At 46.0% G+C, this 144,179-nt stretch overlaps 2 protein-coding genes and 3 long non-coding RNA genes across 12 annotated transcripts in view; 2 read left to right on the top strand and 3 right to left on the bottom strand.

Annotated features, from left to right (window-relative positions):
* Window positions 1–58,325, bottom strand: part of PRICKLE2 (prickle planar cell polarity protein 2) — an 88,730-nt gene extending 30,405 nt beyond the window's left edge. Inside the window, exons 1-2 of one of the 3 annotated variants that reach the window (XM_015875404.3) lie at window positions 58,198–58,325; window positions 57,920–58,005 (exon numbers count right to left, since the gene is read on the bottom strand). In XM_015875404.3, the coding sequence (XP_015730890.2) occupies window positions 57,920–58,005; window positions 58,198–58,239 (128 nt within the window). In that variant the 5' untranslated portion in view covers window positions 58,240–58,325. Of the gene's footprint in view, window positions 1–4,725; window positions 5,201–17,206; window positions 17,405–57,919; window positions 58,006–58,197 lie in introns of those variants that run through there. The other 2 variants (XM_015875406.3, XM_015875405.3) reach the window with 2 other exon arrangements.
* Window positions 58,326–66,013: 7,688 nt separating this feature from the next.
* Window positions 66,014–132,563, bottom strand: ADAMTS9 (ADAM metallopeptidase with thrombospondin type 1 motif 9). Of its 6 annotated transcripts, none has more exons than XR_014934590.1 (40): window positions 132,121–132,529; window positions 131,610–132,007; window positions 130,117–130,276; window positions 119,080–119,366; window positions 118,107–118,190; window positions 117,887–118,008; window positions 117,454–117,494; window positions 117,243–117,348; window positions 115,460–115,606; window positions 114,470–114,611; window positions 114,080–114,187; window positions 109,651–109,796; window positions 106,359–106,540; window positions 106,122–106,258; window positions 105,564–105,681; window positions 105,193–105,288; window positions 103,024–103,190; window positions 102,786–102,915; window positions 102,360–102,486; window positions 100,974–101,184; window positions 100,101–100,265; window positions 98,982–99,146; window positions 98,075–98,194; window positions 97,345–97,449; window positions 97,042–97,209; window positions 96,583–96,867; window positions 95,741–95,902; window positions 94,977–95,153; window positions 84,681–84,848; window positions 81,776–81,937; window positions 76,971–77,141; window positions 75,729–75,923; window positions 73,939–74,071; window positions 73,608–73,702; window positions 73,364–73,458; window positions 73,169–73,268; window positions 71,961–72,052; window positions 70,921–71,025; window positions 68,954–69,048; window positions 66,014–68,810 (listed from the first exon to the last, which is right to left on the bottom strand). XR_014934590.1 is itself a non-coding variant. In XM_015875257.3 (40 exons), the coding sequence occupies exons 1-39, from the start codon at window positions 132,212–132,214 to the stop codon at window positions 68,959–68,961; spliced, it is 5,790 nt and encodes a 1,929-aa protein (XP_015730743.2). In that variant the 5' UTR covers window positions 132,215–132,563; the 3' UTR covers window positions 66,014–68,810; window positions 68,954–68,958. The 6 variants fall into 6 exon arrangements, 3 of the variants coding, with proteins under 3 accessions (XP_015730743.2, XP_015730744.2, XP_015730746.2); XM_015875257.3 differs by having other exon boundaries at window positions 73,135–73,268; window positions 132,121–132,563; XM_015875258.3 differs by having other exon boundaries at window positions 73,135–73,268; window positions 114,080–114,184.
* Window positions 81,816–88,147, top strand: LOC107319906 (uncharacterized). The gene is made up of 3 exons (XR_001557999.3): window positions 81,816–81,955; window positions 85,194–85,296; window positions 86,560–88,147. It is a non-coding gene; the product is annotated as an uncharacterized LOC107319906 (long non-coding RNA).
* LOC107319905 (uncharacterized) lies at window positions 132,003–134,115 on the top strand. The gene is made up of 2 exons (XR_001557998.3): window positions 132,003–132,182; window positions 132,696–134,115. It is a non-coding gene; the product is annotated as an uncharacterized LOC107319905 (long non-coding RNA).
* An 8,761-nt stretch (window positions 134,116–142,876) lies between these two features.
* On the bottom strand, window positions 142,877–143,906 carry LOC107319766 (uncharacterized). The gene is made up of 3 exons (XR_001557936.3): window positions 143,839–143,906; window positions 143,225–143,291; window positions 142,877–142,988 (listed from the first exon to the last, which is right to left on the bottom strand). It is a non-coding gene; the product is annotated as an uncharacterized LOC107319766 (long non-coding RNA).
* Between the last annotated feature and the right edge of the window lie 273 nt (window positions 143,907–144,179).

The following is a 144,179-nucleotide window of genomic DNA, read 5'->3' as shown; positions in this document are numbered from 1 at the left end:
ATCTTTCTACTTCTATGATATGGTTTCCATGACTTCTTCACATAGGTCTCACTTACTCAACTTTATCATCTTTCAGCTCTCTATAATTAAAAATAATTCCCGGTAGTAAAAGCTTAATATAAAATTGTACATTTCAAAACGTGAGATGAAATTGGAAAAGCAATATCCCCAACCACACTCAGAGTGGCGTTAAGCAGGATAACAACACTGCAACAAAGTGCTGATGCTGGATCGCATGGATGGTGGCATAAATGACAAGATCCTGGTGGTGTTGATACTTTGGTGCAGAGCCAAAGGCTTTGGGAGATATTTGAGGCTGCCAGCACGCCTCACAGCTCCCTCCAGCTCATTAGGCATTACCGAGGTTGAGGGATGAGCACACTGGGGTGTCCCAGAGAAAGCAAAAGAGATCTGCAAGCTTATCATGTAACAGTGCTGCCCTGGTGAGTATCACTGATGCCCAACAACAGAGAAGCCACTGATGCTGTTCATGAAATGTCTCAGAAACTAGCTTGACTCAGAGCTGAGTGCGGACTGCTGAACAGAAGCCTAGTGACGCTATGCTTGTTAATAAAGCACAGAAAGTTGATGGCATCCTCAGTCTTGGGCCCAGAGAGCAAACAGAAGAGCTGCCAAGCAGCAGGAGCCTGTGGGCAAAGAACAAAGGAGAGAGGGAATGTGCTGCTGTGGGAAGCATGGCTACAGAGCATCCCCAGGAGCTGTGCATGGGGCAGCCCCACAGCCAGACTGAGAGGGAGGGAAGAACACTGGGAGAAAATAACATTTCCTGGTTTCAGATTTAGCTGGAAAGAAGCCCGCCTTGAATTGACTGCACATGGTACAAAGCAGCAGCGGCTCAAAAACAGATTGAAAAATTTGTTCGACTTAAGGTCAGTAATTCGTCTGATGAAGTTACAAGATGGAGGGATGTGATTTTGCAAAGGCTGCTTGACATGGTGCTGCTGGCATACACGGGACCCACCGTCCCAAGCAGCCCTCAGCTGAGCACTCCTCCTTCTACAGCATAAAAACGAGACAAAACAAAACCCAACAAGGGAATGTGAAGGAAGCAGGGCCAAACAGATCAGAGGAAAATCCGGCTCCCAAGCCCCTCTTGCTTAGGATGCAGAAGCATGTTTCCAGGCAAGGTCCATCTCTATCAGGTTCAACAGGAGCCCAGTTGCAGGGTCTGTAGGACTAGGATGTCTCTTGTTACATACAGCAGCTAACAGGGCACAACCTCTGCCATTGCCAGAGCCCATAACCTCAACAGCACCAACAGTAAGTCAAACTGCTGAAAAAACCCTGGGAAAGGCAGGACTAAGTGCAGAGAGAGCCTGAAGCCAAGGCAGCGGGAGGAAGAAAACAGCTCTTTGCAAATGGTTTGGGACAGCAGGAGTGGTGCCTGCCAAGCTGGCCTCATGCTGCGTCCCTCCAGCCAACAGCTCTCAGGCTACACGAGCAGGGATTTGCTCTCCTGGGCTTGTTAATGCAACGCTCCTGCCCACATAAACCCTGTCTGCCTTGCTGAGGATCTTATTTCCAGCTCAACTGGATGGGTATATGGGCATCACGCAGCAAACGCCACCATGTTAAAATCCTCTTGCATATAGAAGTAACTGGGCAAATAGCGATTATCACAGGCACTGCTTATTTCTGCTCGCTTTTTTTTCCAGGATGAAAATAAATGGGTTGCACGAGGGAGCAACCCTGACACTGACACAGTGTGTGAATAGAGCCTCATCTGCAGCACAGGGCTACCAGACGACTGTGTTACGCTCTATTATAAAGGATTTGCATGCATTTGTGCTCACATTAGCATGCAAGATTGGGAATCCCTCAAAAAAAAAAGAACAATTCTCTACTCAGCTTGGATGCTATGCGTAAAATACAATGGGTAATTCCCTTGCATTGAGGTGTAAGAGGTATATGGTGGTCCGATTTCTTCCTAGGATTGAGCCATCATTCTGATTGCAATCAGACTTTTCAGTCACCGAACTACAAGACTTCATGGGAAAAGGGAGAGGCTGAGGATTTGGAGTGGTTCATGTGACCCCTGAGCCTCTTAACAAGGGCTTCTCAATGACCCTGCCTGTTATCTCCTCCCTTCATTTGGGAGCTAATCAGGCATCCTGCCACCCTGAGCTCCAGCTACACGGTTCCATTTCCCCAGATCCCATAGGCAAGGCAGAAATCTGCCCCAACTGGAAAACAAACACAACCCTACATTTCCACACAGTGCCCTGCAAATCTCATCCAGAACAGGCATTGCTCTGCCATTTTACAGATGGGAAAGCTGAGACATGGCAGCAGGAGGTGTTGTGGGGCTCATAGGGTACACACAGCCCGGGTTTCCCTACTGACACCTGCAAAGTCAGCTTCTTCACAGGAACCACAGCTACCTCCAGTAGCAGCAGTCCAAAGGACAAGGTGCTCTTGGTGTCCTCCTAGGAAAGCTCACTCAACCCAAGGTGCTGTAAGAACAGTTGGCTTAAAAGATCAATATAAGGCAGCACAACAGAGTACAGCAATGCCGTGAAATGAAGGAAGGAATAATCCAGCAACCAAACTGTTCCCATAGATGCAGCTCCGGTGCTGACAGTGGAGAGGGCATAGCTGCACATCTCCTGAAAGGTTTGCAATAAGACTATTATAATTCCTCCTGATCACTCTGGTGCCAACAGCAGCAATTGCTAATGAAGACAAAAAAAATAATAATCAAGAGCTACCCCTAGCACTGCAGAAACAGTCTCAGAGGATTTCTTGAGCTGCCTTCTTGGTGAGTCAGACCATCCGTTTGAGGATGGGTCCATACCACGTTTTCCCCGGTCCCTGCTTCCCTGGGGCACAGCCCAGAGGAGCCCCCAGGCTGCCTCTGGTTCTGCTGGCTGTGGGTTTGGCATCATATGGCAGACAGGAACCAGCAGCACAGAGCTGTCCCCATGGATTCCAGACACAGGGCTCAGCTGTGGCTGCTGGGGACTGAGCCCTGGCTTTGGGCTCAGCATCACTCCCATGTGTGTGCTGCATGGTGCTGCCCTACGCCACGGCTGATCTTGTCAGATTTTTAATTAGACCATTCAGCAGCTTTCCAGACCAACAAGATACAGAGCTGTATTTCAATGGGTTTCTTCCTACTGCTTAACCGAAGGAAGAAAACTGCCTCCAAGCCACAGGTTCAACACAATGTCCTCAGCCTTCCAAGCCTGTGTGACTCAGGTCCCTCTGTGAGCAGCATCCATCCCCCTGCCCCTCTCTCTTCATCCACCACTGCAGCTCCAGCAGTTTCTCCCTTTTGCAACGGCCCTGCCAGAGCAGGAGCTGGGCTTTGCCCTGGGGCTGGATGTACTATTTAAAGGGACAGCACCGGCTTACATTTGTGGCATGACAAACAGAAACCCTGAGAAGCAGTAAACACATTTCTATCTGAGCACATCCTAGGCCGTATGCCCAAAAGGGAAAAAACAAACAAACAGCTGATAGGCCAAATACTCAGACACAGGATGAGCTGCTCTGGAAATGGTCATGATTTCAAAAGTTGAGGCTTATGCAGCATCCCCTGAGACATCATAGTGGCCCATTTGTGCAAGCAATCACTGCCAGACCGCTTGGTGTGCAGCTAACCCCGGCCAGCAGTGAGGGCACGGCACTGGGTGCTCGCTTCGGCTGAAGCCGGCTGGTCTGAAACAAGCAGCAGGAGGAGATTAACATGCAAAGTAAAACATAATCTGGTTAGCTGCAGATCGTTTTACTTTACAAATCTGTAACCCAGGCTTCGCACCAGTACCCTGATAAATACAAAGCGTTGATGCCAGACATGAGAGTGCTCCCGCAGCAGGTGAAATAATAGCGGAATAAAAATAAGTCAGATGGGTTACATGATAACAGAGCTAAAACTAAAAGGACGACACTGCATCTGGTGCCAATAATTATTTTGGCATTATTCTGCCCAGTGCTAATCCTCAACAGCTCAAAAAGATTCAATCACTGTTTAACCAAGGCATCCCGACTGCAAAACTGGATTAAAATCTTTCCGTGGTCACAGGTCACGTCCGTGTCACATCTGCTTAAAATGTTCCTCCAAGGAACAGAAAAAATAGAGGAAATTTGACTTTACAAGACTGCGCTGCAAAACACAGCCTCCAGGTTTCAGTTCTAGGTTGGTTTATACTTAGGCATTGTGGCATTAAAAAGAAGGATGTAGAAAGATTATTACTCTAAAACTCCCTATCCTCGGGAATCCAAAAGCAGCACAATAAACATCTGAGCTGTAATGTCATCATCCAAGTACAGCCTGCACAGTCTGCTCAGCAATGCCCAGAGAAGCCAGGCTTCCTAGTGATGCACTGACCAAAGCAATGAAATCGGCATTGAGAAAGGAGGCTTTTGTAATACTGATTCTCGTTTAAAGCCAGCTGAGCCTCTCTGATCATTTTTAAAATGAAAAAATCTGTTCAAGTGGCATCCCCACGTCCGCCTTCCTGCAGCTGCAGAGCTGCAATTTAACCATTAACCTTTTCCAACCATAAACAACAAGAACAGCGAAGGTTGGGAAGAAACCCACAACCCCTCCAAAGGTCACAGCTTACAGAGCGTGGAGCAAAGTTAGCGCGCAGTGATGCGCACGCATGGAACGCTCCTCATCCCTCCACTCCTCCTCCCTTCTCCTATTCCCCCCTAAAGATGCATGACAGCTCCGAAGTTGTTCCAAAGGTGGCCTCTTACCTGCCCGTGTAGATGACACTGCTGCTACTCGTGCCAGCTCACTCGGGGCTGCCCAGCTGCTCGCAGCACCGCAGCACAGTGAAGCATCCTGGATGCGGGCAGAACGGCACGACAGCCCGCGTGCACCCGCTGCAGGGCGGTGGGGCGAGACGCAGGGCTGCGGCTGGAGCTGCTCAGAGCGGACTCCTGTAGGATGTTACGTGGCAGCAGCGGAGAAAAATCACCCCTGGAGAAACAGCCTGCTCTTCCCCCACACGCTAAGCTTTCGCTTCAGTTGCTTTGCTTGAATTCCAGCTCCCAGTCTGGACGGATCCCGCCTTCCACTAAAACCTTCAGTGGCTGCAATAGGACGTCCGATTTGCTCTCCAAGCACTAACAAGCAGAGATGCAGCCCGCAGAGAATAACTGCGGGTGCGGGAGCGGCGCGGGGCTCTGCTGTTGCATTGCTCTCCTCTCCTGCATGCTAATGAGCAATGATGTCAGCAAGCCAAAGTCACCGCATCCGGACCGCGCGCCGCTGCCCGGCCACCCTCGCATTTATTTACATGGAAATCAGCCTGCTCTTATAAATCAATAAGCCCCGCAGGCTGCTTCGGGGAAGGGAGAGCAAATCCTTCCCTCTGGCTCGCATGTGCGCCTGGCAAACTGTTGGCTCCTCACCAGCTGCCCCAATTGAATGGTGTGAAGCCGCTAATTATCCTTCTCCGACTATCAGCTCATTTGACACTGACCGAATCGCAACTCGCTGTCAAACTTAAAGTACTGCTTCGTAGGTAAGCGGGCTATTAAAGCAGCGATCTGCTGGCTCCGAGCAGTGGATCGTTTTTCTCCTGGCTTTTAATGCCCTCTTAATTATTTTCTGCAGTCATTTGCTACGATTCCCCACTGTTTTTTCGACACAGCCTGTTTGCGCACCAGCAGGGCTAAATATTCTGGGAAATGCAAGTTATTAGCGCAGCCTTATGGGCACCGCATATTTTAATACATTTTCTTTCACATAGTCCTGAAAGATGCCCCATTCGCACCTTCTGTGTCTCCCAGGAGCAGCTGCCCCAGCAGGGAGGCTGAATCTCCCCTCCTTTAATTCCCAGTATTCACAGCCATTACTGGAATAGTTGAACACTTGCAAGTCTTTTAATTTATTTATAAGCACAGCTGCAAGTGCAGGAGTTGAGCCCTCAGCCTGTTGCTGTGCCCAACTGGGTCCCTGGTGCCAACAGCATCACCTCTGCCTCTACTGCATGGTGATGGAGAGGATGCTCTGGAGCAATGCTCATAGGAAATAAGCTCCTGCAGCCCCTCAGCCTCCTGCACTTGCACATCCTGTCCCTCCCAGCTTGTGCTGGCATTGTAGGCAGGCTGTCAGCTCGCCTCTGTCTGCTTCATGTGCCAAGGCCCCACGATAATGTATTTTCCTCTTAGCTTCAGAACATGTTAATTAAAATACAAAGGAAGTGAGACAAAACTAAGCAGGGTAAAAAGCAAATAAAGAAGCCTGCTTGTAAAATGATAGTGTAGAACAGAAAGCCTGTATGCAGAGCAGAAATTACCCATGTGTACTGTAATGATCTTCCTGGAAATATGTTGTTAAAAGCAGAGTAACGAGGGGCTGCAGCTGGCACAAGAACATGTACCATGCCATGTGACGGGTCCTGTAGGTGCTCCTTTTCGCTGAGCATCAGTAAAATGCCTGACTTTATCTGCATTCACTCCCAAGGAGCAAAGGCCCTTGGCTATAAAGCCTTGGGAACAGAGCATCTATCAGTGCTCTGACTGCCTCTCAAGCAGCAGAACCAACCCCACCCCCATCCCCATGATGCAGTCAGCAGCAGATATGACCTCCCGAGATTCACCCCAATGTGGGACAGATGGAGGTGTGAACCTCATGTCCCCAGCTCGGCGTCCTACAGCAAAATTGCATTCTGTTGTATGTTCTGCTTGGCTGTCCTGGCCAACAGGATCATCCCAAAGAAAGGAATCACACCAGAAACTGCAAATATACTCCAAGGCTGATGCATGTAAAATGTGGGTGACAATCATGAGCTGATGTAAAGGATCAGCAAAACCACAGCTTATAGTCTCTCAGCTTCATGGCTAACTATAAGTAAGAGAGCTTTGCATCTCCAAACAGCAAGTATTATCATTGTTCCTGGCATTCTTCCTACTCCAACACTCACAGGCCTGAACATCCACAAAATCCAATGAGTGGGCTATTCTGAGACTAGAAATCAGATTAGGAGATGCCACTTTTGGACATGTAACTGTCTTAGGCAAGTGGAAATGAGCCTTTCTGCTCTGAGCACTAACAGACTGCCGGCAATCTCTATGTATTACTGTTCCCTAATGCAACACTTGAGAAAAGGCCACGTGTTGGGATAACTCCAGAAGGCACACAGCATTCCTTGCTGGATGCGGGTGAAATGGGTGTTTTGTTAAGCAGCACTGTGAGGACTGAGCAACTGGAGCACAGTTCTGAAGGTCACAAGGAGGACTTGTACCTCTACAAGGAGGGATGCTAACAGCTGTCTGCAGGGAAGCCAACAACCCGAGATAAAACCTTAGCTGCTGAAATACAGAATGAAAAGCAGCTTCACCAAGAGCAGGGAGCCCATGCTCAGATTCAGAAGCACGTGATGGATAACTTGTGATTTTAGCCATATCTTTTTGTCCTTTGCTGCTAATTGTAAAAGCAAAGACCTGAACGTCACACTTCCTTCATTTGCACAAGCTCATCCCTGCAGCTAATCGAACAAATCGCTCCACGAGCCCCCTAAAGTGCTGTGTTCTCCCTTCACTTGGCATACTGCTCAGCCAACAACCCACTGCGCTCCACATGACATTATGGTCACAGCAGGAGACAGGGCACGGCCACCTGCAGCCACACAGATACTGTTGAACCTGATGGGTGTCAGGTCAAGTTGCCTTTCTGAATTATTTATTGAACATCCTCTGCTGCAGCTTGACAGGGATGTGCTGCCTCAGGATATCTGCTGTCCCAAAAAGCTGCCCATGGGGTGTAATTTAGCTTTTAAAACACCATCAAGCCCAACAGCAGACACACAGTCCATCAGAACAGCCTTCTGTAGTCCTTAACAGCAAACAGAACTGCTCCACACAGCATCATTCAGAGCAAGGCACACTGCTCAGGACACACGGTGCTGGCAGACTGTCCCTATGCTGGAGCTGCAGACTGGATTTCAATCCATCACTGTATCACTCCCCCCCAACCCCCCCCTTTTTTTTAAATCACCTTAATGCAAGAAGCTTTGCAGAGCTTAACAACAATACGGCTTTTCATAACCTCCGGCTTTAACTCTGCGCTGCAATGCTTTTTATTTTAGTATGTTACAATCAAATTTGTAACAGAATGTGAACAACAATCTGCATGCTTATGCTTTATTTTTTCCCCCCTTTGCTAGCCTGGCAGTATCCTTATCTAAAGGCTTTTTAGCAGTGTCCTTTAATAATGTCTACCAAAGCCTTATTAGAGCTCTGTATCAAAACTTAAGCTAAACAAACTCAAAGCACTATTTTTTTAATTAAATATTTTTCTTGGGGCCTTTCCACAAACAATAAAGTGCTCCATGAAAACAGGCTACAAAGGAAATCCATAAATCTTCAGCTTATCTCATGGTAAATTTTCCAAAGATCTAAATCTTAGATCGGCAACGCAAATTAATTGTCCATTTACACCAAGCTGAAGATGCACTTACAGGACAGCCCTGTTCCACCATGCACCTCACCACCTGATACAGCCAGGGTTGCTGTCATTTTACATGAATTTTGTTTCATTTTTTTGCTTCAAACCTGTCTGATCGGGTGTTTCGGGTCAGTAGTTACGCCCTGAGGGTTTCATGTGTCTGCTCACAGAGCTTCTCTCTGTGCCATGCACAGGAAGGCTCTGCCTCCACCTGCTGCCCCCAAAAGCTGTGCAAACCCCTGGTGTTTTGTTTCTCCCTTTTCAGCTGTCCCTGTGCTCAGCCGCCAGATGTGAGTTGTTCCAGGGTCCTGCAAAAGCAGCACATCACCAAATGCCATTCCAAAGGCAGGGAGATGAGTCACAGCCAATCACTCGGAAGGAAGAAAGGTAGCAAAACAGGTTTTTGCTTCCTACCCAAGAGTGTGAAGCAGACCTGGGTGAGACATCCTGGAAGAGCAGATGGGCTGTGGCGCATTGGTTTGGCCCACCCCAAACTCTCCTCATTACAAGGCTTCCACATTAACCTTGACATTGTGATAGGGGGACGGTTGGACTGGGTGATCTCAGAGGTCTTTTCCAACCTCTGTGATTCTATGATTAAATTTAAAATAATAATAATAAAATGATACAAAACGGGCAGTTCCATTTAATTTCACCAACCCAAACTCTCCAGGATCACAGACCTGAAGCACACATGTCAGATCAATGCATTTTAGGACACCAACAGATTTGCATCCTGACTGTCCTGGCATAAAGGTTTGATGGACACCACATGTCCCCGAGACCACTTGGCATCGGATACATATGACAGTAGTTGTTTGCTATTCGTCCTTTTAATTAGGACCAACAATTTGTTATCATAGCTTGACATTTGTTCATACTTAGAAATTGCTTCCTTGAATGATACGCTGAGATTACAGTGGGTTTTCTGTGTTTGTATTGGTTTTAGTAGCTCATAACAAACCATGAAATTCATTACTCTTGCCACAAGCACCCATGAGATATGCCAGCCAGGGTGTGATTTAAACAGAGCTCAGCTCATGGAAGTTAAAAGGTTTTTAATGCTGCCTGCAAGACCTCCAAGATTTGATATTTTATTCTGTTAATAAATAACGGGTGCAGACTATTCTGTTGTTTTATTCGCCTGAGGAGCCCAAGCGTTAAAATCAGGGTACAATCAATTCACTATATATTCATTAATTTAAGTATATAATTCGAACAGATTTTTTAATGATAAGCCTTTTGTCCTGCAAGTTACTACATCCTTATCATTTTTAATAGCACAGATGCTGTATACAGGCAGATACTTAACAGCAAAACTTCTCTGCTACAACATAATCCAGCAAAAACATTCTCATTGAAAGAAATCACAGGAAAGCAGCCTATGCCCTCAGCATCCTTAACAGAACAGGCCTGTCAGTCATCTCCCAGTCCCATTTCTCAACGCCACGTCAAGCCTTATACATCAAGTACAATATCCAAATCGCCAGCCCCATCAAGATCATTAGAGCTGCTCAGCCCATCATGAAAAGGTCAGCGCGGTGCGGAATCAATCACAGCCCCCATCAAAGGCAGCTGCGGTCAAGAAGCCCCAGTCCCTCCCTCGTATAACCTGTCATCTCCTAAACTGGTTTCCTTTATTGTAAGACATGGCCCAGCTTTTATCTTATCACAATCTACAGGGAAATGCAACTAAGCCAGCTGCAAGATGAGCAGGACTCCAAGGGAGGGATTAAGACCATATCAGGTCTGTGTTGACCACCTTGCAAGGAGGTGATGCTGTCACAGCAACAACAAGGCACAGCTTACGGCTGTCCCCAGCTGGGGAGTTGGATGGCTGCATCCCACCCATGGAGGAGCATGAGGATGACACTAGTGTCACCACGCCAGCATAACATCAACTGATAGTGCTTCCAGCAGGGCCACCTGCCCACAGCAGGCACCAGGAGGGCTGAAGGCACCCAGTCACTTTTTAGTGGTGGACAACAGCAATAGCAACTGCAGTTGCTCCTACCAGATGCTACTTGTTCAACAAGCTGAAAGCTACAGGCCATTTCTTCTTCCTTTTTCCCCCTACCAAACTGTGATGCATTAAGCATTATCTTCAAAGGGGCAAAACAAATTTGTTTGCTAAACATTAGCAGACTAAATACATTAGACTTTTAGAAGCAATTAATGCTGCTAGAGACTTAGCAAGCCTCATTGTTCCATGGTTCAGAATGGGCTGCTCTTCAAAGTGAGAGCTGTGTGACTGTGAATAACCCCCTACAAAATAAAAACCAGGTTGGGAGTCCAGAGGAGCTGGGATTACATTTTGTTGAGCACGTAACTTGCATTGTTTCCTTGCCACAAAAGAACAGCTGATATTTTGAAGCTAATTTTGAGTCCAAAAGTGGGGATCAAAATGCTTTGCTCCCCCAAGCTGTCATGGCACAGAAGAGATGGGGAGCACTATGGCCTGAACAACATCTTACCTGGCTCTGAAATAAGCCCACAGAAACCAGCTCAATGCCCCAAATTCCTTCTATGTGTAAACCATGATGACCCCCTACATCAGCACGGGGAAGGAGAGGGTGGGCAGCTGGGCTCCCTGCAGCACCGAGCACTCCAAACGCATCCTCCTAAAAGACTGTTCTTATCTCAAAGATGAGCAGCTATGGATGGCCAAACAGACAGATGGGGAAGGAGAAGGGGAGCTCACGATACTGGCGAGAATGTTGTAATTAGTGTAATAAGCAGCAATCACTGCTCAACAGCTGCCTTCCCCCAGCGAGCGTCTGCTCCATGTAGCACCAACCCGAGGACGAGGAGCATTCTGACACTTGCTGTGCTTTCAGCACCTCTGCTTTGAAGTTTTGACTTTGCTGAAATTTTCCTTCCAGTAAGACACGGGGAAAGCATCCATCCTGTTCTGCAGCCACTCCACATGAGCGAACAGAAGGATGGTCCTGAATATGGACTCCGCTTTGCTCCTGCCTGATTTCACACAAGGCTTAGACCAAAACCTCATCACCTCTCAGCTGAGACAAACCTAAAGCCCATGGAACCTCAGAGAGAAACCATTGCATAGAAAATAGTGAAGTATTTCTATCAGATTTTGCTATGGGCATTCGATGAGCTTTTTGCTTGGTGTCAGACTTATGCCACACACTATGCAGTTCAAGAGGCCCTTCCCCAAGTTTTGGAGAGCCAAGGACCGAGCTCTCCAGTGTACCCCTGCTATCCCAAATGACCACTTGCTGCTTCTCATCTCCTTTTGGGGACCGCATTGCGACAGAGGAAAATGACTCACTTTACTCATGCTGCTCCACCACCCAACCCCTTATCAGTTTGAGGGCATTACTGGATCACAAATGCAGCAAGCAGTGGGATGCCAAGGATGCTTAAGTGACAGCCATGTGTCCTAAAGAGGAAAGTACATTGTGGCTTAGACACAGGCAGCTTCCAAGACCCCGGGCACACTGTGAATGCAGTCTCAGGGAGGATTGCTCCATCTCTCTCCTTCCTTGCCAGGTCTTTGTCAACAGAGATGGCCAAGGGGAACAGTAGGCTGCATGGGCCCTAATGGATATTTGGGCAGGAGTTAAGCACTGAGCTCCTGCTGATTTTTAGTGGCTGTTAGTCACTGATAATGCGTCTGATGTGAAGATGTTTGGAAGTGTGAGCTCTACGCTTATTATGCAAGGGGCTGTTTCCCACAGTGTAGGTTCGACAGCGCTTCAGAAAATAAGAGCAGTGAGAAAACAAATAACGACAAGCTCCAAAAGCAGAAAATGTTTACCACAGAGGAAATTTAACCCCTCTGTGAAACAAGCTCTGGGTGAGGCCGGGCTGAAGGGCTCAACAGTAATTGCAAGCAGGTGGTGAACTGCTGGGACCAGGATGTCAACAAACACCATGCTGAAGGGTTAAAACCATGCCACAAGAAGCCAGAACAAGGCTTTCTTTAATTTCCCAGTGCAAAGAAACACATTTGTACTCCCCTGACAAGCATCACGTCAAGGTAACAAGAAGAGCAAAAGAGCCATTTGCTGTGACTTTGATCATCTCTCACTCCCGCAAGTGATGGGGTTCACCAAGAGCCTGAGCATCCCTGAGCTGCCACCTTCTCTGTTAACAAAGGTTAACAACCAGCTTACGTTAATCAAACCTATGCATGCAGTGATGCCTTGGTTCATGCAAAGTGACAACATGTGACACAACAGTGGTGTGCAGTGAGCAATGCTCAGCACCATGTGATGGAACAAGCCACACAGTTTGTGCTAGTGCTACTGTGACTGGGAGCAGAGAAGCTCATTTCTGGTAAAGCAAAGGGCCTGTGTACACTGAAGCCTGTGGAAATTAATGGACCTCTGAAGGATGTAAACGGACCCCAGAGACATCCACACTGAATCTATTAGCTCATTAGTTAAGATTAGCATTTATTTTATACAAAAAGCATCCAGGTAAAGCAAGTATTTTTCTTATATCTGCATATATCACTTTTACATTTGCAGATAGAATACCAAGTTTGTCTCATGATGCTCTGCAGAAAACCTGTGGCAGATGGCCAGCACAAAAGGGACATGGCCAGCATCATGCACACAAGGCTTCCACTCCAACCCCCAAATAAGACAGACATTGGCAAGTAGTACAGTCTAGAAACAGGTATCCTAGAACTTGACACAATACCCCACCTCATCTTAGCCTACCAAATAGCCATGGCTTCAGACTTTCTACATACTGCTCTGTTAGTCCAATGGCCTCTGCCATGATCCTTGTAGCCAAGGATGCAACAGCCAGCAAGCAAATGTATCTCAATCAATTAAGTAGCGTCACTTACAAAATACAGGAAATATTTTAGATTTATGACACCAGAATAATTTGATGCCTTCTACCCCATTAATGAAACAAGTGTTAATGTCATTTTATCATCAGTTCTAATCTTCCTGGCACAATTTCACATGACGAACAATGTACTCCCTGACTTGGTACCTACAGCCGATGTTGGATACAAGCCCCAGGCAGCAGCTGAGGGCTCAATCTCTGCTAATCCCATCCCTTTAAAGCAACTCCAAGTTGAGCAATCTAAAAAGGAGACACATGAAGTCACTTCGGCTTATCTCTCTAATTGCCTGCCTGTGAATCAGGGGACTGGTGTCAGCCACCCGCACTCACACAGGCGTGGAGATGAATTAATGCCAGGCAGAGAAATCAGGCCTGAAATATTTACTGTGAGCATTTTCAGGACTCTAAGTCCTGAAACTGTGGAAATACTGCTTGCTGCTGCAAGTCCAGATCCAGGAATGGAACCTGCAGTAAGGTGAGAGCCCTCACCTTCCCTCTGCTGCATAACACAGCAGTTCCACTTGACATCTTTCATGCCCTGCCCAGGGCCAGCACAGTTAAAATGTTAATAGATACAGCTCCATGAATATTCAGTGCACATTTTCTTGTGAGTCCTCCCCTGGTTAAATAGCCTCCTCATTACCAAGGCCCATCTTTCTTTTGTTTTTATCTTTGCATCAAGTTGGAAATGTCAGCACAGAAACCAACAGTAAAAGGACAGAAACCAAACACAAACCTCAGGGGAACATAAGGAGAAATCCTGCCCTTTTGGAGCAAGCATTCAATCTCTGCTGCCTTTCAAGACATGTAGATAAAGGCAGAGGGAACAAGCCAGCACCACAGTTTCTTTTTGACTGTACTTACTTGTCTGATATTGCCATCCCTTGGCTTTCTTAATTGCATGTGGAGGTTCCCAACCCCAATGAAGCACAACTGCCCATACTGCCTGGATACAGCCACACCTGGGAACCACTGCCACGGCCAGCTCTGCTCTGCCACCTACACGCAAAACAGGGGTTGGGCTGCTATTCCCACATCTGAAGCCTGAGAGCACATCCATTATTCAGCTGTGGCTAAGCAAGGATGGACACAGGGAGGGATAGGATTGCCCCATCCTCTCCCAGAAGCATCACCCTCTGGCATTGCAACACTTGGCCACACTCCAGCATCTTAGAATACAGCGGACTTTGAGAGCTCACCACCTCTAGAGTCAGAACAACCATTTAGGAATCAAGACATAAAACTAGTAGGGTATTTTCTGCCTTCCAAGCCATTACAATTGGTGCTTTGGAATACTTCCCACCAGCCATTCTGCACACTTTTGGATGGGGTTCTGCACACCCCATCCACACACAGAGAACTGTTCCAGCCGGATGCCAAGCTCAGGGTACCAGCAATCATACAGTCACAGGAAGGTTTGCTAGCAGAGGGGAATCATACAGCCCAAATTCATGCCACACTGCTAAAAATATAGAAGACTCCAAGGAATAATACTCGTGTATGTTTAAGCTCTCAGTAATTCATCCCAAATACATAGTTTCTTGGCATCAATAGTAAAATTTAACCAGAGGGCAAGCATTTAGTTCTGTTTTAGCTGGGAGAGTACCAACTTATTCTCTCCAATGTATACAGCCTCCTTACGCAATCCGTGTTTCATCAAGTTCTGCATCAGGGAGGTGTGAAGATAAGGCTAACAAGGGAAATGTCATTAAGAGTGATACACAGTACAAAAGCAAGAACAAATCGGCTGTCTGAAGCATGAGCCACTCTATGTGTATCACAAGGAGTCCCCAAAGTCTACACTGAGTCTTTCTAAGATATGGGGGTGAAGGCAACAAGTGGTGGTAGGAGGGCTCCCTAAGACACTCTCCCTTGTGCCTCCAATACATGAGCTTTCCCAAAGACGACTGCACATCCTGGCTGCACAGTGAGCACACCCAAAACCTCCTGTGCAGCGAGGAGGCTGTGCCAACACTGTTTCAAATAATTTTAATTGTTAATACACAAGAACAATGCATTTATACTGCTCTGTTCGCATGACACAGGAACAGTCACACACCTACACCATCACTTTTTAAATCCCCAGTTATCAGAGTAGCCCCTGGGGAGCATGGATGCCCATCTCTCAGTGTCACACCAGAGAAGATTGGCAGCATGTCCACCACTGGACTGAGATGGCTGGAGGGCTTCCAGGTCACCAGCCTCAGCTCTATTAGAAAGGCCACCAAAGTACACCAAAATAAGAAGCTTTTTGGGGAGTCCAGCCCTGATGCAGGAGCACATAAATGAGATAGCAGCCACGTTTTGACGAGGACAAGACTTAAAAAGTGAAAAAAAGGGAGATTTTTTTCTTTCTTTCTTTATGTGAACAGACTAATTTGAGGTGCAAGTAGATCAAGTGACTAATTAAGGAAATAACCGATAATTTAATCAAGATCATTAGAGGAATCAGCATGCTGCTGCCATTATTTAAATGGTACCAGAGCACAAACACAATTTCTCAACAGAGCTGTAAGGAACTCATTGGGTCCGGCCCTGCCAGCAGCTGAGCTCAGGGACTTCCACGTAACACTGCTCGTTTGTATGAACCAAAAGCTGCACACCATCTGAGGCTGATTCAGGAAAATACTGAAATCTCCTGGTAATTTCCTGCAGACAGAACATTTAATCATCTCCCAGCCTCCACCGCAAAAATCCCAACTCAATGATTCACACTTCCAAAGGAATTTGCCCCACGAACAAGCGCAGTCCTGCTGAGGGATGCAGCCCTGCATCTGCCCAGTGAAGGGGAAGCAGCTTCTAACAGGAATACAGCCCAACAGGTCGGGCCATGGGCATTTCTCTTTTGGCATCTTTACGGCTGCTTATGGGACGTGCTCTGCTCCTCCAGGGGATGCAGCAACACATCGGCTCCCTGCATCCATCCATTCCACATTTATTCCCATTGAGAGCTACTTTCTCCTACAACACACAGAACTAGAAATCTACATTTATCACCACCCAGGCACTCTCAGCACCTTTCCCCCAACAGCCACACACTCCCACGTTCTGCTACCCGAATATTTTAAGGCTCCCACCCAATGCAATGGGTGTTGGGTCTGTATGCATGCATACCAGCACCCTGCCTGTCTCTCCAATTGCCCCCACCAGATGCACGGATAGAAACATCTGCTTCCAGAGGGAGGCACGCAGCTCATTTGTGCTGCTTAAACAAACACAAACAGAGGTAAACAAGCAGCTCAGTGCAGATTCCTGCTCCTCCCATGTAGGAATCCTTTTTTCCAACCAAACACATAATTTGTCACCGAGCAGCCGAGTTGTAAAATGCAGCTTCCTCTCTGCTTAATTCAAAAAGCATTTGAAAGCAATTGAATCCAGAAAGCTTGATTAAGGACTTTGAAGCCTTTGTTTCACTTAAAAGAAACCTTTGTTTTGCCTCAAATAAATTGGACATTTTCCCCAGAATTTACAATAACTCAGGAGAAGAAAAAAAAAAAAAAAAGAAGAAAAAAAAGCAACATTAAAAGTTAAAAATAACCCTTTCCTCTCTATTAAACACAGCTGCCAAAGGTTCAGAATTCACATTTTGTCATGCCACGCAAATCCCTGCAGCAGCTGAGAAGACACACACCATGTCTGGAGAGTGAGCACTGAAGATAAGCTCCAGGCTCCCACAGGGTTCCTCACTTCAGATTTCTTAGGCAGAGTACGAAAGCAGCACAGGTTCAGAAGCTGGGACAGCAGAGCCCCTAAAGACTGAATGGTGCCCATAGGTCCAAATGCCAGCCCCACGCTGCCCCAACACCACAGGGGCACTGGGCACCAAACACAGCAGGAAACGCAGTGAGGGTGGAAACCCAAGCTGGAAAGAAAATCATTTCCCAATGCAAACATTTGTACAGTACTAAAAGAGCTTACACTTTCATATGCTGTAAATTGAGGGTGGTTACTTACTGGGCTAAACGGGCACGCAGGTCACATGCTGAAAACCCCCCAGGTATGGCACAGGGGTTGGCAAGAGGCTGGGGCTGAGCTCGGCGCTGAGGTTGGTGCCAGGGCCAGGCTGCATCCTGCTGCAGCCGCTGTGCCTTCAGCTGCCGGAGGTCATCTGGGGAGTTGGAGCTCAGGGCTGCTTCCCCAGCTCGCAGAGTGACGCCCACCGCCGTTTTTAGCTTATTGGTGAAAATCGTAAGCCTTAATCCAATCCTGTCCCTTTACCCAAATTTAGCTCTCGGTGGAGCCAGCATCCCTTTGACTAGCGGTCTGAGCACGCTTACCTTGCCTGTGTGCAAAGCACAGAAAGAGAAGCAATAAAAAACCCACACTCGGTTTGCTTTACCTCTTTCTCCCCTACCCACTTCTAAGGGACCCCTATCTTCCTGCAGAAAGCCAACCACCATCCTGTCTTTGCACATACCCCTCGATCACAACTTGCTAAGGCCAATAAAAACAGTACGTATCACAGGGTCCAACCATACACCGACACACTTAGGGCATGACCGTACCGTGTAAAGAGAGGGCTTATAGAAGCAGTGAGAGCACAGTTCCTGAAGTTGCACCAAATTTCACGAAGCTGACTGCTGAATCACTAAGTGCTCCTGGCAAAGAGCAGCCTGCCTAGCGCCCACATATGGTTCTCCTTTCCTGCAGACGTTAACTGTCGAGACGCAGCACACAGACCTGGCCATTCCTCACAGCAGCAGCTCCAGAGCTGCCCCATGTATGGTTGGCTCCTCCTGCACACAGCAACCTAGATCTGCAAACAATGGGTGGCCACAGGTAACAGCCCCTTGCGCAAATGCAGATTTCTGTGTTTCGTTACAGATATTCAGCTCTGGAGTGGCTCCAAGATGCAGACCAGCATCTGGGTGAGCTTTGCACGCGCGTGTGGTTGCATTCTAACAGAGGGGCCCAGAGTTGTGTGCTCCAGGTGCATAGCTGCAGGGCCAGGTGCAAGCAGCTCCATGGCCACGGCAGAGGTTAGGGCTGAATGGGCTCCATTCATAAGGAAGCAAACTGGGCTCCCCACCACTTGGAAGGAACATTTCTGAAGGATATTCCCATTGTATGTCTAATAAGTCCCTTTGCAAGTTTTAAAGTTAGAAATAAGCCAAACATGCATTAAACCAAAGTTATTATTTTGGACTGGGCAACATGGCGAGCCTCAAGCCATCTCTCCCAAGGGAGGGACCAAAAAGCCCCCTCAGTGGGGAGGGCTGGGCTGGATCTCCAAGAACAAAAGCAGCTACAAACCAGGTTCGCCACGTGAGAACCTCATTAGAGCCCAAAGCCCACACAGCAGACAGACTACAGAGGAAATTGGAGTCTAATTTACATGGAGAACGATTACTTACTGCAACCAATTAGTGTCAAGCTGACTGACAGCCGACCCAAAATAGGCTTTCCCCACCCTTGTACTGCAAGTCTGAGCTTTCCTTATTGCTTTGCTTCTGGCAGGTGAGCGGTAGCACCTTGCCATGAGAGACAGCAGGGAGCATCCCCATAACAAACCATGTTAGGGCTGCCCACAAGGCACAAGGCTCAGCCTAGTCAGAGACATGGGCAACAGTATCACAAATGTTCTCCCTACTGCTCTTAAATGCCATCCTAAAGGGCCCAACAAGACATACATGGTTTATGAAAGGTGTTTCCCTTTTCCTAAGCATATATCCTCCCTGCACCTGGGGCTTTCACTCCCTGCTTTGCAATTGCATCCGAGACTGAGGGGGGTACAGTTTGTATCCAGGCAGCAACAGAGCCTGCAAAGCACTCAGCAGCAGGACTTCATTGTGTTTACCAACGTGCAAACTGTTTGCTTGCAAACACTGCAGAGAAACTGCCCCTCCTCCACACCAGATGAGTCCAAAAACCAGCAAACAGACTTTAAAACACCCTGACGTACACACATGGAACTGATTAAGTGCTGTTCATCTTCCATTCATTGTTAGAAAAGAAGTGCCTCAATTTTGCCATTACCTTTCCCTCCCTCCCGGGAACGCATGCTCCTTATTAACAGCACTGTCTAATCACTGCCCTTTGCTCCAAACAACAGACTGGGTGTGCATTTTGAACACACAGATACGACAAGAGTATTTAAAAGCAATATGCTGTATTATCCTTAATGAACTTCTAAGGACGGTCTCTATGTGACTCCCATATTTAAAGACTTTATGGGTCTTCTGCACAGGTAAGACACATTAGTCTTTTCATCTCTGCAGGCTGCACGTCATCTTTAAGTAAACTTCTCTGCAAAGATTACTTGGAGGAAACGCTTTGTGAGGTGTCTATGACTGTTTGGGAATACCTGGAGACAGCCCGGACCTCAGGTGGTGTCAGGCAGCAGCAGGGATGCTTTGATTCCAACTCACTTCCCATCAACGGTGATAAATCAATTTACACCACAGGAGCACTATCAAGAGATGGCCTCAACTCAGCACATCTGATGACAGTCACCACAAAGACTGTGAGTGGTGGCCCTGTTCCCCCCTTGTTAATCTGAAAGTCTTTGCTAATTACACCATGAATGCAATGAAAATGCACGTGCTCTCACACTCCCTGCAATTAGGCTCTTAATCTTCTGCCTATGCTCAAACCTACCTCCTCCACACTCACTTTTACCCAGGAACTGCTTTACCAGCAGCTTGAAGGGCAGCACAGCACAGATCCAGTTCTGTGTTCCCCTCGGTGCTGTTCCCTTCGGAGCCAGGTCCACAGCGCCTGTAATTCCCATTAATTCCCACTACAATTAACAGGGCGACTCACTGAGCTTTGATGACAGCGGGGTCTGCAATAGCAACTCTATCAAAATTATCTGTGGATAAAAGAGAGTAATTATAGGAGCAAATTCCTCGCTGAGGCTTTATCAGCTGCGATGTCTAACAGTGTTAGGGAGCAGGGAAGGCTTCAGCTCCCTTGGTTCTGCAGACAGCTCTCCTGGGGCAGGTGGTGGTTATCCAAGACAGGAGATAATTGCTTCAGGAGGACAAAACTGGAGAAGCCTTCAGAGTGCATCCATACTGCTCCCAGGAAGGCTTGTGGAAATGATGCACATTGATTGAGGAGGCGGGGGGCTCCTGGGGCTGCACTGAAACTGCAGGGAGGGGAAGGGTAGTGAGAAAAGGGTGGAAAAGGGTGAAAAACAAATTAACCTCCAACAACAGCACAAAGGAGCGGCCTGCTCCCTGCAGGCATCCATGCCTGGTGGCCACTGGGAGATGAAAGGCAGCAAGAGCAGTGGCAAAATACTTGTAACAGTGCTTATGGGCTCAGGACCTTTGAAGCCATCCTTGAGTGCTGCTAAATCACTTGTTTTCTTCGCGTTCTGCCTGGGATTTTCTTGGCTTTGTTCTGATTATGCTGCGTGCATTCAGAGGCTCCAACCATCAGGTGCTGATCCAGTCTGGAGTGCCCCAGGTGTGGGCAGTGCTGGGGTCCCCCCAGTCCTAGAGAACCAGCATTCATCTTTTCAGAGCAGCCTTTCTCTACAGTCTGATCTGGTGCATCTTTCTGGCTCCCTCACTAGTTGCAAATGAAGAAAAGCAGAAACCAACACAACGCCATCTTCCTATGCCTCTGAATATGCAACAACAGGAGCTATTGTAATAATAAAAACCAGAAGGAAAGGCGAGAACTCCAGCTGCAAGCAGCCTTGCAATCCTGACCCTGACGCTCTTGACAAGGTGACAGGTTATTAAGAAATATCCATATTAATCCCAACCAAAAAGTGCTCTGTTCAGCCAATTAAAGTGCCTGAGCGCTCCCAGAGACCTCTGTACTCTTTTTATTTTTTCTCTAAATGCCCTCTTAGGGAAAGGAATGGCTTCTGCAGAGATGAACTGCCCAGCTCCTTCCCACCTCACCACGAGCGGATAAAATGTTCCTGGCTGCTTCCAAACACTGCACATTAATCTGCGCAACGGAGCCTGTCTCTTTCAGCATCCGAATGATTTCTCTCCGGGGTGGGTAAGACAGAGCTGTTCCACTTGGCATCACATCCCTCCCTGCCCCCTCCTCGCGTTCCTTTTTGTTTTTTTGGCTCGCAAGACATTGCTTCAGGCTCATACGAAGCTGGAGAACTCGCTGCTGCAGGACATGCAGATATATAAGGCAACGGCGGCACTCAGAACAGAATCAGGAGATTATGTTTTTTAATGCATCAAATTAAGAAGAATCCAACCACCCCTCCCCACAGCTCAGGGCGCGTCGCTTCTTTCTCCCTCAGCCATTTCTCTGCCTGTGGCAGAACCGAGAGTGACAGTAACTGTTTCTTGAATTAAGGGCTGTTGGAAATGAGATACAGGAGAGGTCCATTTGTGGCCATTATTGGAGTTCTTCCCCAGGCAACACAAGTCCTGTGTTGCTGAGCCTCATGCAGTGATAAATCCAAACAGCCCCACCACACAAAGGGCTCTAGGTACAAAGCTGGGTGTTTCATTAACACCACACACGAGGGTTGGATTTTCTACCTGCCAGCCCCACATTTCTGCCAGCAAGAATCCTGGCTGCTCCATCAGCTGCTGGAGGGGCTGGAGCTGCTCTGGGCTGGCGCTCTTCATACACATTGCTATGGGCCCTGTTACACACATGCACCGAGGCCCAGCTGGGTGAAATCATACTATTTTGTAAAAGTTTTCATTAAATCATAAAACGTTCTTTAGCTGCAGTCACTCTGCTACCCACAGCTTAGGCTTTGGCATGACCCATGCAGAGGAGATGCTCAAAGCTGGACAGCCTGGTCTATTACCACTATATAGGGTGGAAACTCCTCACCCCACTCCCATCACCTCTTATTGTCCTCCAGGAAAAGTATGCACCTGAAACCTTCTCACTCCTGGAAACATAATGGCTCGGGCTCTCAGGACATATCTCATCCCTTGGAAGCCAACATGAGAACAGCATGTACTTTCCCATATTTCCAAGCATCCCCAAACCCTGAGCCCTTGGCACTCTCACAGCAATTGAATACAGTTCTCAGTATTGCAACCCCATTAACGAAAAAAAGAGAAATAACACACAGAGGGACTGCCCTGCCCCATCAGCCAGCCAGCACCTGCCCAGAGCAATAATCCCAATGACACCAGATCTGCACAATGAAGAAGCCCATTGCGCTGGGGCAGGGTTTTTCTATAGCTAAAATGGAAACAAATATTGGCTCACAAAGATGAACGATGCCTGCGACAGATTTTTGCTGCACTTGATTAAATACAGCACACTGCAAACCCATTTCTCCTCCTTGAACGATAAACTCTATAGTCTAAAATTAAGCCCAGCAGGGTGAGATCTTGTATAGATTTCAAGATATTGCAGATTTTTTGGAAACCCTGACTGCACCGTATCCACGCTCTGCAAAATCACTTCAGAACCTCTGGCACCAAATAGAAACACAGCAATAGCTAAAAATCACGTCGTGTTTTTACCTCGACACAGCCCGCACCATGGCGTACAGCTGGGGTTTGCCTTTCCATGATAAACCACTCTTTGCTTTTGATCACGTTACTGTGTAACTGTGGATGTGAGTGTAAGATATTATCATAAAAAGAAAACGAGAAGAAAAAGACCAATCAAAGAAGTGTACCAACCTGGAACACGCTTTCCAAAGGGTATTTGTAGATACCAGAATTACCATTTCTCTTAAAGACAACTGATCCTTTTCATGAAAGTACAATAAGCCCTAGAGAAATTCTTGTTGATGGTTATTAAATGGGCAGGCCTCATGCATTTTTCCAGTAAAACGACTGAAGCTTGGCTTTAGCATAATCCTGAAGATTACTGACATCTTCTGCAGCTTTTTTCCCCACTCCTGCTGAATAATCAGAGTTCCCTAGAAAACCAGTCCCAGACAAACATCAATCCTTTTTCCCCTCCCTTCCTCTCTATTTTACCTGTTTTTATGCATTCTTTTTGGCACAGCAGCAATGAGGAGGTTAGACATCCTGATAGCTAAGGCGCAAACCCTCGGGTCAGTGATCCCCATGCCATAGCATTGTCTGTTTCTGGGGGGCAATACTCTTATTTCCCAACTTCCAGATCCACCTGCTTTAATGGGAGCTTGGGCTGCCTTTTAAATGCTTTTTACTTATTTTTTTTTTTTTTTTCCCAGAGAAAGTCTTAAAAATAGCAAAAAATTGCCACTTCTGAAGGCACTCAGAAGAGCTGGTTCTTCTCTTTGAAGGAAAGGCCTCCCTAATATTGGGAATTACTTGAATATTTGGATGCTTTGTGGGAGAATCTTGCAAGGATGCTTCAAAACAAGCACTTGGTTTTCTACTTCAAGGTCCACATGGTTTCCAGTCACACAAACACTTTCTTCCTTGCATTTCCCAGTTTAAACCCCCCACTACAAGTGGCTCTGCACAGAGAATGGAGACAATTAAAGACTCTCCAACAGTAAGGGTTGCAATTGTCATGTTAATGAGGCCGTTAAGCTCCCTGGTGTGCTTTCTAAAAATAAAATTCCATTCAGGTATACAGCTCTCAAGGCCGCAGAGTGCCCAGGGAAGTATCTGAATGCAGATTCCCAAATAGCTGGTTGGTTGTGCTGTCTCAAAGCCATCCTGGCCCCACCAGTGTCCTACAGATGTAGAGCTTGGCTGCTGGACTGGGCAGGGTCCCAAATTTCAGCTCTTCTCATGTCAATGGGAAGCCCAGAGAGATGGTGTGTGACATAGTTGGAACTGATGCTGGAGCCAAGGTCATGTCCCAGCAGCTGGGCACTACTAAAGGTCAAGACCTAAGATTGATCCACATGCATGACATGGTGGACACGGCCATAGCTGGGAGGGTCCCATCTGGATAGCAGCAATGACATGGCAAGCTGTGCTGTAGAAGGCTTGCTTGCAGTAATTAGAAGCATCACGGGAGGACTTCAAAGCACACTGCGAACCTCAACGGCAGAAGCCTCTTTTTAGTGGTCAACAAGCAAAAATTCACAAGAGCCCTCGAGCATCTCTTAATAAACCTGAATTACACAGAATTCTGTTTTGGGAAGAGGTACCTGACAGGTCACTGCAGAGCCTGCTAAAAGGAAAGCTAGTGGTTTCTTTTTTTGCTCTTGTATCTTTTAACTCATGCAGCTCACACATAGGCAGACACACACTCTGCTTTTCCTCTGCCTGTCTCTAAAACTGAATACAAACTAGAGTTCGTGTATATTGAAGTCTGTAGGAAGCTTAACATTTACTTGGCTTTTGTGTAAACACTTACGTGAATTACACAAGTTTCAGCCAAGATGCTTGGCACCCCGTCGTGCAGAGCCATATAACTCATTACAATTAAAACCAGAGTGCGAGGCAATCAGGCTCGCCCGACAGCGTGCTGTTATGGATTTGCACTTCCAAATAGCTTCCAATTTGTCTTCACAGCAGCTCAGCCTCTCGGGGAGAAACCCCACCAGCTTGATCCTGCAACCCAGGGCAGTAAGTGGCTGCAGAGCCACTGTCCTCCATGGACTGCAAAAGGTGTGGTGGTGGCACCCATTCAGACGGGTGGATATGGAATAGGGACGCGTACCTACTGCCACCAGGCTACAGCGTACAGGCTGTGTGTTTACTCACCCTGATGGTGTAAAGATGGTCTGCATCCTGCCCCTATGAAGGTGTCCCAGTAAATGCATTTGAATAATAAGAACCTACCAAAAAGCCCAGTGAAACGTGCATCACCCCCAACTGCAAAGCAGTGTCTATTCCCCAAGCCTTTCTTATTCATATTATTCATAATATGCTAAGCTATTAAACCATCCTATGGAAAGTGCTGTGGCTTACAGTGCTGCAGACAAGTGGTGTTATCACTTGGTATTTCTTCTTTGTTATTACAGTGAATCTTCCTACATCTCTGAAAATAATCCAATTATTGCTCACCACTGGTAAGGTCACTGCTGCTTTGAACAGAGATTTGGGTAATACCTGATTACTTTTAAGCAAATATCGCTAGGACTTCAGCAGAAATTTCAGAGAGATGGAAAATCCATTTTACTGGAAACCACAGATGGAAAAATATTCCCACTCTAGACGACACAAGCGGACAAAAATAAAGGTATTATTTCTCAGCCTTATTAGAAAAATATTGTTTTATCTGAAATTGAGAGCATAGATATATTCTGTTATTAAAACAATATGTAATTTTTCATATCACATAACCTTCGGAATAAGGCAATCATCAAGTCTCTATTAAATGTCCCCATACAGGCTCCAAAATGTATTGAGCTACTTGAACACAATATATGGAAAATGGCAGAGGGTTTGTATCACTTGTGGGAATAAAACAGCTCAAAGAAAAGCAGATATCAAAGATCAATCTATAATAAGGAATATGCAGTTAACATCCCTTACAGCAGTCTCGGAGATTATTTTTCTGCATTGAGCCAACTAGATAACAGCAAATTCAGACAAAACGCTTATCGTGCCAAGAAAAGGTGTCTATTATATGTCTTTTGGTGCAATTAATCACGGGGTTCTTTACTGTCAGTCCATCTTTAGGCAACGCCGGGAAAGAAAAAAATACCCAACTCTTTCTTTCCCTTAAGAAGAAATTAATCACACTGTCACTGAGAAATGGTTTTTCTAACATCACTTTCCCTGTGCTGGCCAACTGACATTAGAAACGAAACCCTGTTAGTGCTCATTCTGCTAAAGGAGGAAGGATGCTCAGAATTAACCCAAGGGTGCCCTCCCAGGTGGGCACGGGCACGTTCCAAAGACTCCAGCAGAAGACTCAGATCTAAGGGTGCTGGGGAAGGACGGTGGCTGCCAGCAGCTCCCATACACTTCAGTTGTTTTCTGTTTTGAACAAATAGCACAAAGAGAACGAATGCTGCACACTAGGGGTAAAGACTCATGTCCTCCGTGATTCTTCCTACAAGAACACAAGGAAGTTGCCAACTAATCTTCTCTTTTCTGAGTAATACATACGTCTGCATTTCTTTATGGTTCTGCTTTTTTGAAGAAAAAGCGGCAGCCTAAAACACTGAGAACTGAATATTTAACAAGTGAACTCTGTTTACTCCTTACAAAGAGCACCGACTAGAATGTTAGCCAGGAAACACAGGAAGAAAAACACACAGTTTTGTGCTCTGTTATCAAAGTAAGACCCAACACAAAGGGGATGAATTTTTAAAACCTCCCAGCGAGCTGCAGAATGAACTCCTGGTTAGAAGGGCACTCTATTCAAAATGTCCCTGTCATCTCATGTCACCCTGTCCTGAAAAGGAGCCTGGGTGAAAGAGAGAAAGCAGCCTGGGTGCAATAGGCTGAAGTAAAGCAGGGACCCAAGGGAAGGAAAAGGCATGGTGGCTTTGGAGGACCCAGCAAAACACCAAGGCACAGAGCAGCCTTGATGCCAGTGGAAAAAAAAATGATACAAATCAACTGGCAGATGCTTTTCTAAGGGTGTTTTCACCAGATTCCAAATGAAGATCTAAAGGGAAGTTGTTTTTGGTATTGTTGGTTTACAAAGAGCATCAGTAGAGCGGGCTGGGTGCAAGGACTCGCACCTGGAACAGGACTAAAGGAGGATCATTGCACTCACATTTCAGCTGTTACTTTTAAACAGGGCTGCTTAAATGAGAGGCGCCTGGGGAGGCCGGTGTGAGAAGAGAAAGCAGGACAGATGGAATTAATGCAGAAACCCAAGACGGCTCATTAGTGTGGAAGCGAGCATTGTCAAAGAGCTCACGTCTGCACCAAGCATGAACCTGGCGTAATTGAGCCCAGCTATTTAACAGATTGAATTAGACATCAGTGCACGGAGGTGAGACGGGGAGCATAGCACCGACCTGGTTCTGCAGGAACCGTGGTGGCCTGGAGACCTTCCACAGCCTGACAACCCCAACAAACACCACACATGCAGAATAACCAACTGGTTACACTTCTTATTAACGCACTATCATAGCGCTGCTAACTGCTCCCACAGTCTCCTGCTGCAAGAACTCTGAGCCTCCCTGACATTTCACTTTCTTCTGTTTCCGCTCGATTCAGTCACGACTGTAGGTCCCTGTAGAGTTACAGAGGTAAAGCAGCAGCATCTACATCCTATTAAACACTCAGGAGCCAGGTTTTGGGGGATTTTTCAAGTCAGGTAGGACTAATTGCCATGGGTGACTGAGCTCCACTGTAGCCAGAAGGACTGTGCTGCACAGAACAGCCTTTCCAAGGCACAGGTGTTTTCTCTCCCTGTCCTTCATATATCTAGCCAAATAATCAGTTTATTAGCATGAAGCAAATGCACAGTGAAGTAACAACACTCGCGTTATCGAGGTTCTAACTAGGGAGGAGCACATCATTAATCACTGTTAATGCCAACATTAAAATGGTATTGACGCTAAGAATCCCAGGCATCCCATTTGGTGCTCATCTAACATATGGCACATGTGCATTTTATAGCTTTTGTATTAATCTACCCGCAATGCCATCACTTTGCAAGATTTCATGAAATATTAAAATTACGGAGGATAATTTATTTTAGAGCTCCAGGCAAAGGCCCTGGGAATCACGAGAACCTGCCCATTAAATTCACACAGGTCTGCGACTCACAGTCCTAATATCCCGTGTCTGTTTGCTGAGCGAGAGAACGACACGACGTCTTTCAGCCCCGTTATTTGATGGATCAGTCTGAATTTGCTTATTAAGGTTTCTACAATCCATTACCACTCCAGGAAACAGAGAGAGAGAGAGACTGAGAAAGACATGATAGACTAAGGATGTTTATCAAAACACGCAAAGTGAGATTGACATTCAAAACAAATCACTGCAGCCTCCTGCAAGAAGTGCTGGGCATCTTTATCAACAGCTGAACCATAAGTCACACCGTTGACTTTCAATACTCAACAAAAGGCTGTGGTGCATAAGGTCAGTGTAGAAAAACATTGGGTTTTCACGGCTTATGATTAATGTATCACAGCTCCGCACATTTCAAAAGGATTGCACGCGCCTGGGCTCAAAATGGCTCACAGGACCCTGGTATGGGCATGAAAGCAGAGTGATGCCATGCAAGATTAACTTCACGCCACCCACTGGTGATCCCACCAATCACACAATAGGGTATCTGATCTATGCCTTTCAGAACCAGGCAGGATAGATCTGGTCACTGTTGAGATATTCCCTGCTATAATGGTTGCTGTGGAGAAAGGTTTCTGCAATAGCTATCAGGGAGATTCAACATCAGCAGCTGCTGTCAAGTTTGAACAACCACAAAATTGAATAGTAATTCTCTGATGAATGCTTACCACCTTGCAAAACTCTTTTCAAGATCAGGAATTGGTATAAAACTAGTAGACTGTTGCAGAACTATGTGTACACAAGATATAAAGTCACTATTTCAAACAACTAACCATAAAAAAAAGATCATGCAAAGTCCTTTGGCCCAGCCTCATGCCCTGAGGGTTTGATGCACTGACTGCAGAGGCAATTGTGCACACTGCAGGAGGAGGTGGAAGAACTCTACTGCAAGACCACCTTGTCATGAACAAGTGTGTAATAACCCAGGTTACACCTGAAAAAACAGTACTTCCTGCACCTTAACAGCAGCACACACAAACCTCTGCAAAACTTACAATTCCCTTGTTTGTCATTGCAAACTTGGCTTATTGAAATCCTACAGGTCTCACAAGCAAATCATCCTATTGAACTCCAACTGGAGGAAATGGGTGTGGATGCATCTGCTTAATTGAGCACACAACTGGTAGTAACTAAGCATGCATTGAAAATTTGAGTCTGTATCTGCAGAGATGTTTCCCATTAAAAAACAACTTGGAAATAGCAAATATTCTTGGACCGCTTCTCCGCAATGTAAAATATAACGTGCAAAAGTACACTTTACTTCCAAGATACCATAAACATACACAGCAGAAAACCAATATTATAAAAAATGAAGCTCAATGTTTTCGTTCTTGCCCAAAACGGCAGTGCCACAAACCAATGTGCAAACAGCAACCTCAACAAAACAGCCATCGTGTGTCCAACAGCAAGATTGGTGCCCCAAGTCAAGATCACAGATGATAAGGACAACGATGAGGATAAAGCTGAACCAACAGCAGTTGTGCTGCTCTGAACTACACTATGATTCAACTACTCCCGTGGCACACATGCTAAATACATTGAGAATGCAGCATGGTGACATGTGGATTTGTGCATCAGTTTCAAAGAGAGGGATGTGAGCTTGCACAGAGTGAGAACGCGTGCTTGTCCCAGCCAAGGCACTCATTTATCCCCATATGCTTTCATGGGTGGGGACAATGGGCTCCTCAGCAGAGCTGCTTGGTTCAGACCTAATTAACATCTAGGTGCCAAAAGAGAATGAAAGCTGCCACGAGACGTGTCTTCCAAAGGCTCTCTCAACTCTTCAATACTAAATACTGAATTAAGACCCAAAAAGGAGAATTTTTCATTTCCAATTTAAACACATACTAAATCTTACAGATGTGTTATCCCAGGGTGTCGACTGAACTGATAAAAGATGACCCAGCGGACTGAGCAATCACACAGCACAGTGTCGGAGCAGAAATGGGGAGATTCTGCCTTAATGGTTATTTTCTGGAGAGCAATCAAGTGGAATAATTTCTGTTGAGTTGGGGGGGGGGGGGGGTGGGAAACAGCAAAAAGCAAAAAAAAGCCCAAAAACATTGGATGCACCAACAAAACATTATGAAGACGCAGATAGCCACTGCAGCTCTGCCTCCTCTTGTCTCATGTGGGATGCTTATCAGAGAAACAGACCCTGAGGTTTATACATTAAGTCCCTGTGCTCAATAACCCAACCCGGGACCCTGCTCGGGGTGATCATAGCATTTAACTGGCTGGGATGCAAAATTGTAACTGGAACCAGAGAATCACGAATTGGCATCACCATTTCATTTCTGGAAACTTCCCTGTTAGACAGCCCCACACTGCTCATGTATAGCTTCATTCATTCCCTGTGCTTTTACAGGCCCATCAGACACAACTAAAGGAGGAAATGGACAAAAACACCTGGAGAAAATGTCATTAAAATACTTGTAATGCTCCCTTAAACACTCATGGCTGTGCTTTATCGGAGGACACCACATGCACTCTGCATGCTAAGCACTTCGGTAAAGGAACTAATCCTGGTGCTTTAACCCACAGCAAATCAATCTGGATTATCCCATTATACCTGTCCTGAGAAACAAGGAAGCATTTCTCCAGGGCACTACCTCCTCCCCAGCCCAATTCCTTGCTGTGTTCAGAAGAGCTGGATGTCCCCAGGCACAACCAAAACCTCACTGCCTGTCCTTCGCGAAGGCTTCCTCCAAGCCCTCAGCACCAAAGGTCCAGCTGCTGTGATACCCTCCAAACAGGGCTCTCTTTTCTCAACATTGCTTGTTCACTGCAACATATCACACTATCATAACTAATTTTATTAAAAATATATATGAAGAAAAAAAAATATTTTTCCAGAGTTGCTAGCTATTGACTTCATGCTTTGAGCATCATCTCTCCAACACACGTACCACACCAGGTAGGTGGGACTATCTATTGGAATAACCTCATGCAAGCATATAATCCCTGCTAACACTCTAGGAGATGCAAGGTTGAGGCTGGCAGACATTTTGCTTCTGAGTGGCAGCTGGAAATGGAAGCAAAAACTCAGTGAACTGATGGCAGCCCCACTGTAATGGCAGGAATGTGCGTAACTCTCCTGTAAGTTCACAGCCACGCTTTCTTGTCAAGCAATTAAGGATAGACTCTATCCGCTATAAACGCGCCTTTTGTTTGCAAAGTAAATGAATGCCACAGCAGTAATTAGCAGAATGTTTCCACCAGTACTTCTTAAAAATGAGGCTGAAAAAGCATTTCAGCTTATCCCAAAGCAGATTTGCCTATTCTGTGCTAGACAGAACATCAACACTGGCCTCTTTGACATACAATTTCTCCAAAGAGAAAGAAAATAAGATTAACTACTGTACTTCTGGCAACTTGCATCTCCACTAGGAAGAGCCCCACTCTCTGCATAAACCCAATTATCACATATCAAAATCCAGAGTTGCTTACAATAAGGCCTTGAGGGTTTCATCAAATGAGGGAAACTCAGCTTCAGTTCCCACTTGCAGAAGGATGCTCTATCTTTATCTTTTCAGATGCTCCAAACATTCAACATTAGAAATGCAGCTCAGTAAGTCAAAACTGAACACAGGGCAATGCTCTGGGTCTCTTCAGAACTACAAATATTCATCGACAGCAAAGCTCATGCACATTATTTTCCATGTAGCTCATGTTTTCAATCTGCCTAGCACAATTGCCTTGGGTGATTTAAATAGGAACTGAAAATCTTCCTGAAAGATGGAAGCAGCACCGTCCAATTTGTAAATACCTTGGGCTCCATGGAAGGTTGTTAATGTTAATACAGGGAATCTGTTTGATGCATGTGAAAAGAAAAATAATTCTCATTACAGAGTTTCTTGTAATGACAGTGCTCAAATATAAACCACAACAGTCTGCTTTTGATTAGAGCAAGCCATTTAGTGCCGCTGTTATTACTTGTTGTTTCTACGGTTCCTTGGGTGTGCATAACTCTTCCCAGACAGACGCAAGGAAAGGCTTGCATGCTTCTTCACTGAAGTAACAAATCCTGCTGGGTTTCAGCAAGGTCGAGCTTCCTTGCTATCCTCCTCACTTGTACATGGCCCAGGGCAGGGCTTGATGGGTCCAGATCAGACTGGGCAATTCTTGATCCTGGGTCTTTCTGCATTGTTTTTTTTTCCTTCTTTTTTTTTTTTTTACTCATTTTTTCTTCTCCTTTTAGGAGAAGGGAGAGAGTTCCCTCATGCATTCATCCATATTGGAAGTGTCCCATGTTCTCCTATCCACTTGCAGAGGACAACGTTACCATTTATATTATGGCATTCCCACCTTCAGGAGACTTGTTTGAGGGTCATTTAAATCAGCTCAGCATCATGGATGCAGAAAAGCTACTGGCTGAGACAAGAGTATTCAGATTAAGCACACAGTCCCCATTCAGATGCCTCCAAAGTGTAACATTGGCACAGGTGGCCCAACGCAATCCTTCAGCCTGGCAAAGCTAATTCCAGCCATTGAGAGATGGTCTGATGTTTTTCCTCACTCTAACACGAGTCTTACATAGATTTAAAAAAAAAAACAACATTAAAAATAAACAAGTAAATAAATCCTCCAGCAATCTGTCAGGTCAAAAGCTTAGAGAACAGAGGCCACGTTTAATTGGCCGATGGTGGTTAACAGCCCCATAAGCATCTGTGTGCCCAGATTTGTGACCTCAGTTACTTGGCACACACTTTTGTTTGGCTACAAGAGACGACAGCAACCACACAAAAGCGACTGCACGGATACAAGGTCACTATGTGCAGTATTAATGAAGCAATATAGATGATAAGAAATACATCCAGTGCCTGGATATACTGTATGCTCAGGGGAGCCAGACTGATATTAAACAGCAAAATACTGATCTATTGTGTAGGATGCACGTCTGAAGGAATGGTTTCCAGATGGGACCACTCATAAACAGAGATTGCAAACAGCTCTCTTTTTTAAATAAAATAAAAAGAATATATACCACACAAAGTGGTCATATTTTTCCAAGACGACTCTATAATAGCTCTGCTTTAATTTGTGTGTCTCATGCACATACCTTGAGTTTAGGGTATTTTATTGGTGAAGAATAGGCCTTTTTAACTGAGAAGAGGCTACTTTCAGTGAGAATTGCCATGTCTTGCTTCTGCCCTGTTAAATTCTTCTCCCAGCCTGCTGGGCGGCTGGGATGGATTGCAAGGCTGGAGCTCAGACAGCAAGGAAAACAAATGTAAGTTGTTTTAAATTTTATAATACTTCCATGTGCAGTGCATAAACCCCTATTCAGAGTAAACAAAACCATTGAGGAGCTGGAGGGGGTGATAATCAGTGTACACAGATCTCAATAAATACGTCAAACTATCAATTTTCCAAGCTTGGCTCTTTCCTTTGCCATTCGAAAGCCACCAAACAAACTCTTGGAATTAATCAAAAATCATTTACAAAGGCCATAAAACGATGAAGCTGGTAATAAATCACGTTAGCAGAGTATCACAGAACAAACCGGCACTTGTGTTTTGGAGAAGCTGATACTGGGAGAAAAATGCTGTTCTCCACCCGTCTGTAAACGTTATTTAAAAGTTGTTTAGTTGCCATTGACATATTGTTCACAAAGCTGTTGAAAAACGTCCTGCTTGCCAGCAATGTAAGGAAATGTTCCGCACGGGGTGAACGTTAGCGCACGTCCCACCGGGTGCTGCACTGGGGAAGGAACAGGGACAGAAAATGATTTTACTCCTTGCAGATCGAATATTTGACTTCTGCTCTGCTGCTTGCCTCTGCTCAGCAACCTCAGCTATGCGCTCATCCCTTTCATTTAAACATCATTTACCTCTTAGACATAAACAGTTTATCGCTCGAGAGCTACTCTACACCAAACAAGGGCTTCGAGCAATATTCCACCCTCTTACTTATGTAAATACCATTTATTAACAGGAGGCACAAAGTGCAATGCCTGCGCTGAGGCCCTGGAAGCCAGAAAATCTGAGAGATGTGGGAAAGCTCAACGCAAGGCCATCAAGGGGGATAAGCCAGGGGGATATCCCTGAGCACCATATGCCATAACACGCCACGGCACATCGCAATCTAATGATCACAAGTCATCTAAAGGTGCAAAGCAATTTTCTGCAAGTCCCAACCGGTTCAAAAGAGGCACATATTTCTGGAGAGAAATGACAGATGATGGCAAAGCTGGGGTGGCTTTTTGCTTTGCGGCGCTGTTTTGTCACAGAGTCAGGAGGGTATTGGGATGCACCATTGGGAAGTGTTGGTTTGTATGGCCAATCACTGCTTCAGTGATGGAAATAAGCACTCCTAAGTTAACTGGCACTCCCAAATGGCTGAGCAAGCAGCTGATACAAGTTTGGTGCCAGCGACAAAATCCATAGGACAAACTAATTCAAATCCTGGCTCATCCTTGCTTATATCACTAATGACTCCCAACCTTCCTATTACTATTACTATTACTTCCCCCATTCACCTGTGTTACTACTACTTGCTTCATAAACATTGCAATGGTTGTTCTTTTCCCTATGTTTATTTATACTTCCCATTAAGAGGAAGAAAATGCCTTTTGAAAGAGCAATGTACCTGGTGGCTGCTGCTAGCACAACGAAATCACTGCAGCTGTCTGCAACCGGAGCAAGCTCTCATACAGACAGGACACCAAGCAAAGGGGGAGCAGCACAGGGTGGTGTGAGGAAGCAGCACCACATGTCAGGGTGTATTAAAACAACATCACACCTGCTTCCCACATTCAGAGAACATCCCCTGCGCAATAAGACTTGCTGTTGATGGAAATAAAGGAAGAAGCTGCCTGTGGCAAAGCCCCGAGTGGGGTGCAGCCCAGTGGAAACACCCTCTGACTCACTTTGTTACTGAGGCTAAGTGCAAGCTAATTAATTGACTGTATCTGTTTCTCTGCTCTGTATTTATGAAATGCAATCTCCACAGAAGGGCTGGCTGCCTTGCAGTTACAACATTCAGATGTTAGAAATTCATGAGCCAGAATCAGTAAACATGATGCAATTATAAAAATAAATTGATGTGGAAAATCAACTTAAAGAGTCCTCGAGAGAAAAAGCACTTCTAGATAAAATGCCTCATAAAAATGCACGTAGCAGCATCCTGGCTGCAGCACAGCAAACAACCAGGGAGTACATTTCAGTTCGTCCTGGGCAAATCATAACCCAAAACTGTGCTCTCTGCCTTTCTCATCACCACACGTATCAGAGATATGAAGCCCCAGACCCAGTCCCACTTCTGGAGCTATCTGCCAAGCCCAGACCAAACATTTGGGAGCATATAGTCAGTAGGAAGACAGACAGAATGGGGCTTCTCCAGTTGTACATCTTAGCATGTCCCAGCATTTCTGTCTGATTTTACTGCCATGTTAGTTCTCTACTATAATCACTCTTAATCCAGCTGCCAGGCTCTGGGCAGTTGTTATTTTGCCATTTACTTTGAGTAAGGTGGGAAGCTGCCTTATCCCACCAGAGTCAAGTCAGACATGAGTTTCTCATCTCAGCACCATTTACAGGTTCTTTGTTCCTAGTTGCAACACAGTTCCTGTTTGGGAGGCAAGTACATCCTTGCACCAAACCTGCCCTTTCACTCGGTCAGCACATTTTCTCCACTGGCTCCCCAAACCACTGACCAGCGCACTGCCCACTTGCAGGACCCAACACAGGAGGACAGGTTTATTCCTTTTTCCTTCCTCAGAGAGTTTCAAGATGGCCGAGGTGGGCAAATCTAATCTCAGAGGGCGCCTTTGAATCACAGCTTCCCAGGCAAAGCCTGAGACCAATAAACAACTCTGGTTACATGATCACCACTCTGGGGCACTGCCCTACATCTCCAGCTGTGGGTGTACAGGCTGAAGGGAGGGCATCTCTGCACTGGGAGGGAGCTCAGAGACAAGCCAGGCACCAAACCAACACATTACCCACACAGGGATAACTACACCAAGACTTTGAAATCCCCTCAACGAGAGAACTGGTTTATCCTACTTGGTTGTACAACATAACCCCCTAAAAAGCAGAAGGAGACAAGAGTGCTCCCCACTCACTCGGAGCAGCATCTTCTAACAGACCCATGAGGAACACAATAAGCCCCGCTGGTCTGGGGCCACAGTGACAGCCCGTGCCCACCCAGCCCCAGCTCCCTGCCCACCCAGCACCTCCCTTCTGCACATCAGGATTGGGGATATTTCCTTTCTTCCGGCTCCAGGCGATGAAAGGAACTGGCTGAGCATCTGGACAAACTGTTAACCCAGCACTCACACCAACCTGTGTCAGACACCATGGCAACTGGTGTGCTAAGCTAATTATGTCTGTACACAACGCTTCATAATGAAGCATTATATTGCCTCATTAGAGAGCCTTTGCCTGGCTTCATCCCTACACCCTGTGCTGGATGCAAGGTGTGGCAGTGTCCGCCAAAGCTCTGCGATGCTGCTGGGACCAGGGACTAACCCATCCATCTGCCCCCAGCAAAAAGAGCTCTTTGGGTGTCCTGACAAAGTGACAGAGCCAACAAACTGCTGCTTTTCCAGGATACACTTGTGCAAGAAGGAAAACAGCAGAGGTGAGCTTCCAGCGCCAGTCCTCCTGCCGCCCCCCCAGCACCTCCATGTGTGGTCTGTGTGTAAGCACCATCTGTCTCCAGTTTAGCACAACACTGCCACAGTCCCACCAATTAAAACAGCCTGCTGGAGTTCAGTTCTAAATAAATGCAAAGTTAAGTAAATGATCAGCAGCGAAGATAGATAGGAGGGGGAAACCCAAGTGCCGGCATGCATCCGACGAGGGTGGGAGAGGGACACTGTGCCACTGCAGGGGAATGGGACCCATTCCCAAACACCACACCTGCCATCCCTGCAAAGCCTGGGTCCTGAAACCTAAAGCCATCCTGAGCCCCAGAATGCAGGAGGGCAATGGATATCCAGAGACAGCTCCCTGATCTATCCACATGCTGCAGCTTATTTGCCTCCACGGCACTTTGCTGCCTTTATCACCTGGAGAGAAAATCAGGTGCTATGAAAAGGGAATGAGGAGTAATGGTCTGGCTGTGCCACTGAAATCCAGGTCACAGCCCTGTGAGTCTGAGCCATTCCCTGTCCTGGCCATTACAGCAGTGTCAGCCACACAAGGAAATTGCTGGCCCTTAATGCAGATGTAGTCGTTCATTGCTGCTACTGTAGCAAGTTCCAGAGCATTGGCCAAGGATGAAAGCTGCACACGAAAAAGCAATTTTCTGTGAACTAGGGGAAAAGCAGTATCAAAATACAAATCTTGTTTGTTCAAGGGCAGAAGGAGTTGAAAGGCTTATGCTCTGGGCAGGAGCATCACCTGGACATTGTTCTCCATTCAACCTCTCTGAGAAGAGAGCATGGCCACTTAAAATCAGGGCAACTGCATGTAGGCAATGCATGGAAACACTGCTTGGCCTTCACTGGGTGAGCAGAAATGACCAGAGCAATACAACACAAAACAATGCCCTCAAAACCTAAACAGGGAGTGACCATCTGCATGGGGCGGGGAGATGACTCCTCAGAGCACAGCACCACACTCACATTTCCAACTGATGAGCTTTCCAGAAACCCTCACTAACACACAACCTGCAGCTGACCCCGGCTACTTTTTCCTGCTTAAAAAGAAATGAAATACAGACAGAATCGTTTCCTCTTCGGTTCCGTGAAGAGTTGGAAAGTAAAAAAGACAATTAAAATGAGCAGAAATGGATCGGCAGCACTGCCCCATGGGGATGTACCACCAACTCCAAAGGGAAGGGGACCAAACCCTTAGCACAGGGGATGCAAGGTGGAAGCTGCTCAGCAGGGATGGTTTAGATAAATATCATATAAAACAGCTCAGCCCCCATTCCAGCGCAGCAATGTATTTGCTTGTATTTACCACCCACATACTATTTTATTAAGGCATAATCTCGAATGAGAATTGTTGCCATTGCTGAAGTTTATTTTAACATATGGTTAACTGGAGCTAAGAAAAACATGTAAAATACATTTTAACGTGCTATTCCTGCCTAATGGTTTTTGTAATTCTTTTTAATACCTTATATATATTTCTACATTCCAAACACTGGGAGGGCAGGTACGTTAAAAAATTATATCAGTCACATGGTGATTGCTGAATGAAAAAAGTACTGTGGTTCCTTTGTATTAACCCCAAACCACGAGCACTGTTCTAGTTTTCTGTGGGCAAAAGGTAATTTGTAGTTTCATAAATTCTGTTCAAGACATCATAATTCTTACCTGGTCACAGCTGTCAGGTGCTGATACACCACGGTGGCGGGGTTTTAAAAGCAGAGATGGATGTCTTGTAAAAAGCCCCAGGCATTTAAAAGCCAGAAAAATTCTTTCAGTCCTGAAAAAGCCCAGTTCAAGTCTTGCTTGGGGTGAGGAGCTTTTGCTAGGGTTCAGCACGGCACTTAAACCACATGCCTACTGCTAAGCACAGGAGGAGGCTCAGCTGCCTGTGATAAACCACCCATGTGTGCAACTTTAACCATGCCACTTAATCAAGGTATCAGCACACCGTTAATGGGAAGCCATTAGCAGAACCAGCCTCACATAAAACCAGCAGAGAGCCCAAAGGAGGGCTACAAATATGGGGAAGGGTCTGGAAGGAAACAGGAGATGCTGAGGTCCCTTGAGAGCAGACAGAGGGGAGGCCTCATGGCACATCACAGCACCCACTGAACAGTCCCTGCTTTTCAGCCTCAGTCCTTTATCCCCTTATGAAAGCCCGCTCTGCAGAATTTAATTGGGTATATTCTAAAATATCAGCTTTGTTTCTTCACCAATAAAACAGAAAGCCACTCTCTCACATGTTTATTTGAAATAGGGATTTAGCGAGTATTAAACGCTCCCCTCTCAGCTAAGGTTCCAGGCCAGGATTTAAGTATCTGTGTTACAAGACGAATTTGAGTTTTAACTCGCAGTAAGCACATTCTAAAAATGGAATAAAATAATGAAATCCATGTGCAAATCTCAGCCCTCCCCCCCCAGTAACCCTCCTGACCCAAATACAACCCACACTCCGACCCATGCGGGACATTCACCTCTGCTCATTGCTTGCTGGAAAGAAAACAAACCAGAAAGCCAAAAGAGAAAACACTCCCTAATTTTGTAGTTTTCTGCTGATTTCCCTCAGAAGAACAGAAGGGCAGAGCAACGGGGGGGATGAACTCAGAGGCCACTTGAAAAGGCCACTTTACACACATACACACACTGCATTCTTTACGCATTGTTTACATCTCCACTCGCATCCTGTTTTGATGTAAATCCTACTTCATTGCTGTCTGCAAAACTAGCAGATTCCTGCAGATCTGGCAAAGCACTTAACACACTGCTTAGCTCCAAGCCCAGCAGCTGCTCAATGGGGCAATTCATGGACAGCCCTTCTTGCACCCAGAGGTGCTGAGCTGCCTTCCCAGATCCCTGAGCAGTACCTAATATCAGGCAGATTACTTCCACCTATGCCCTTTGACTGCAAGTGACAATGGCAAAACCAAGCAAATCAAACAGAATCTGATGACTGTGATTTGTTTTGAGCCGGTTGCCTGAAGGCAGCTGTGACTGAGCACAAGTAATGGGCAGCCAAGGATGGGATTGCTGATCCCAGCCCAGCTCGCTGCCAGTGAGGTCAAGTGGTATTATTCTGTGTATTCCTGGAAAACTCTTGAGATGGGCCTCACACCAGTCATTGGGTTATCATCTCATGGCTGGTTTCTTTTCTTCTTCTTCTTCTTCTTCTTCTTTTTTTTTTTTAATAAGAAAAAAAGGAAGAACTGTAGCTTTTTATATCCACTGAATCAAACTCCTTATAATTAGGGCTGCTGGTTTCCATGGCAACAAGGATCTAACTCCTTTTTATGTGAAATAAAGAAAGAATAGCTACAATCCAGCTGTCTGCGTGGCCTGGGCAGTGCAGCCAGCAGAGGGACAGCACTGCAGGGTGGATCCGCTCTGCTCCCGGCAGCCCTGTGCTGGAGGGGGACGCACACTGAAATACCCAATCTTTGGCCAAAATCACAGTGAGAAATCGACAGTGATTTCTCCATCCTTCATCCCCTTGCCCAAGGACATCACCAGTGCTGCTCTTTCTGGAAGAACAGCATTGCTCCCACCCTTCCCCAAGGGCTCCACAAGCTCCTCTGCGATGACTTCACCTATAATAACAACTTCCAGAGCCCAGTGTGCTCCAGAGAAAAATAAACTCCGGTTATTTTTTTTTTCCTTTTATAGCACTCTTATTTTAAGAATTTGATGTGGGTGGAAAAGAAAAAGACACACCTATCGCGGCTGGAATAAAGCGCTGGGCACGATGTAGCTCTGGCAAGAAGGGAAGTGAATCACATGAGATCCGTGCTGACTTTCTGAAGTAGTAATTTGCCTGGGCCAGGCTGCTGTCACAGATGCTGTCGTTTATATGTGTAATTTTTGTGCTGCTTTTTCAAGTGTGCGAGGAAAAAACAGCAATGTAATAATTCTCAGCAGCACGCCTGCATCGCTCTGCACATTGCTGACGACAAACACATGCAAAAAAATAGAAGTAAAACCCACATTAAATGCTGAGAAGCACCGCTGCAGAGCTCAGTTAGGGGAAAAAGAGTGTTTGAGCAAAACTGGGTGATCATGGACACAGCCTGCCTCGGCATCCTCATGTGCAAAGGGGAATCAATGCCAGCATCATTTTCTGCATCAGCATGTGGCAGATAACACTGCCGCCAACTGAGCCTGATTTTATTTCACAAATCAATACTGAATGCTTAAGAACAGAGCTGGCTGGAAAAGGCCATGTTTGGGGATTTCCATGAGGAGAAAGCAAATTTTCTGTTATAAAGTTCAATGCTGACATTTCAAACAAGGAAGCTGACTTTCAACCAAAAACTGGGCACCTGAATGGCTGAGATGGCCAAAAGCCCACAGACCTCCTCTGAAAAGGTGGACCTGGTAATGTTCCAGGTGGTTCCTCCCCTTCTCCCTACTTCTGGCTACACCACACTGAAGCTTGTACATAAAGCAGCTTAGAGGGTCATGCACTTGGATGTTACCTCTAGACATCACACACCCCATGCACATCAGTTGCTCCAAAAGTAATACAAAGAATACAATAACACTATTTGACAGAGCAAATTCTCAGCTATAATACATTGCTTTTCAACACAGCCACCACCATTATCCGTGCATTTTCACCAGTGATGAACAAGAGACTGCATGGCATGCTCATAAAAATCTGCACCAGCTGAGGTGGATCCACTGCTTCATAGCTGCTATGATGGTGTTGTTGCCAGGAAAATACTGCCCTTGCACTCCAGCTTTTACTGTGCTACCATCCACTGTCGTAACATCCACTTCATAACATTTAGTACATGTTGATGAATGCCAATGGGTGCTATTTTTGCCCATGTGGAGAAATTCAGTTCCACACCTTTGCTTCTTCAAGTGCACTTCCATGTCAGACACCATTCAGTCAGACTGCCCCTCTGCAGCCATCTGTTGTGTGGCAACAGAGTGTAATGGGATACTGGCAGGAAGGTTCAACTTCTACTGTCATACCACTAACATCCACCTCTGATAGTGCGGCCAATGTAATAAAAATAGGAGGCATTACTTTTGGAGCAGCACTTGTATGTGAAAACCCACTTGGATAGGTCTTTTCCCTTGCTCCACTGTTCCTCCTTTTCCCCCACCTCCACCCTCACCCCATAGAGCTCCAAGACTTGCTGCAGGAAGCCATTCAGCTTTGAAAAACAACAGAATGAGGAGGTGCCATCCCAGCAACACCAGAAGGAACTCTGAGTGCCAACAGCAAGCGTGGATTCTCAGGGAGAATGGGCAGCTCAATGGACAGAAAAACACCTGGGGTTAAGAACTGCTGTGAGTCGTACCTGGCTCAAAAAGTCCCTGCCTGAGCAGTCCACGTTCTGGGTGGGGAAGAGCAACCCAAAGCCATCAGCACTGCTCCCCGCGCCCCGCCAGCCGCACCACTCCCTGACTCACCGCCTCTCCTTGCTCCCAGCTCACAGACAGCATCGTGCTCCAAGAACCACAGCCATGGGATTGCTGTTTGTCTGGGCTTTGACACCAGAGCTTCAGTAGAAAGAACAGAAATGCTACATTGGAAGAGTCATTCCCTTCGCTCCCAGGAACTTGATAGACCTGTTTCTTCCCCCGAAGCTCTAGCAGGTTGCAAACACCAGGAAAGTTTTGCCAAGGAAGCTTTTTCAGCCCAAGCCTGACATTAAATAAAGCTCAGATTCACGGGATGCTCTAAACGAACTCAGCAGGGACGGAATGTGGCATGAGGCATTTGCAAAGCTCACTCTGGAAGCACGCAGAGGTACTTAGAACGATATCCATCCCGATCAAAGTGATTTATATTTTTCACAAGTGAGCAATTCGCTTACTAGGAAAGAGACAAATTTAATTTTTAATTCGATTTCTGTCAAAACAATATTTTCTTGTTGCTATGACAGCTAAAAGGAAAACCTCTTAACTGCAACAAGCAGCTAATGGTACTGCTGCACGTCCCCAGAAGCAGGAGCTCAGGGAAGGAACATGGCCACGTGCTTCATGTTTGGCTCTTTGGTTTGATGGGGAGTTCTGAAAAGGATAGGCTGAAGCTAAGGAGAAGGGAGTCTCTGTGGAGCTGCAGACCATTGGAGCCTCATATGCTTGGGACCCAGCAGTGCCCAAGGATGCTCAGTGGATTTTCACATCAGGCACCCATAACTCTCATCACACTGAGATGTATGATCCTGGAGGGGAATGACATCTGCTGCCCATCAGTAGATATGGCTGCAGTCCAACAGCAATAATGGAAAGGCTGAAATATATAACCGTGTCTTTTCCTTATGTTCCTCCTCCATAGCTACCAGCTTCACAATGTGAAAGAAGTGCCCCGATGAATAAATATCTTCTTTTCCTTAGCAACAGTTAGCAACAGTCAAGTCTTTTTACTTGCTCAAAAGAAACACATCTCGAGCTAACACAGACGATTTAAACAGCAATAAATATAGTATGTGGGTGTAATCAAAATCGCTGAAACACAAATCACACTTTTTAGCCTGGGTTATTTTAAAGCACGAGTAGAGCTGCCAGTGATCTGCAGGAACAGAGTGGAAAGGGCTGGAGGGGGGTAAGGAAAAATACCCCAAGATGTTTTGGAAGGACAGAATGGTACCGTCCAAGTGAGCTTTGCAACAGTGATGAGATCCCAGTGTTTGTCTTCAGTTTTTGCTACACCGTGAGCTGCTGCAAGAGATTTATCTGTCTACAAACTGCAGAGGTCTCCAATAGTCCAAAATCTGCTAAATGCATAACCCCGGCACACAGAAAACATACTCTTTTCACAGCTCTATTCCTTTAACAGTTCATTTAAGACGTCTGCCTTGCATTTTTCCATTTGGTGTTGGGAAAATGTTTTCTTTCACCTGGCTTAGAGCCCGATTCAACAGAAAAAGAAAGCCCTTCCCGTTTCCATGGGGCCCCGCACCACAAGGCATGGGACTAATGTTACCCTGTGCCGGGCACCTCTCATCTTGGCCACCAGGTACACAGGGCCCTGCCTTCTGCCCCTTGTCATTTATGGGATTACTTCATCCTCTGTTGGGTCACATCTCCCATTGCTAATGCTCTCAGCTGGGCAATCCCAGGTTGCCAGTCTGCTCCCTGCAGCCCTATGGGATAGGAAATACTTCCCGCAGACACGGATGGCTTGGGGTGTAAATGAAACCTCACTGCTCCTTCTCAACCAAGTGAAATACTCCTGATTTTCACACCTTAAAACCAGCAACAGAAATCACAGCCAGACCACAGAACAAAGCCTGGTTCCTACCCAAAGCTAAACAAAGCCGAATACCACTTAATTGCAAAGCAAAACCATGGAGTTCTCGATCACAACACAAATCCTGGCCTTAACCATGGTTCTTTCCACCCCCCAGCCTCACTCCCAACAGTCCTGTCTCCAAAAATACCACTGAGGTCCTTTTGATTCAAGCCAATGTATAGATGATCCTTTTCACTAAATCTCCCATAGCTACAAACACCACTTCACTGCCATCCCACCTGAACAGAGCAACAGCAGCCTGCTGTCAGCCACTTTAGTATGCACTCCTGAACCACATCACAGATCTGGGTGGTGGCCACAGTCACCATCTCACACTGTAGGGCAGAAACCTTTGCATGTAGGATTCCTCATTTCTCTTGTCTCGCTTGGCTTGCAATATACCATGTGCCATCACATCCCCCACCAGAGCACTGATAACACAGAGCTTGAAGAAAAAATTGTTCTAGAGAAACGAGGAAATAATGCTCTGCAGGACATCTGGCTTCAGGGGACACGTGGGCAGGTAAGGGAGATGGTAATAGAGCTGGGCAGCTCCGACGCACTGAGCTTTTATTTCTCTGGAGACCCAGGGAGATAACAGCATTTGGTTCCTTCTCTCTGACTGTTTCAGGATAAAAGATTGTTTCAATTTTATTTATTTATTTTAAACTGGAGCTTAAGATTGCAGAAGGCAGCTGCAGAAGCCCAGCTCCTCCGGCTGAAACTGCATTAACAACATAATCCCTTTCCAATCCTGCTTTAGGACAATAAGGGAAATACTTCAGGTGCTTTTGTCTGAAGAGCTTCAGAGAAGGAGAAGCCCATGACAGAGGCTGGGATCCACTGGGGGCCAGTTCTCATCACACCCATGTTTGGGACACTACGCTATACTACCCACTGTGAGGCCTATATAGGTGCACAGCCACAATGATCGATGGGATGGTGTCAGACTGCACCAACCAAGCTTTATGCTTTCCTATAACACGTAGATATTTAAATCCTTAAGCCTGGAGTGAAAGAATTGAGAAGCTCCAGCTATAAAAGATCTGCTCCCAAATCCTCATCGCTTTTCAATCCAAGTCTCACACACATTATGCTCTTTCTGCATTGAATGTGCCCTAAAGGTGGGGATTAGGCAGGCATTTGATTATGCCTTTTATGTTTATAGCAATTCACTTCCAAACCTTTACTAACTTTAATTAAATGCTACATTTTCACTGCCTTGTCCTGAATTGAGAGAGAGCAGGAGAGGAAAATCTGTCCTCAAACAGAATTTATATTTCCAAAGCACCTTTTTCTGTACAAGCACCTTGGGACTACTGCATAAAATTGTTCTGAGCTGCCTTAAGAAGTATCGATGCAGACATCAAAGCAGCTCTAATACCAGGACTCACACAGACTTGGAGACATCTAAGATCACATTCGCAAGCAAGAAAAATCCTAGGACAGTTCCTAATAAAGCCAACAGTGGATCCCTTCAAAAGGTTGACATTGGGAGAGCAAGAGCAGCCAAGCCCCAGGGGTAAGGGTCCCTTCCAATGTGAACAGTTCTATGATTCCATGATCATCACGACCCTGTGAAAACAGGCAGGAGCCGAGGGGCCACAGCAAGGAGAGGGGAGATGGTTGATTTAGGCTACATTGTAACTGCAGCTTAGAAATTAGGATTTTACCTTATTTTAAAATCTGGGTAGAGAAGAAAGCACTCTCAGGGTCAGATCAGATCAGAGCCCCATGGGTCTCGTATGATCAACTGAGCTCAGCAACCCTGACCTTTGGGGCCAAGACAGAAGAACGACATCAAATTTTTATCAGTGAAGAAATTCAAGCTTAGCTGGAGCAGCAGCACATCTCTGCAGCCCATCGGAACAAATCCACGCTGCACAAGGAGAATACTAAACAGCCTCAGTTAAAATCTCACCGGTCAGCCAGCACCAAGGCTGAAGCTGCAGACAACTGCAGAAAAGCAAAAGAATGCTGAATCTGGAACAAGATCCCCATTTGTTCTGCTATTCTCCAAACCTGTGTGTCTCTTAAATGACAGGCAGGGACTCAGCCTCCAGTGATGCTGCACTTAGGTCACCATTTCCCTACCCTGTGTGCTTGAGGGCAGCAAAAAGAGAAAGATCTCTGCAACTGTGGATGGTGCATGAAATCCACCCAAGCAGAAAGCTCACCCCGAGCGATCACAGCCTGCTTGAAGACCCCAAACAGCTTTAGGGGGGATTTTAATCATTGATAAGCCTTGTGCTCACCCTCAGGGCCGGTCTGAAATTTCAGTTGTTGGGTTGCCATGGTTAGAAACGCAGTGAGGGCGTGCACCGTCACCATGCTGCAAACCCATCCATTGCTTAAATCAAAACAGCTTAACTTTTCCTGGCTTGCACAAAGGCATTTCCCAGGGAGAACCACCATCGAGACAGATTTTGGCCTTTTAGCTGCAGTTCTTGCCATCAAAAAGCATTAAGAAGATGTAAAGCTGTATTTTACCTAGCCTAAAATGCCTATAAAAGGCCGAATACTTTTCATTCAAAGCCTGTCATCACCTGCCTAAGGCTGAAGACCACATGTCAGGTCCCTGAGAAACTCAGGGCACGTCTCCCACCAACTTCCCCAGGGCCAGGATCCCACCCAGACCTGGAGGGGTTCAGGCCAAGAAGAAAGCTTACACAGTTCCTGCGTGCACTCAGAGAGCGGTTGGAGGAAAAGCCAGCGTTTAACAGCACTAGCAGCCCTGCAAAATTTTACAATACACAACTCTCACGTTAGAGGATACATTTCTTTCTTCATAAAATATATTGGGCTTTTCCACCAACTCCTTTTATTGGTCCATTTGGCTACTTGCTCCTTTTATGAACTACTCAAATTCCAGCATCATCTGGAAAAGTCCAGAAGGCAAAATGACGTCCAGGAACCCCCTTAAACACATCTCTGCCACCAGGATTTGGGCACCACGTGTAAAGGCAGAGAGGACAAGAGCCAACAGACAGGGCAGCTGGGCTTTGAAACCTGAAAGCAACACAGCACCTTTTAAAATCATTTCTTCTTAACATCTACAAGGTCCTTAATCTGCAAAGTTGATGCAAATGCTCCAAACCACCGTGCTTTCACCTCTGTGCACAATCTGCTCAGTAGCCAACAAGTGGTTAAGGCCAGGTATGGCTTTAAGCAACCTCCTATAGCTCTTCCATGGGGGTCCCTTTAATGGCTACAGTTAAAGAGCAATCTTGCACGAAGGTCCACACGCTAACATAACAACATATTTTAATGGTGTATTTAAGTAGTTTCATTTCATTTCATTCATAGCTTATTGACATTGGCTAAGGTGAGCCCTGAGGCTCGAAGGTCGCTCCTACAACGCTGGCTGCCCACAAGCGCACTCTGTCCAACTGCATGCTGCCAAATCTGTGTTAATGATGCAAAGCTCCTGCAAAACATGTTGTAACCCTCATTTCCCAGTGAGCTGCCTGTCCAAAGCAGGATAATGACCAGCAAAGCCTATAGGATAGGCAAAGCCAAGAAGCATGGGTACATGTTGGGGTCCTGGCTGCGCTGTGATACTGTTGTTGTGCTCTCTGTTCCTGTCCTGAAGCTGCAGGGGGTTAAATCCCAGTGTCTTCCAGTTAGCTTAGGAACATCTATCTGGTGAGATGGTGCCTGGCTGATCACCTAGTTCCAAAATGTGTAAAACAGGAATCGGTCTAACAAGTCTGATCCCATCCCATAGCCCAGCAAGGTCTCCAGGAATGCTGCCCGTAGATAATTATCGGTATCCATCAATGTAACTGCACTTTTACCCAAGTGGGAAGGGTCTCTGCAGTATGCCAGCAGCTGCACCCTCACGTGTGTCGTGCCTGAGCTGCACCAAGGTCTTACAAAACACTCAGACAAGGATGAATACTGCTTGTGACAACCCCATACAGACTGTTTGCAGCCTTGCAGCACAGCCTGCTGCCCTCCCATCGTCTGCTTACAAAACCCCTATATCTAATCTTGGGTTACTCCCATAGATCCAAACCTTAATTAGTGCCTGTTACAATAAGGCCCCTCCAACATTTCCCACATTTCTCTGATCTTCACACTCCACAACACCCAATGGCAAAATCCACCTAGATGTGTGCTTGGCTTCTGTTGGTTATCTCCAACCTCATGCCCTCACACACTGCTTGCTGACCTGTATTTCATGCAGAGGTGTCCACATGTCCACCTCTTGCAGTACCGCTGTCAGGGATTCAGATTAACCCAACCCAAATACGGGGCTCTGAGCACCTGATTGAGCTGTAGGCATCCTTGCACCCTGCAGGGGAGTTGGAACAGATGACCTTTAAGGGTCCCTTCCAAATCAAACGACTCTATGTTAAGCAGCTTCCTGGGGATGACAGAGGACATCTGAATTCCTCAAGAATTAACAACTAAAAAATTCATCTCTAGTCTGTGATAGCAATGAAGACCAAGCTTGTTATCCTTTGCTACCCAGTGCCTCTTCTATTTGCCTTCCCACACTGAGCATGGAACATCACAGCACGCACCCCATCCAGCTCCAGCAAAACTGCAAGCATTTCAGTTGTATATGACAGGCTAGGATTATTTTTATACATATGCCACCCTACATCTTTTTATATGCACACACACATATACAAGCAAACACACACAGGATTTTGTTTCAGCAAAACAGAACGCGAGCCCCATGGTTTTCTCCACGAGCCTCCCAGCTCAGCAGCACCGAGTGCCCTCTGCTGTACACAAAGACAAATGCTTCTTGATTTAAAGAGGAGACTGATATCATTTTAAATACGTGTAACTTCACTTAAGATAAAACATTAGTTAAAATGATGTGCCACCACCTCGAATGCAACGTGCAGAACTAATGCCATGAGGTCGCTGCTCTCGGGCACCAAAGGGCTCACGATGTCCCCTGTAGGGTACATCAGCACAAAGTAAATAATCTGCGCTTAACTGTGTGGTGTACACTTCAGAAATGTTTTATTTATATGTTTGAAAATAGCTGAAGGAAATCAGAGCAAACAATATAGCTTTATCATCCAGGCATTTATCAGATAGCCTTCATGCTTCGGTGCATCCCACACCTATTAGAGGTACACGCTGGAACCAACGAATGGAAACATGAAATCATTTTTCTTTTGTTAAACACCATTGTTCCTGCTACTGGAAGGAAAGATAATATTAAAACATATTCAAATGTATGTATTGGAAACCTCTACATACTGTAATAAATTATGCACTTGATATTAAAAATCTGAGCTACACTGCACATACTTGACTTCAGAATATTAACTTTTATTGTCTTCTCGCTTCCCAGCTCCTCTCCAACCTGACATTTAAAGGGGCCGCACTACCAGCACATGGCCTTATTAAATCCAAAAACAGGTTTAATAAGGCACAGACAGGGCTCGGTGATGAATGTTACCATTTGTTTGGCACGTGAACAGGGAAAGCTGATCAGCCCCGTCCTTCTCTGCCTGCAGCTTCCTTATACATTGGGCAGCCTTGAGCAACAACCTGCTTCCCACAGGGCTGTGGCCTTTGCAAGAATTGTGCTTAAAGCTGCACAGCACCCATAAATCCCAGCTGCCTGCCTCTGCTCCTGCTGGGAGGACTCAGAGATATGATTGCTCAGAGATATGATTTAGCAGAGGGTCATTAGAGTACTACGGTTACACTGCGGTTGGACTTGATGATCTTTGAGGTCTTTTCCAACCTGAGTGATTCTATGATTCTATGACTCCACTCCCAACACAGGCGGTCGCTTTCCAGCCAGCATTTCCTAGAGGTGGCAGCACCCCAAAAACTCTCCTTCCCTTTCACCTTCTTGTAAGTGTGTTCAGATTAAGCTAATCAAAAAGGGCAACCTGATCGAGCCCTACATGTCCCTGTTCATTGACCAGATGGCCATAAGAGGTCTCTTGCAACTCAAGCAATTTTGATTCCATGAGAAATACTCTTTTTTTTTTCTTTTAAATTAAACCATCCATCAGTATTTTCCCCCTACAAAAAAGTTTTGTATCCTTAACAACTTTTCAGCTTGCTTGTCTGAGTGATTCTTGTCCTAGTTTCTCCATCTTGGTTGTAGGCCAAGCATCACTGGCTGAGCCAGAGGGAACATAAAAGCATCTTTCTAAGACGCTATAAAAAGGAAGAATTGGATCCTGGAAAGCCTATTCACTGTCATTCCGTGGGTATTTAAGGATCAAACATGCATTTGTGAGATGACAGAAGGTAAAAGGTGGCTTTGAGACTTCTTGGCATCTAAGGAACCCTCTGAAAACATCTTTTTAGCAGCCAGACAGAGCCTAGAACACAGGCACAGCAATGCATCCCTATGGCAATAGCAGGGGACAGTAATGTGGCCAGTCACTGCTGGTGCCACACCGGGCACACTGCAAAGCAAACAACTGAAGGCAGGGAAACAGGACGCACCCTGCACACATTGGGGAGGTCTCCTGTAGTTACTGCTGCCATGGAAATATTTTTTTGTTGGCCTACTTTATATAATACCTTTCTCTTTGGCTATAGTGCGCTCCTCGTGAGGGCCAGACTGAAGAGACCCACGCACTATCAGCTGTGGGGCTTTCCTTCCTGGTTCCCCAGGGCCAATGGGTTGGTTTCAAGAAGAGGAGGAGGAAAAAAAGTGGGGAGGGACGGAGGGAGAGGAGAAAGACAGTGCTTCCTAATTGCTCCCAGCTGCGGCCAAGCAGCTCCAACCCGGCTGCCAGGAGCTGCAGGCAGCTTCCCCAGAACAGCCAAGGGCTCATGAGCACGAGAACCCCTCACAGGGACTCCTCCACCCACGTAAGGATTTCAGTAATTACATTTCTATACTCTCCTTATCAGTGAAAGCAGCCATTATGTCTTTTATCGCCGCAGCGGCAGCATCTGTACAAGGGCAATGGATAGGGGATGAAATATTTGCTGCAACGGCAGAGCACAAAGTGCCTCCATAGGAGGTGAGAATAGTAATTGTGATCCTTAGCACTCCGAGTGCTAAGCTCCAGCATCAGGGTCCTGGAGAGAGCCACACAAGGGGAAAGGAATGGCCTCTCCAATGGCAGAATGTACCCTGAATTTCTTATGGATCTATTTTGTCAAATTGGAGGACAGCTCCAGCTATTGGGGTTTCCCTAAGATAAAGGCTCATGCCAACATCGGCCATGCTCACCCCATAATCAGCTTCCTTCATATTGGACAATTCTGCTAACATTACAAATTCCTCCAACATTAGATAGCAACCACAGAGCAGAAGGATGGGGAAGAGTCCCCAGCCCAGCTTTCCTGGGAGTTTATTCATCAGAGAAAAAGTAAACATCCAAACGAGCATCATCATGAACTACAAAACCATCTGCCAAAGAGCCAGGCTGATGCTATCTGCAGTCCTTAAGCTGGGTGATATACTTACAAGGCAGACAATGAAAACGCAATTGATTATTTGAAGACTGACTCAGTGGTATAATAAGGATGGATTACCGGGGCTGGAGGGCGGGGAGCCTGAACAGAATAAAGGGCTGCCGATTGACTTTTTAACAGCAAGCAGGGAACAAAACCCAAGTGAAACTCTCCAAAGGGCTGAGCAGCTCAGGGCAGCAGAGGAGGGCATTCATCCCTCTGCTCCTCCCAAGTTTTTGATATGCCCCATTGCTCAGGCTGGGGGCTGCAGGGGGCACAGCACCTTGCCCACCCAGCCACGGCGAGCTGTTAAATCACTGCATCACCTACTAAATCATATGCAATGTGGCACCTGAATTTGTAGCTGTAGCCTTCAGCACTGACAGCTTTCTGCTTGAAGGAAACCCCTCATGCAAGCCCATCTATCCTGGCCATGCACTTTGTGAGCTCTGTGTCTTGGGTGATTTCATCTGGGATGGAGATGTGTTTGGTGATGACAATCAGCTCAGTGATGTGGCTGAGGGTTGGACCCATGCACTGAGAAAGGGTGGCTGCTGCCCTGCTGCCATTGGGAGGTTAGGACACACACATTCATGCTCACACTAGGCAAGGAGCATGGGAGCACCTCACTCATTGCGTGCTGAGATGCAGCTGAAGGCATTTGTCCAAAGAATTAGTGCAAACAAACAAAAAACAACCAATAACAATAAAAAATCCCACAAAGTAAAACCTCACACTTACAAAGTAGTTATTTAGTCTAAGAGCAAAATATAAAGTAAAATCAGAGCTCAGTGTTTTTCTGCTCTACCCCCTCACTCATCAGGTCTACTCATAATCACAAGAACAAAATAACCCCCCAAAAGCAGACTAAACCCCACATCACACTATTAGCCTTTTTTAACCCCATTCATAAAACTAGAATTACACGAGGCTGCTTTAAATCATATCCACACAGCACTTTCCTATGAGAAATTTTGCTTTTTGGGCTTTCCTGGGCAGCTCTGCCTGCAGCAACTCCAGTTACACCAGCTGCAGACTGGGGCTCCTGTGTTCAGATGAAATTTAATCAAGAAGCGTCCCAGCTCCTTTGAGCTCCTGCAATCCAATCCCCAATGGCTTGTAAAGGACTTCAGACAGGCTCCCTGGGCTTGCCCAGATACAGGCACGTACCTAACCTGCTCCCCTGTACATCACATAGAAAAAAAAATTAAAGAATTTATTTTAGGCTTTTTGCCAGTGACAACACTGCCTTGTAATGTTGTGGTGCTGTGTTAAAATGGATACGGTGTCTCTCAGCCAATACAAACAGGACACCTTATCTGTCCCTGTTGGCTTAGGGGCTGTGTTAACAGTGGGGTATGACAGCGTACAAGGGACAGCCAAAAAAATCTGATTGAGAGCCCCCAGACTCAGCTGTTCTCTGGGCATTTATGGAAAGGATTATTCCAGGGTGAAGCTGGAAAACCCACGGGGATCTTTACTTTCTGATGTGTCCAGAGCCATATCCTGATGTCACGCCACCCTCTGGCAAAGTATAGCGAGACCCATAGGCAGGATGTGCCCGCTGCCCACCCAAGGCAAAGCCCTAGCCTGCATTTGGGGACCTCAACATGGCTCAAACACCTTCAGGGAACTCCCCACCTCTGCTCTGAGTCTCTCAGAGGAAAATTCAGCCTTGAATTTTCAAATGCTTGCACAAGTGCTTCATCTCACAGGTGCAGGTGAATAGGACAGCTGAGGTCATTTATACCAAGGGAGGTGCAGCATAGGTGATGGGCTGCCACCCATCCCAAAAGCTGGCTCAACAGCAGCTGAAGGACACCAGCTTTGGCAATGAGTCACGGGGCAAGGAACAGTTTGGCTTCTCCCTGCTTGACCTGCTTACAACAAAAACCCCCAAGAACAAGCTCACTTTACCAACCCAACAACAAGCTCAGAAATCAGCCAGCAAAAACCACTTCTGATTACTCTGCATCCCTCAATATCCTTGTGGGATAGCCACCCACAGCCCCACGGGGACTCACCTCCTGGAGCAGCACTCCCCACTGGCACAGCTTTCCCATTCCTGTGGGTTCCCCACTGCAAAATGGAAATCTGAACAAAACACCACAGGACTCAACACTGCTCACCGGGGAAGCAATGAGAGCATAAGCCTGCTCAAGATAAGGCATTGCTGTTCTCATATCCCCAAAGCCTTTCAAATAAACATACAAGGAAGTGAAGAATATCTGAATCCTAAAGGGGAGAGAGGCACAAAGCATGTTATTCATGAAAGGGAAAAGCTGGGAGCGTGTGTGTGAGAGATACATAACCTACTAAAAATGCTGGAAACATATGGAAGCAATAATCTGTACTTTTTTTTTTTTTTGGAAGTAGAAACAAATGCTTCAGGATTTGGTGCTATTCGTTCACGTGCTGCATTACAAGTGTTATTACTTCTCTGGATGAGGTAAAAGTCACCAGTGGGGAAGGAAGATGCATATTTGGGCTGCAAGCACACAGCCTCCTGTCACCCCAAAGCCGTATGTGCTGCTCTCCATGCAAGGGTGGATCATGTCTGGGGACAGGAACTGTATAAACATGCAAAGAACATAAAAAACACTGCCACTAGCAACTCCTAAGCTACTGTCAACAAAACAGAGGCACGCGATGCAACACGACCTAGCCACCACCATCCATCAACCCAACACATCTCCTCAGTTCTGTTCTACCACTTACTTGGTGGGTTTAACATACTACACGTCTCCTCTTTCCCTGTCTATGGGCTTCTGTGATGCACCATCACTCAGCACCCTGAGCAGGCATTACCTGGGCTTCACAGAGTCATTAAGGTTGGAAGAGACCATTAAGATCATCCAGTCCACCCCACCGTGCCCACCAACACACAGCCCTCAGTGCCACATCTACTCTTTTCCCAACATCCTCCTATTCCCAGACCTGGCAAGGCCAGATGTCAGCAGACTTCTGTAGTAGATGACAAAGAAGCAATGGGTTCTGGTAGCAAAGAAACGCCTGAATAATAACCCAGAACACTGCTGAGTTCTGAGTCAGTTGGCCCAGAAACAGCTGCCCAGGGCCAGGCACGACCTGGGACACGTCACCCCACACTGCAGTGAGACAGGGACAAGCCGAGCAGATCTCCTCACCCCATGTGTTTGCAAGGGACAACAATTACGCATGCACAAGAGACACCAAGAAAAGATGCAAACCAGCGAGGCAGCCTTATGTCATGTTTACTGCTGTTATTTACCACTTCTGCAAGCGAGAATAATAACTATGGCAACAAAGACTTCTCCCGATGTTCTAAGACAACTGTTAAAATTATCTGCCACAGCACCTGACTGCCTTCACTCCGAGAGCTACAGCACTCTGCTGTCTCTGAGCTTTGCAGCACAGGTGGTTCGTGTCCCCCACGCCTCCCAGCACAGCTCTGCTGGGTTCAGCCTTCAGCAGTCTGGGTGGTGTCGGAGCTGTTTGTCACCTTTAGGGTTCGCACACCCGCACTAATTGCATCAGGCAGCAGCCAGCAGTTCCCTCCCTTCTCCCTCCTCCCAGCCCACCTCTCTGCAGGCTCTTCTCTGCGGGACATTATGCAAAAGACCCTTCTAATGGCCATCCCTTCACCCAACCCCAGTGACAGCTTTATTTAAACCAAAGCCTGTTAACAAGCTGAATGGTACCCGGCTTAATGTAATGCAGATCTGATTAGAAAACGACAACCCGGCTCCCAAGGAGCTGGAGATTTTTATTGAATTTGATTTCACTTCTCCCACACACAAAGCCAGCTTTCAAATATCAGCCTCCATTAACGGGGATTTTGTTGTGTGTGCCCAGTTTCCATCCTCAAGACCATGGCCCACACAGGTCCTTACATACCTTACTGACAGCCTGCCATAAAATAATGTGACAGAATTAGTGGAAGGAATTGCTCTGCTGTTCAGGATACGAGCAATTGCAGGTTATTGTGGTTGTATCCCTAAAGCTGCATCCTCACAGACTTCACACCCAGGGATGATAGAATACAACCTTTAGTCTGTTCAGACGTGGCTTGCTTTGTCCTCTTTGGGGTTAAATAATCTAGCACTGAGGATGGAACTTGTGTCTTACAATCAGAGATGGGATCTGGTAGCACTGGGTGAAAGCAGGCAATGTGTCCTGGTCTAATGGTACAGGATCTGCAGTTCCCTGCCTGCAACATGTTATCAAGGGAATTCATCCACCAGCCTGAACACAAGATCAGAGTTTAAGGGTAAGATTAAGGATATTCAGAAATGTACTCTAAAGCCAGGGATAGTTTTGCATTACTTGGGAATCCCCTTTCATCTTTTTTTCCCCACATCACAGAGATTGCCTTTATTCTGAAAATACAGCAGTTCTGCAGAATGCAATTTACTTTCAAGTGGTTTCCCTGGCTCAGAAGGATGCGTGTGCTCCTAGGAATGATCAATGTAGCCAACGCTCAAAGCCACCTCTCCATCTGAGCAAAGTGGCTTTCAAGAGAGTATGTGGGTGCAGAAACCTTTAGTGCCTCACAAAGCCATTTGCCTGCTTGATGGACAGATCACACCTAGAATCACAAGTAATGAGGCAATTCAGTCCTGCACAATCACATATATATAGGACAGCAACAGGGATGTACTCTGGTTTCAGTGCCTACAAGCTCATAAATCCTTTTATTTCTCCCCAAAGCAAATCACCAATTCCTGTCTTTGAAGAAAAAAGCCCAATCCCCATTTATCAGCAAAATTCTGCTGTTAAAGGATCTTAAAAAGCTTTACGAATCTCCAGTGGTTAATTGATCTGGGTTTGTATCCTTAATCTCTAGATCTCCTTACAGACCATTGTTGTTTTCCAATCCCATTTGTGGAGTTAAAGTGGCCCTTGAGCATCCCCAGCAGGAGCTGCATGGCCCCATTCACGCAGGGCACTGCTCCTGAGCGTTCATGGGGACCGACAGAACTAACTGCTATTACACATCCTGGGCACTAATAAACCATTCACTAGTAAAACATGTACATCCTTCCTCTCTATTGTGCTTTGGCAAACAAGCTGCCTTTCTGTTTTTAATTGCATAATTACTCTTACATCGAGGCAATTAAATGTGAATGCATATGCAGGAGGGCTCAGCCTTACCATCCCCTGCAAGGCATGCAGCTGGAGCACACCTGCCCCACTGCGGGATGCAGAGCAGGGGACACTTGGGACGCACACCCAACCCTATGCACTGCTGCCCTAGGTAGGTAACCCCTTCCTTCACGAGAAGGATCTGTCTATTTCAACCCAAATCCATGGTGTGACCCACAGGGAGCAGCTGCGTGTGGGTGCTCCTGGCAGGGCGAAGTCTGCTACTAAAGGGTTCTGTAGAACAGCACAGCAGGTATTGCTGCTGCAGAGGTCACAACCATGTCACCACTACACATCTGACACCACCCGAGAAGCTCAGTGGCCTTTGGTAAGACTGTATCGACTACTCGCTCCATTTTTCAAACCTATTGGTAACACAACACAGAAAAATCATGGCACAGTACTCAGAGTAGAGTAAAAATCCCTCTGCTGACCATCCCTTTTCTTTTTATCTCACACTTGAAAGTTCTCCGTGACACTTCAATGCATTAAAAGGCACCTCTGTGACAACACCTGCTACCCCAGACCTCAGCCATGAGAAAACCTGGGGCGGCTCTTGAAAGCATTTTATAAGTCCTGGGAATAAGACACTCAGGGGTGACCTCATAGATCTAACACACGTGGCAGATCCCAATTAGCAGGAGGGCACAGCTCCTGCAGCAGGGAGACATCTTCACCTTCTGAAGGTCTGAGGTGGGGCACAGGACACTCAGATTGGCACCTGTGTAGGCTGGAGGAGCAGGGCTCATCCATCACCTCCACTCATCCACCACCTGCAGCTGCACCAACGCCACATCCCCAGGGCAGAGTGCAACCCACGGGCCCCACTGCACTGCTCATCTGCAAGGCTGGAGTTTTAGACACAGCTCAGCACTCATAAATCAATTCAGCGTCCCTCTCTTTGCTTTGGACCCATGCTTTAATCTGCTGAGATGCAGCTTTGAGAAGTAGGACATGCAAGAAGCACAGCAGATACTGGGGAAAAGAGGATAGCCTACAAAATAAGGCTAAAAGGTCACTGAGGGCTCTAAGTCAGTACAAGTTTCTAGAGCCCCCAGTTCAGGAGGTTTAATATCACTAAATCCCAAATCACTTGTGAACAGAACTCACTTCCAAATAGCACAACATGGGGAGGAAAAATGGGGCTGACCCAGCATGAGGCCAGGGTTCTCCGTGCTCCATAGGCACTGTGTTATTGTCTTTATGGACACACAGGAGAAATAGGTGTGAAGACTCGGTCTTTCCCACACACTGCTGGAAGAGAGGGCTCATCCATCTCAATAGCTGTATTACTGCTCAGCATCACAGAGGGGGCAAAACCCTGATGCAGGGTCAGAAGGGAGGCAGGAGCTCCACAAAGTCACCTACGACTACCAACCATGGGTCCCACACAATGACCCCTTGCCATCCCACTGTTGCTGTTCGCTGCCAGGGTTGACTCCATGGGACAGCAGCATGTGGTATGGAACAAACCAGGGCTGCACCCCACAGCAGGTAGCAACACACCCAGGTCCTGCTCCACGGGGCAGAAAGCTCCCACGGGAGACAGAGACCCACCTGTTGAATCAGGGGCATCGAGACCAGCACAAACACTCCCTGAAAAGCCACATTTACACTCCTGAAAATGCTCCGTGGAGCTCCAAAACTCCGCGTGGGGGGAGCATCGGAGGAAGCCCAACCCGTGGGACCCAGCCTCGCTGCATCCGAGTAGTGGGGACACGCGTGTCGCCGGGCCTTACCTCCATTTGTGCAAGGCAAAGCCGGGGCATTGATCCCCGCAGGTGTTGCAGGGCTGGCCCCGCTCCGGTTCCCCCGACGCCGTCAGCTGCAAGAAAAGCAGAGGTCATCCAGGGATAGGGGGGGAAATAGGGAGCACAGGGACACGGGGAGGTGAGGGACACCCAGAAAAGAGGCATTCGGGGACAGCGGGGACACACGCGTGCAGCGGGACGGAGCCACAGGTGGGAGCCGGGAAGGGCTGAAGGGAGACAGACCCACCCTCGCCCCCAGCACTCACCGAACGGCCCGAAAGCCGCTTACGGGAACCGCGGCCGAACATGGCCCCGCCGATCCGAGTCCGAGCCCGAGTGCGCGGCAGTGGCCGCCCCGAGCCGCCCCCGCCCCTCAGCCGGGCCCCCGCCCCTTCCTCTCCGCCCCCGAGCCGCCAGGCACCGCCCCGGGAGCGCCCGACCGCCCGCCGCCCCGAGCCGCCCGGTGCCGTCGTTCCGCTTCAGAGTGAACAGCCCATCTCCCCCCACATCACCGTGCCGCTGCAGCGCTCCGCAGCACGAAAGTGAAAAACGGAGAGACCCCGAAGAGATGGGATCGAGCTGCTCCGAAGGGGCAAAGGCTGAGGTTACAGCTGTGACCAGCAGTGTGGCTGGCTTTTGAACCTCTCCTGCAAAAAGTTCCAGGCTGATTGATCATGAAAGATAATCCTGTTGCACGGGGTTTATCCGTGTCAGTGGGAAAACATTAACATTCCTTCCCCATTCTGTTCTGCAGTTGCTATTTTTGCCCCTACAGTCCCCCCCCCCCCCCCCCCCCAGCTTCTTCTCATTGCTCCTTTCTGCCAAATGTTCTCATCATTTTCCTTTTTGGTTTCCCTCTCCATTTCTTGTTCATGTGCTGTTATTGCAAGGATGTGTTATGAACTCTCAGGGACAGAGGCAAAGTCCTCAAACACATACAGATCGTGTCACATTAGAACATCCCTACCTGTATAGAATCACAGAATCCCAGCCCACCCCCACCATGCCCACTGACCACAACCCTCAGTGCCGCATCTCCACAGCTCTTTAACAGCTTCATGGATGGTGACCCCACTACATGATATACCATATAGGACATGGTAACACGACCATATAGGACATGGTAATATCAGAGGTACAGAGTGACTGTCATCTCCACTGAAGGTCAATAGGATCTCAGGGAATGAACACTGTGCAAGAGAGGACCTGCAATTCGGCAGCACTTTGGGTGTCTTGCATAAGGTTCAGAATATTTAAAACTTCAATTAAAACTGCTGAAATAAAAGCATTAATGGATAGAGAACTTATAACAAGACTCAACGTGCTGTGGGAAATGCTTTAAAGGTGACCTGCAAATCCTTTTAATTGCTTTGCTGTTGCAAGAGATGCTGTGTGCCCTCAATAACAGGGCCAGTGAGGACATCGGCTCTAAGTTTAAAACAGCAAAAGTAAGTCAAAGTTGGAGGGTACAGTCCTTGGAGGTGTGGCTGTGCTGAATCACAGTCTGCTGATGGAGAGGCGGGTCTGAAACTTCAATGAAGTGAAGCTGGTCTCCTGTCCTCCAACCCAAGGTGTTCATGGGGCCACCAAACCTGCCCATCACCCTACACCCGTGTCCACTGGCTTAGGTTGGTAGGCAAGAGGAGTGCTCAGCACCCAGAGCCACAAACACATCAAGGTTACACAGCCCCCATGGGATCGGGTCCTTCTGGGAAATCTAACTACCAGCACTTGTTCTCTCTGACCTGAGACATCAAGGACAAAGTAGGAGTCATTGTCCTCCTCAGGCCCAGGGCTGTCAGGAGGACTCAATCCACATTTCTGGGATGCTCAAATGCTGCATAAGAAGAAAATCAGGCCAGAACATGGTCTCTAGAATGTGTTTGGGAAAGGGAGGGGAAACATTATCTCACTGCCCTGAGTGCTCCTCTCTCCTCCCCCAGAAAAGCTGCTGAGAGTGAAGACTTCTCAGGAAATCACTCCCACTCCCTTGTGCTCGATGTATTCAGGGGGATGATGCACAAATGCTGGCATGGCTGGGAGGGCAGGGGACAGGCACACAGCTCTGGGCCTACCTGTGCTGGCACATGAAGTACATCCTAAAGTTTTTACTTTGTTTTGTCATATATATGTATATATATATATTTCTTTTTCTGAACACGTAGATCTTCCTCTCAGGAGAAGACCGGCTCAGCTTGGAGGTGGGGGCTGTCAGATGCTGCTGTCACATAGACTCAGAAACTGAGACACATGGATAATCTATGCCAGACAGTTTGTCTGACAAATTATTGTTGCTGCTGTCACTTACATTGTTCTATACATCATCTTCTCCTCCCATACGTGTTTCAACCAAACCTGCCTCAGGATGACACCCGCAGCCCTTCTTGTGACTAAGGCAGCCTGAATCCCAGTCTTCTCCATTTGTACGTAGCAAGAAGGACCTTTTTCACTTCTGAACAGCCTCATTTTTCCTGCTGGTTTCTCCCCAGTGCCATATCCAGGTGGGTTTGGTCCCATCATCCTCTCATGCATCTCCTGGCAGCAGTCTGTGATGTACAGCCCAACGTGGATCCTGTTGCCCTAAAAGTGATAGGTGCCCAACTGTTATTATCTAAAGCCTTCTGACAGCAACAGGAGGGCTTAAAAATGTCTCTCAGTGCCACGTCTGCTGAATGGGCATGCAAAGGACCAGGCGTTTATTTCTCCTCCCAAACCTCCTCCCTGGATAAACGTGCCCCCATGAGGGTCTTTCAGGAGGGGAACAAGTCAGCATTTCCTCTCCTTCCAGCTCTGAGATTTGCAATGACTGCAGGCAGAAAAGATTGCACATAAACCTCAGTTTGAGGTGGGGATATGGAATTTCAATCTGTGCTGTGCATAACAGGAACCCAGGCTGGGATGAATCATGCTATGTTACTTCAGTTTGAAATGTTTTTTGCACTGCGTAGGCTTTTCTAGGGCATATTCCATCAGGCTCGTTCCGGTCAGATTTACTCTGAACATTTATAATCTGTGCTACACACACTTGAGATGTCAAAACCAGTAACAAAGTGGGTTTAGCAACTCAACAAAACCCTTCCGCCATTCCTGCAGATGGCCGCACGTTTACAGAGCGCTCTTTAATCACAGCCGTCTGACTACTGCAGGGAGGTTTTTTTTTTGTTGGGTTTGTCGATTCTGAGGTGTTTTGATTAAAATCACACTGAGTGATCCCACCTTTTTCCTCCGTCAATACAGTAATTTGTAAATATCACATGGATCTATTTTCTTTTTTGTCTTCCCAACCAGGAATGCAAATGGCCATGACGCGCTCCCTGAGGTATCTCCAAATAACCCTTCTCCTTTTAACCTTAGGGTTTTATTGTGTTAGTTGCTAGGGAACGCAGTAAGATTTATAGTCAGATATTGTTAATTTTGAAGGCAGTCTTCAGTTTCCCTGTAAATAGCGCTGAGGAGTTGGGCTCTGCACCAATAAAACCTGCAGCCCAGCCCCACTGTGCGGAGGCGAGCACCTGCTGGGAAGCATGGAGCCAAGAGGGAACACAACGATCCCAAATAGTAATAATAAAACAAGGGAGAATAAAGGGGAGAAAAAGAAGCAGCGTACCCTCCCCTCTAACATCGGGGCTGTGGGATCGGGAAGTTCTGCAGGACGGAGCTAAGCTCAGGCTCCAATGCCCTCTGGTGCCAGCGTGGCGAAGTGTGCGCTGTGTGCATCCTTTGGGCACAGCACATCCTCACTCCCTCAAATTGCTGCTTTATATCTTTGTTGCCCCAGAACCGAGTTTCTTTGCTGTCTAAATCAGCCGTGCTTCTTGCTTCTCACTGCAGATGGAGATATGCTACATTGCACTGCTCCATGCTCAACTGGAGGCTGCACAGAGCCATGCAGAATGGCACTGCCAATTGGTACACAACCTCCTCTTTCTATAGCAACGAGCAACTCTTTGCTATTTCTCACTCCCTTAAGCTTGCTTGCTACCCAGCAGGATGATTTGCTTTGCACCTTAAAGCCGCACTCTTTCCAGGCTACTTCAACATTTCAGGAGCATTTCTGAAGATGAGAAAAGTACAAAACACACGTGGGGTAACACAAGACAAAGGGAATGGTTTTTTAACTAAAAGGGAAGACTCAGGTAAATTGCTGGGGGGAAATATTTCAGAGGGCAGTGAGGCAGAACTGTGGGTGCCCCATCCCTGGAGATGCTCAAGGCCAGGTTGGATAGGGCTCTGGGCAGCCTGAGCTGCCGCCTGGTTTAGTGGCTGGCAGCCCTGAGTGAGGCAGGGGGGTTGGAACCAGATGATTTTTGAGATCCCCTCCACCCCAAGCCATTCTGTGGTTCTGGGAGGATTCTATGATAGTCACTGCCTACAGCTTGCATGCTCCCGGGTGACATATTTCTGTGCATTTAGGCTCTTGAAAGGCCCAGGCATGATGAAATAGGAAAAATCCAAATGCAAGTCATATCTAGAAAGCTTCACATACCACTTGCATAACGCAGAGTGAAGATGATGTAGCGGTGGAAATTATCAGATTATCTCAGGCATCTGACGAAGGCAGCTCCCAGGTCATTCCAGGTGAGCCATGCACAGAGCTGTATGATGCTGTAGATGTTGACAAAAGCACTGGGAGGATTTTAAGACACTCCAAGGCACTTTATGCAATCCAGTCAGCAGGATTTAGCAACACCTCTAAAATAGAATGTAATGGCTGAAGGTCCCTTAGATCTGATGTGTCACAGACCTGGGAGCATTGGTCCCCAGAATGCCAGGATTCAGAGATATGCCCACTCCCAGCATCACCCATCTGGCCCTGCTCCAAGGGCTGGCCAAAGCTGGGGGCTGGAACTAGATAATCTTTGATGTCTCTTCCAAACCAATCCATTCTATCATTCTGTGTTTCAAAATCCAGAGGCAAGGGAGCAAACAAGCCCCTGCCACTGTTTGTTGGCCATGTTGGCTTTTGCTGGGCTGTTTGCAGGAAGCTGTTCTCCTTCCCTGCTACGGGAGTAATTAAATCATCTCACACCAAATGTTCTTTTCTGCGTAGGGTGGGGGAAAGCAGCAGTAAGCAGAGAACAGCTTCAAAGGGAAAGGTCAGCAAGCCAGAGAGGATGGATTAGAAAAGGACAATGCAGCAAAGACTTGATTAATTTAATTGCCTGTTTGAAATGTAGTCACAGATTAGAGTAGGATGAAGAAATTATAAGCATGTGAATGGAGCCAAATAATGATTTAAAGGGAGAATGTATGCAAAGCCCTGCCTCCCCTGGCACCCTCTGCCTCTTATACAAAGGAGAGGATTCTGTGGACTCCTGGCTCTTCTCCTCATGCTTTGAAAGCCAGAGATGCCAACTACCAGCAAACACTCTACAGCTGGATTCCACAGCTGACAGCACAGCTTTACCCCAAAGCAGGGCTGAGGTTTTGCTGGTGACAGTGTATTGATGGGCATGGCCATGAGTCATCCTGTGCCATGAAGGACCAACCCCTGTCTCAGCTTCAGGAAGGACAAATGTGTTTCTGCCTTCTCCTGGTGCCTGCATCAGGTCTCTGTGTACTGACAGCCAACAGGTCCCAACACTTCAGAAATTCCTTTTATAACCAGAGAGGGGCAGAAATCATTTCACAGAAATTTCAGTTCTGATGTTTTTTATTTCTTTTATTGGAACAAACAAACCAATCTTCCCCTAGGAAATAAAATACAAAAAGCATGTGGGTTAGGTTAAAGCAGTATTCTGTTCTCATTCTGAGTTTTCAAAAACGGTGCCTTATGTTTGGTATAGAACATAGCTTAAAAATTAAGCCAGCTTTGAAGTGGAAAGTCAGACTCTTCTGAGAAGGCCAAAAATAACTTCCCAGCATTCTTCATCTCACTATTGCAAAGAGAGGTCAGAAACTTGTCAACTAAATCTGCTTCTGGAAGGCTACAATCCCCGCTGCCTGGATTGCTCCAGAACAGGCAAAAATACTTGGAAAATGTTGAGAGACCGACAGGCACCGCTTTGGGCATTCTGCTCCTTCCTCCTGTACAAAGCTACAGAGCTGGAGCCAGGAATTTGTACTGGGAAGGCACCCATCCCCTCCCAGTGAATGAGCAGCAGCTCAAAGCATAGAGACTTCTGGATGAACTCAGATGTCATTCTCGAAAAGGCGTTTCTCTCAGTGTGAAGAGTTCAAGTGACGGGAGGACTTACTAACTCAGCTGGGTGGTTAATGCCTTCCCTAAGCCAGCCCTCAGTCAGCTGTTGGGAACAGGACTCGGTCAGGAGATCCAGTCTGTGAGGGCCTCAGTGGGAAATGTTCACCATCCTCGGTCTTTTCCACCTCCCCCCATTTCTCAATATGATTTTCATGGCCATGCAGAAGACAGCTTTCTAGTAAACACCTTGATTCAAATCAAGCTCCCTGAGACAGGCATTTCCAGCAGCCTTCAACAAAATGTGTTTCTCTAGAGAAGAAAAAATGCTCACTGTTAGGGCAGGAGAGAAGGCTGAAGAGATCAACTGTGCCTCTGAAACAATTAGTACTTGTAGGTTGTGCAACAAGGCTGGAGAAGCACACTGTAATTTTCACAGAATTACTGGAGCCAACAGTCAGAAGTGTTAAAATAACCCCATCATTATATTGGGCTGGAAATTGAAATATTATTCAGAAGCCATTCATGGCGATGTGGCTCCACAGCAGGCCACATTTGGAGTCTTTTTAATCATTTATTAAAGAAAAATGACAGTGAAGAAGGACATTTTTGGTCACAGGTTAATGGCTGTAGTGCCAGCAGGGGCCATTAAGGCCATTCCAGCTGCAAACTAAACAGCCAGGGGAAGGCTTTTCTTCCACCTCCAGGTGTTGGGAGCTGGTGGAGTGGCAATTCCATGCTGAAGCTGATCACGATCGGGTCACAGATCCTCAACCTGACTTCACAATCCTCTCCAAAGCAACATTTTAGAGACTGCATATTTTTCCCTCCATAATCAGTGAAGATTTCCAGTAAACCATTAATGGGATCATCTAATTCCTGATCCACCTCTGCTTTTGAGTCTCATTTTTAAGCACTGAAGTTTATTTGGAGCTGTGTTGACATAAAATTGCTTATAGGAAGTCGACTAATTAGCAGTGCTCTTTGGGACTCACATTGCCTGCCGCAACACAGGAATACAAACCTTCAGCTCAGAAGGAACTGCTTGTCTGCAATAATCTGTAACCATGTTTCTTTGCTGGCATCACTGAAATTAACAAGCAAAGGGAGCTGCAACAGAGTCCAAATTTGCTAAAAATAAGTAATCTGCAAATGGTTAACGAAAAGCTGTAAAGAAAAATAAGTCTCCTTTAAAATGTATAATTGCCAATTTACAATAAAATAGATTATATTTTAGGAAATATGCTGATATAAATATATCCCTACTGCTACATAATTGCAAAAAGAATGCAGTTGGAATGCACACTTGCATGTGGCTCAATTTCCAAAGCAGAATGCATACAAGAACAGAGAAATACTTTGGCTTCCTAATATGCTAAATTTGGCCTTTGAGCCCATTGGTGAATCTGCACAGATGCTCCATTGCTTGTCAATGAGGGCAAAACCCAGGTTTTCATCTTCATAGGGATGGAACCTCCAGGCTGTTTGGGATTCACTGTTTGGAGAGGGTTGGTACAATTAGAAGAGAAGTGTGCTTAAATAGGTGTGGGGCTGTTCTGAGGGATGCTGCTGGAGTTGGCTGTGGTGGCTTTTACTCAGTTGATTTAGTTTGGCTCATTTTACTAAACAGCATTGCTAGGAGGTCAGGTTACACCAGCTCACCCTTCAGGAACATACATCCAATGAATAGCTGGGTTCCTTGTTGCCCATCTCACCCCATAGCAGTGCAGAGGACATGCACCCCTCTGGAAGCATCATTCCTTTCCTGGACAGCAGTTGGGGAGCACCCAGAGCAGTCACAGAGCACTGTGTTCTGCTGAAGGTCCCCATACCACAGGCACAGCACTGTGCATGCAGCTCTCCTCCTCCCCACACCACTTTTGCATGAGACAAGACAACAGGGAACCCAAGAGCATGCAAATAAATACCAGCACAGAACAGAATGTTTACCATTCACTGTATTATTCCCTTGTGTACAAAGTATTTTGCCTCTATAATAGCATACAGGCATTAAAATACGATGGCAAATGCAGAAAGACCAAACAGACTCGTCTTACAGATCTTTCCATTTCCTTTTTGAATATCACCAGAAAGAAAAGAAAAAAAAAAAACAAAAACAAAACAACAAAAAAACAAAACTGTACAGGAAAGTGCTTGCAAAAAGAACAAAATAACTTCCCTTCCCCCCCCCCAAATCCAACAAAAGAAACCCCACAACAGTCTGTAGAAAAATAATGGCATTGACATACAAAACTCAGAGCTGTTTCCTGAGCTGGGAGTGTCTCATGTCTCTGCTCCTCAAAGTCTGATCCTGTTTAATGAAGCCCAATGATGAATCATAAGAACAGTGATCTATCAATTCTTATAGTTTTACTTGATACTTTTCTTCAGGTTCATCTGGCTCTGCTAATAGCTGTTATGAAACTATATGGCAGAAAGGAATGCGAACAGGTCAAAATATTTCTCTTTATAAATAGCCATTCCTTTCAGTACAGAAAATATAACAAGCCTGTACTTTCTAAGCACACTGTTTCTCTCTAAAGTTCAAAGTGCAATTTTCCCTTTTCCCCTACACAAGTTACACATGAGCAATTATCGTTAAAGACAAAAAATATCACTATTCCATTTTATCACGTTTCCCTTTTCTCTCTGTCTTTCCCTCCCCCGTTCCCCTTTTCCCTTTCCCTTTTTCCCTTTTCCCTTTTCTTTGACCTTTGAAGTGGTATTTTTGGCATTTATTTTTTTTTCACAGGGAGGTATCAATTCTTAATATTGTATAGGCAGAAGACATAAGTGAAATAGCAATCTAAGATATAATCACATCCACTTATTGTATGTGCTATTAAACAACAAATAGCCCTCCCCTCCCACCCCTAATTATGAATACAATTCTCATTCTTCCCTTTAAGCCTGCATATTAACGAGAGCGACAGGGGCACACTGGTGAGTGCCGAGCACCAATTCTTTAGCTGCATTTTAACCCAACCCTGCTCCCACATCAGATGCCCATCAATTTACATCAATATGTCAATGCCTGACTGTCAGGCTGACAAGTCTCACTCTGTGGGCTGGAAAACGCATGGGTTATGAGTCTGGGGATCTTCAATGCAGAAGATCCTGAGGTCGGGTTTGCTGAATATCTGCACCCCTAATTTAAAGACTTAGCTGGGCGAGTCTTCTGAATTGCTGGCAATTCTGTGCTGCAAATTCATCCTTCGTGCTCCCGGCTGCCCCAGTGCAAGGCGTTGGGGCAGCATTTTCCTATTGCTACGTAGAATCAAGGAGAAAGAATTAAGGGACATAGTCATAGACTACAAAAATAATCAGGTCACATCACCCCCGTTCAACGTGCTACGAAGCTCTGCGCAATGCTGCAAGCAGCAGGCTATGTACAGGCGGGGCATCGCACAACCGCGTTTATCCATTACAAAAGCATTACAGAAACCAGTTAAGGTCTGGTTGTACATTGGATCGCAGACAGCAAAGAGCACAGATGCCTTATCACGAGGATAGGAAGCTGTACAGAAGTAGGCGTCAAGCAGCCTGTTTGTTGGGGGGGGGGGTAGCACTCTGTGAGTACAAGCTGATCCTGCTGGAAACACAGCAGCGCTGATGCTGCACAGCCCCACAGATGGGCACAGTGCGTGGGAAGCATCATTGGGATGTGGTCACCCAGCCCTGCCCGTGTCCCTACCAGCCCCACGGGTGGCAGGACCCCACACAGCCAACATGTGCTGGAATTTTGTGACCATGTCCCTAATGAGCTGCAGTTCCTCAGCTTGCAGCCCAGGGAACATATGGCCCCATTGCCCTGCTGCCAGATGGAAGTGGGAAGCACAGTGGCACATGCAATTAGCAGGGAAATGGATGTTTTTTGGAGCCCTACACAAAACAGGGCTCTGCTGAAGATCCATCTGTAGGAATTTTCCTGAACTTGGAGCAGATCTCAATCTATTGCAACCAGGAGTTGGATTCAATGATCCTTATGGGTCCCTTCCAGCTTGGGATATTCTATGACTGAATCTATTGATGATGGATTCTATGACTGATTCTATCTGAACCACCTGACAATTTTTCTGCTTTCTTCCTTTTCCCACTGATAAAGGCAGCGGATTAACTAAAATTACTGAGCATTAATAAATACCATGTTAGCACCAAACCAGTGCTTTCAGCACTGGCCACAGAGGTCATGTGAAATTCAAAACATACCTAAAAGATAAAGATTGCTAATGCAATGAGCACTGTATTCATTGTCGTGTTTTCCTTGAGTGCTGTCAGCCTAATCACTAAATTAAAATTTAAGCACATCTTGTCTATTTTCCTTACATCAAGACAGATTGAAATGCCAAAAATACCCCAATGCAGATTGTGTAGCACCGTGGAGGGCTAAAGCAGCCCGTAACTGAAGGAAAATTACTGATTGAAAGTAAACAACTGAATACAGTGACAATAAAGTATCACTTGTCATAATGCTACATATAATGTAGAGTACGCAAAATGCAGTGGTTTGACTGCAGGATTTAACAGTAAAAAATAAAAATAGTAAAAGCAGCCTTAATATAATGATTTTACGTACAAAAATATTAAATCAAAATAAATAATTCCAAACATAAATATTATACTGTACATTAAGAATATGCGATCTATATACACACATCAACAGGTTAAAAAAGTGGGAGGCAGAGGTATTGCATCACTATCCTTCATCCATCTCATCTCCATGGGCTGCTCTCAGAGAACCTGTAAGGAACAGATGGGAAACACACGTCATAGGCTCTGTCTTCTGGGGTTCTGGGGGCAACTCCTAAAGCCCAAACCCCAGGGCTGAGCAATGAGTTGGCTTCGGGATATGGGAGCCAGATGCTTGGTGGCCATGGCCTTACCATTGCTATAACACCTGCACGTCAAGGCCTGTTCCAGATGACGGGGTACACTTCCCACAGTAACCACCACATCTTCCTACTACTTTGGTACCATCCTGCAGGCAGAAAGAGAAAGGACATCTCACATGAGGGCTCCACACTCTGAAAGAGCCAGCTCTGGGTTATTCTACTGGTTTCAAACTAAAAGAGTGGAGATTCAGGTTGGATATAAGGAAAAAAGTTTTTTACAATAAGGGTAGTGAGGCACCGAAACAGGCTGCTCAGAGAGGTGATGGATGCCCCATCCTTGGAGACATGCCTTGGCTGGGCTAGGCTCTGAGCACCTGATGGAGCTATAGGTATCCCTGTTCATGGCAAGGGAGTTGGACCAGATGTACTTTAAAGGTCACTTCCAACTCCAACGATTCTATGATTCCAGTCAGGGCTTTCATAGGAAATGTCTCAGAAGAAAAACAAATAATGCCTAAATCAATCTACAAAATTACAGTTATATTTAAATGTATGCAAATGTGAGTCCCTTTAGTATTGCCAGGTCAAATGCTGAACACAAATAAGAAGGGGTAGCTTTGATTAATCACACTGCAAGATGCCCAAGGAGAAGGCCATCTGAAGGGCTACCTCAAGAGCATCTACGTTCTTCAACTTGCCCCCATCGAATAACCCCTTGTTCTGCTGTAATGAGTGCAAATCTTGGATCATGCAGGATGAAGAACACATCTAGTCAGCATCAGCACTTTGGTGGTGAGTGAGCATGTGAAGGGCATGGAGGACTTTTGTAGAGAAACATGTTTGGGAGGGCAGAGGCTGGATGCAGAAGGGCTATGGTGCCATTCCCCCTCAGCTCTACATCTCCAGAGTCAGCACAGACTAATGAGAATGTTGACCTTGGGCTGGAGAGCTCAGCAAATGGGGCAGCAAATGGGGCAGCTCCAGCCTCAAGCCAGAGGATTAATGCCAGCATCAGCAGGACCTATGTGTGGCCTGCCTTGTCCCACCTCTGCAGAGTTCTGCTCTTGGTCATTACAATGGTCAGACAGTCCTTGAGGGGAATTCAACCCTCAATTACCAGATGATTAGACTTAAGTGCAGGACAAAAGCATTTATTTTTAAACTATCACCATCCCACCCTTGACACAATTGATCCATGATTGCAGCAGGTTGCTGTCATTCTTTCTCACTTTGCTTTTCTTTCTGCTCCTGCTGTAATTACACCTCTGGAGCAGTGCTTGACAGATGCCACTGGGTGACAGAGGCAAGAGCTGTCCCTTAGCCTCCCAGACCCTTGTTTTAATTCTGATTACATCTGCTCTCTGCAACCCCTAGGGCTGCTTGGGCTTCTCCTTTCTGAAGAGGACAGAATTGCCAAGCACTGGTCAGAGGGAACATGTAGGGTCTGTGCCAATTTTCTTACACCTGCTGTGCTGGAGCATGGACCTGCAGCATCCAAAGCTGCCAAAAAGACTCCTTTAACAGCTCTGGTACCAACAAGGCTCAAGGGCAACTCTCTCAAAGGAAACTGAAAGCAGCCCAAGAGAGGATATTTACAAATTACAAATTGCTTACTGTTAAATGCCTCTGGTGACCTCTGTAGGGTAGAATTCATAGAATCATAAAGGTTGGAAAAGACCACTAAGATCAACCCATCCCCACCAGGCCTATAAAACCTTCATCCTCAGACCCTCCTGGGGTCAATCCCTGCTCATCAAAACCAGCACTGCCCACCTCAGCCAGCTTATTACAGGTAGCTCTGTCCCACAGCACTCGTGGCATGCAGCTTCACCACTATGCAGGCTCACTAATTAATTGCAATAACTCTGATCAAGTTAAACTCACTAGGGTCCCCCCATTACAATTACGGGCAACACTTCGTTTCTAATGTCAGATTTCTGTTAGCGTCTATTTGAGAGATGTCAGCAATTATAAACTTCCCGTGAGTGAGCAGAACCATAATTAACATTACGACTTACTGGGGATTTCTGAATTTCTGACACTGCATAATTCCCTTGGGAAAGCCACTTCGCCGTTGCCGTTAAAGACAGGCCTGTCCCATACAGGTCTATGCTGAAGCGACCCTAAAAAGCAAGGAGAGAAGCCTGGTTACCCCCAGAGTCCTGTGTCACAGCCACACTCCTCACAGCACCAATTGTATAATGGGATCTTGATAACAACGTTTTGAATTTCTCCGTCACTCTGACAGTGATTTGCAAACATTGCACAAATCACAGCACGTCTCCAGTTAGGAATTTCTTCCTCATCTGTAGCTGCAGGGAAGGAGGGGCTTTTGCTTGGTTTTTCACTGCTCTCTCTCAGTTTTCTGCTGCTTTTTCATGGTTTGCCGATTGAGGGCATTCTTGGCTTTCCCATGGCAAACCGTGTAGCCTGACACGCTCCAGCAGCTGATGGAGGTGCCTAGGAACACTGCAGCTGCTCTCACTTTCCCCTCCTCATCTGGAGAGGGCACACTTGTCCTTATTTTCCACATTTTCCACTGAGCTGAGCTTTTTTTTTTTTTTTTTTTTTTTTTTTAATTCAGCCTTCAGTAAAACACAAATTCTTTTCATTTATTTCTTAAATACGTTCTTCCCTTCATTCCCCCAGTCTCAATATACACAAAATGGATGTAAAATTCATGGCTACATCAGCATCCAACACAGATCTCCCTGGCAGGCCCCATCCCAGCCCGTTTCTGGTCACAGTCCCAACCCATCATGATACCAGAGGGCTGTGAGCTTTGCTCCCCACGATTGCTGTCTGGTTGGTGGGTGGACATAAGCAGTCAGGAGCCTACCTAAGGTAAGAATCCAATCACTAAGCTGTTGAGTACTGCTGTAAGTGCCAGTCCAGAAAGCAGAGAGGGAAGGAGATGGAGGGATGCCCTCTGCTGCCTGTGAGTGCAACTCACTGCAAACTGCTGTTTGCAAATAAGGTCTGGAGAGTCCAAGGTGGTGTTGGCCCTGTACATAACCAACAGCACCAATTCCTACTGTCAAATGCTATTGTCAAATACCTGAGGACATTTGGCTGCACTGTAGCAGTCCCCAGCAGTGGCATAAGGAACAGGTCGTCCATCATGTGTCCGGGCAAACTGCAAGTCAGTTGCTGCAAAGAGGAGTTGGTGAATAACACAGAAAGAAAGATGCAGAGAGAGACAAAACACACGTAAACGTACTCTTTGCTAAAGTTTGAATTCACTGACGTGTTTTTGTACATTAATCAAGACCTCACCTTCTAGACTTTTAATATTAAACCTCAATTCATCCCAGACATGACTCCTAGCACTGAATTCCACAGGATGCCCATACACTCACGTTTACAGATGCGTTCAAATACACTGCTGATGTATGGCTTAGATATGAATAACAACAAAACCAGAAGCCATGACTCTGCTTTTATCTCTCTATCAGATAATTTCACGTTTTGAAAAAGGATGTGGGACCTTCTAAATCTTCCTTTTGAACAGAGCCAAAAATCTATCCCACCCAGGGACTGAAAGGGATTTGGGATATGTTGCTCTGGATCTGAAGCCTTATTTTGGTGGGGATGCACGACAGCTCCGGCCTGCCAGGGGTACCCAGTGCCTCCTGAAATTCACAGAGAGCTGGTATTGAATTTTCTAAGGATCCTTACCTAGAAGCTCTTATGGCAGCTTTTTACAATAACAAAACCCTATCAGATAGAGGGGTATTTCAGGAGAAAGGATTTTGGTTTGTTAACAATTGCCACTGTTTACTGAATGAGCTCCTAATAATGTCCTATGTTTTTAAAATGTTTGCTGGAAACTGACAGCATCCCTGGAGCCAAAGGGACTGAAACTGTCCCCGTGCAGCAGGGAAGCTCCCAGCTCCCCAACATGCTGGTGTCAGGGAACCACTTGTTTTGCACACCTGAAGTCAACTCCTGCCCTGTAAACCCCCAACCCCTCTCCCCACCAGTTATCTCCCCTGATTCAGCCCCTCCAAGAGTCTCCTCCACTCATCCATACACCAGCAATACCAATGGGCATCTCTGATGCACTAGGGTTGCATCCTCTAAGTGCAAACGTGACCATGACCAAAAGCTTTCAACAGGAGAGTTCAGCAATAAGCTTCACTGGACTACTACTGCTTGCAGGTAATTACAGCTACATTCGTGTAAAATAAACATGATTTTGTTTTTAATGGCAAGGCCCTGTATTTACTCACTTATTATTTGCATAGTGTTCAGGTCCAGCCTTACTTTGCTGAAGGTGGAAAACCCAGCTGCTGTGTAATCTTTCCTACACTGGCAGTCTTCTCGTCTGCTCCCGTTATACGGACATTCAGTCGGGTTATGCAATCTGAATCAAAAGAAAACCCTTTCTACTCAAGACCGGAAAATATTGCCACAGAAATCAAAGACATTGGGAAGTTCAGAACTAAAGGGATTCCTTACCTGTATCCATACACTTCTGAAAAGTTCTCTGCGTCTCCATTTACAAGGGTCACGTACTCCTTTGGGCTGTCAGTCTGCATCCCAGAGCAATACACCTGCGAGAGAGAAGCCGTGATGTTGTCAAGCATGGTATGCAAAGGGAATGCCCAGAAAACCAAACACAGAAAGAGTAAGTGGAAATTGAGGAGCACACACAGTGTCCTCTACCCCTTGGGAAAACGCATAATCTGCAGCTGTAACACACCTTTAATGTCTTCCCTTTGACTTTAAGGAAATATTCACCATCTTCAGTGACACCTTTGAGATTTTTAACGTCATTGCAGCTCCTCGGTAATTCACCTGAAAGAAACCAGAACTGCATGTCATCACTGAGCGATGGTATAGCACATTTCTTTCACAAGGCATCTCAAACAGCAAGGCAACGTGTTTATTTTTAAGAGGTGTCCCTGGAGCGCCTTAGTGCTTTGCTGGATGGCTCCCAACACTTGGAAATACGGCACATCTCTAGCAGCTTGACAGGAACAGATGCTTAAGGCATGAGAAAAGCAAAGGAAGGTGCAAAGCTGCAGACTCACAGTCGTGGACGTTATGGCACGTCCTCCTCTCCTCGGGTTTCAGATCTGCATGGCACAAGCTGCTGAGCTGGTCATCGTTGGTCAGGCACTGCACCGAGCGATGCATGACTCCAACCCCACAGGTCACAGAGCACTAAAAGACCAGAGGCAGAGGGTTGTGTTTTATCTCAATGGCTTCTGGGCTTTGGACCATAAGAACACAGACAACCAATTTCTCTTCTATAAAGAGGCAGCAGCAAAGGTCTCTGTTTTGCAAGGATTTAATTTTAATCACAGAAGTAGTCACTCTGATTATTAATCCCTTCATTATATCGTCATCCTGCCTTATTTCAAGAAGATGGTACTTCACTTAGCACTTACATACTTCAGTGAATGAGACTATGATGGTTAAGGTCAACACTGTGCTCAAGCAAAAATGTTCTCTTTTTTTTTGCAGTGAGGAAGTTGCACAAGAAAGAAATGTTCAGTAGAAGGATGGAATGCTGGACGTCCTCTCCTGGTGGTTGGAATCATTGTTTGGTCACTGGCAGGGGTATGTGAACAAGCATGGCACACTCTGCTGTATTCTAACCAAACTGTACCAAGAATATGCCATCTCCATGCTCCCTTTCCCACCTCTGCCCAGAAAAAAATGGCTAAATCTGCATAACTTCTGTGCTCAGATGGCCCAAATAAAGGCAGAAATACCAAAGGTTACCACACCATTTGCAACCTGGCATTTACTCTTCATTAGTTCCAAATCTATAATACTTCACAATGAAGCAAAGCAAAAGGCAATGGTAATTTGCAGTGAACCCCTTGAAGATCAGAGGTGAGCAGGGTCATGGCACTTTGTAGTCACTGATACCTTCAGCAGCCCAAAGAACATGCTCTCTGAAATGGATACTCTCTTCAAAAGAGCTGCATTAAGTTGAATGTTTTGCATCAAAATTTTGGGGGGAAACACCAACAAATTGAGACCGAGCTCCTTGCTGCAATCCCTTCTGCTCTGACTCTCAGGGAGAACCTGAGGCTTCCTGTGGGGCATGAGGAACTTGGGTTTCAAACAGCCCTGCCATTTACTGTGACAACTACATCTTGCTTGACTTGACCCTCGTTGCCTTGTAAAGGTTTGACAAATTCCTACAAATGCCTGAGCTGGGTTAATAAATCACATTTATGGGAGAGCTGCCACATTTCAAAGAACGTCAGAAGCCCAAAGAAGTGAAATGTTATCACCTTAACTAAAATTCGATCTTGTGTGGAGCCATTTCTGGGGCCTGAAGTACAAATAACTTTAACAGAAAGGTTAAGTTCCTTCCCCTGCCCCATCCCAGCACTTGTAAGGAGGAGGAAGAAGGCAGGGAAAGGCAGACAAACCCTTTTAAGGCTCAGATTACCAGAGTTCAACTTGTTGCTGGTTCATAAGCATTGCTCACACACACGGACAAGCAGGATTGCCCCAGCTGCCAACTATCCATCACTCCCTCTACTCTAGCACAATGGTTTTGGGCTCTTCTCTGGCAACGATCTCACTTTCTGGCTATGAATTCAGTATAAACCACAATATACCCAGAAATTTGGGATACAACTGAATTGATATGGTGACTGTGGCACTCACGGCTGCCATGAATCCCCCATAAGACAGCGCTCAGCACAGAGCATAGGACCCTACACAGCATTAACAACACTCAATACACTCATTCATGCAACTCTCCAATGCTCCCCTACCAAACCTTAGGGAAATGTAACAGAGAAAAACAGGTTTGTTAAAATTCTTCTGGATAAAAAACACAGTTTGCCAAACTTACACTTCCCCAGTTGCTGACGCGCCAGGAAGCAGAAACAGGGCACTCCCCGAGGTAGCAGGGCTGGATGTTGGGTGGCTGTGTACCAGGGCAGCTGACCGTGTTCTGGTAGCCATACTCGTAGTGGTCCTTGCCAGTGTAAATCTCGCTGCACGACACCAGGCGCTGCCTGTAGCCCTTGCCGCAGGTGACGGAGCACTGAAGGCAGGGGAAGCATCTGTTAGTGCTTGTGGGAAGAGGGAATGCTCTAACTATTACACCCATTGGCATGCAGAATAGCTACAAGCCCTTGGGCCCCAGTGATGCTCTAGGACCCCTGCCCAGATGGCTCCTGGGCGCAATCCCCCATGTGCCAAGAAAGGAGCAGGTAATCCCTTGGGAACAGAGATGTCTCTATTATTTGGGTTTTCTCCTTTTATTTTTATTTATTCAATTTATTTATTTTTGCCCATGGGATGCATAGTGAAAGGAAATAGTCAAGACTGATGTTGAACTGAAGGTGCTGGAAAAAAAGGAGGCTTTCCTTGTAATCAGAAGAAAACCAGTTCTCAAGATGATCCCATCTCTGCCTTCCTCCCTCCTGTGCTTTCTTGGATGGCACGCCTTTCCTTCCTTCCCCTCAGCCCTAGAATGTTTGCTTTTTTCCTTTTTCTGGCTCTTTCTTTTTTAATCAGGACTATGTCAGCAACTGCCTCCTCACTTCCTTCTGCTGCCCTTCCAAGTGGAAAGTAATTCTGTGCTTGCTGCATAGGGAAGCAGGCTGAGATTATACCCTGGGTGCCCCTGCTTGCAGTGCCCACTGCAAAAAGAGCCCATGAGTGGAATAGAATAGAACCAAGTCCATGAGTAGAACAGAACTGAACTCATGAATAGCACAGAACAGAACCCATGAATAGAACAGAACAGAGCAAAACAGAATCCATGAACAGAGGAGAGCAGAGTAGAATGGAGTAGAGCAGAATAGAGAGTGCCTGCTGGATGTGATGCACTATGGAAGAAAACTGCCTCCTGCTAGCACCTAGGATGTTGAGCACATTGGCATTCGTGTTTTAGAATCTTGGCCATCTCCTGCAGCCCTTCTCCTCTCTGTCCATCAGGGAAATTGCACACAGGAGCAAACCAACTACTCATTAAACCACACAGCTCTGCCCTTGTTGCAGTATCTCAACAAGGTGGGCAGCAAAAGGAGGGAGTGGGGTGGTATGGCCAGGTTCCGGCTTGGGGATGGGGATGATGAGGACTCACCTCTGACCACTCCCCGGTGATCCAGATGTATTCACAGGGTGGCAGCCCGCAGCTCTCCATCTCTGGGGGCCGTTTGCTGGCATCGCAGTGGTCGCTGCTCTGCACCTGCTTGTTCTCATCCACACAGAACACCTTGCGGTACCGAGCTGCCTCCCCGCACGTCTTCATGCACTGCTTGCAAGAAACAGCAGCTCACCCAACCCAGTGAGGGCTTCAGTAGATCAAACCACAACCCCACACCCAACGAGCCTTCTACCAGCAGCCTGAGTGAGCTGGACATCTCGTGGGGGCTTATCTGTGAACAGAGCCAACCTGCACCCTGGGTGCCCATTTGTCCCCAGTCTCTGGAGGTGCCAAGGGGCAGTGCAGGGATGGGGATGAGCTGAGGCAGCAGAATGGGGTCCAGCTATGGTGGTACCAGGAGACGCAAAGAGACATGCCAGGACAATGAGAAAGAAAACAGCCAAGCCCCTCAACTTGCCCCCACCAAACAAAGACAGCTGCCCTTTGCACAATACACCACCACTCCCAGTTTCATGGATGACCAGTTTCATCCATGCATCCTTCTGACTTTGAAACACTGCCTTGCCTGATAACAATCCAGGCTGGCTGAGCCTAAGCCATTCCTGAGGTCTAATGAAGACTTTAAGGGTTTGAGTCTCTGCTCAAATCCTTTCCCTGGCTATGAGACTGCTCTTGTTGCCCATGAAGCCCTCACAGTGCTCCTGGGAGCAATTTGTACGGCCAAGAAAATGCAAATGAAACAAAATAAATCAGCACACAAGTGACTGTCTCTGTAAAACCATATTTTTGTTCAGAATTCGTCTGTAATGAGCTCCTAACACTTCCAACTAACTGGATTAACAAGGAGGAAAAGTGCATGAAGGTAATCATTTTATGTAATGTGCAGGGGAGGTTTTTTCCTCAGGAAAGGATAAAACCCTCAACCAGACCATCCCTGGTGGTACAGAAGCACTGTTTGAAGTCTGCCAGGCTCAGAGGACTGTGCCAGTTTAATCTAGTTACAGCAGCTCCTGCTTTCCTGGCTCACCTGCAATTAGTGGGATTTTAGCAGGTCCACCTAATTGCAAAATGCCGTCAAAATTAAAATAGCAAAATATTTGATAACGTGGGGAAATGAGATCAATACACAGTGTAATATTTGCCATAAATAAGTGATAACCATGCAGGAGGGGAGGGGGATCCAGCCCTACAAAGCAGCCTTGTTCTGAAGGAATAACTCAGCAGCTCTTAGGCAACAGCCAACATTGCAAAACCCACAGTCTGCCAAGAAACCCCAAGGGCTTCGTGCGCTTTCAACCTTATTTACTCTCTTGCTTTAAGTCCTCACAGTGGAAGTTGCTTCTAGGTCTGTGCTGAAGCACAGCAATGCTAAAGGGGCTGGAGGAATTTGCTGGAGTGTGATTTGCCCAGAGAGCAAAGAAACCGTGCTGTGTGTGTTTGCCTCTGATAGCTCCCTATTACATAAGGAAAATGTGAAACTGGGTTAGTGCATGGAGCGCAGCATCAGTGGCGCACAGTGGGATGCTCAAAGTTTCCCTGCTCTCATATTTCCCCTTCCTCGCATATATTTAAGCCTAAATTTGATAATTTTAGATGAATGAACTGTCTCTGCCATCAGTGGGTTTTCTGACATTGGTCGTGAGCAGTAACCACACTGAAAGCCCATACTCCATCAAAATCATTGATTGCTGATGAGATTGACATGCTCAGACACACAGAACTTGAAAATCATTAAGGTTGGGGAAGACCACTAAGATCATCCAGTCCAACCATCAACCCATCCCCACCATGCCCACGTCCCTCAATGCCGCATCTTGAACACCTCCACGGGTGGTGACTCCACCACTCCCTGCACAGCTTGTTCCAATGCAGCACCCTCTTTTTGAGAAGAAATTGTTCCTAATAACCCAAGCTGATATGCCACCTTGCTTTGGTTTTCTCTGCAAATAATAGTCATACGGTCAACTAAAACTACACCAGCTCTGTGCATCTTGCCCTCATCAGTTAATTGCAGTTTGATTCTTGGTATTTTGGGGATAACTGGCAATTAAAATAATCTCACTGAGATATGAAACACAACACAAAGACAGCGAGACATAATACAAGTACTAAAACAAATCAAGAAATGCCGCAGAGGTTCCAATTGGCCACAGTAAGGTTATAAGACAGAACTCGCACAAGAAACAGACAACTCAGCTCACACGAAAAGGCTTTTTCCTTTGGTACGAAGACAGATTTTGTAAGAAATCTCATGCTCATGATCCATCTAAATCTCACATAAAACAGCAAGGCCAGGGGACAACAGAGACGGATGGCAAGAGCTGAAAAACAGCCCAGGCATGTGATAGAAATAGTCTCTTTCACCCCATTTCTCAAATTGTGAACTGTTTTCCCCTCAGATCAAATTAAGGACTGTTTCAAGCAGTTCTGCAACACTCTTAGAATAATAATAATAATAATTAAAAAATTAAATCCCAAAGGCATTGGTTTGTGCAAGCATTCATTGTGCTTCTTGTTTGTCTAAATCAAACTCTGAAGTGCAGATGAGAAGCAGCCCCATTCCAGAGGCACTGCAGACATCCCTTGGGTTGCTCTGCTATCCAAAGCATGCAAGTATGCCTTCATTTTCCCCAAAAAATAAATGTCAAAAGATTCAAGAATTACACTGCAGCTTCCAGAGCTGCGCACTGTCCCTTCCCACACGTTTATACTCAGACCCTCTCTATTGCTTTCCACTTTTGGTGATCCCATCCTGACATAGCTGGGCCTATTCTGCTGTGGACACTGAGAACAGCTAAATAATGATGACCCAACAACTGAGTGGTAAATCACAGAGTCATAGGGGTTGGAAGGGACCTCCAGAGATCATTGAGTCCAACCCCCCTGCCAAAGCAGGTTCCCTACACCGGGTCACACAGGTAGACATCCAGGTGGGTCTTGAATATCTCCAGGCTAGACTCCACAACACCCCTGGGCAGCCTGTTCCAGGGCTCCGTCACCCTCACTATAACAAAGTTCTTGTGCACATTTGTGTAGAACTTCCTACGCTCCAGTTTCTGGCCATTTCTCCTTGTCCTGTCCCACACACTGCTGAAGAGTCTGCCCCCCACACCTCAGATATTTATAGACCTGGATTAGGTTCCCTCTCAGCCTTCTTATCTCAAGGCAGAATCCCTCTTGACAGATTCCCATTAGAGATAACAAATCAAGAACAATACAGCATGAGGATGCTATTTTACATCCTGCTTTCATGTCAGTTAGGGTTCGTTACTTGGAGAATACTAATGCAATCTGTGCCTCTTCACTGCAGGTAGCACAACCAGGACTTACAGCTGGGGATAAGGTGATGCTACATTTATATCGGTACCTCAGAACAAAATAAGTGCTCTGAACTGCTTGGAATCAGCTTCGGGGCTGAGCTCACAGTGGGTGACAACTGCACGTTCCTATTAACCATCAGCTTCGGGTGAGGAAACTCCAGGAATAAAAAGTGACTTGAAAACATCTGAAATTTCCTTGGCACAATGGGGAGCCCTGGGAAACTTAGGAACACATCAGCACCCACCTTAGGGTTAGGGTGGGAAGAAAGGGGTTATCACCACTGGCTTCAGAAATGCAGAAATATAGGAAAGGGGGCAAAAGGAAGATGTAGGAGAAACATTTCTGTGCCAATGATGCTGTTGGGCAAGGACTGTGACTATGTGCTGTTTGCTGCCTGTAAATGTATCAGCAAGTGGCACTTGAGGGGCTCTGTCAAAGCAGAAGGTCAATGCTATTGCCTTCTGGGCTGCTGTTCTGCATGGAGGGGCTGCCCACAGTGTTCTGCATGGAGGCACTACTTGGGATTGTAAATAGATCATATGGAATGAAACTGAGCTCGTTTGCATCAACTGTTTCATAACAATGAGCATAAGTCATGTTTGTCCTGCTCCCCAGGGCTGCTGCAGGCATTGAGGTGAAGAGGACCGGGCTCTGATTCCACACCTGTCAGTGGGATCTTTGTTGCCTTAAGGGTGCAAAATCCAGCACTGGTTCTGCAGGGAGGCAACTGACTCTGACAGAGGGTCTTCTGCCTCCTCTATTTCTGCATCTGCCACTGAGGGTAGATCCCTCTCCTCTATGGGAGGACAACCCTCTATGGGACTCAGCTTTATCACCTTTCCCTTTTCCAAGGCTGGCAGTTCCTTTTACAGTCCAGGGACAGCAGCTCTTTCTCCTCCTGTCCCAAACACTTCTGACCCTTTGCAGTCTCTGCTCCACGGCATTTTAGGTAGCCACTTTCTGAGAACCACCAGCACACCTTCAACCCATTCCCCAGCACCACCAGGCAACTCACCCTGGCAGCTGTCAGAGGGAACAGGGCAGTGAAGGGAGAACCACCACGTTCACTATTTCCTCCAGATCTATGTGCCCGGAGCAGCAGGGCTGGCTCTACTTGTAGAAGGCCACAAACCTCAAGCACCAGACCCAAGCACACCGCACCATAAACCCACTCAATATTTGCATAGGCCCCAGCCAAACGCAGGGCAGCACAAACCAATAAACTCACAGCACCATGCTATTCCTCCGCTCTCCCTCCCTCGCACAGCAAGGAAAGGGACACAGCCAACCCACATTAGCATCTCCTCCGCCTTCTTTTTTTTTGTTTTGGCAAACCCAGCATGCAACCCCTAAAGCCCCAAAGCAGACAGACCCAGACCCCCCACGCCTTCCCCGTGACATCTTCCCCCCACCCCCCATTAAGAATCCGAGCGGGGGCTGGCAGGAGGGGTCCCGCTTACCGCTTGCCATTCGCCCGCAGCCCAGCGGTGCGTGGGGCACTCAGGGAGCTGGCAGTCCCGCTGGGAGGCAGGTTGGCTCGCAGGGTCGCACTCTGCCGTCGGGCCACCGCCGTGGCACTGCACCGCACGCCGCTGGACACCGCGACCGCAGGACACCGAGCACTGCGGGAAGGGATAGAGGTGGGTGAGCGGCACGGGTTGCTGCGGGGGTCTGTGCTCTGCTATGACTCCAGCCAAGCTGGAAGGCAGAGGGAGTTCTCGCTGCTGGCTTCAGCAGGGTCAGGTTTGCCCCCAGTCGGGTTTATGTTTGGGAAATGCTTGTAGGTAGCAGCTCTGTTCAATGGAATGGCAACCCAGTGCTGCGAGGCTCTGTGCTTTACTTCTCATGTGGTCCGGGCAAAAAATAGAATCACAGAATAGCTTGGCTGGGAAGGGACCTTAAAGATTATATAGTTCTAGCAGTTCAATATGCACAGTTCAAAATACATCGGCTGCCACGACTGTCAGTGCAGCGGGCTTTAAGAAAAAGCAAACTTCTTTTAGCTAGAAGAAAGTGCACAGCAACCAAGATGTAAAGTTAAGATGCAGTTGCACTTCCTTCCAGCACACACTCCAACATACACGTGACTCAAGTCAGGATACACTGTATAACTGAAAATGAACGTCTTTATAAATGAACTGCTTTTCTTATCCCTATTATACTGTGGGCACATTTCTGCCCGCTTCTAGGCACAGCAGGAACTGCCCGAATTTCTCTTTCTCTGACATGTTCAAGTTATTATCTGCACTACAATGCTTGGAACAGCTTGGTTTTTCCTTCAGACAGCATTTCCTACTGTTGTGACTGCACACTGTAACTCGTTTGGCAGTACTTAATTTCCCTCTGATGTGAATTCTTTCTTGCTAGGTCTTAAGGGATCTAATATAGACAGAAGAGAAAGAATGCGTGTTTCTAAAAGAAAGCATGTAAGAATCAAAAGGCATTAATTTAAATCAGGGCTTTTAGCGAATTACGCTTTGCCGAATTGATAATTAATGGGTGCATCCTTATTGATCCATTAGGAACTTAGAAAATGAGCTCACAGCCCATTATTGCAAAGCCAGGGTGAAGCTTTTCCTTATGGCTTTTCCTAAGGGGATAACTGCTGCCCGGAGAGCATCTTAAACAAGTTTCAACCCCAAATACAGGTCAGCAGCTTCTGCCTGTCCTGGGAACACACAGCCCTGGGCTGCTCAGTACTAGGAGCTGGTGGGTTGAAGCCATTAAGGCTGGGGGAGACTGACGTGTGATGCCTTAGGGACTGCCAGCAGCCTTTTCGTCCTTTCTATGCAGTCTATGCGCTTTCCTTCTCTTGAGGTCTATCATCAAGCTGCCGAGCAGCAGCTCAGCTGTGGAGAAGCTGTGCTTTGCAAAAACACAAGGCATGGCTGCAGCCTGTAGCTGGAAGGTGTAAATATCAGACCGAGGGAGAAATAGCGGTGAAAAGTAAATGGCCATAATTGATAGCACTTACAAGATCCAAACACATTAAATCTGACATTTCGCTGCAAACATAAACACACTTAGACCTCGGGAAAAGAGAAAAGCCTTTTTTTTTTTCCTCCCTTCCCTTCCAGTTATTAGAGATAGTAGAAACGCTTTGCTGTAGGACAGCGGATTGGTAAGAGCATAGAAAAGAACTGCCTGGCCTCTAAATGCAGAACACCCAGAGAGAGCGGAGCGCTGGGCCCCACTCATGGGGTGCTCCCCCCTGTTCATGGCATCCCAATATTCCCTAATTGCCCAGCCACAGGAGATACTGCAGGCCATAAATCACCTCCTTTCTTTCTCCCCTTGCATAAAATTAACTCCAATCATGCGGAGGAATGTTGGAAATTTAGAGTGCTTGCTTTTGTCAATTATTACGAGCCCATTTAAAAGCAATCGACAGAGCATAGCGTTATTATGTTTACAATTATTAGCTGTAAGAAGAGCTGCTTTCAGCGGCACTCACTTTAAACGAGGTGCAAATGGGATATGACAAGCGCATTTAATGGCCTTTTATTTTCCATCCTAAAGCCGCCGTGTGTGCCCAGGTGTGTTAATGGTTTATTTGGTAGGCAACTTGCATGCAGTGAGAATTGGTGTTTTGCACCTGAATTTGCAAGACAGACCGCGAGAGAAAACGATGCTTTACATGGCAACAGTTCATTTAGTCGGGGCCTTCCAATAATTCTACTGATTAGCACACTAATGAGGTAGATAGAGAACTGAAGTTCACAGCTAAAAATGGGATGCGGTGGACTCAAGGTGAAAACCAAACCATTCTTTTCAGGAGAACAAGGGTTCAAGGTATGCTCTCAGCAAAGAAGATGCTTAAGAGCTCCATGTAATTTCCCACCTCACCAGGCTCTGCTCTGTGCATCCAGTGTGCGACTTGCTAATGAAGCAAAGTTAAACGATGCTGATATTAAGAAACAGAAGGTAGTGAAAAGTGTTTTTAATGAGCAGCTCTGATTGTTCTTCAGGCTTTCGCAGCAGGATGACAGTAAAATTAATTTTAGATTCCTCAACACTAAAGCAGATTTTGCTTGTGATCTGACATATTTAAATAACAACAATATTAAAAACGCAAATAAATAGTAGTTTCTCTTTAATATTACACACTAACAGCTTTCCTAGCAGAAGCTCAACATATACAAGGAATTTGCTCAGTTAGACACCAAAAGCAAGCTGCTGTGTACAAATCAGTGCTGCTTCACTGCTGCCCATGGAGCTAACATGGTTTTATACCACCTGAGGAGCTGGCCCAAGCCTTAACCCTTGTTAGGAGGACAGAAGTGATGGGAAAACCATGTCGGCTTCTAGCCATTTTGATAGAAGAGGAATATCAAAGGGTGCAAAAGGGTATACAACATGTCTCACCTGTCCCCAATCTCCTGATTTCCACTTCGGACATCTGCCCCCTCTGCATTTCTTTTGCACATTGGGCTTAACAAGGTGCTTGCAATAATCTTCTTCTACATGCCTCCCTTCCTTTGTCAAACAGTACACAGTGCGGTGCCTTTGGCCCCTTCCGCAGGAGACAGAACACTGTAAATATAAAGTAACAACAAATCAGGTCTGGTGCAGGGTGACCTATGTGGTTCAGCAAGGGCCATGGCTATGCTTTATTTCAGCTGGACCAAGAAGAGCACGAAAGGGACCATTTCCTTTTACCTTGGTACAATGGGAGGTCAAAAGGGAGTATATAAGGGAGGTAAAGTGTGATATGCACCTTGATAGAGGGAAGTAACTGCACAGAGGACCAGGCAGAGGGGCAAAACACAGTTTTTCCATGTCCTCAGTAGTAAAGTTCCTGTTTGTTTTACTTTACACCAGCACAGACTAATTCTTCTTCTTTTTTTTTTTTTTTTTTCTTTTTTTAATAAAACAAAGACAGAAAACCAGGACACACTCATCCTTAAGATTTATGCATTTTGAAAGCAACCCAGAAGAAGGCAGAGCCCGAGGAATGAAAGCAAAAAAAGCAAAGCAGCAGGTATGTTAGCTGCAAGCTTTGTAGTGAGGCAATGCATTTCAACCTCCCTCTGCAGGTTCACTGAACTTTTTCAAATGTGACCGCTTCTGGCATGCAAACCCCAAGCAACTTCACTTTGATTTCAGATTAGTCTCCTCCAAAAGATTTAGGAATCAAAGGGGTCTGGAATCACGACAAGAATTTAATATGACAGTTTCTTGTAGAACAAGCCTCTTACTCAGCATGATGCACCCAGAAACTCAGTTTCAATTTCTTCATTACACGTTATGCAACTCATTACATGCCGTATCACAGGCATCCTGGCTCAGTCCTTGAGCGCAAACACACGGATCCAACCATCTTTCAATATAAAACGTTCTGCTTTCTTGTCAAAGAGGAGCAACCATGCAGAGATCAGCCTTCTTCCTTCTTTTTGGAGCTGCTCCATCACTGTATTTGCTAAGAAATAAATTACAGCCTAAACTCTTCCCAGCCTACGAATACTTTTGAAACTTAACACACCACAGATCACATGTGTAGTGGTTCTGGAAGATCCATTAGACCAGAAATTGGCACTTGCATTAACAACTGTGATCATTTTAAATTACAGCACTGCTTCCAGATCCTTCAGCCCCTATTGTATTTAGAGGTATATGGAGAAACAAGAGAGCAGAAAACTTGCTCTGAAATGAATAAGTCCAGGAAAACATGTCAAGAAAATGATGTTGGTCATACAGCTGCTGTTGTTAAAAGCTTGCAAAAAATGATACTCCGAAAAAGGCTGTTTTCCTGTTGTAAGGCCACTAATAAGTAGCCAACATCCCTCAAGTTCAATAGGATTTAAGGGCCTCTCAAGAAGTCAATCCAAATCTGGCCACATCGTGCTGACCCATGTGTGATGTGCTGGTATAGATGGCATAGGGACACCCAGACCTGCTCTGCTTTTGAAAGTATGGGGACAGCTGTCGAGGTTCCTTTTCCTGCTGGAAACACTCATTGCTGCTCTCCACCTGCACAGACAACAGGTTTGTGGAGCATCCCCAAACACCAGCATGTCCCTAACAGCACGAAGTTGGAAGCTGCTCTTCACCAACACGCAACCTTACCTTGGAAAACAGAGAATATGTCCCTTGTTCTTAAACGAGACTTTCACAAGCCACTGAGATTCATAAACATCACTTCTTTTCAATAGGAAAAAAGGCTGAGTTATCATTATCTTAATCTTGTAAACCTTCAAATTTCATCCTATGTTCATTTTTTCATTCTTTCAACATCTCTCCACAGGCAACAAACATCGGCAGCACAAAGTAAACATCAACTCCTACCAAATCCAGTTATCAACTTCTATCACATCTACCATGAAGCTGGTTGACAAACACTTGGTCTTGCAAATATGGCACCATTTCCAAAATTGCTATCCTCTATCCCTCTTCTACACATCACTTGAACTTGATACGGAGCCAGACTGCGACATTTATCTTGGCATCCCACACCAAGATGTGGCAGGTCTACATTCACATTTTGGTGCATCTAGAGATGGAGGCGTAATTAGGCTAATTTTGTTAATACTGAAGAGTAATTACCAAGATGCTGGAATTAATCATTTTGATGTCTGCCTTTAATATACATTACAGCGAGGCAGCTGCATGTTTGGTTTCATGCACATGTGAGTTATGATCTCATTTGCACTGATAGAAAAGAGAGGTTGGATAACCTGATGTAAGCAAGTATTAGAGACTGAAAATTCCTTTGCAAAGAGCCTGCTTCGTAACTGCCTTCTAATTCTTCTCAGGTACTTCCAACTTTTACTTGGCACGTAGATTTTAAGCATATGTGAGCCATATGCACAGAACAATTCAAATAGCACACTTATCTCAGTGCCACACGACTGAATGCAGAGATATACCTCGCTGCTGCAGGCACCCCTTAGCCCTGACCCCAGGAAACTTTGCATTTCATTAGTAGGGTTCTTTCATCGCTGGAAACGCTGCCACCCGCTCACAACTTCCATCAATAACAATGCTGCAGTGAGGTAAGCCTTGACCTTGCATTCTTTAAAGGTTTGAAAAGCGCAGACAAAAAACACTCCTTTCACAGACTCCTTTCTTTCCTTTCCCCCCACTCTGTAGAAAATACTTCAAAGTTCCAGGGGGTGGATGGGGGTCTCTCCCATTCCAGGCTCTTTGTAGTCAATAGAAAGACTCGTACTGGTAGAATTGTCTCTGGATGCAGCCCCGAACGTGTAGCCAAGGTACTGTATTGCCTTTTCCACTGACCAGCTCCATCAAATCGAAGATCACGTGCACTTGGACGTGCCAGTGATCAACCTGTGTCTGCCAAAGTGCTTGGAAACATGACTGCTGAAAAGCTGTTTCCAGCCTGTAGCAGAGGCATGGCAACAAATGTCAGCATCCCTGGCTGGACAGCCACACTGGTGCTGGGAAACAACAGATGGTGTTGTTTCTTAAAACAAACAACAGCAAACAAAACCCACAAAAACCCCAACCAGCCAACCAAAAAACCCAGAAAAACTGCGGTACGTAAATTAATAGAGAAGCAGTATTTCAAAAAATAAGCCATAGTCCTTATGCTATTGACACTGTAAACCTTCCTCTTGTTATCACCTTCATCTCCTAAAACCACTGCAATCACACCTGGTGCTTCACAAAGAGAATCCGAATGAAAGGACCTTCCTAACAGCATTAGGATCAAAGTGTTTGATCACAGATTTAAGGGAATTATGTTTATTGCGTGATTAGTTTTGTAAACATGCCAAGAGCCGTGGATTGGCATACTGCTGATTTTCCCAAATAAATATACCACGTAGCATAAATAAATGCAACAAAAAGGATTTAAATGAAAACAAGAAAAATATTTCCATATCAGCTGTTTCTAGAAAGATCAGAATATGATGCTCAACATCAATGAAAGGAAACAAGCAGCACAGAGCTGCCAAAGACGATGGAGTGGCTCTGCTTTCGTTACCTCTGAGCACTGGACACTCTGCTAAACAGGGGGCAGAAAAGCCAAATGGTGGCAAGAATCTGGGTGAGTTCTCCACCAAAAAGGAGAAGTTTCAGAAAATGCTGTCAGACCACTTTCCCTCGTATGGGCGATTTGGGAGGTATTTGAGGTAATGAATGCAAGCTGCGGTGATCGCCCAATGAATTCCCCCAGATAGGTATGCTCAGATAGCTTGGGAAGGGCAGCAGAGGGGGCTGGGAAGAATTAGCCTAAAAATGTCTTTATCAGATTGTGCCAGGAGCAACTTTTCAGAGGAAATTAAAATCAATCCCTGTAGGTTTAGATTTCCACACGTTAAGGATTATGTGGAAAGTAAGTCCGCCTAAGTAAGCCCTCCTTCATCCTTTCCAACAATCTGAGTTGAAACGTGTGCTGGATGAAATAAAACAGAAAAACAATAGTGCTACAACAGTCCTACGCACTCACATCCCCTTTGCATTAGGAGATGTGCTCCTGGGTATCAGCAAACCCTCCTCGGCCAGGAGAGAGTCACCATGGGCACCCCTGTAGAGACATTTCAGCATCCCCTTAGTGCACATCATCCCATACGTACACTACAAAAACAGCCCTACGACATCTGTTCGTCTGAATTCCCTTCAGCACAAAGGGCACTGGAAGACACATCACCACCACAAGTCATAACAGCACCTTCTCCCCTCTTCCACCCACCCACATCACCTACAAAGACTTCACCAGGTGCAGCAATTAGCAGGGCCATGAACACACAGATCCTATCCTAAAAGCTGCATCCCTGCTCCAAGCTACATAACCTAAACAGCAAACAAGCAAAAGCCACCAAATAGTGATGGCAGGACCCTCCAGTGAGGGATGCGATAGATCTTTTTTCCCTCAAATGAGGAGGAAATGTGCCAGATATACCCAAAGAAGCTGGTATAGTGGGATGTGGAAAAGGCTGATTGGAGCCTATTTTCCATGCTGCGGCACTTTTAGGAAAGTAGCAATTGAAGCAGCACGCAGCTGAGGCTAACTGACACCTCGGTTCTTTAGTTATGTGATAATGTCACTTACAAGTCTCATTCAAGGAGAGGATTTCTCCATGTTGGATGGCTGAAAACACAGAATAGAGAGTTCACACTGGGCACATGCAGCAGCAAGGGGCTGCTTCTTGCTCTCTGGCTTTATAAAGGAAATTCTGCTTGATGCACCAGTGATCAAACGTTGTGTCAGCCTGCATACAGTCCCTGGGCATCAGACAGACTTTCACGCATGCTCACCTTCCCTGTGAGCTAGGAAAAATTAAAACATGAACAGAACATCGAGTGCTTTTGGAGCAAGATTAACAACACTGTTTTTCCTTAACGACTGTACTAATGAGACACCACAAATGTCAGACATAGAGAAAACACCATTGTGCTTCGCATCCCTCATCATTTCACATTCTTGTTTCTAGATGCTACAATCCCACAGATCCCAGCAATAGCAATTACTGCATTTGGGGTCATACGGCAGGATCCTGGAACATGGGTAAAAACCCATGCAGACCTCCCAAGGCACAGCACAGGGACCTGCTGAACCTCATAGCTCATTTCCATATGCACTGCTTATTTCTCCCATGTCTGTGAGTGTGGTCTGCAGACTTGGGGCCAACTGTGACACAGAGGCCAAAGCCACTCCTATTGGAGCAGCAGTCCCTCAGCCTTTTATACAAGATCAGGCCAGCTGTGCCTGGAAAATAACCATCTTGGTGAGAAAATGTATAAAAAGGGAAGTAGAAAAGGGATTAATCAGGGAGGAACACAAAACTTAGCCTTCCCCTCCATGGGGTCTCTTGATCCCTGTGCTTGTGGCTGCCATGGAGCATCCCAAAGGAAGCCACTGGCAGGGAGCAGAAAAGCAGATGTCTGAGAATAGGTCAGGGACAGAGACACGGACTCTGCAACAGCAAGTTAAGCAGCAGGAAAACAACCCTGCAAGGAACTAATCCAGCAAAGCACATGGTCAGTACTTTGTTGATTGTATTCCTGCATCAACACGGCAGAACTGATAGCAGGAGCGTGTCTATGGGGTTTTCCTTATTTATGGAGAAGTGGTAATAAAAGACAACTGGGGAGAAGTCCCACGCACAGCGGAGCCAAGGGGTGGGCTGCAGGGTAGCTGGTGAGGCTGTGCCCATCCCAGGTGGTTTTAAGGTGGATGAAGCCGACTGCAGCCATGCTCCAGCAGCATGACACACAGCAGAAAAAGGCTGGGGAAGGTCTGGTTTGCTTTTTTTTTGATGTTTTTGTTTTGTTTTGTTTTTTAAACAAAAGCAAAGAGGTCCGCACTGTCAGTGGCTTTCTTTTTCCTGACTGGGGAACAAAAACAGACAGCTTTTTGCCTTTTATCAGCACACCAGAATGGCAGTCCCTGGAGTCTGTAGGTCTGCCTGATCCTAAAGAGGAGACAGACAGGAACCCAAGGGAGACAGCAGCTTTGGTGGGCTAGTCTGAGTGAACAGTAAACAGCTCCGAGACAGAGACAGCTTCAGACAGATGGCTGAGGATATCCATAGGCTGAAGTTCTCCTTTTGGTCTGTATCAGCTTTATCAAAGCATCTTTTTCTGCATGTTTTTCCAAAGACGTGCAAGTCACACAGTGCACCCCTCTGCCTGGGCTATTGTTGCTGGGACCTTATGTCCAGCCTTCATCTACTGCTTCAACATTGGTCCTTCCCCCACTCAGGCTGACTTGCTATTTATTTTCTGACAACCCCTGACATACAGACTGGCTACTACAGCCTCAGAGCCTCAACCAACATCATTTGAACGAAGGACAGAAAAAGCAGCATGAATATCTGAGTGACTGGAGAGTCCATATGCCTATCACTTCATTTTCAAGGTTGGTTATGTTACTGAAAAAACACATGTAAGGAATCATACGGCAGCTTGGTAATGCTGCTGTCACAGCAAATTCATTTTCTGCAGAAGAGAAGAGGAGAACAGCAGAGTTAAATAAACTCGCAGCCAAATCTGCCCCTGGTTATCACTTATGCCTTAGCAAGAGTTGACACATTGCCTTCTAAGAATGCTATCCAAACAACATGGGGAGTACTGCTGCTGAACAGCCCATTTCCAGCAAGCTTCATAGGGAAGGCATTTTGTAAACAACGGGTTGAATTTTGCAACAACAACCATTTTTTAGGATTAAAATTCCTAGGTAGCAGCTTCCTGGCAGGGCTCCTATGGCCCCAGAGAGACGCTGCCACTCCCCACGTCCCCATGCACGGCCATAGAACCACCAGTGCCACCAACTCCCAGCTAATGGCACCGTGCTGCAAACCCAAACAGAATTCACAGCAACAGTAATGGCGTCTGGATGCCAGCCAGTTAACATCCTAATTATTTTATGATAAGCTTCCAATTACAGAATCATAGAATTGTAAGAATTGGAAGGGATCTCTAGGGATCATTGAGTCCAACTCCAATTCTTCACTGATAGATCAAAAAACCTTCAAAAAAACCAACAAAAAGTATTAAGAAAAAACCCAACTGGCCTTTCAGCCTGTTTGGAAAGGAGCTGGGAAGCACATAGCACAGCTGTACACAAAAGCTCAAACTCTTGATAGCAAAGAGCGATAAGCACTTGTCAGAGCAGATTACATTTGAAATGATAATACTCCTTAGGAAAAAAGCCACCCACCCATTGCCCACACGTTACCATCCCACTGCAGTGGGGTCCCAATGACCCACCCGCACCAACCTAGGCAAGGTGCTGTCAGATATTACTGTATGCCCTAATCTGTGCCTGTTTCCCAGTTTGGGAAGACTGAGAAGGCTACAATAAGGGAATCCATCATCACCCTCAAATGGTAACGGGGTATGGTGTATATTAGGGCTAACTCCACGCCACTGACATTTCACAGCAGCCACTGCAAGGAGCAGATCTGTCCTGAGAGGAGTGGGATGAGGTTTGGGTTTGAAGGGATGGATAACACATCACGAGCATCGCTTTCATTCTGGAGAACGTGGCAAGATTTCTTCTCGTTATTCAAGGGCATGGACAGACAGCTGTGTTCACATGGTAAGGCGTTCAGAAGAGAAAAAAAGACTCTGTCTCCTGGTGACAGTCTCTGCATGTTTTCTAAAGCACTATTTTAATAATAAAGAAGTCAGGTCTAACACACGGCTTACAGTTCTGCAGTGTTTTGAGTACATGTTCTTAAAGCAGCAAGGAAATAGAAGTACCACCTCCTCTCAGACCTCTTTGAACATACATCAAAGAATGACACGGCATCTCACCAGCCTCCTGTTATAAGATTATCATTTCCATACAGAACCTGTTTATTCATTTAACTATCTCTGTAAAACCTGGATTTAACTAGCCAGATAGAAATCACTTCTTTCCTGCATAAGATTGCAGTGGAATATTGCCTTAAGGATCAAGGGTTGAACCCTTCGGACTCAATTGATTTTAATATGCATGTATTTAATCATGCTAATTCCATTCCAACCTGTGTGAAGCTAAGCCAATCAGATGCTTACGAGAAATTACTTTAACCAAACTTCACTTTTAACCGTGATTGTTTAATTATCAGGAATGACAGTAAAGTAAAGCAAGTAAACCATTTCAGAAAAATAAGTAAAGGTTACCAAAACTAAGTAATACGATCTTAATTTAGCAAAAGACTCAAGAAATCATTATACAAATTCATTTATGATTACATTCTACTTGTCTTTAATTTTCACCATTCAACATTAACATTAAACATTGTAAATGTATGCAATATTTATATAAAATTAAATAACAATATTGGAAAAATAAATACACTTTTACATAAATACATAAATCCATACTGCTGAAAAGTTTCAGCTAATACTATACTCTTGTTTCAAAAGTGACCAAAAAAATATGGTAGTGACACTCCATCCAAAGAGATGAAGTATTACAGCTACAGAATGATGCTTGCAACCGATGACAGAGCTTAGGCAAATCAGGTGATCCCACACTAACCAAAAAGATTTGGACGTTACTACCTACAGTAGTAGCACGAGGTAGACACACATGTGGAGCATTCCGCAGGATGGACACAATGTCCTGTTGACCCCATACATAAGAGACAGCGCAGCCTTCAAACAGCCCGCCAAGGGCCTTCAATGGAGGCATTCTAGGTCAATATAGGTAAGAGATTATTAGTAGAGTCAAAGGAAATTCCTTCTGGGTACGAAACCCAACACCACCAAAAAAAAAAAAAAAAACAAACCAGAAAAAAGGAACATTAGGGACTGCACTCTGCATTTTCAACACTGAGGAACAGATGCAGCCCTCCAGCCTGCTGCCAAACAGTGGAAAGGCTGAATGCTGAGTGGCACCAAATGCAACACAACTCTGCCTGTGGATCTCGCCAATGTCCCAGCACAGGTGATTGATATAAAGGCTAACAGCAGTCCTCAGCTGAGAGTGCTGCAGGAAAGCTGCTGCACAGCTGCTAGTTCTGTTGAGCTCACCGCCCTCATCGTAGCACCAGCTATCAGGGTACGAGGGATACATTAGCACCTCGAACGGGACGTGTCGTGTCACTGCCCCTTGTACTGGTGAAGCACCGTAGAAACACTAGTCCAGCAGTTTTATGGCTATTGCATAATGCATTGAGGTATGATACAGATATTGAGAAATGTTACTGAAGGCGTCCGCGTTACTGAGAGCATCCACAGAAACTAGCGAAGTTACGTGCTAGCAAGACAACTTTCCAAACCATAACAATTAAGGAAGTCCAATACATTACAAACAGGTCTCTCTCTCTTTTTTTTTCCTTATAAAGTGCTTTTGAGTCAAATTCTCTTTTTTTTTTTCTTTTTTCTTTTTTTTTTTTTCCTTTTTTTAAAAAGAAAATCTTCTTGAAAAGCTGTTACAACAAAACACACTAAAGGTCAACATCTGTTTGAAGGCGACTCCAAAAATGGGCAGGTCCATGGTTTCCAGCATGCCAGAAGCACCCCCAACCCACACAGGGGCAGAGAGAATAGCAAAGAACACTCAGAACACATCCCAGCTCCCAGCTCAGGGCATTCAGCCCTCATAAGCCACTGCGCAAGCATCTCTGTAGCAGATCCTGGCCAACTCCAGAAGCAGAGAGATGCATGCAGACAGCTTACAGCTGCCTTTGCACAGCACATCGCACTCATGTTTTGTATGGGAATAGAGTTGCAGCATGGGTGTGAACACACACGGATTTCTATATTGAAGTGCACAGGGTGGCACACGCACCCACACACACTTGCTGAGCTTTGGGATTTGATGAAATTTAGTACAGATTTCCCCATCAGTTTGTTTTTGGCACAGAGCATGCAACTTGTAAACCAGTAGGTGCACAGTGCAGTGTTACCATTAAACATCAGTCCAATTTAACTTCAATGCAAAGGTACTGCTTAAATGCCAGGCTTAAATCCATGTGCAAAGAACTCAGTTGGAACCAAGACCTGTAATGCACGGCACTCACATGGTGTAAAACAGAATGGACAAAGTTGTCTACTGAGCAGAAAGTGCCTTTCAATTGAAGCACTCGAGCTTCTCTAATGCAAGCCCCTACCAAATCGGTGTTATTCCAAATATATCATCAATAATCCTCTTAAGTGCAGTTTTAAGACACGAAGCATTAGCACCTTGGTTTGAAGCACATTAAATCTGTTGTTACGGGACATCCACGCAACGGTTCACAAAGAGAAAGCTTACGGCCGTACCGAGCTCCAGGGACCAGCGCTCCAGGCAGCATCTCTAGGACAGTCCTGCACATTGCACTGCTCCCTGTCTGGCGGCTTGTCGAGGATTTCGCAGCTCAGATCTGTGAACCTTTCTCCATTGGGGCGCTGGCAGACCACAAGCCGCGTTCTTGTCCCGGCCCCGCATGGCTTTGTGCACTGCAAGTCAGCACAGGGGACAGGAGTCAGCACCAGGTTCCTATAACACTCCAACCCTGGAGCTGCTTCTGCTCCCACCCTACTCTCTCATCACCTCCCCACAGTGATGTATGATGATGCTTCTCTCTCCCAAAGCCATTTGTGCTTCCCTGTGATGACACTGCCAGGCCCAGTGTGGTGTCAGAGGAGCAATTAGATGTCTCTAATTGCTTCTCCAGGATAAATATGCAGAAGGGAGTGAGTAGTGTTTTAATTACAAAGAAAGCTTTCAGTTCAACTAGACTTATTTTTTAATAAATAAATAAATAAATAAAAAGAAACCTCAATTTCTTTAGATTTTGCTTTTGTCTGGAAACAAATTGACAAATAGAATCAAAAACAACACCAAGCAGCTGCTGGGGCTCACCCATTTATCAGAGGCTGCCATTCACACGCTGATATTTCTCATTTCTAACAGCTACTTTTTTCCTTTTCTCTCATTTTTCAGCCACCCACTAACACAAACCTCCCCTTTATGATTTTATATATAAAACACCTATCACCACATTGAGAAACATTCTTCGGGACCATTCTGATGTTGCGCTCACCTCTCCCCAGTTGCCATAAGCCCACTGAGGACAGGGGCCAGACTCGCATGATCTTTGCTCCATAGGTTTGGTTTTCTCATCGCAGTTATTTGCAGTGTATCCATTTTCATCCTGGCACACTACGACGCGCCGCTGGAACCCCCCTGCACACGTGCTGGAGCACTGCAAAGACACAATTGCCCACAGCCTCTTTGAGCCTAGGAGTAATTGTGCATTCCCAGCTCTTTCCCAGAGTGCTGCACTGTGGGAATGCCCGGTGAGAAACTTAATACAGTTAACAGGCTTTATTAACTTCAAACTTCTGCTCTCGCTAATAGCAGTACAATGACCTAGGTGCTGACTAGGCAAAGAAAATAAACACGAGCCTAGTTTTGAGCAGGTGAGTAACCCCTGCTGCCTTTAGCACAGTGTTTAACATCACATTTGTGCTTAATTCCCTTTAGGGACTTGCACGATAAAGTGTTTTGAACTGGCTGGGGGAGGGGGGGGGGCAAGGAGCTGGCATCAAGGCTCTGCTGTGCTCTGGCAGCTGTAAATGCCCCAGGAGGCAGCCAAGAAGCAGAGGCTGGCCTTTGGCATGTAGAAAACAATGCTATCTGCAGGGAGATGCACGGTGCAAAGGGATGAGAGGCAATGCCCACACCCTACTGCAGCACCTGGGGAATCATAGAATGACTTGGGTTGGAAGGGACCTCAAGGATCATGAAGTGAGGAGGGAGCAGAAAGCAGGGACAAGGGTCATTCTCTTCCCTGCGTAGTGAAATTTAAAAAGAAAAAAGCTTGAATTAGCCTAGGAAGAAACAATCAGAAATAAGAAAAAAAAAATAAATCAGTGCACTCACAGCCCCCCAGGGACCAATTCTCCACTGATTGCCTCCTGGTATATGTGCACGGTTTCTGTTGGGGCTGCCTCCAGGATGCAGCTTGAGGCGATGGTCCGGATAGAGGAAGGGGTGGATGGGCCTGCCATAATCGTGGCTGTTTGGATGACAAGGAGACATGGAGCAGTCCTGCTCGGTGGCAGGGAGGTCATCTGGGTCGCACTCGCTCCTGTCCACCAGCTGGTCACTGTAATCGATGCAGATCACTTGCCGCGTTGCCTTACCTTGACCACAAGTCACCGAGCACTGCGTTACAGTGGGAAAAGGAGACACAGTCACATTCCCAGTTTTGCACACCAGACCAACAACTATATAAAACACTGCTCAAAACCTTCCTGCTTATAAAGGCAACAGATTAATGCAGTGTCTCCAGCAGTAATGCCTACAAGGCTTTCCTGCAGGATGCACTGTGATGCTTACAGAGCTCCACTCCAAGGCCTTCCACTGCCCGCAGGGTGTCACGGTGCACACTTCTGTGGCTGAGGGTTTCGGCAGGTGGAAACAAGCGGACTCATCAGCCACTGAGCCCTGCTCATCCCGACAGCTGACGTACCGCATCCGCGTCCCCTTCCCACATGTTGCAGAGCACTACGAAAGAGCAACCAAGCACTGCACTAGAAAACTTTCCTGTTATATATTAGAACAAAAGCTGGGCAAATGCACTTAAAAACATCACACTGTCTACTGTAAAATTATCCTGAAAGTATTATGGCATGTGCTTACTGGTGTCCAGGATCCAAATCTCCACTGCGTCCTGTGAACGCCTGATATGGATCTCTTGGCTTCAGGACTATTTGGATGGGGAGGACATGCTGCAATTTCACAGTCCTGCATGTGAGACCCATGAGGGAAAAGAAGAAAATAAAGCAAGTGATGAAAGATCTGCAGATGTTTCAATTAGTCCACCTCCTCTTCAATGCAAACATTAATGATACACAATGCCTCATGAATGTGACCTGCATGCTTGTGTGCTGGCAGGCTTTCTTCTAGCATGCTCTTGCTGCATCAGCAAAATTTGGTATCAGTTCCCTCCTATGGGCAGAACTCCAATGGACTTTGACTTATTAGGAACACTAAAACTGGGGTTCTCATAGCCAATGCTTCTGTATTGAAACAGTGTGACAGAAGTAACAACCATACAACAAGAGCTGCCCCAGCCCAGCTTGGATTCTCACCCGCTCCCTTCCCTCACTGCCAGAGGGTGATGACCCAAATGGGCCACTGAGCAGCTTAGCTACAACTCAGCAATACTAGACAGAGTCAACCGCTGTCATTCTCTCAGGCCAGGCCAGGGCAGCCCTGGGTGAAGACCTGACCTGTTGGTACCCAAAAGAGCTGAGGAGAGCATTGATTCCTTAGCAGTAGGGACAGAATGCTAAGAGGAAAGGTCCCACACTGTTATCACTGACAGGGGGAATGAGAGCCTAAGATGGAGGGGAACAGCAGGATTCACCTGGGTGTCTGTTGGCTTGGTTGCAGCATTGCATTCATTATCGTCCACCACTGACATGTAGGTGCCCACGACACACTTCACTGCTCTCATCTGGTAGCCTTGGCCACAGGTCACAGTGCACTGAGAGAGGGCAGATGGGAGAAAGAAGTGCTGGGTCTGAGTGATCGCTTCAGTCAGAGAGAATTAATCAGCCCAGCCTACATCCAGGAATGAAGCATGAGCAGCATTATAAAACCCAGCTTCCCCTTCTGCTTTCTCTCCATTTCCCACATTTCCAGCTTTAAATTAGGTCAAAGTTTTAATTCACTGAGCCCATCAGAGCCTTACATGCTTCACTTACCGTCCTCAGTAATGAAGGTGTGAGCATTTCAATGATTTACACACAGTAAATCATAGCCTGGGAGAAGCTACACCTTTAAAACCGGTTGCTCAGCACCATGTAGTAGCAGAAGCACTAAAGGGATATTTTTGCCGATGGGCAATTAGTCTGGCTGGGACGACTCGCCTGGCCTTGCTGCTGATTCTTATTTTTAAGAACTAACAGCTTTGTGGAAAATAAGATGCCAGAACTCTGCGGGAGAAATGAGCAACTCTCATTTGAACAGTGAAAAACACCAGCGCCCCCCCCTCCCTCCCACCCTGAGAGCGGAAAACACTGAAAGCAACAATTGCTACTGAGTGACAGCAGCTTTTTCTCTTTTTTTTGGTGAAAATTAGGCCACATATTTGTGTGCCTAAATATGGATTTAGGAGCGTAACCTTGGCAACCGTTTTTTGACAATCACGGCCCATTTAGTATGCCACATTACATTTAGCACAAAGGGCGGGTGCTGTTCCTGCTGCCCATAGAGTGCACCCAAGCCAACCAATCCACAAACACATTGCTGGGATGAACTGGCTTCCATACCTGGCCCCAGGGCCCCACTTGCCATGCTGCACACTCCTGCTGCTGGCACGTCTGCACCGACTCCGGCTTCGTTTCGGGGTCACAAAACCTGTCATTCAGCCGATCTTCCCCAAATTGGCACCAGGTCTGGCGATGCTTGTGCCCCTTCCCACAGGTGACCAGGCACTGCCAGGGGGAAAGCAGAGAATCATTGTGTTGGAAGGGACTCTTAAAGGTTATCTAGTTCAACTCTGCTGCAATGAACAGGGATAACTACAATTTGATCACACTGATCAGCAACTGGTCCAGCCTGACCTGGAATGTCTCCAGAGATGGGGCTTCCAACACCTCTCTGAGCAAAGCACAAGCTCTTTGCAGCTCCTGTCCCAGAGAACAGACTGAAGATCTTGGCTTAAATACTGCTAGTGAGGCAACTTGGCCAACATATAATACAGCCTCGTGGCTATTTTCATTGTTATTATTCCAGACAATAGTTCTTCCATTATGCCAACAGCCATAGAAAAAAGTGTAGCAAACACGAGTGCCAAGCTGGATGGCCAGAAAGAGACAGGGAGAGCCAAGCTTACCACCACGCCAAGGCAGATATAGCCTGGTTCTAGGGCTAGCTGCATCTGCCAGCAGCCCCTGTCAGCTGTGAGATGCAGGGTAAAGCTGCAGCACAGCTCTCTGGGAGCATGCATCGAGGTGCCAGAGGCTTGCACTCCAAGTGCAGATAATAAAGGGCTGCAATCACCCCATCCAGCATCCTATCTGCTGCCATGGACAGCAGACATAATCTGCAGAGAACAACGGTCAGTTAACAGCCCTTGTTCCCATTTAATTTCTTCCATTATTTTCTAAAAACACGTGATTCACAGAAACGAGCTATTCGGACATAAAGGTGACAAGCTGACTTTGGAGACTATTCCCTTCATCCCAGCTGCTGTTGGGAGCAGCCTGTTAAGATGAGGCTCTGTTGCATTAAGAAGGGCACCATTTGGAGTGGAAGAGGTAATGGTAATAAAAAAACAGGGTCAGGGCTGAGCGTGGAAAAATTGGGGAGGACTGACTGTGAGATCAGAAAGAACACAACACTATAGGGACAGCAGCAGGAGAGGGGACGTCCCTGCCAGCCCCTACCTCAGACCAGTCTCCAGTTTTCCACTGGGGGCACAGGAAATCACTGCAGCGCTGCACTGTCAGCTTCTCCTGTTGGCTGCACTTGCTGTCATCCAGTACGTCATTATAGGTGCTCACACACATGGCCCGCCGCCGCCGTGTGCCCCCACCACAGCTCTTGGAGCACTGCAAAGAGCAGACACTAAGCACACATGTCCTCCATGCCCATATATCTCCTTCCTCCTTACAGGCAGGACTACAAAGAGACTGCAAGAAACCTCTGGGAGAACAGTTTGTACTTTAAGTAGCAGTCTATTACTTTATATATTCCTCTAAAAATCCAATCTCACTAAGCTTAACAAAAATATCATGGCAACGAGTTTCAGAAATCCATCTTGGGTTATAACCCCATTATTACTTCTACAACTGTCACCTTTCAGTCCCCCCAAATGGCTGATGCTTGATCTCATTTTACAAGAGATTAATTCCCTCCAACAGCCCACCCCTCCTTCCGTGCCCTCCATGGAGAGCCCCAGGCTCATCATTCTCTCAGTGCCACATCTTCACCCAGGGATATTCTCGGCCACTCAACAGCGTTCTGCTGAAAAGCATAAAAGAAACAAACTTCAGGAGTCCTCTGCTGATGGCACCGTGTCCCCTCGCCACCCAGCAGTGTGATGGCTTTGATGGGAGAGGACAATCCATGGTGCTCAGCACGACAGACCTCAGGATACTCCAAAGCATAAAGCAGCGGAGAATAGGAAGCACTGGGCTCATTTGCACCACGGTGTCCTCCAGAAAGAGCAGGGAAAGCTGAGTTGCTACACCTAACTTTCACACGCTGTTTGCAAACAAAATAGCCCCCAAAGAGGACGTGACAGCAGCAGCCCTCACCTCAGTCCAGGCAGAGTACCTCCAGCCTCCCACGTTACAGTCTCCTGTGCACTTCTCCCTTGCGCTTGGCTTGGTTTGGCTGCTGCAGAAGCGGTCATCGACCTTCTCTGTCTTCCCCTCCAACCTGTTGTACTTGGAGCAGTAGATCTCCAGCATGCGGTATCCCAGCCCACACTGGGCTGTGCACTCGCTCCTCCTTGCCACGTGCCACCTGAAAGCAAACATTGGTGACACAACCTATGAGAATGTCATGGCAGCTGTGGGGCTCTGGGACATGGCAGATAACATGGCTTTGGGGTGTCTGACATTAAAATATACATTCTTGAATGGGAAATTTTGATCCTTCCTGGTGGTTTCCAAGCAATTGGGAAGTACTGGGCAGTCAGCTCTGGCTTTGCTTTTGGGAGGGAAGGAACAGCCTCGTGTTCCTCCTGATGGGAAGTAAAGGTGATGTGGCAACAGGAGAACACTCAGGATACAAAGCCAAGCACAGAGTGGAGCATTGGGGTCTTTCTGCCCTATGGTCCACTACAGGAGAGCCACCTGAGCAGCAAGTACACAGCACTGCTCCTATGCTCAGAGAGCAAACTGCAGCAAGGCTAGGAGAAGAATAAGATCAAGGGGATATGGAGTCAATAGTTCCTGAACTACAGAAGCCCCCGTGTCTCTGACTGCTTTCCAAAACTTGGGCATTTCCCCTTCTCAGGTTTCCAACCTGTTGCAATGGTGACAGCTGTTACCTCAACAACTTGTCCCACAGCAGCCCTGTAGTGGCTGTTTACACCCCAGATTTAACAAACCAAAAGAAACCCCTCCAAAAACCCAGTAATCCAAACTGCTTTGCCAGCAGCTGGTTATTGTCACCATGTTTTATGCTCTTGAAATAAAACCAGATTGCTGCTTAAAGGAAAATGGGTTGCGATCACTTAGGGCACACTCCATCGATTCCAGCTCTCTGGCAGTTGACTGGGGACAGCCCCAGACTCACTCTACACTTCAGTCCATTCCTCACTTTAAGCAAATGATAAATCCAAGCCTTAGCGACTCTTTGTTTTGAGCACATGTGGTTTTTTCCCCCCTTCTTTGCCCAACACCATCCTACAGTCTGTATTTCTATCCAGGCAGAATGAAACATCAAGCATTTGTTGTAATAGTTAGCACTAATTGAATCCAACATAGCAAACTTGAAAATGCAGAAATGTGCCTCCCAAAACACAGCTGGCTGACATCAACAACTCTTGGGTGACAGAGAGACAATGGTTAATCCCTCTTTTTGTTTGTTTTTATTAAACCTAACACAGGCTGCTGAGAAAAGGGGTGACAGCCAGGAGTGAAAGAGGAGTAAACAATAAATGCTATGCATATACATGAGTAATCAGAGCACACCTTAATTCGCACTCCGTGCCACAAGGCTCCATTATAGGGTCAGGTTGGGGAATCCGATCACACCTTTGGTCTGACACCGTGAGTTGGTCTGACTCCCTCGTACACACAGGCTTCCTTTTTCTTTCTCCTACACAGAAAGAAAACACAGACTTGACACATACAGGACAGCAATTAAATCAGTTATTTCTCCTCTTCCCTTAGTAGTAGTATTTCAGAGATGGGCTACAAAGGTTCCCTGCTTTGCAGCTGAAAAGCACCACTGCAGTTTTACACCTTGCAAGCGGGGCATCACAGGTTATCTATCTCCTGCTGCAGGCAGGGAAACAAGCCCATAATGCAAAAGTCTCCAAGAAAGCACATAGAAAAGAATTTGCAAACATTGCTGAGATCCCAGGTGAACCCTGTAATGGCTTCCTGAGCACTTACCTTGGCAGAGCTTACTACAGGGCTGCCAGGGGCCATAGGCATTCCAATAAAACTGCTGAGGTTTGTCTTCAATGGGGATATTAAAAGTGTAACGAACGTCAGGATTGTACAAATTGCCCACTGATAAAACCTAGGAGAAAAGAAGGATAAAGTGGAGTAAACTAACAGACTTTGCCTCCGGTTGTTTCCAGCCCAGTAACACTTGGCAGGTTTTTCCACACACACACAAATACTTCACCTGAAGTGTTATTTCTTGCTCAATCCGATCTGTAGAATTAATCCTTTCGATAGCATTATCCGATCCGCTGTATTCAATCACAGCATTCCCAACTTTGATTTCCCTTTTAAACATACTGACGACAAAGTCTCCATTTAATATAAAGTCTCCTTGACTGTTAGATAAGGCTGCATAGGTGCAAAAAACAAGAACTAAAGATGCAGAATTAACTCAGGTGTACATAATTATGTGGGTCATGTGCTCAATCAGTGCTCCCTTCACTGTGTGGGGAAGCAAAGCTGACTGGCACTCTCAGGCAGAAAGGGTGGAAAGAGAGCAGCAGAGATTTTACAGACATGGCTCTTATCCCTTTTTCCTTTGTAAACCACACTAAAGTGAAGCCTGAATGCCTGAAGTTGTTCCCAAACAGCTTCCCCATAACCTAGGGGCAGGCTGCTGCAGGCAGTGTGATACAAAGCCATTCTGCCCAAGTATTTGTGTTAGTTGTTGCAGATAGGGTGACTTGCATGTTGTTTCCAGGTGTGTTCTTAAGATAAATTTCTCTGCCCTAATTGCCCAAACTTTGTTTTTTTTGGTGGATAATTGCGGGGAGTTTGGTCAGCACCTCCTTCACCCTCCTCCCTGTTTACTTTTTTATTATTCCAAATCTTAAGGTATGTGAAAGCACTGAAGGCTTAAAGCCTAACTGCTTTATAAAAGGAATGGTTTCCTGAAAACAGCAGTCTGCTGCACAACTTCACACTAATGCGATTATGTAGCTAATTTCCTAAGTTAGTTTCCCCACCATTTCACCCATCACAGCTACGTTACTACAAAGCCTCTGTACGGAAAAACAATCCAAACTTAACACCAAAACACCAAAGGGAAGGTTTTTACACCAAATGAGGAGAGATAATGAAGCAAAACACTGGTGGTTGTGTACAGTTATAGGTGGATAAAAGCTCAAAAAGCAAACTCTATGCTCAACAAAATTCCATACTGTGGAGGCTTTAATGTCATTTGGCAGCAGTAAAACTCATTAAAGGACTCCTCCCTGTTTACTGTATCTTCCTACAACAGTAGATGCGTGTCTTGGACTTGATGACAACATCAAATTCCTCCTAAATTGTTAAGGAACTGCAAGTTTCACAGTACAGAGGGCCCAAGATTTCACACTCAATGAGCTGCAAAATAAGTGGACAAATGCACACTTCTCATTTGCTTCTCTTCAGGCCTAATGTGAAGAGATGCTCTCCCAGCAATATTAAAGCAGCATTAAAGAAGATTTGACTTCATTGCTTCCCAAGAAAATTAAAGGGTCCCCCAAGATGAACTGAGAAGCTCTTTAGGGCTCATTTTGGAGTGAACCACTTTGAATAGGCACCACTTGGGAAGTGTGCAAGGCCAGGCTGGACTGGGCTCCATGCAACCTGGTCTAACGGAAGGTGTCCCTGCCCATAGCAGGTGGCCTGGAAGTTGGTGATCTTAAAGGTCTCTTCCAGCCCAAACCTTTCAATGAATCTGACTGTTTTTCTAAAAAAGAGAAATAAGGAACCCTCTCTTCCTCTCTCAGGACAAAAGATATATAAAAGATATTGCATTGCTGTGGGATTTTGTTGGTACTGATGTGCATCCACTTCACTGCACTGCTGTGAAAACAAGGGCTGTGCAGGGCCAAGAGGACCCACTTGGGTTTTTGCCTCTATGAAGGGTCTGGAAATGTGGACTTTCAGCTTTTCAGAGAGACAACTAAAACTGCCAGTATCGCTTCCCTTTAGTGAACCATGGTCTCCTCTATTTGTTTCCAAAGTGAGACAAAGAAGCAAGTTTCTTCACCTCCCAGGAGGCTATGAACCTCCAGCCCAGCCCTTCCCTGGCATATACATTTATACTGAGTGCAGACCTCAGTATGTGTTTTTGCTCAGCATGGTGAATAATACCCAGACATGACCCTGAGGGCACACTTCTCATCATGTAAGCCTCCCAAAGTTTGCCTCGAGGATGGCATGAACAAAGAGAAGGAGCAAAATAAAGGTGACCAACCTTGGTAGATATACAGGATATATTCTAAACAAGAAAACACCTCCCCCTCTGGTGTATTCTTCACCTCCCTTAACAAGGGGCAACCAGACTTATCCACGCAACCAGAAAACAGCTGCATCCAGGACTGAAAACTGCACTGCAACTCACCCAGGTAGTTGTCATCCTCTGGTTTCCCTGAGTAACTGTGCTGACGCACATCAATATTTGTTGCACCAGCTGGAATGCGGACCACAACATTATAGCCTAGAACAGATTTAATGCAAAGTCAAGGCTATTACACAGATGTTTCATTTGCTTTTTATGGGGGGAAGGGAGATGAGCAAAATTACCTCACATTACACAATCCAATACTCTTCATTTAGGGATAGCATAAATAGTTATAACCTGGTATATCCTATAGCTAGAAGGATTTCACATTTTGTATCAGTGTTTTTGTAGATTAAGTGTGGTAAAGGCCTTTATAGATCCTTTATAGACCTGTATTTTTCACGATAAAGTTTTTAGCAACAGATTCTTACCGTAATGCACCGTGTTAAATGTGCCCGCAACAGTTTTGCACGAAGAATTATCCCCACCACAAACACCACATTTATCTCTTCTTGCTTTTGAATTCAGCACATGATCGCATCCAGCTTGCTTTAAGAGAAAAATTGAAAAACAAGATGGAGCAAACGCAAACTAGAACAGCATTTACAAATCTCCAAATTAAGCCCCACAAAAGCTTTGTGTGGAAGAGGCTGCCATGAGACAAATCACTTCCCCACATTTTTGTGCTGATTTACAGCATGGCTATCCCACACCAATTGCAAACAAAAAGCAAGATTCAGGACCACTACTGTCCCTGGAGGTTTTCAAGAAAAGGGTAGATGTAGCATTGAAATACATGGTTAGTGGGCATGGTGGGGATGGGTCGATGGTTGGACTAGATGATCTTAATGGTCTTCTGCATTCTTTCTATGACTGCTACCTTTGCCAGGCAGTGCCTGAGCTGAAGCAAACTTCTTGAGTTGGTTGTATCCAAGGAGAAACACATGATATGGAATCCATTCTTATAAAAGAGAAGGGAAAATAATTACCCTGCACAGGCCCTGCACGCAGATGTCATTGGTATCAGGGCCACAGGGGGTCCCATCAATGACACGGTCCCGCAGCTGGTAGTAAGCGGTATTCCCTGCCACGCGGCAGAACAGCTTGCAGCGATCCTTCATCAGGACTGGGGAGAGAGAAGACCAGGAGTGTGTTACCCAAATTGTTACCCAAATGCCACTGCCCAGTAAGCCCCCAGAAGAAGGCACCGTGTCCCCAGCACTTACTGCCACTGTACTTGGGCACCCAGCGCACGTTTGTGGGCAGCCCGTTGATGTTGAAGTGCTTCCCATCAAAGTCGGCACACTGTTCATCCCGGAAATCCTTCTTCAGCTTCGAGCACGGTTCAGTGTTGCAGGATTTAAATTTCATTCGACGTCCCACACAGTATTTCCCACCATTTTTAGGTCTGCAGGAACAAAGAAAGAAGCTGTGAAAGGTTTGAACAAAGGGAGTATTTGCCCTGTGATTAATACAGCTGAAGCTGGAGAAGACAGAACATCTTCCTTGACAGGGAATTCAGCTTCACACTTAGGGTCATGGGTTAGTGGGCATGGTGGGGATGGATTGATGGTTGGACTGGATTATCTTAATGGCCTTTTCCAACTTTAATGGTTCTATTCCCGTAATGTGGGTCCACCCCTCCATGACACCCCACTGATCCCACAGATTTGATGTTTCTTAGCTGAACAGAGACAGGAAATCCTCACATTCTGCTAACAATCTCCTACAACTGATGTCAGCTTTTCAGCATTCTTAGGTGCAGACGCATCAGCTCAGCAGTGTCTTTTCTCCCACAAATAACAGTTCTTCTTTCTACTTGTGACTCAAGTAGCAGAATTTCTGGCCACAAAGGGACATCCTGAACATCTCAGGGTACAGCACATAGGGAAATGTACTAGCAGCAGCACACTCCAGACCTCAGGGAGCCAGAAGCATGCATGGGGAAAGATCATTTTTGCTTTGAGAACATTTATACTGCAGTAGAACAGTTGCAATCTGACAAAGCTCTTACATTATGCAATCTCTTCATCGTTGAGGGCTGGAACACCACATTTCAAAATAACCCCAAACCACTCTAACAATTTTTGGGTGTTTGTAAACCAGTGTTGCTCTCCACAGAGGCTGAGTAAACAAAGAACTGCCCCTCAGAAATAAATCAGCCTCATAGAACACTGATCTCCAGTGTCGTGAAGAAATAATACTACATTCTTCAGCATTGTGTGGTATTTCTATGAATAATCATCAACAATATACCACAGAGATGGGAAGGAGCAATACACACATAAGAACCTCCTTGTTCTGGCCTCAGTTTGGCTCATCTCAGAATCATCTATTTTATCAGCTAATGGATGGCATGGACCATTGTAACATTGCTCCCCTCTCACAAACATCTGCTTTCAAGCTGGAAATCTCCTTAACAGCAACCTAGGGAGCCCCGGGGCCTGAATGCATACACATGTCCAACACAGCTCCCAGCACACGTGGATCCCTTGGAAGGACCAACATGCAGACATGATCAGACTAATGTTCACACAGAGCACTCACCCATGCAGAGAAGCATCCCCACATTCAGGGCTCCTGACACCAATATCTCATGACAAACTCCCTTTCTCTTGTAATACTGCAACTATGCCTTGCTCTACATGCCATGCTGCAGCTAGCAGCTCTTCTAGGGCCACCTGGTCCTGAGTTCCCAGGGGCAGCCCAGGTGGGACAGACCTGTTCTGGTGAGTTAATGGACTCCTTAAGCCCATACCCAGCCTGCTTCCTTTTCAAGTGCTCAGAGTTTCCTTACATGACTGCAAAGTGCCCTTCAGTATGGGTGCAAGAGCGGGGTACAGACTGAGTCAGGAGCTGCAGCCTTTTCTTCAGTATCTTGGCATAGGGGCTCATTTTTGACTGCCATAATATCAGTGTAGTATCTTATTGGCATGCAAGATATCACCCCAGGTCCTAGAGCAGCCAGAATATATACCTTTGAATGTAAAAGACTTGAAAACCATTTCAGATCTTAATCCAGGTTGTTTTTGCTGCCGTCAACAGAGCAGGAAAAAAGAAAGATGTATACTTCTGAAGTTCTTTGAAAAACAAGGGAGGCAGTGAGAGCACCCAGCAGCACCTCTCCATGTTTTATTCCTCCTTCATTCACTTGCATCACCCCAGCAGCCCATGTTAAGGGAAGGGCATGTGGTGGGAGTGCACACTACGGTGCCAGACTACAGGGACAATGCAACAGGTTTGGCACAAAGCTGTGTGCACAGTGTTGTGGTTGATGGAGCAACAAGACAAATGGAATTTTAAAATCCCTCTGTTAGCCTCTAGGTTAAAGGTGATTTTCCAGCAGGAAAGTTATCAGTCCAAATGGATGCTGCTCCAGAAACCAAGAACATGTCCCCACTGACAGCATCCAAATGTTTGGCCACATAACTTTTCTTGTGCATGGAAAGGTACTTATTTTGTGTTTCCATGGCTACTGGAAGACTGCATGGCATGTGCTGACTCAGCACAGCATGATGAGCACTCCTTCATGCTCGTGCATTTCTTAGCATCACTTTAATTAAGAGACTGGAGTCCATCTCCCTTGGCCTCACCCCTTCTCTTCCTTTTCAGTGCTTGAGCTCAGCCAGCCCTCCTGCCACTCCGCCTCTGCAAGCATGAGCTCTCCTTTCTCCCACCAGCCCTCCCCATGGCTGGCCCCAAAGGCTTGCAGCAGGTTTCAAAGAGGGATGCAGAAGCTGTTACATCAGTAATGGCAATTCCCTTGGCATTAAGCTGCCTGATACCAAAGGTGAGACATAACAAACCTGGTTGGCATTTTTAAGTACCTTCCTCTAGCCAGACCCATCTGCTCTTCATCACCTCGCTGTGTGTCCCTTATAAGAGCCTGGGAAGTGCTGTGCCCATGCCTTCTTGTTCTTGGGGCCAAAAGGATGCAGTTAAACAGCAACCAGCACAGCTCACAGTTTGTGCAAACACTCTGCTTTCATACCAGTTGCTCAACCAATTATTAATATTTCAGACCATGCATTCTTTTCCTTGAAGCCCACAGCCAAATTCCCTGCCATTCCATATGGGTCAGGATTTAGCAATTCAGGCTGATGACAAACATTTTTCAGTATCACTTTCTAATAGGGCACAGATTTCTACAAAGATTTTGCTAGTCTGCTCCAGCTGAAACATACAAAGATAAAGGATCAGCTGCAAATGTAGCCAAAAGCTGCAAAACCAGCCAGAGCAGGAATAGGATAGTAGAAAGGATGAGAAAGGGTCTGGCTTGTAGGAACAGCTGGAAAAGCAGTCGGAGTAGGGCCAAAATGGTGAAAAATGGATAAAAAACACAGCCCATCTTGCTCCTAGACTCCTCTGATCATTAGGGCAAGAAAAACACCATCAGGATTAAGTGGGAAAACAGGAGGCAATAAATTAATGCAGACGTGACAGCTCTTTCCTTGCCCCTCTCCCATCTTGGTGCACTTTACCCATGACTCAGCCTTACCCCCACATCCAGGCACTTACTCAGGCCGGTTGCACTCCCTGATGGCTGTCTTGATTCCGCCTCCACAAGTTCTTGAGCACGTCCCAAAAGGGCTCCAGGTACCCCAGGCTCCATCCACCACCGGTGCCTCGCGCTCCTTGGGCACACACATCCCAAAACGGCAGTGCTGCGGGTAGAGATGGGCAACTTTTGCATGGCTTTGCCATTACGAATCAAATCATAGAGTCACAGAATGGTTTGGGTTGGAAGGGATTTTTAAGATCATCTAGTTCCAACCCCCCTGCTATAGGCAGGGATGCCTTCCTTTAGAGCCGGTTGCTCAAAGTCCCATCCAGCCTGGCTTTGAATGCTTCCAGGACAGGGAATGCCAGCAACAGCCCAAGATTCAAAATGCAGGAACTACTTCACAATGAAAAAGCAAACTTGGACTTATTTTTATTATCATTTTGATAAAACAAAAACCAACAGAGAAGCAAAGACAGAGCCCACGGCAGTGATTTACGGGAAGGGGACTGAGGATAATAACATCTACCAAAGATTCCCTGCTTGCTGGTGCCGAACAGCACAGCAGCGCTCACAGCGCTTTGGAAAAGCTGCTTATCCGATTTCCTGGAGAGCAGCAGGAACCACAAAGTGTCAGAAGAGGAGACAGACAAAAGGGAAATAACAGAGAAAACACAAACCTCCCCACAGCTGTGCACAGCCCAGGACAGAGGAGGGAAAGGAAGCTTCCCAATCCAAAGGGCAAATTAAGAAAGAAAAAATGAGTTCCTCAATCCAAAGTATATATATATATATATATATATATATTTTTATTATATATATATATATATATTTTATTTTTTTTTATTCAGCCATAACCTGGGACTTGCCAAGGCCTGCTCTGCACTTGTGTTTTCCAGCTCTAATTGTTGTTTTCTTTCATTTGTGAAACTGGTTTAAATTATCCCAGCAAGTCCCTGTCCCTGGTTTGCATATTATAAATGGTGTCTCCTTGGAGTGTGTCTGCTAGCACAACTGCACAAACAGGGATAGCTTAGGGCAGAGACACGTTCTGGCCCCACTGAGCAAAATGGATGGATGGAAGAATGGGGTTCCACTCTCACTAAGCTGTTCTTGCTAATGCAGATTCACTCCCAGAGATACACTAACCTGATAACAGATGCCCAAATTTTTGCAATTACATGAAGCTCAAACACTGCTGATTGCTCCCAAATTAGATTAGGTTAGAGAGTCAAAGGAGAAAACGCATAGATGCATCACTAAAACATATCCATGCTTTAGTTCCTCCCACCAGAATCTGCTCAGGCTCTGAAACACCTGACAATCTTTATGGTAATTGGGTCACCTTTACAAACATGCTGCATTTTTCCAGCCCCTTCACTAATACCAAAAGGTTCCACCATGAGCCCACCCTCTTCTTTTAGACTTACAAAGCACTTCAGGGAAACCTATCTGGGAAACAGCAGATTTAAAGGGCTGAGAAATGCAGATGGGGACCCCCATATCAGTCCCAAAAAGATCTAAGAGCTATCATCAGCATACAGAAACACATGATATAAATACAGCAGTGCTGTCCCAGAGAAGAACTTCTTGCAGACACATTGATGCTCACAGCTAAATATATAACCACAGTCATGCTTGGCACCACTGACCCAGAGATGACCAAATAGCTAACTAGTGAATGCACACAGCTATTGAACTGTGATATGACCTATACGTTTCCCATCCCATGATTGAGAATTAACCAGGAAATCACCTACATCTCTTGATTCTATTCAAAACCAGGAGTTTGGAATTGATAGCAAATCAAGGGTGTTAAAAAAGAAAAAAAAGAAAAGAAAGAAAAAGAGCAGCTGTTTTAAATAAGCAGCAAGATTATCTTATGGAAACGCAATGGTGTTTCTTGGAACCACGCTGTGAATAGTCTGGCTGTGCAGCCTTCGTGCCTTTTGTATTTCAAAAATAATTTCTATGTTGAATTACAACAGAAAACTAAAAAGTCTGCTAGGGCTCTCTCTCCTATGAGCTTACAGATCAGACAATGAAGGGAATAAAAGAGTTTTTGTCTGGAGCAAGTTCAAAATAATTTAAATGGACACAAAGTTGAACAGGAGTGCAATGGCAGGGACAGGAGACACTATAACAGACTTTCCTTTCCTTTGTCTTGTCGCAGGAGTCCTAGATAATTCACCAAATCCGGCTCCCATCCATGGGCTGACTCTGGCTGAATAGATTAGCAGGGGGCAGACAAGTGCTGTGAAGCATAACAGATACGCTACCTGCTGCCCATAAGGCAGGAGACAGAAATGATTACCCTCCCTCTACTCTTCTTTTACCAATCCTCAAACAACCCCAAAACCCACAAGAGACAGAGGTCCAAGTTTACTACCCTCTTTGTTTTCTTTCTTGGTGGCACAGTAATTAATTTCAAACCCGTAATGCATCGGTGCTGTGAAACACTGTAAAATATCGTGACTAGTATTCATCCAAACTCTGGGCTGAGCTCGTTGCTTGGGTTAGCAGTATCACATTCAGTATCCTCACATGCAAAATATGCATAAGCTAATGCTCCTGTGTTGTTTTAGTACTCCTGATTGAAGAATAAATTGAGAGCCTGATTAAATCTCCATGCCAGCTATTTTTGCTAGATTTGTCTTAGCTATTCAGGCTCCCTCATTTCCAAAGATATCTCCATAAAAAAAGGCATGGTATTTTCTCCATCTGCCAACCCACTTATTGTGGACTTTAAACATGTAGGCTTGAGGCAAGGCATTAGTCAGCAAGCAGAAGTTTGATGGGGCTCCTGGCCACAGCAGAGTACCAAAATAGTGATTTATTCCAAAGAAAAGCACTCCAGACTCGCACCTCAGCATTTCACAAGCCCAAGAAAACACTTATGAGGAGGGAGTTTATGATGATTCAAACCTTAAGCTTGAATTAGATCAACACAGAGATACAAGAATTACTTCATAAAGCCCTTTTATTGAAAGTATATTCAAAGGCCTAGGCATGATTGGATTGTGTTGTTTTTCCTTCAGTTCTCGGTTAAGAAGCTCAGGTCACGTTTGTCTAAATTTGCCCAGCCTTGTCAGATTGGCTAAATTTGTGGAGTAAAATGTTTTCCATTGCATAGGCTTTAAGATCCACGCAAACGCACTCAGCCCCCCAGCTAACACACACTAAATGCGTGCAAGTGCAGATGTTTGAACATCACACTGGGCCATCTCTGAAGGTAATTGAAGGCTCGTCTGAACTAGACTGCAGCTCAGTTTTTGGAATATCAAAACAAAATGGTTATTTCTGAGATTTCAGAGGTAAAAGGAGCCCAACCTCACACACAGTTGAGACACAAGGTCTTCTCAGGAAGTGAAGGGACACAAAAAGTCAGAGGAACTCCTGGGATAACAAAAGTTGACCCTGATTTTTAAAATAGGGGAGATTTTACATGAAAGCATTAAATATGGCTGAGCCACTGGCTCCAAAGAATAACACAGGAGTAGGATTTCCAGCCAGATCCCTAATGCACAACCACAGCAACAAAATCAGTCCTACTGACTGCTCTTTTCCATGAGAAAGGAATGCAGATAGATACATTTTGCCCATTGTCTTGAATGAGATCAGTCAAGTTGGTTGAACGAATGACTTTTCAGATCCACAGCTTATATAGGAAATTATATCTAAGATAGCATCCATACATTTTAATGAAAATACATTGCAAGGACTATGAATTAAGATGTTGAGTCTTTCTATGCAATGAAAACTTCAACTCTTTATCATTAATAGTCAGAAAAGCAAATTTTTAAGGCATTCTTTTAGAGTAATGGCACACTTGATATTACAGCTGGATGGAGAAACCTTTTCTACAGACAAAAATGAGGGAAACCAGCTAAGAGTTTCTCTTCAATAAGTGTAGGTATCTCAATAAAAAGTAATAATTCTTTCCCAACTATTTTTCTTGAGATCCGGATAACTGAAAACTAAATACTCATAGTAGAAACCACAATGCTACTTGGAAGCTAACAGCATGCATGGAAATTGAAAGTTACTATGAATTATTGCCAGAACTGTTCCATAAAGAAAATGTCAACCAGTTCTATATTTTACTCTGAAGCTGCCAAGTTGAGAAGCCAGTTGGCAAATTTATGTTAAGCAAAATTACTAATTACTCACATCACATAGGAAATTTCTAATAAAAGCATTGGGAAACTTTGCAGAAGTTTTGCTCAGGAGTTCACTCGAGGGCATAAATTTAAAAAATCAGCATTCCAAAAAGAATACCTGCTTTAAACAAAGTTATGCCGTGCAGTGCATTTTAGTCACGTTACTGGGATGGAGTTAACAACTCCATACAACTGGCCACAGGGATTGGATGATTTGGATTGATACAATTATAGCCTGACCCACAGGAAATGCACTACAGGGAACAAACCACCAGGTGTTACAGACCTTTCCAGGTTCACACTCTGTCCCATCAGCCCAAGGCGTGTGCTGGGTACGACATCCCTTGTGTGCACCATCAATGTTAATACACCAAAGTCGCCGACACTGCATCTGCTTAAGATATTGGAAACATCAAAATATGAATAGATTCTTCTTACATGCCATGTGCCCTACAGGATAGATGACCCTTTGTGAAATTATCCCCCTAGGATCCATCATTAAATCACAAGCTTGACAGTAACTTCATGGCTTGCCCCATCTCTGCAGCCAGGAAAACCAAGGACCAGCTAGTGGGAGCAGCCTTGACACCGATCCATTGCCCTCCTCACCCAACCCTGGGCAGATTTACTATGCTCTGGCAACACCAGAAAGACTAAAGTGTGGAACTGCACTTACCATATATGGGCACACTTGGGATCCAGGTCCAAAAATTAACTCACATTGTTTATTGACGTCATAAATGAGCCCCGGGAGCTGCTGAGGCAAAGTGTAAGTTCTTGATGAAGGTTCATCAAGCAGGCATTCCCCATAGCCAGTGCTGTAACACAGAGCAGAAAAACAGCATTAAACAGGAGGTGATGAGACTACAATCCATTGGTGTTTATCTGATCTGGCCTCAGGGCAGATGGGCACCAGACTTCCCAAGTTTAACAGCTTTTGCAGGCTCCAGCATAGGAGCGTAAGAAGCTGCTTCCCCATTCACCATCCTCTCTTCATGCTGTGCTAAACAACTTTCCACCACAGTACAGCCAGCTACCCTCACAAAAGCATGTCTGAGCACGTACCACATGCATTTCATTTCTGAGTGAGCTTTAGAAGACATTTAGAACAAAAATAATTGATTAGCACCCAAAGGATTGAGCCTTTGGTTCTGCCATGGCACCACTGTGGTTCTTGTTCTGCTTCCCATCACAGCTCATGGGAAGGCATCATGGCAAAGTGGGTGATCACTGTGCATCAAGCTGACCTGAGGGCTCCTTCAACAGTGTCTCCACAATGGACTAGTGCCAGGGCTTTATCTTGACCTGTGGAGCAGAAAGGCAGATTCAATCTGCCTCCTGAAATGTGTTTCTGTATCTAGGCCACAGGGCTTGGAAAACTCACTCTTCAGGTTAGAGGAGAACACACATTCCTTAAAAGCAACATCCATGGGGGAAGCCTTATTCCTCCCCTTAGACAGGCCAGTCCTTGCCAGCTTATCACGAGGCTGAACTGGCAGGGACTGGATGCCAGGGCTGCATTCCTGTTCTATGTAAAGGATGTGTGCACACACAAATCCCTCTTATTTCCTCCAAACGCTGCACACCAGGATTTCACATTAACTGGAGAACCCCATGGGATACAGGCACACAAAAAACAGCCCAAAAAACATCTGGGAAGCCTTACTCCAGAAACTCAGTGATGTATTTCCTACTGCATTTTGACCACATCCATGGATTGGTGTAGAAGTTCAATGTTGGTGCCATGACATGCTGTTGATTTTTACCTCCATCTTCTTTGCACTTATGATTATCATCATGTGGCATATTAAACCTAAGAGATACACAACAGGGATAAATTCAGTTGAATAAATGATGACAAGCAAGTATACAGCATAGAAAGAGCAATAGTATGAACTAAGTAAAAATAAACCCATCACATTTTCATAGAACCCCTGCAAATATGTATTACAGAATAAAAGCATTACCATTCACATATTCATAAGCATCAACAAGCACAACTGAAATGCTTTCAGAACACTTGTGTTCCTAGCACTGGTCTGCAGCACCCCGCTAAGCTCTCCACTGCCCATGTTCAACAAGGCAAGTCCTTTGGGAGCTCAGAGTAACACAGCTGCAGCTGTGGTTTCCTTTCTAGCTGATGGTTCAGATCCTGCAGGCAAATGCCTGTCTCCACCTTCACAAAAATGGCAAGTTCCCTGAAACTGAGCCAAAAAGCCATGAGTAAGTCCCCAAAGGAGAGGGATGATTCAAGCCTACTGGCAACCTGAGCCCAAAGTCCCTTGTGTACATGGGCAGCACCCTATGCAGGCTGTGAAATGGGCTGCAATGGGGACAGACTTGGCTCCTACACTTGATGTGGCAGGTTTACAAAATGCCATCAAACATCAATATCAGCATGAACCCACGTGAAGTTTGCAGCACATGATGTTTTGAAGAATGTGGCAAATATGAGACGGAGACGGAACGGCTTAAAGCGCTTTGCTGTTTGAAGTAGAAAAGGGGAAATGACCCACTGTGATCCTGTGCCTGAAGGCCGGGGAGTTTATATCCCATTAAGATCACCTCCAGTGAACCACCTTGCCTCAGCTCCCTGCAAAAGAGCAGAGGCATTTCCTGCTTGGGAGCGCCGCAAACTCCTCAGCAGCACTGGGGCAACAAAAGTGAGGGAATTAACCACAACTGAGGTGTGAGGAAAGCAAAACCTTGGGGAACTCTGTCAGGAAATAGCATTTAAATAAATATTACTGATGTTAAAAATAGAACACCTGAACCAGCCCTCCATGCAGAAACAGGGAGTGTAAAACAATGAGTGATCTGTTCCTGAGTACTCATCCATCCCACACCTACAGGCTCCCACTGCAAACGGAGCATGAGGTCACTTTGGACTGAACCAAATGCCCAACAAGGCCACGGTGAAATGGCTCAGCAGGTGGGTCAGGCTCATTTATTCATCCCAACCAGCTGCCAGATGTCCTGGGTAAATCCCTCCTTTTGCATAGCTGCTGTGCAATGCTCACATCCCTCACATGGGTCCTCCCCAAGGCTCTCAGCATCTCCCAGTCTTGGACGAAAATCCAGCTTGTTCTCATGGCTGAGACACTATGGCTGCTGAAGTTGTTCCTACTGACATTTGCATGTAGAAACAACATAAGATATTTTATTAGCTCTCCTACCCTGCCTAAGTGTTTTGTGGGATACTGTCAAACCTCCCTCGCAAAACATGAATCTATTGGTTTTGCAGCTCTCAGATAAACTCTGTAGCACTCCACTGCTTCCAAGTCACATCACAGCTTAATCTTCCTGGGCAGTACACCTTGTACCCAAGTATATTTATCTCCTCTCAAATAATTAGGCTCAGTGGGTACCAAGTCCTAGCCTGGCTGGCAAGCCTCAGCTAACATAAATCTCAAGCTATTTAGATGTAAATGTATTTACATAAAACATACACATGGCCAAGTTCATGTGCTATTGTGAAAGCAGTACTCAGTCCGTTATCTTCGCTAATTGAGCAGCTCCTGTAGGGGTCACAGACAGTACCCAGCTCTGCCAGACCTAGGAGAGAACAGAGATATTTACAATAGAAAAAGAAGCATTGCCCACAGTTCAGCACAGGCAACTAACACTGTTTTTAAATTACAAAGAAAAGGTTTTCCTTACCCAGAGTATCACACTTGTCATGCGCTCTGCATATATCCTGTCTGAAAGCAGAAGAGACCTGACACATTAATTTTCAATGCAGCAGTGAGTTTAAGTACAAGGACAATAATAAAAACATTCATAAGAACTTCTTGGTCATCCACCAAACCTCCTCATGCTGTTTTGTCATATCATCCAGCAGGAATCAGAACCAGCTCCCTCCCAGCCAGAGGGTTGCACCACACACTGAAACTTGGTCAGATCCTGGGCAGCCCTGAACTTATCATCCATCACCATGGTGGACAAGTTATCCCAATTACGCTCATAATTACACTGCTCTCACAACTGTATGTCATCACACTCACACTGAAAACGTTTCACACAGCTACAGTTATGATGTACTGACAGCCTGACACATGGCTGGCTATGGTATTTGTGAGACTATTCACCATACCTGGTGACAAGCACAGCTGTATCGTGCTGCAGGTGACTTCCTTCAGGGTGGTTCTGGGATTGCTGCCACTGGCAAAAGTTTTTTAAAGTCGTCTGGGCATTGTAAGATATTGCAGGACCATCCTAATAAGCAATACACATAAAGCAGGTATTCAGTCATTCATCACGAGGCCCGCTACAAATGCCATTGTCAAACAGAAGGAGAAAACCACTTCCATTACCTGCTCATTATGTATCACAACCAGCTTCACAATTACAATATTGATTAAATTTCCAATGCTTGGGTCTTTGTAGATGGAAGCCACCTGTTTTAAGAAGAAATATTCAATGTTATTCAAGGAGCACGTAAAACAAAGCATGCATGCTTTCCACTCTGCAACCATTTTTCTCCTGAGCTGCTCTTCTGTCCCACTCTGTGCTCCAATTCTACCAGGCTGTATATACCCATGAACTCACTGCATACTTGAGAAAACTCTCCCATCAGTAGCACAATTTTAAGTGAAACAAACCCACTCATACCACAGAAAGTCAATATTTTCTTTTGCTCTATTAAGCGTATCTCCAAATTAAAAGATCCCTTTGCTCTGAGATGCAATGGCTATTGATCAAGACTGTCATAAGTGACTTATTTTCTCAAGTGCACTGAATAGGATGAAAATCCCTGCAGTGACATCACCAGGTTGGATACTCATCTCCAGTAACTATGCGCCCATAGAGCTGCCTGAGAAAGCATCCTACCGTCATTAGCAAATAAAATGCTTGCCTGCAGCATGGAAAGCCAATCCTAGAACTGCAGCAAAGACCAAGGTGATCACAGGCTCTTCTTCTTTTAAACAGTAATAGAATTGAGGTAAGCACATAACCTACTAGCATCCATCCCTGGGAAGGCATGGTCCTCAAGGCACAGTTTTAATTCAGCTGCTATTTCTCATGGGCCTAAATAAACAGAAGAGTTCAATCTGTGGATCATAGAGCCAGTGGTGCTTCTTGTGCTGCCCAGGGTTCAGAAAGCAGAAAGGAAACAGAGTGGAATGGGTTTGAGAAGGTAGATAACTCCAAACAGTGTTTCCCAGCCAAGCTTAATGCTCATCTCCATACCTAGCTGAGGCAAACTGGTGGTATCACACAAAAATTTAGCTCAAAGTAGGATCTTTGGCTGCTGTGGGAAATCTCTCTGCCCAGCTGAATACTTACTATTGACATTAACGTTAGGACATAGTGCTGCAGATTAGCCCCATGGTAGGCAACCATCCTGCTGTCAGCCACCACCATCACTTCCACAAATCGTGGGTAGGAGAGAAACCTCTTTGTTCTTCTGTGGCTCTTCTTCTCACTGACATTCCCCGTCTCATTGCTATCTGCAGAAAACGGATTCACTTCCAGGCTGTGTTTCAACATTTCCGTGTCAGATAATAAGCTGCTTTCTACCCATTGTTTTCTCCAGTGTTTCCGCTTGTTCTTTTTATGGCTGTGTTCATGGTCTATGATTAAAAAGCAGAGAAACATAATGTACATTCCAGAGCAAATACAGATTAAAATCCACATATTTTATGTCACAATACCTATTTACCTCATCTGAGCATTAAGCAAACATGTTCTAAACAGCTAACCAAGCCCTGTGTGGAAGACCACCAGGTTGTCTAACATACAAGCCTTTGCTTAACTTTTAAAGGCTCGGGTAACCTCACTGAATCCAATGACACTGCAAGCAACGGTGGGGCCACTGTAGGACCCAGGATGTGATTGGACTCCTTTGCCCAAGTCCAATGATGGTAATTAGCCACTGTGGTGTGAGGATTCTGGGCACGTCCAAGGTGGCCAGGAAACCACAGGAAACAAAGGTTCAAATCCTGTATTTCTAGCTCAGGCATGAAGGACGGCAGGATTTGGCCTTCATAGTGAAGCAATTATATATGATTTATTTCTGTCTCTAACAATAACATGGCTGGGCTTCAATTCCCCCCCTTCCTTTATTATTCTGTGCTACAGGAATGGTAAAGGTCATCTAATAGCACAGCTGCCACTGGCTAAAGAATAGAATTCAGGAAGTTTCACATATACTGCTTTTGATATTCAATTAGGCCAAACATAAAAGCAGCCTGAAAATATATTCCATGCTGACACAAAGACGACAAAGTGAAGAGGGAGAACAGGCAAATAAAACATATGGAACATGTACAATTAAGATTTACCATCTGATTAGTGTGTAATTATAGCATTATTTAAATGTAAGAGCAAAAATCAGTCTTATTTGATGCCACTTAATTTTTAATCATTTCATCATAGGAAGTTGCTAATTGAATGTGATTCATCCACGAGAGTCTGTTCGCTTCTGCATTTAATATAAAGCCAGATCTGAACGACTCATCTAAGACTCCAGGCTACAGCCCTCACGGTCTTTGTAGCTGTAGTTTAATTTAGTCATGCTGGTGAAAAATATCCCATTTCCTTATCTGACCTGCTGAGTAGGTTAGAGGAAGCATAATATTAGGGAACAAAGGAATATTCAATGTTCAAACAAGATTTAAATGATAAGAAACTTCTTAGCTATTTTTGATGTGTAGTTTCCTTCTAGGATATTTGGTAATAATTTCCAAAAAAAGAACGATGAAATACAAACTGTAACATCACGGCAGGCAAAGGGGGGTTAGCCAACATCTACCCATCCAAAAACATGTTATTTTTCCCCACACTTAAATGGACAATGGAGTATTTAAGAAGTAAACTCTTTTTACTCTGCACTAACTAAGCCTTGTGAACTCCACTTTTCTTGATATAGTCCAGACCACCTTAACACAGCAGAAAGTCCACAGTTATTCGAGTAAGAATTTGAGAAAGCCAATGGCATTTGTGGTTATAATTGGATTGCCCTAGTTCCTCTGCACTAATCAATGCTGTTGTGCTAGCAAGGTTGTGCTCTCATGCTGGCACGACTTCGTGGGCAACCGTGACATTATCCTGACTTGTGCAGTGCCAATCAGTGCAGGAAGCCAGCTCTGCATACAAATAACTTATAGGTGAGAAGACCAGATGGTGGAGAAAGTGCTAACCTCAGCTTTCTGGCCAGTCTCCTGCATGCTGTGTGCCCCCTCTCAGCGTTCTTGGCCAGTTACTTTAGCATCCCTTGTAAACAACTAACTTCCAAAGGGGTCAGGTACTCGAGGAAAGAATGCATGAGGGACTGCAAGATGCTCAGCCAGAGGGCTGCAGTGTGGAGGAATGCAAAGGAAGAAAGAAACATCAAGGACTCATTGTGGATGCACCTGTTACATTGGAGATACTCAAAGAAATTCATTCATGCTCACCAGACTCGCACAGAGAAAAAAACACTTTTTTTTTCTAGTTACAGAGGTCGTGCACAGTGCTGGTTCTGTATCAGTGCGCTCCCTCAGTCCAACACACAACTCATCCTCCTTCAAAAATGAACATACTTTTTCCATATATGAAGCTACTCCAGAACTTAAAGCACGACATTCGGACAGCAGTCATGTATAGCATGTTTGCCAAACTAGTTACTGTAAAACCAAGACTGGGGATACCCTGCATGTAAAGTCCCTTCTGGACTTTGGTAGTAGTAAGTGTTATCTTCACCCATCTTGCGTATAATTGCACTCAGGGCTGGTGCACATTCACCTGTAAAAGATTAAACCCTAACGGCAGTGTACTGCTCTCAATCCATGCGTGAAAACTCCCACCAGCCTTACTGAGAACTGCACACGGGACTACCAGCACCTCATGTGCCCAATGCTGCTGATCTCTCACGCTGTTACAATGACCACGACATAACAGAAATGCTTTTCCTGAATGGTGCAGCCTGCTGCAGTTTCATTAAGCATTAGTGAAAAACTCCCACGGCCATACAAGAAAACCTAATTTGATGACTCCAGCTTCCCACCGCAACTCACAACTCCAAAACAGGGCGTAATACTTTTCCACCTGGTTTTGCCTTTTATATATTAACAGAATTCAGGAAGCAAAATGGTTTGGCAAGCTCTGTTTTGGCAAATGACCTGAAAAACATCTACCTACACATGGCAGTGATTGAGTGGGTTTAAGTATCCAAACATTTTCTTTAATTTACTGAAGAAACAAAACCCCAATGAGCAGACAAACACTTCAAAACCATGCAAGCTATGGACCAATAATTCAAGTACAAAGCTAGCCTGTGTGCTCATTTAACAGCTAATGCTCATTTCCAAGGTGGTTAAAAGCTGCTGGAATAATATCCATTTTAATGCTTGCTTTACTAAAGCAACACTTAGTATTTGCACTGTCTTTAGACAAACCTGGAAGTGTCTATGGTTTTTCTCTTCTTCGTTTTCTAGCTTGGTTTCTTTCTTTTGTTATGTGAAACTTAAAAAACACATCCCATCCTATGACACTCACTATGAACAGGGATGTCCCTTCCTGATGGCATCTTCCAACCCATGCTATTTATGCTGGCTTGCTCAAGAAACCTCAGCCCAGAGTTCATGGAGTTGATTTATAGACGCTCCCCACTGAGTAACGGTTACCGGATCCATGCTGAGGGAGAGGGCAGGGGAGAATCAGGTCCTACCCCAGTACTTTCCCTGCTTGGAAGGGTGACAGGGTAGAGCCAGGGACTGCTTTTGAAATAGTAGCTATTATTATGCTACAGCCAAAATTTAAAAGAAACAGCAATCAGCAGTTCTAATCTTTTCCATTTCTGCATTGACTTGTCCTTGGAATAGAAAGCAATTTGCACAATTAAATAAGACATGTGACAATGAAAGCAATTCCAGCTCAGCTCCAAGTTCATGAGGGCTGCACATAGCAAGGGAAGGGAAAATAAAAAAAAAAAAAAAGAGAAAGCAGGAGAGGGAAAAATAATCTGTTTCTTGAGCCAATAACATTAATGGCCACTCTCTGATAGAAAAGGAACATGGTCTTCATGACCAAGGATTTTTAACATGAATTTTACTATTCTGTGGCTTTACTGTACCATGCCTAGAACTGCTCTGATCCAGTCCTGCAGATGGTAACACCATAGTCTGGAAGTTAATTACTTATTGTACACCTTCATTAAGCAGATCAGAATTCAGCTGGGCTCCCTGAAGCAGCCTGTACCCTGTCTGACCCAAAGCCTTGGTACAAGCTTTGGCCACAGTCAACTTAACCAAATTTTCTACCCACAAAGGTTACAACAGTAGTCACTGAAGCCATTGCTATTGCTGTGACAACTGCAACCTCACTCTCACAGCAGCACAAACAAGAGCCATGCTGGCAGCTTCGCGCCCCACTGGGACAGCAGCCAGGGGTGGAAGTGTGAGGCAGGAGGAAGCGAGCACCTTGCTTTGCTCCACTTCAGTGCTGTGAGGAGGACAGGTCCATTTCTTGGCATTTGTCATAAATTAAAACATGCAAATGTCAACAAGAAACACTACAGCTCCACAAGCAGTTTAGATGAAGCAGAGTACTCCTACCAGTCCACCCTATAGTTCTGCTAGGGTTCACATCTTGTAGAGGAGGCCGACAAAAAGACTTCAGATGCTAAAAAGATGCTGAACCCAACCTTGGCACGATCCCACCTTTCCTCCTGCAGTTAGAACCAATCAGTGTCCCATTGAAAGAAAAATGTTCTCTGTTTTAACACCATCCAAGCGCCAAAGACCACACATACTCTTGACATTTCCTTTCCTAATGATGTATGAGTATGAGAGAATGCATTCTGGTTTTAAAGAATTTTTCTCTGCCTAAGGTAGAAATTGTACATGAAAGCTATCAGTTTTGCACAGCAGACAGAAACTAGATTAATGAACAAACCAGTAAATTGCCTTTTTAAGGCACATACAAGTTGAGCACATGAGGGAAGATGATTCAAGGTGATCTTACAGACAAAATAATTAAATAGCCACATCTTGCAACTGCAAAAAAACACAAAAGCACCACTGAACTGATACAAAATTGGTTTAAAGGATGGTTGACACAGTTGTAGCACAGAAAATCACTGGTACCAGTTCCATAACCCACTGCTTCAGGAGTGCCAGCACACCTGGACACCAGCTGGGACTGCTGCCTTTGGGCTCACCAAAACTGCCTGCAGAGCTTCCAAAGATGCACTTGCTGGGCCTGGCCTCTGTCCTGGTTACCCAACCCCTGTGCTCACTGCCTTGCTCTTCATGCAGCTTTCAATGTATAAGACTCCTGTTTGGCGGCCACAGCAACAAAACAGATTTCACACCTAGTGACAGCTCAACATCAGTGAGAAACAACACTGAGATCACCACATCTTTGTGCTGGCACTCCATAAAATGAGAACAAAAAACCCATTAGGAAGAAAGAAACCTGGCCTAGGAGATGGCCACAGGGATGCTGTTAATGACAATACAGGCATATGAGAAGAAAAGCCACAGAACAGTCAGCCTGTTCGTTTTCATTAGGATATGCCAGGGGGTACAGATGGAAAATACCAAAGTAATAGCTCCCTGCCTCACCCACCCTCTTCTTTAGCAGGCATCCATGCAGACAACGCAACAGGAGTTGCAAAACTGCAAGGACATCCCTTTTGATTCCAGGAGAATAACTTAACCACATGGGAGTTGCAAAACAATAATCAGTGAATACCAATGTGTCACAGCGCTGGTCTTCCACTGTTACAGAAATGACCTTTCTTGCCAAATAACAACAAAAAGCATGTACACAGCTTACAACAAACACACTTGCAATTACAGGATCTGCATCAGTAACTGTGATCTAATTTTTTTATTCAGAAGTCTGTTTGAGTCTTATTTCACTCGCACTGCGGAGAGATATATGAGGGATATGATTTAGCTGGGAAGTATTGGTGATGGTTGGACTGAATGATCTTCTAGGTCTTTTCCAACCTTGATAATTCTGTGATTCTGAGATAGCACAAACATTACAGCCCGATCCCCTTCCCATCTCAGTATGGGAAAAGCTTGTGTCGGACATCCCAGGCCCATTTAACTAAGCACTAGTTGGCTGTTGCTGTGCTATTACCTCAATGGGAGGCCAGAAATAGAATTAATTACATTAGCATAAGGACTTGTGACATAACTCTCGTTTGCTGTTTTCAGGAGGGAAGGAAACCTGAAATAATTACTCTCTGACTATAAATTACAGCTCACTTCCTCAAAGTGATAAACTTTTCAGAAGGAAAGAACGAAGTCAATGTATTACCCTGAAGCCAAAAGCAGAGCTGACAGCTTAAACAGACTTTTGAAAGAGCTCAAGGATTGCTCAACCTGGAAGTAAAGGCTTAGGAAAACCTCCCTGCAGATCTTCTGCAACCCCAGTTACGTGAGATCCAGCAGTACAGAATTTGCCTGAAGACCTGCCTGGAAACCAGACACCTAGCATGCAAAATACCACTGGATCACCTACTTGAAAACCATAACAAGACCATGCCTAGAGGCAAGACAAACAGTCCAAAAGAAACAGCAAAAACGTGAAGAGGTTTTACCTAGTTTGATACAAAGTATCCAGGGTTTCAAGACTAGCAACACTGTGAACACTGAGCCCTATGGAAAAGACATTCCAAGTTTCCACCCGTATAAAATCAGAGTGTAAGAACTATGAATACTCAGCAGAGAGCATGTGAGGTGCTCCACTGCTGTCCTCTTCAGCCCTATCCCCAACCAGAGCCATTTCTCACACTAAGCACACACCTCATGCCAGACACAGGCAGGAGATCCAACACTAACTCACAACACATGACAGGTCAAAAGCAAGGCTCTACCCATGGTATACAGTTCCCACCACATCCCTCAGCCATAGCACTGCGGTCATGGCAGCGGGATGCTTGCACCATGGTCCACCAATGACTTCCCATGGGTGGCACCCAGAAGAGACAAAAACTCAGCAAAGGCTGAGTGGGTGGATGCCAATTATCACACGGGAACAAGGCTGCAGTCACTGAGTTGGCAGCACCACGCATGTGATCACTCAAGGCACAGGGTTGCACCTCTTTGCTTTGGTGACTCCCCAGTGCCCTGCTCAGTGGGAAAGGGTTGTTAAAAGTTACTACGAAAGAGTAATCTATTACAAACTACTCATTAATCAACAACAACAAAAAATAATCAGTGACATATTACCTATCATTCCCGTGTTACACTCGCTCAGCAGCAATATCTTGTTCCCACTGCCAATTTGTCTTACACTTATTACAGCCACTTTCTCAACACAGCTTACACACACTTCTTTCCTCCTCCTTGCCCAAACCAGTACATGGGCTGTGACTTCCCAGAGCTGCCATGCCTGGCTGCAGAAGCCAGAGGCAAAATGCTGCCTCCCAGGAAAGCAAACTATTTCAACACTTTATGACTAAATACCCAGCTGTAAATATGGGACCCTCCTGTGTCCATTGCTGGCAGGTAATGGGATATGCCAAGCCTGGAGGCTGTGCTCAGTACAGGGATCTATTTGTTCTTTTTTCCTCCCTGAAAACAAAGTCATTAGGCTTCCACATCTCCCCTAACAGCACACTGGGCAGAGCCAGCCCAACTCAGGTAACATCTGCCCCATTGTGCTCTCCTCTGAGCCTGCAATGAGCATCTCACCACTGCAACACTTCTTGCTGGAAGGCCTGTGCCTTGGCTGCAGCCCTCTGGCTCTCCTCCAAAAAGAGGAAAAGCTCTAATCATCTTCCTACTAGTCTGGCACCCTCATAGTGTTATTGCTGCTTCTGCATGAGGAGTTTTGCCTGCACTGGATATTCCTGTTTGAAGTGGTCTCATTAAGGCACCAGGTCTTTGTGCAAGTTCCTCACTCCCAGCCCTAGAGCCCACATCCAGCATCAGCCTCAGGATGTGCAGGGCTGGCAAGAAATGAAAGCCTTGGTAATAGCCAAAGCTCACTGTACGTGTAGTCCCCATCTCAGCCACGGGTGGGTCTTCGATATAAAATCATTATGAAAAGTGAGGCACGAGCAGGGAGGCATTTAGCTAACAAAGCTCTAGTGGAAACAGCAGAAATCAGGAGAGCAGAAATGCAAACACAGTGGGAGCAAAGTAGGAGCTGCCCAAAAGAGTTCATTAAGGAATTCTGTGTGAGGGTCACAGTCAAAGCTACAAGGAATTTGCAAAGTTTGGAGCAATGAAACAGCTGAGCTTGCAGCAAAAATGTCCAACTCTTGCATTTACACTGCTGGCCATGGGACAGCTGTAGTACACGGGGTCACCAGGTAGATGGAGGCTATGTCTGTCTCAAAACAAGGGGTGGCCAACAGGCAGGGTTACTCAGTTAAAAAGAAAAGACAACAACCACATGAGAAACGTGAGACAAACGAGAGGTGGCAAATAGGAACATGAGGAAAAGGAGAGAAGAAGACAGCAGAACTGAAGTGTGCCTTCTTGGGGAGGGTCTCGCCAGGCGGCTTCCAGCAGGAGGTCACAGGGCCAGCTGGTCACAGCCTCCACATCCCACAGCACCCCAGGATGCAGCTCCGTGCCTTTTATCATCCCAATCAGATGGTTCCTCTGCAGAGCTTCAGGAAAGCTCCGCGCTCCAGCTCCGCAATGAGCAACTTCCTTCTCTTCTTTTTTTAGGATCGGAATATCTTTTCTCTTCCTCCCCCACCTCAAAAGGGCAGATATTAATAATGCGGATCGGAAGAGCTTGCTATGGTGAAGCGATGGGTGGTAGCGGTGCTGCACCTACTGACATCACGCCGGCCGCCTGGCCAAGTCTTCATCCTGACAGAGCTGCTCAGGAAAGCACAGCTAATTATTCTGCCAGATCCTCGGCCAGATGACAAATTGATTCACGGTAGTAACTAAAAGAAGGGAAGGAGGAGAAATTGCACCATTTCCTATGACCGAAACGACATTACTCGTTACCCCAAGGAAAACTCTGTCCAAAGTGCTCATTGCAGCTGTTGAGCTATACACCAGACAGCTGAAGTGCATTGCCAGGGGACTCTGCTGGTGTACTACATGAGTTTATGCATTTGGTATCCATCAGCTCTCAGAGGAGGAAGGTCTTTTTTCAGAACTTCTACAGAGCTCTATATGTCAGGGCACCTACACGATTATCAGAAGCTGCTGATTAACATTTAACAGAATCAAATACCTGCTTTCCTAAGCTGGCCTGAGGATGCTGGAAACTAAAAGCAACACAAAGGAGGCTTTAGAAATCAGTCAGCTCACAAGGGACACACTTTTCCTGAATACCACAAGCAGTCCATAATTACATCATCACAGTAAGGGCACACAATATGTGGCTTATTAATCATTTCCAGGAAGAACACCATCAGAAGGTCGTTGTTAATAGCCCCACTGCCCGGCAAGGCAATCTCCCATGCTCCACTGCAGGGTGGGTACTTCAAACCTCCCTCACATGAATTTCCTCTTTGAGCACAAGAACACTCCCTTCCGAAGGCAGGGGTGACAGTAAGAAGGAGAGTCAGAGGTGAGGAGGATGGGGTGGAAAGCAATGCTATCATCACAGCTACCTGGAACTCTTATACGTGCATCTGTGAGGCAAAGACCTCCTCTTTCCACTAAAGCAAACAACAGAAAACAGAAAGGAAACAAAGGAAAGCAAGAAGCATTCTGGAAAAGAGGAGAACATAGGTACACCATGAAGGATCATCATGGAAGAACATCATGGATAGAGCATTACTCCTGTGAAGAGCAATATTTTTCTTCTTATTCAGAAGAATAATGGAAGCTATGATACCTATAGGCTGCTCTCCCTGCCTATAGCAGGGGTTTGGAACTACATGATCTTAAAGGGTCCTTCCAACCCAAACCATTCTATGATTCTGTGATTTAAGGGGAGCATGGGGGGAGAAATACAGTGAGCTGTTATAACTACACAGAGTCAAGCAATTGCCCTCCCAGCTACCTTTAGTTCAATGAGTCCTGTGATCTGCTGCTCCGTTCCTCCAAGGGCTACTGATGAATTGTGCCAGATTCCATGTTTCTTTCCAACTGTTCTGAGTCTCCTGCATCTGATCTCAAAGAAGGGAGCAGAAACAGCTGGAAGAGAGAAACCAGAATGGCATAGTCCAGCAGCAACCCTTGGAAGAACAGACAAGAGCCTTGTGAGAGGCACCATTGTCCCCCAGTACATGTTTGCAGGTGGACACATGTCCACATGCCTTCTAGATGAAACATATCATTAGCACATCAGCTCTAAATTGTCACAAAGCACCAGAGCAGCTCAACAGCATGGCCACAATCCACAGCTACAGGTGCCAAAACAGTCACACCTGCTAAATGCAGGCCAAATCCAGCACCACGTTTCTCTTCCTGCGCTAATTTAGCTCCCTGAGGAACTCCATCTGCTTTACAGCATGTGAGTGACTCTCAGCCCACGCAAGGGAAGCCACTCAAGGTCTACTCTATTTAGGCTTTGCAGCTCCTGCAGATCTAACTTCAGGCCAAAGGAAGAGGGAGAGACAACAGCTGAAATGGGGCACTGAAGGAGTAAGCCTCTTCAGAGAGAACTTAGGTCCTTGCTGCCAAAGGAGAGGATTAGTTGTGAAAATCAGGAAGTCATGGAGGCAGAGAGCAGCAGGAGGCCATTGCAGATAATAGGGACAGTAGGAGCAAAGCTATTGCTCACCAAGGCTCGTGAAGAGGAGATAAAAAGGCTTGTGCTCTTTCATATGTGCGAAGACTAGAAAGAAAGAGTGAAGAGGTCAGGGAGATGGTGTTGATGGAGGATGGGCAAGGAGGGGAAAAAAAAAAAGAGCCTTTGAAAATGAACCATGGAAAAGTGATTAATAAGGGCAGAACTGCCAGGGTGGGTGGTAGTACCTTTTCATTTTCACTAGAAAGAAAAAAGACATTGCAACTTCCAGCCAGGTCTGGGGAGTGGGGTCACAGCAAGACCAAGACAGAAACAGTGTCATCAAAAGGACAGAAACAGAATTTCAGACAGAGAGCAAATCAGTTTGGGATGGTTAGGAATTACATGGAGGTGGGAACAGAAAGCAGGTTTAAAGGCTCATGGGACAGCTGTGGCAGGACAGCCTAAAGGATCTCCTGCCAACCTTACTGCAGGGATGAAACAGAAACCAAAATGTATTTCCTGACCACAGCTTCCTTATAACCAATTACTAGAAAGCACAGGCACACGTCTTTTCAGGGCAGCAGTACCACTGCAAGCCTCTTCCAAGCGCATGTGGTACCAAGTCCTTAACCTTGCATCCCTTCTGCCCCACACCAACCTGGTGGCTTTTTACTGCAAATCGAGTCTCTTTCCTAAGGGCCAAGTCATTAAGAACAGTAATAAAATGAATACCTGGAGTATCACAAGTCTGCCTGTCCTCTGAAGAGTTGGTTGGAGGTGTCCGGTGTCGGTAGACGAGATGTGGCTTATTATGCTCTTCTTCATACTCTTGCTCAAGTGACAGCAGTGGCTCTACAAAATAGTCCCCATCATCAGACTTGAACGTGCCTAGCTGAGAGGGACAGAGAAGAACTGAGTCAATGACAAGCCATGGAGCAGAACTACCCAATCTAACATTAAACAAGAAAGGTGGGTGAGCTGGTTCTGCAACAACCCCCATGAAGGCACAGGCTGGAAGTGCAGCTCTCCATCACACTGCTCAGACCTGCCTCCTTCAGCAGTCTTTCCAAAGCTTACAAGAAGCAAGGTCTTAATTTGTAGGAGTGAACACAAGGAGGGGACACCTGCCAGACCTCATCCCTATGCCAAAGACTGAACCTTTCCTGCCCAAGGGGACATGATGCTCCAGCACAACCCTAACACATTGCACCATTTTTTCATGCAGCAGCTCAGCAGCTCTCTGTGAAACAGGCTTTAAACTTAGAAGTGAGGACCCAAGAGAAGTGTCCAGACAGTGGAATCCCTGTGTGTGGAAAGGCACCACTTCAGTGCAAAGTATGGAAGAACTGTCAGTTAGTTGTATGTAAATATGAATACAGGGAGGTGAAACAAAACAAAACATCCAGGACAAAAAGCATCCTGTAGCCATCCTAGGCTAGGAAACAGGGTAACTACATGGGATATAGTGCTGGAGGAAGGCCTGCCCAGGCACACACATGCACCAGCCCAATTCAGGCCCCAGCCTGACCTGCTGGGATGGGGCCTGGGGCTGAAGCAGTACGACACGGTCAGCCTGGAATGCCCTGGCAGGAGTAGTGACCAACAGAGACCTCCCAGGGGAGCACCAGAGGCAGTCATTGCTTCCTGTGCCTCACTGGCACTCCAGGGTGCAAGGAGTGTGCAATAATCTGCGATGAGCATTGCTGGGCAGTTTCTGCTCTTCCCTCAGCCAGCATCACCTGGTGCAGCAGAGCACCAGGACAGGCTGCAAGGCAGCCTGTGTTCATCTCCTCTGAGGTCACAACTCTTTGCCATACTGCAGGAAGACTCTGGGGGCAGCACTCCCGGGGACCCCTCAGCCACCTCTCCAGACTTCGGGGTGCAGGTCGGTGTCGGTGCCAGGCAGTTTGCTGGGGGCTCCATAGCAGGGCTCTCCCCACCCGGTGATCTCCGTGGCGGGGTGCCGCTGGGTGGCACTTTTGCCCCAAAACCCGCGGAGCAGAAGGGCTTTCCCCCAATCCGACGGGATAATAAAAGTGGGCTGCGAGAAAGACCAAACCGGGGCGAGCCGGCCCTCGTCTCATAGCCCCAGTCGAGGGCGGGGGAAAAGGGCCGGCCCTATTCCCTCTGCCCACCCTCCCTCGCCTGCTCCTCCTTCTCCTCCTCCTCGCTTCCGCCCGTTCGCCACCGCCGGGCGCCCGGCGGGGCAGGGACCCGGGGCTCACCATCCCGGAGCAGAGGCTGATGACGGCGGTGTGCCGCGGCCGGGCGTTGACGTGCCCCCGGTAAAAGCAGTGCTTCACGTCGGTGTCAGCAGTCTCGGCGTAAAGGTTCCGCTGCTCGGCGGCGGGCTCGCCCAGGATGCTGACGGTGAAGAGCGGGGCGATGAAGGCCGAATTGGCCGTCAGGTTGAAGAGGAACTGCTGCCCGAAGGCGGAAAGCCTGTAGTGAGCCTTAGGGGAGGAGGATGAGGAGGAGGCGGCGGCCGTCCAGGCGTCGGGGGCAGCGTTGGTGCTCCGCCGCCTCCGCCTGAAGTGGACATCGGTGGGGAAGGGCTCTCCAAACTCATTCACCCGGGTAGGAGTCACGATCTCGTACTCGCTGAGCTTCTCCAGCAGCTTCGCTGCAAAAGAAGAGAGGCACATGTCCCTGAGAGGGGAGGCCGGGCGCCTCGCCCCCCAGAGGCGGCAGCCCAGCACCCCCGGGCCGCTTCCCACTCCCCGAGCATCTCCGTACCTTGCCTGGGGTGCAGCTTCTGCCTCCTCGCTCCCGTCCTCAAGCCGTCGATGAAAAGCGTGGTGAGTGCCAGCGCCAGCGGCGCAAGCTGCATGGTGCTGCGCGCTGTCCTCAGAGGAGAGCAGCCTTCCCCCGCTTTGCTTGGGCTCTTCTTTTTCTTTTTTTTTTTTTCCCCTTTCTTTTTTTTTTTTTCTTCTCGCCCCTTTCTCCCCCCTCCCCGCCCCCCGGAGCAGTGCCGGGGGAAGCGCCGGAGCCGGGCGGCGTTAGGGGCGGGCGGGCCGGAGGGGCGCGGGGCGCCGGGGGCCGCGCATGGTGCGCGGGGGGCGGAGGGGCCGGGACGGACCGACGGGCCGGGACGGGGGAACCGGCCGGCCGGCCGCCTGCCTGCACTCCCTCGCTTTCCGCCTCTCCCCCCGTCGGGCTGGTGGACGGGGCGCTCCCGGGAGCCAATTTAAGGGGGCGGGCTCCATAGATCAAGCAGGAGAAAAAGATCCCGCCCTGTAAGAGCAGGGACAGCCCTTCCTCTCCTCCCACCCACCCCCCTTATCCAACATGTCACTTTCTTTCATTCGGAGGAACGCCGGATTCGCAAGTTTTCGCTGGCAAAGCCCTCGGCAGTACCGCGCCTGGACGGGGCAGGCGGGTCCGAAACCCCACTGGGGCCCGGGCAGAACGAGGTACAGGGGGGAAGAGCCACTTCCTCGCTCACCGGCAGCAGAGTAGAGTTTTCTTGCATAAAAGAAAAGAAAGAAAACCGCCGGTTCTGGAATCTTGAAGAAGTGAACGCATACTCAAAGAATCCCACGTGCAACACTTTTTATAGCATTGCTTTCCTTCTGCATTTCTCAGATACGAAGCACTTTAAGCAACTTTAGAGTTATTTTTGTGTTGTGTTTTTTTCAGCATCCTGAGGGAAAAGAAAAATTTCCTCGTCTAAAAGGTGTATTTTACTTTTCTTTTTAATCTTGTCTTACAATTTGGAAGCTTTAGATAGAAATTTTAGCCATCCTTTAAAGCCAAGTGCAACTCAACATTGTTTCCTGCTGTCCCTCACACTCGTGAATTGGTTGTTCTTTCCCCCTGCATGAGGAAAGGTGCTATGAAATTTCGAGGCAAAAGAAATTAGATGGTGGAAGTGTAAGTTCCCACCACTTGCACTTCCCTTGGAACAAAGAACAGAAGCACCACTACTTTCTGCAGGAAGGGGAAGCCTTAAAGTGATCAGTTCAGAATTGACTTCTGGACAAAACAGCGCCTCCTAAGTATTCTAAAGTAAATGCTGAAGCCCTACAAAGCTGTTAGCAGATTTTACATGATCAATACAGAAGAACGTGTAAGCAGATCATCACCTGCAAAGCCACTCATAGCTGCTGCAGGCTTACCAGGTGGAGAAGGTCACATCTCAGTTCTGCTATGCCTCTGTGTAAGAACTCCATTTAATTTAAGGTAATTCACTTATGCTGCCTTCTCGGGCTCAGCAAAGCTGGAGTCTTCCAGCCTTGGATTGCCAGCATACAGCCAGCTGTAACAGTGGCATTGGGTCTCTTGCATCCAGCTTTAGAACTGGTGCAAGCAGTCATCTGCAAAGGAACAAGCTCTTCAGAACAGCTAAACAAGACTGCATCTCCATGCACTCATCTGTTGTGAGTGAGCCTATGCCACATGTGCTGCTAGTGCTGCAAAGAACTAAATGGTCTTTAGGGTCCCTTCTAGCCCAAGCCGTTCTGTGATCTTCCTGTCCTAATGGCTAATTTCTTGCTTGTGCACACATTGAGAAAGAAGTCCTCAAAACAGGAAAGACACCAAAGTATTCTGAACTTACTGCAATCTGCAAAGCCTGCTGGGGCTGCTGTGCAGCCTCCTCTGGCTGGTCATGAAGGAGCTTGACATCCCCATCCTTCCCATGCTCTGTTGTGTCCTGATAGAGTCTGAAAAGCCACCGTAGTCCTGGGGGCTTCTGGATGAAGAAAAATAAATGGGTATCTTGAAACATCACTGCGTCATGGTGAGACTGCCTTGTTTTCTCAGCCTTCTCTGCCTTACCATCAATGCAATATCTCCTGTGCTGTGGTGCCAGTGTGTTGGGATTTTTGAGCCCCTATCAGTCTTCTAGAACCTTCTCACCATGTCCACATATGCCCCAACTCTTTCAGTCTTTGGAAAGGAGGAATATGCTGTGTCTGAGCATGGGCTATAGCCTGGATGAGATAGGGGAGCATTGACCGCATCCTGCATTTAGGTGAGGCATGCATGGGAGTAGGAGGCCTTGAGCAATGCTGGGGGGAGAGAGTGGAGTTGCCCGAGAAAATGGAGAGAAAAGCTGAGTCAGAGCAGAGGGAGAAGGGTTATGTGGAGCTGGTTCTGTGTTACGGATGAGGGACACAGCCCTGCTCATCTCCATTCACACAGGTATTGGGAAACAGCTCTGCTGCTTTATCTGTGTGCCCCTGGGGCAGCTGCTCTGCCGGGATGGGATTTCACAAGCACCCTGCATCCTACTGGGTTGAGCCTTACCACCCCCTCACACCAGGGCTGGTGTTGGCAAGAGCTGAGATAAGAAAATCATAGAATCATTAAGTTTGGAAAAGACCACTAAGATAATCTAGTCCAACCACCAACCCATTCCCACTGAACTATGTCCCTATAAAGTCTGTTACTTTCTTGCTCAGATTTATACCAGACAACCAATTAATTTGGCTCAAGGGGTGGGGTTAAGGAGTTCAGGAGGTGATATGTGGCAGCTCATACCTATGACATGGGTGGGTTGGATGGGATGGACTGAAGTGTTGCATGAAGAAACATCATCACGGGTTCTCTCTCTGATCTGAAACCTTGGCACATCTGCTCCAGGAGAGAAGGAAAGATCAAAACCTTCCTTCTTCAGAAGCGAGGAGCTGACCCATGGAGCAACTAAATAGGCTCAATTGACGGGTCAGAGTTGGGAGGATCCTAAAGTGCTCCTGGGACCAGATCCAGGCTTTCTGATGGTCCTAGGAGCATGGCATTGCCTATAACAATGCTGTTTCCATTTCCATGACAGGAAAGTGGCACAATGTACAGCACTTTGAATTTCTGCAGCTGGAGATTAGGAAGTGCAGAATGAAAGCTGTAGCATAAGTAAATAGGTTACGTGGAGATTAGAGAAACTAAGCTACAAACTTAAATTCAAATAACCTTCCTATTAGAAAGGATCAGTTGATAGTTACAATATGGTAATTGTGCAGGCTTTATGTCCTCACCTGGCCAGAAGCAGCCTCTAAGAGCCCATACCTACCGTGGAAAAATCCCCTTGAAATACTGAGAATTTTACCTACATAAATACTGCAGAAGTTGAGCTGCAAATGCCTCTTCTGTAAACTACAAAAGGAGAACTCAGTCACGACAACAAAACTTTGGTAGGGAATTCAGACAGTACAAATGGCTGCAAGGATACAAGAGGAGACCACATTTCCTGCAGTTTTCACACTCCTTTTCACCCTACTTACCTTTTCCTCACAGGTGAGTGCAATCCCCAGTCACTCATCTTTGTTCTTTGCTGCTCTGCCTCTCCAGGTAGGTGTCACCTACCTTTATCTGCCGCATCCATTCTCTTGCCCAGTGATTATCCCAGGAGGCAGATGTTTCCCTTTGATGGTTGTTCTTCAGTGCCACCAGATAACCAAAGAGAGCAAACATATTTTCTCCTGGTGTCTAATCTGTGCACTCAGAAAGTGAAAGGTTTAATTCCCTTTAAACAGCCGACCTCAGCCTGGCTTGTTTCTCTGCCTATTCTGGCAACAAAGATATCACCCTGAGCTTTATTTCTCTCAGTTTTGGAAGACATTCTGCTCACATAAAGGTTTTTCTTTAAAGGCTACGTACATTAAGGCTGTTCTTAATTATTATTTTTAATAAAAGCTCTTTTAATCTTTTTCTATTACTTTGGAGGGGCTGAGAATTACAGGCTCATGGTGTGCAGTTAATTTTCAATCTGATTTTCAGTGCCGAGCACGCTCTTTTGATCCAGATTATAAGGATTTAAATGTACAGAATAATTCATCTACAGTAGCCACTTAAGCTCCTGCAAAGGGCAATGATGTGAAGAGAAAGATTCATCTCAGCACATGCTGGGGAATTAGCACTTGGGAACGGAAGGAGGAAAAGAAAACACATCCCTTCGATCACTCCTCACAAGCAAGGGAACTGACTCTCCGTTCACCTTAGAAACGGTTTTAACCCTGGAAAACAGATTCATGAGTAGAAATAAGGGACTGGGTGGGAGGATCAGCAAAGCCCACGTAGATGCTGCGAATGTGTGGGATTTTTTGGTTTCAGGTCAGCACGGATGGACGTAATGATCCCTTGAGGCTTTCTGTTTAGAAGTGCTGGTTCCAGTTTGCCCCTCCCCGGCTCCCAGCATTGCTGCTGACCATTCACATACTGCGTGCACCTCTTATCTGAAGGGTGGGACAGCATGCCCTGAGCAGCCCAACCCCTGGGTCTCACTACAGCCTCGCAGCTCTTCTGGCTTGACAAGCACTTACAGACCCCATCCCCAACCCTTTTTACTGCAGGCAGCAATCTGGGGCAGGTCCTAAAGTAGCTGGGAAACAATTCTGGATCTTCCCGGATTTGTGCAAATTAAGCCATCAAGCGAAACATTGTAGTGGTTTGTCCTTTGTCTTTGACACACCATAAATTAAAGGGACCTGAGTGCACTCCTTTTGACTTTTCATACTACATACACGTGTAGCCTTGCTAAGTTCCAGGTGTCTTTGCCAAACCATTAGCAGAAGGCCTAAGCAGAGCAGATGTGTCATCCCACACCAAACAGTGACCTGGGAACGCTGGAAGTTCTGCAGGTACAAAAAGCTTTACTCTTTGAGCCAAGTGCTTTTATTCCCATAAACAAATTATTGTAATGGCTCTTCAAGGTATCACAGTTGCATTATGAAGAGGAGACTCAGAGAGCTGATTTGGCAAAGGGCACAGAGCCCTGACCTGCGATCATTTCTACCCTCCCACCTAAGCTCACACAGCATAAGTATACGATGCCATATTTCAGTGCAGGGATCATTTAAGCACAAAACTGTATTTTAGGAGTGTTGTTTTCATTCTTTCCCTAAATAGAAGATTGTCTCCAGAGATAATAGGATACAACCCTCTGCTAGAGTGGGAAAAACCTCAGCAGCTTTAAAGATACCAAGCTCTTCTTCCCTAAGGGTGTCACAAGGTAGCTAGTTAAAAGCAAAGGCATCTCCCCAGAGGAAGCATTGGCAATGTTGTGTTTGAATGGTGCTAGGAACCCTGCTCTGGTTATCAAATCATCACAAGTTCATCAATAGTTGGAAAACATCTTTGCTATGGTCCTAATCCAGGGTCCTGTTAAAACCAGTTCACTCAGAGATGTACAGAAGCTGTGCCATTTCCAGCAGGCATTTTACAGCCTCACAGCATGCTCATTAATACCTACCTGACAGGCATGTATACAATGAAGTATTTCATCATCAAGGTGGAGTCTCCTACGCTCTTGTACCTTTGAGAGCAGCGCTGATGAGGAATGGACAGCAGATGCCTAGGCAGTGGACATTATATAATGTGACAAAAGTCTAAAAAGTGATTTGATCTCTCCCCAGCTAGGTTGTGTTTGCTGTGGATGAGTGAGGGTCGAGCATGTTCTGTTTTCAGACATATAATGCCTGCAGCCACATGCCCATTTCCCTCAATGGCTCTGAGCATTGGGCACAGCTAGAGTGGGATCTATCACTCCAGGTTTGTGCCCAGGCCACTGCTCTGCTGCCAGGTGCCTACAGCTCTGGCTTTATTACCTAGCTTTACAAGCTCTGCTTGTGAGACCAAAACAGGGCACTTTCCCAGTAGGAATTTACTGATGGAGTGTAAGAGATGGAACGGGGTCAGAACTAGTGGGATGCAACAAAAAGTGAGCAAACACTGGATGATCTGCAAAGCTGATCCTCTCCCATTTCTACCAGCCTCTTCTGCTCCACACCTCCCTGCCTTCTCACTCACTACCTACCTTTCCTCATGGCACAGGTCTGGTAATCTGCAGGTGCAAGAGAGCTACGAGAATGAAGTGAATTAGCTGCAGCCTTCATAACCACATTCGTGTCATGCCACTCAGCCTTGGCTGTCACAGAGAGAATTAATGGAGTGTAAATCCCTGTTTGGAAGTGCAGAGCATCTCCAGCTTCTCCCTGTAACTCCTTCACTCCCTTTGAAAACCACATGAGATTGAGATCTCCCCCAGAGAATCGCAGCTGGACATTTTGGGTCATGATAGAAGGAAGTGGAGCATCTGCACAGCCAAGCTGCCTGGCTGACAGTTTCAGAGTGAGCTGTGAGACTTCCAAGGGGATCTCTAATCCTGAGACGAAAGTCTTCTAGAAACAATCTTCCTTTAAAGTAATTGTACGGCTTGGCTACAAAGATAAGGCACCAGATGGCTTGGGAAGAAATTTTAAGAGACAGTTGTGCTGGTATGCCTGGAAGGATCTCGAGAGTTTACATTTACTGTAGAGTATTTCTTTGGAGATGAATGTTTGTCAGGCTCATCAGTTTTAATTACCCAAAATGCAGGCTGTTCCTAAATGCGGAAGGTCAAGAGGAGGAGGTTTTTTTTCCTGAAGGGAGGACAACTAGCAAGAATCCTTTCCTTTAACTTTGTAAGTAGCAGGCTGAATTGTGGAGGCTTACAGTTTTCATTCCAAATGATATCCTAAAGCTCTTCCTTTCATTGATTAATTATTAATTGTGCAAGAATGTATTTTCTTTTGGCTGTTTTCAGCCCTATGGAGTAAGCAGCTAATTCTGTCAGCTTCTAAGCATGCAGAAACAAAGATCTCTCAGAATTCCCCAGACCTTTACACCAAGACTTACTTTGACATTTGCATACAAGGAAAGACAAACCTGGGTAGGATTTCACTCCATGAGGATGCCAGGAGAAAGAAGTACTATGGCTGAAGGAGTTAGTTAACAACCTAAAAGAATTTGTCACATAGTGCTTTGACACTTCCTCTTCCTTCTAAAACCAAGCATGATCAGTTTGTGGTGAATCACAACACCACTACACAATAACAGGGACTGAATTTGATGACCCAGGCAGTAAAGCTCCCAGGACATCTCTATTCCAGCCAGAAGTACTACCCAGACATGGTTAGAGGGTTTGGCCCTTCCTAATAACCGCACTGTCATGGGAGCTGCTCGTAGTCTGGAAGCAGATGGCAAAACCAAGGAGATGTGCATGTGGATAGCTTGCCTCCTATGCATGCAGCTATGGTAGCTCTGCTGAGGACTTAGTTTCTTGCTCTGTGACCCACATCATATTTTTCAGGCCTCTATACTTGCTGTATGCACTATAAGTAACTTATAAGTAACATTACTGAATGTTGGTGATAGGAATCAGGCTTGAGTTTTAAGCCAGCTGTTTCCATGTTTCTTTTCCCATGTTCTAGCAGCTTAATTCTTAAATATTCTTAACATTTCCACCCAGAATGCTTAAAAGGTGGAAGCATGACTTGGAAATCACTGTAACGTGAATGGCTTTGTTGACTTAACTGACATTGTTTTGACATGACAGGGCCTACCGAGGAACCAAGACCCCTTTGTGCTAACTGCAGTACAAACACAGGGCTGAAAACGAAGCCGGTATCAGAGTTCGCCTGCCTTATCACACTCAGTTAATGCATTACTCCATGCTAGCTCACCAGCAGAGTGGCATTTGTTACAGGAGCAGGACTAACTTGGACATAGCAGCAGCATTTTTTTGCTATACTGTTTTCATAGCAGGTTTCTGCCCACAGCTCTTTGTAACTCAAAGCCTGTATTCAGAACAGATAATTGCCCAAACCTTAGTCTTTTCTCCAACAGATTAGGCTTTTGTGTTCACACAATGCCAGGATGGGGAGATGTTAGCCCTTGGCTGAGGGTCCTGGACCCATCATAGCTCATGTGTTGGCATCTCTCAGCATTCACGGGTGAACCAAACACCATGACAGCTAAAACATCACTCTGCAGCAAATGGATGTGTAGCACTGGGCTCATGAAAACAGAGTTGTGCATAACCTGTTCAATTCTGTGAATCAACTAAATCCTCAGAACAGTGAGAATTTAAGGTTGTAGCCTGAGCTATGAATATATAAAACCATCTGCTTTAGAGCAGCAGTATCTGGTTGACTGCAAGAAATTCGACTGAGCACTACTATGAATGGAAAATAGGCCCAGAGCCAGGAGTCAGCTTCTGACAATCTGACATGCTCTTACCAAGAACATCAGGAAAGACCTGGAGTCACCACAGCTCTGCAGTTCTTGCAGTCTGGTAACAGTTCAGACCAAGAATTGTCTCCCTGTCCCTTCTCTATTGCAGCTGTTCCCAAGCTGCTCTCCTACACTCTACTGCATGGTGCAAAGAATGAAAGAGGAGCTTCTGCATTGCTGAAACATACAAGAACTACTGCCCTGCTAGGGGCCACCTCTGGGACATGCCAATGGTGGTAGTGTAAGGAAGTGGTAAACCTACAGCAATGCCTCACCTGAGCACCAGTCCATCTCCCAGAGGTGTGCTGCTGGGTGAGCCATGCCAGCACTGATGTCTTTGTGCTCCTCTGCTGAGCTGCTTCAAGAAAAGAGGGATCTAGGACTTGCCTGAGGAGAGACAATTCCAGTATAAGATTCACCCTTTTGCAGATGCAGTGTTTGTATTTGAAAGCTCAGCCTTGTGCTACCCTACTGTCTGACCAGCTAAGCGTGACAGCTTAGCTTGCACCAAGCATCCAGAAATGACATGGCTAGGGAAGCCTCAGCACAAATCCTGATTAAAAAAAAACCCATAGTCTCATAGGTGGCTTTCAAATGCAGCTGGAATAGGATTGCCAATGGCAGTGAGCTTCTAGCAAAAAGTGCTGCGATATCTTTTGGTGCACAAAGCTGTAACTACAGTTATCAAGGACAGAAATCCCTTTCACTTTTTTGTCCCCTTCCCCAAGATTTTCTCATGCCCTGACCTCTCCTTGTGTCCTTCCTCCAGGCCACATGCAGTCTGCTCAGGTCACCAGGGAGTCAGGTTCCTGTGCACAGAAACAACCAGCTTATCTTATTGATGGCTCTTCTTTCTACATCCACTGAAATCTATAAAAAATAAGACAATGCATGAGTAGCATTTTAATTTAATTACATTTGTGCTTACTTGGCAGAATCCTAGATATTTTGCAAGCAATCTATTCAGACCCAACAAAAAGCTTCCAGGAGAAAAGGCGTGAGTGTGTGATACAGTGACCTGGATGGATGTTGCCAGTTATCCTACTTATTTTTTCCTTTCAAAATGCTGTAGAAGTTTGCACTTCCATATCCAAGCCCTTTAGCAAAAGACCGAGTAACTTATTTCTTGAACTCAGGAAAAATGCACAGATGCAATGAGCCTCACAATGCTGCTGAAGGAGCCTGGAGTTCCCTGCAGTCGTGGGCTCAACACTGTCCTGCCCTCGTTGTGCCACCACAACCAACCCTTGGCCCTGGGGGTGTATGAATGGAATGGTAATTGGAAAAATTCACACAGATTTTGCAAGCAATTTTGCTGGTTGAAACTTTGCCCAAGGGACCCGGACTCTCCTACCGCTATGAGAAAGGAGGCTCCTTTTCGTTTATAGCTGAGGTCAGTGGAGGGACAGAGCAAGGAAGTTTGGATTGCAGCAATTTGTACCTTATCTTGTTTATAGATGTAAACAGAAGGTTTACGCTTCCGTTACTGAGCTCTCCTCCACCAAAAATATTCAGTGCACAGAAGTGGAGAAGGATAGGCAATGCAAGCGTGTATTTCTTGAGCATGATTTGAGAAGTACAGTTAAAGAATCTGGAGCTTCTGAAGGGTGTGGAAATTAGAAAATCCTTGCAGTGATTGGAAACAAAACAAATGAGGGGAAAAAAAACAAAACAACAAGAAAACAATCTTCCTGCAGACTGCAGGGGTCATTCCAGGATCTCCATAACGTCTGGATGTAACTCAAGTCTCTTATGGACTTGGGTCAACACCCATTGAAGCCAGGAGTCCTTTCATGAGCGTTAGGTCACTCCCAGTTGCTTCTGTAGTCATTGCCCAGACTTTTCTCATTTTAGTCACAGTACCAGAGTTTTGTATCGTTTGAAAAGCTCCAAAGCAAGGGACATATGGAGCCTACAAAAGCATAGTTATTGTGCTAGCTAGCTCCAGTCCCATGCCAAGCAAATTATTCATGCACACTCTGTGGATAGGAGGCACAAGCTTTCATGTGGTTACATGGATAAAGGGAGGAGAATTTGGGCCACTGACTCAGCCTGTCAGCAATGTTTCCCCCTAAATACAGCCATGGAGCTGCAAAGCAGATTTCTCACAGCACTGGCGGTGGGGCAGTATTCTCTTTGGAAAACGTGACCCCTTATTTACATGCCACTGGGAAATGAGTATCATTTAAGGGTGCTTCTAAAATCTGGCCTTTTGATTATAACCTTTCATGAAAGTGACTGATTGAACAAAAGCAGCTTAGAGATAGCATTTCAAACAAGAATCAGACGGCTTGTCTGGAACATGAGCAATAGCAAATTGCCCAGTCTGCTAGAGGAACGACCATGCTATGTGATGCTGCACTCCTGCATCCAAAAGGAAACCTGACATTCAACAGGTGTTCAGCTTCTTGGATAGTCTTGTGGAGAGAGAGTTTGAGGATACACTACAAAAAGGTACTTGAGAAAGGTACCTACTCTTCTGTTTCAGCTCCATGACCAATTTGTTTTTTTAGCTTGCTGTCAGCAGATGTTATTCAATTACCATTGCAGTGGCCACTTCAGAGTGTGGGGTACATTTCTGCTTCATTTGTCTTTGTGTCCACTTGGCAGGAATCCTAAACACCCAGAAAAGCATTTTTACTTTCCCAATAGGAGTACTTCTTATTCGGCCATGTCATGCTGAAAAAAAAACCCTCCAAAAAAACCCAGAACAACCTTATGATCCATTCATAAAGGAATTACATTTAGTGTGTTATTTTAGTTAGTGGAAATAGAAAAGCCAATCAGGTGGCTGTAGTTGTAAAATAAAGCCGAGAGTAGTTCAATTCAATCTTTGTTCTGTAATACTTACATAATTCAGACCTGGAGACAAAAGCACCAAGGTCATGGATTAACTGTGGCTTAAAGATGAAAATAGCCTGAGGAAGTAAGGATGACAAAGTAATTACTAGTGGGCAAATCATATGTTAATGGGCATGGGTATGGGAATGATTTAGCGTATGACATTTAATCAACATAAACTGAAGAAATATAAAAGCAGATTCAACTTTCAAGGTCTCCATAGATAAAAATGGCGAGTCTCTATAATTGAAATAGATCTACAAAAAATTAAAACTGAAGTGACGATATATTAAAATAACTGATTTTGTCATCATCAAGACTGGTCTGGAAATAGAGATAGTTCTCATGAATAATGCTTTTAATGTTTGCTTTGCTCGGGGATATACAACACTAAAATCTGTGCCACTCATCTGAGACACCAAGCAGCTAAAAAACACCACAGTACATAAACCCACCCCAAAACACTTTCAAAAACTGCATTTTTCTAGATAAAAAGTCATATCTCAGAGGTAAATAATTTTGGCAATTCACTTTGCTAAAGCATTTGAGGTAAATCACATCAACAAATACCCAAGCAAATTAGTTGGAATCCACAATAAAATCTGAGGCAGGGTCTGTACTCACCAGTGCTGAAGTTCACAAGGCACCAAGCAATGCTGCATTAGGATCCCCTGTTGCAGGAATTACAACTGGAACAATAACAATTACTGTGCCAAATATAATTGCAGAGATTGCAAGAGTGCAAAATGGAGGAAAATTAAAGAAGAAATACTGTGACCAGAATGCATGCAGTCGTTCACACTATGTACCAGGGGAGTAAATTAGATTTCTAAACACATGGCTGAATATTCATTTGCCAAAGTAACAGCTCCTGCTTGCACAGAAATCAGCCTTGAGAGCCCATGGGATGATCAAAGCTGGGAACAACTGAACACATCCAAGGGGAACAGCAATCATTTATTTTT

This window comes from Coturnix japonica, chromosome 15, assembly GCF_054131305.1.
Source record: "Coturnix japonica strain WE chromosome 15, WE-NBRP24, whole genome shotgun sequence".
In the NCBI taxonomy this organism is placed as follows: Eukaryota; Metazoa; Chordata; class Aves; order Galliformes; family Phasianidae; genus Coturnix; species Coturnix japonica.
The sequence above is the reverse complement of the archived record's forward strand: the minus strand, read 5'-3'. Positions and strand labels throughout refer to the sequence as shown.

Bases quoted from the DNA above. Each gene is read 5' to 3' on its own strand.
- ADAMTS9 (XM_015875257.3), bottom strand. From the start codon at position 132,214: ATGCAGCTTGCGCCGCTGGCGCTGGCACTCACCACGCTTTTCATCGAC. The intron at 132,008-132,120 runs GTACGGAGATGC...CTTCTTTTGCAG, and splicing joins GAAGCTGCACCCCAGGCAAG to CGAAGCTGCTGGAGAAGCTC. The intron at 114,612-115,459 runs GTAAGGCTTCCC...TCTGTGTTACAG, and splicing joins TACATCACTGAGTTTCTGGA to CACTGGCTATGGGGAATGCC.